Source organism: Python bivittatus, unplaced genomic scaffold (genome assembly GCF_059951505.1).
Source record: "Python bivittatus isolate LINGU-HERP-01145 unplaced genomic scaffold, Pbiv_v1 ctg000680_np1212, whole genome shotgun sequence".
NCBI lineage: Eukaryota > Metazoa > Chordata > Lepidosauria > Squamata > Pythonidae > Python > Python bivittatus.
In genome coordinates, this window is record NW_028277095.1 from 5,825,049 (window position 1) to 5,931,970 (window position 106,922).

Consider the following 106,922-nt stretch of genomic DNA (forward strand, 5'->3'; position numbering starts at 1 on the left):
GTGCGGGGGTTGCGCAACAAGTTAATTTTAGAAGTTCAGTTCTGCCGTACGTTAGAATAAAACCGTTTCAGGAAATCCAGAAAAGGTGGAATTGGTTTCTGAGCATTCAGAAAGCCTCCTGAAGACGCTGCCCCTTCTTGAATCCGGGCTGGGCTGTTTTGGTTCAGGCAACAAAATGGTTCGAGGCCGCGGGCACTGCGGGGTAAATACCCAGTGCCAAAGTGGGGCCAGACCCATATATTCTCCTGGCGAGTACAAGCCTATCCCCATTCACACTACACATTTGGATGGTCCTGCTTGTGTCCCGCAGCGAGGGTTATCTGGCAACGGGTTCTGCTGATCGGTTGCGTGATTGCTGTTTTCCCTCTTATGCTGGGCTAAGCAGCTTGTGGTCAAAGCAAAGATATTCACAGCAATTCCTTCTCTGTTGTGCCCTACCACACTCCCTGGCTTGGTGATCACGACGTTAATAGATATGGACAGGATTTATATATCATGCCCATTAACCCTGGCCTACAAACCAGTGCCCGGGTTCCAAGTTTGTGCTAAAATAACTGGATTTTAAAAAATTGGTGCCTGTAGGTGAGTGGCTGCTTGGAGAAAAAAAACAGGACGGAGTTCTTATAAACCAACCCTATATACCAGTTTGTTGTGTGAAATAATTTTAAGCGTATGAATGCTTTGGAGACATCTTTTGTGGTATGTTCATGTAATATAATCCTATTGTACATATTAAATATTCCAAACAAGAAAACATTTATATGAAACAGAAATGGGAACACCCATTTCTGAGAAGTAACTGTTTTTCGTTAGGAACCTTTATATCACCTAAATCTTTTGGTTGGTACAAACACCCTTTCACTGTTAACTTCAGCAATTAGGTAACTGAAAATAAGTATTGTTTCTATAATGCCAGCAGTGCCCATGGATTCTAGAAAATGCAAAGATCTGCAAAAAAAATCTGCACATTTCCAGTACCAAATTAAAATCACATCAGTTTTCTAATTTGCAAATAACTACAAGCATGCATATCTTTAAAAACCTGAGTGTTGGCAGATGTCAAAGGCAAGTTGGTTGTACATAATGCAGTCTCCTTATTGATATGAACTAGTAGACATTCTAATTTTCATTAGGTTCACATCACGTTAAGTGATGGTTTGCTTAGCTAGTTTTCTTGAATAAGCCACAGCTGCCTGGGTTCTCCCATTGAGCTAAGCTACATACCAGTGGCTGGCTTCATATAACAAATTTAGTCAAAATCAAGCAAGTTTCCATGATGGCACAGTGTAACGTGTAAGCTAATTAGTTTTGCCAACCGATCAAAAAAAAAAAAAAAAAGAATAGTCTGGCCTGTTTGTTCCTTTAGTGGATTTTGTCTTAGAGAAAACAGCAGATTAAGCTTTGATACCACTAGCCGTGTTGGGTAAAGATTATTTTAATTCAGTTTCATGCTGCAAAATGCTGAACTAGCTTTCAATCTATAATTATCACATAACAAGCATTCAGAATCTGTACCATGAGTCCCCCATCTGGTTCCTCAAAGCCTTGGCTATGTTCCTCAGAAACCTCCAAATGTTACTGCCAAACTATATTTTTAACGTAAAATAGTTTAAACACAGGACACCAGAGTAGTAATATGAACTATCCTTTAATTTAAATTGAAACGTCATTAAAATCAAATTTACATTTTCTTTTGGCATCAATCCTTATTTTTTGGAAGATAGCCACACTAAGACTCAGGAAGGACTTGGCCTGGAAAAATTGTGCACTTCTATTTTAGAAGATTGGCTTCTCTGCAGAAGATGCAAGTGGGAGAATAAATTCTGAATAATAACCCAGGAGGTGAAATAGCAAAATGCTAATTTTTAAAAATGCTCATGTACATCGATGTCTAACATACATGATGCTCCAGGGGTCCCAAATTAGGCTATCATATTATTATAGGACCATATTTATAGATACCTATTGTGGAGTGTGGGAACAGATACACAACAAATAAATGAAGCATTAATTTCTGGAAAAATGGCCTGCTCTGGTTTGCCAAACTGTATAGTTTCTTCTCAGTTGGTAACTGAATACTGAATTGCTGGAAATATTTATTAGTTCCTTAATGTTATTAATAAATTATATTAACTGGTTGAATGTTTGTCATCAAGCTGGTGTTGACTCGTAGCAACCACACAGGTTAGGTTTCTCCAGGAAGATCTCTCTTCAGCCTGGTCCTTCAAGTCTTCCAATGGTGCACCCATCACCACAGTAACAGAGTCCATCCATCTTGCTGCTGGTTGTCCTCTTCTTCATTTTCCTTCCACCTTTCCAAGCAATTATAGACTTCTCAAGGGAGTGAGATCTTTGTATAATGTGTCCAAAATATAAGAGGCCCTAAAATACAAAAAAGAAAAAAAGATGGCAAAGCAGAAATTGCTCGGTTCTTAATGCCAAATTGTATTATTCCGACCCATCCTCCAATTTACAATCAGTGAGTGCTTATCTAAAATAATTGACATTTAACAGATGTCAACTTAATATACTCTCCTTTGTTGATATGCATTTGTCAATAACCAAGCTGGCCTCAAACCACTCTGCCCAGCTGGTTGTCCTTTTAACAAAGAGTTTGGAAACCAGAAGTCATACAGCTGCTGCTAAAAGAGACCGGCCTGTTCAGCTGCCTACTCTAACTTACTCCAGAAAAGGAATGCCTAGGACTGATTCTTTAGCCTCCCCACTATGTATGGCTTTCCAAACATGAACTACAATTCCCAGTAGCCCCAGCTAGCCTGAGATGGGGACTGGTTGGAATTCTAGGCCAGAACAACTGGGATGGGGAATTATGGGAGCTAAACAAATGTTCATGGTAAACAGTAATATATAATAGACAAGAAGATCAAACAATGGTGGCGCTTAAGCAAAGGATCCTTGATATAGGAGTACAAACAGAATATACAACTGGGCCATCGCAATGCGCACTTCAAAGCAGCACTGTACCTAGATCAACTTACAAATACATTTTGGTGAACATTTACATTATTACAGCTATTAAGATCTCTTCTATCCTATTTCCGGGACGGACTGTTCCGGAACAGACAAGAATGTTGCGTTCAATTTTTACTGGCAGAAAAGGACCCCAAGGTAACTCTTGCAGTTGCAAAGTTTATTTTCAAAGCATGATTGTACATTTTTTGTCCTGTATGCTTTATTTTATTTCCTACATTCTATTTTCAAACTGTATTCTGTAGGTTTTGAGTAAATGTTATTTAATCTGAATAGGTGACCTGTCACAAAGAATTTGATTTGATCAGACAAGAATAATCAAAGTCATACTAAAACAACCAGAACATACAAAAACAATGACGTGATGAATCATCCCAGTAAACTCAACCGAACACCCTCCAGAAGAGTTCCATCCTAACAACTTCCAGAAGACAATCAGTCTCAAGGCAAGCCTGACCTGAAGGGGAAGGATGTTCCATAACAGGAGACCCATGATGGGTAAATACTTCTTCCTGGACTCAAGCCCCAACTTCAGGAAAACGAGGAACTACCAGCAATTCATCCTAGGATGTGCACCTCAGCTGGGTGGATTCCAATTGGAGATACGTTGAGATAAATAATATCGTGTTTCAAGTGCACCTGCAATCCCCCGGCACTCAATGCAGGGTCCCCAGCACAGGTGGAATACGCTACACCTGTATCCTTTAAAGACGACTTGGAATCTACAGAGGATGCCCTGTGTAGAGGGCAAGGCAGTCTTCCAACCAGGTGGTACTGAGAGTGTGAGCTACCATTGCGAGAGCCTTCAACCCAGGCAGGGCAACTGGCACGACAGCCAGACATCTGCCCATCCAGCAGTAGCTATAAGTCTAGGAGGAACGCCAAGTCACAGACCAACTCCCTCAGAAGCAGTGTCACCCCCTCGAGAGTCAGCACCACAGCAGATTGAGAGTCTCAATGAGCTAACAGCAACTCCATCTTGCTTGGTTCAGCTACAGCCTTTCTCCCCACCCAGGCCCCAAGATCTTCCTCCTGTACATCACTAGAACAGCAATGTATAAGGGGGCATCAGCAGCAGCAGAATGATGATGATACTATGTCCCGAATTGATGAATGAACTCTCCCGTGGGCCAAGACTTCCCACCCTGTTCTGTCTTTTGTCAGTTAAATACAGCCTAGCCTGTGTCTGACATAATGGATTTTCCAGTGTTGAATACGCATATTTTCTAGATCTGGCTTTGGGACTTCTTGTGTTTGTCCAGACTGAGAGGCAATACTCGTGCTCTCTCACAGCATCTGTAGGCATCAGCTCAGTTACAAGTTATAATTCTGTCTCTATTTTCAGTTCAAGGAACAGCTACCATATGCTCATTTGTTCTTATATTATTTGGGTCAAAGCTCTGCCTGAGCTAATACTCCCTTCCACGTCTCTTATCTCTCTTTTCCCTTGAACTCATAAAATAAAAATTGCTCTGTTGGCAGAAAGGATCTAATTGGCTGGTAATTTGAGTAGAAGCAATGTTTCCTTCCAGCTTTCTTCATTAATAGTGCTGTCAATTTAATTCTGATGAACTATTCTAACTTAATAAATCAGCAAAAACTTTGATGGGATGGTTAGAAGTCAACATCTCACCAATCTACACTTTGAACCTCTTGGTGTGTCATGTGAGAAATGCCAGGTTGGTTGTGAAGCATGGGCTATTGCATAAAACATAAGCCAGTAATTATGAGAGAGGCTAATCATCAGCTATAATTTAATACACTCAGTGGCAGCTATTCAGTAAGAGATGTTCTAACTGGCTGTGACAACTAAATTAGGCCATTCTTGTTCTTGTCATGCAGGCTCAGGGTTCGTTTGCATCAGCTTCCTGGCCATTCTTAAAGAAGAGCATCTTCTCTGCAAATGTTGCATCATGACAACCCAGAGGAGGGAGAACAGAGAGGAGGAGGAGGAGAGGGGGAAGAGAGAGGGGTCGTTCTGAGCCATGATAGTAAGATAGTGAGTAACGAGTAAGATAGACTAGTTTGTGGCCCATCTGCAGTGAAAAGCAATCTTCAGTGTGCACAATCTGAAAGCTAAGATCCTTGTTTAATGAACTTTGATTACTCCTGGACACATCTTGAATTCTGAAAGCATATTATTGGCACACACACACAAAATGGCTGCCACGGAGGAGCTTGTGCACTCACAAAATGGCTGCCAGGGTGGGATCAGTCATAATGCACTCACTTAGTGAAAGGCAAACTGTGCCATCATTTCTAGCTCTCCAGCATCCTCACTTACCTCTTTTTTTGAGAGGGGGCAAGTGGATATATTTGGAAATACAGGTGCCATCATCTACTACTTTTATATTCTAATTCCCATACAGCTTTTATGGGCATTGTGAGCACTGAGGCTTTCTTCTAGTAATTTTGAGGCTAGTGTTGTGCTCTGCAGCATGCTACGTTTCTGGCTGTTAAGTTGGGGACAGGGAATCTACTAAATCTCACAGAGACTATCTCTGAACTCTGGACCCAGAATGTAGGGCTTCCTCAGATGGGGGAATGATAGCAGACAAAATGGGGTGGAGGGAGGCAGAATGAGAGTTTTATTCCCCCTCTCCCCCAAAAAAGACCTGACCTGCACAAAGTCATATAGCAAAGCAAAGAGCCTTTGAAAGGTCTAGGCCAGTGTTTCTCAACCTTGGCAACTTTAAGATGTGTGGACTTCAACTCCCAGAATTCCCCAGTGAGTAGACTGTGACATCTTTAATCTAGTATCCTGTAACCGGCAAGAGCCAGAAGGATACCCACAACCAAAGTTTTGCCTTTTGTGTGTGTTGCCCATTGCTGGTAGCCAGCAGACACACATATACATACCTACAACTTCCATGACTGCAAACTGTAAGTGATCTGTACCACCCCTCACTAATGTAGGCGATAGTCTACTGCACTACTATTTTATACATTCTCAAGCTGACTTCTATTATAATGAATAAAGTAACCCTTCACTGTATTTTTGTTTGATGTTGTGCTGACCCTCTTTATTGGAAAAAAAAACTCCAACATGTACAGAACTATGATGCTAGCCTTGTTTATTTTATTTCCTTTAATGCAGGGCCTCGGAGGAGTACACTTGCTTCTTTCTCCTATGCTTGTTAGCAGCATTCTGACATACATGGTGGACCATACAAAACTGTAACCCACAGAAATCTATGATTTACTTTGCACAATACACTGAATCATAAACAAAAGATGCTGGCTATGAAGTGGTTAAGGTGTTGGATTGGCCCCAGAAAGACCCAAATTCAAGTCTACTCTCAACCACAAAAGCTCCATGGGTAATTTTGGCTCGGTCACTCTCCCCCAGCCCCACCTACCTCACAAGGTTGTTGCGGGAAGGAAAAATAGGAAGAGGGAGCACCAGGAACTCCTGAAGGAAAGACAGGATGCACATCAAATCAGTCAATAAATGGGTGTTGAGCCACAAACTAACCAAGCACGTGATAACTTATGCATTATGCATAGGCCCCATCAGAGATTCAGAGAGGCTGAAAGCACAATACAAATAAAAAACAAAGTTAACCACACATACAAAAAGAGAATGCATCTGTGTCTGATGGCTTTCTTGCTTCCCCTGGCTCTGGTTATGCATCCACATGACATCGGAAGCCAAGCCTTGTGCTACTCGTATCCCAAACTGCAGAAGTATCTCTTTGGTGGTGCATTCCATTTTGGCTGGTTTTCCAGCCACTTTTGCAATGACAGATGGTGGCCTAGTTAGAATAAAATCTAACAGCTGAAGCTTTTCCTGTCACTTCAATTTCAGGCCAGAAAAATTGGTCTGCTAATTATCTGCTGTATAAAAAAAACAAAACCACAGCAACCCGTAAGAACAGAGCCATTAAGGAAAGTTGGCAACACTATTGGCTGGCTTCCCTCAGGGCTATCCTGAATATCTTTGTCCTCTTGAATTATGCTGCTATTGTTGTTTATGCGCTGCCTTCATACGGCAATAAATATTCCATCTTACATCAGCCCAATTTAGTCAATAATCCACTAAGGTTCCCTAAAGGTGTGTAAGAGCTTAGTTTGCTTCTCTATGGCAAAGCAGGTCTTTCTGCTTTTTGAAGATCCTGCAGATGTCACCAGGAAAACAACTGAATTAGAACAATGTAATTTGTCTGGAGACGTATGGAACTGGACAGATGCAACGTTCTGACTATTTACACAAAATACAATTTCTAAAACAGTTTGAAGGAAATTGTTAGGAGGTTCTAAATTTAGTGGTTGGGTGCCATACTGACCTGACCCATAAACTAACCAGCCATGTTTTAGCCTACCATGTCTAACAAACCAAGTTTTGATGATTAGTGTGCCACATGAATCTAGATAGTTGGGTTAATGGAATAAGCCATGGTTTAGTGTAGATAAGCATGTCAAGCAAACAAAGCCAAAGAACCCCATTATTTTAAAGTTAGAAGGGACAGAAGTCTTTTAGTCCATCCTTTTGCTCAGCGCAAGAATTTTTCAACTACTGCATCCCTCATCACGTCCTTCCTTCCAACTTCTCCTTTATTATCTTTAGCACAAGAGAATCTAGCCTTCAAAGACAGCGGTCTCATCACAGAAGCACTAAACCACAATATGCCTTGCAAACCATGGCTTATGCCTTAGTGAGCTGTATAAACCAAACCACCAAGAAACAACTCTTTTGGTTAGGATACTTCTACTTATCGTCAGCCAACCTTCCCCTCTTTGCCATCTCAACTTCCACCCATCCATTCTAGTCCAACTGCTTGCAGCTAGCTCCATCTTACTGGCTAGTTTTACACATTGCACTAAGCCAACACATGGGAAGTATGGTGTTTTAGCATGTTTTATATATATAAAAAAGCATTATAAATGATAAGGTATAACCTAGTAGGTTGTGTAAATCTAGAAACTGTAATTTATTCAGTAAACCATGGTTAAACCAGAAGGTTGACAGATCTTTGTACAACGTTGTGCAGAGCTACATGCCAGGATTTGTGCATTTCTGTGTCTCAGTACATTGCATGGACCTCCAAGTTCATGGGATTCAGGCAACAGTATGCTGGTTTGCAAGGTAGTCTATAGATTAGAAATCATAGTTCATGCAGGATCATCACATGCATGGAATAAAACTGGGCTTCATTTCCACTTGTGGTATACTAGCAAAATTGTGCTCAAATGGACCATTGCTGTCCTGTTAGCAGGGAATCCCGCATGCGTTACTGGAGCAACCAAGGCTGGTAACCTCATCTAAACTTTGTCTGTATGACTAAAAGGTATTAAATGAAAACCTAATTTGACCAAAGCTGATGGCGCTTTGGTCAAAAAGGAGACTTATGACTGGTCCTCAACATTGCAGCCATCGCAGCATCCTCGCAATTGCGATTCAGGCACTTGGCAACCAGCGCACATTTACATCAGCCAGTGTCCTGCAATCATGTGATTGCCATTTGTGACCTTCACAGCCGGCTTCGGACAAGCAACATAAATGGGAAAGCTGGCAGGAAGTCACAAGTTGCAGTCACATGATGTTGGGCTTAACAACCTGTGATGATTCGCTTAACAGCCAAAGCCAAGTGAGACTTTTCACTGTACGACCATGTTGCTTAGCAATGGAGTTGCCGGTCCAAATTCAGTCGGTAAGTGAGGACTACCTGTATATGTTATCAAGTATAAACTGGTGTCATCTGGATTATTGTGGATACACATGAAACTAGGAATCCACAGCTTGGTGACAGTTACATATTATGCAGTGAAAGGTGATAATGGAAGAACTTGAAATGAATTTTGGGAAAATATTCTAAATGAATGCAATCCATCTGCTAGATGCCTGCCAGATGGGTAAAAACAAGATCAGAGAACAAGAAAATGTTATTGTTTCTTTTGAAGACCCAAGAATGAATGAGAATTGACTGGTATCTGCTTGGAAAAAGAGTTATTTTAAATATGTAGTTTAAGCATATTTGTATGTACACATAGCAAAGCAATAAATATAAATCTAAAAGCATGATGGATGTGATTGCTCACGATGAAAGACTGAAACTAGAGCAAGTAGGTTCATTTCATAACTTGGTAGAATGTTGGGGAAGATGGGGAAACGGATGGGAGAATTTTGTGCAAATATTGGTACAAAGAGAGAGAGTAATGTGTGACCTATTGGGAAGAATGAATGTTTGTTGAAACAAACATACAAGCTGGTCAATCAGGTCTCTCAGTTTGGGCATTAGCGCAGTAAGATTTGGGGGTTATTGCATCATGTAGGACTGTATGACATGTCCTTAAGGTCACAGCACTTTACATAAACAAACCCATAGTTCTTCTCTTGGTACATTTCCTTCCCATCATCTGCCAACTCCTTCATTAGTGGGTACGCAGTAATTTAAAAGAAGGAGGCAGTTTATGTTTGGGGAACCCTTGCCAGAGGCAAGTATCATGAAGATCTCACCATTCAGATTTCATTCGAGAAAAACATTACTACCTTCTAAAGAACTCCTTGGCACTAGCAAAACAGATAGGGAAAACTGCTGCAGATGGAGCGAGAATCAGATCCTTCATACCTGGTTGGCAGAAAGGTGAGATTTATCAGGTGCAATTCACATGTGACCAGCTGTATCATCAAAATCCTGAACTTCAACAGCACTCAGATTAAATGCTAGAACATTTACATACATATGTTTGATCTCATCTTTTGGCCTGATAAATAGAGGACGGGTTGTTAACAATAAAATTCATGCTATGTAAGAAACGTGGATCATGTCCATGAAATTTTCTTTGCAACGATATGGAAGCTGCTTGACATTGACTTCTGGGATTTTTCTTAAATTCTCAACCTAGCCTCAGAAATTTCTGGAGATCTCTCATCCCAGTAATAACCAGACCCACCCCTGCAGGGCTTCTGAGCCCAAACAAGGTCAGCCATGTGCTGCCACCAACTGAGGCTTGTGCTAAGAAGCCAAACAGATTTAAACTAGTAACAACTGCAGTTCAGTAGCTGCAATACAGGGAGTCCCCGGGTTAAGAACATCCGGTTTAAGGGCAACCCATAGTTAAGAACAGACCCTACTGTAGCAAAATTTAAGTTAAATACACAACGATTCAAGTAAAATACACAATGGCTCATTACACAATACTGCTTATATAATATTACACAATAATACTGTTCCGGCTTACATACAAATTCGACTTAAGGACAGACCTTGGGAACAGAATTTGTTCTTAAACTGGGGACTCCCTGTAAAGATAATCAAACACCATTAAAAGAGCCAAAAGCAGATTGTGTGCGTTTGGCTTAACACAAAGGTTTTCAAATTCTGCAGTACTATGACCCACTCCCAGTGATAAAAGCATACGTGCAATGTCTCTCATGAATAAAACTCATTATTTCACTGAGGTTAGGGCAAGGAGTAAATATGCCCCTTAGTAAAAGACATGTGGCTTTCTTGACCTAGGGGCCCTTTGTTGGTCGTTTGGGTTTTTTTCTCACTACCCCAAAGAAACATCTACATTTTGAAAGGCTAAATATCTAAAACAATGAATAAATGAGCATGTTAGCTTCACTGGCATATATACTTCCAAAGGTAGTCCCAATACTGCAGATGTGCTAATGCACACCAGGCTAGAAGCCACCGGGATATAATCCACCACAGGTGCAGCTATCTCTCAAAACCCTCCCCTCTGCCTTGACACAGCCTGCCCAGGCAAAGCAGGGGTTTGTTTAACAACATTCCTGCTTTACGCAAGCACAACCAACTTCCTCCCTGGGGTCATGGTCCACAGTTTGAGTATCTCTTGCTTAAGGTGTTATGTGAACCTGAATCACTGTGGCTTATTCAGCAAACCATTGCTTGGCAAACTGTGGGAACTGGCTGGTCTGTCCAGCAAGTAAACCACCTTGCAAGCCTAACTTCTAATCGGCAACAGCTTTCAAGGACTTCAAGCAAGTCTTTCTTGGCTTTCCTTGGAAATATTGGGGACCAATTCAGGAAGGCAAAGCACCTGCCCTTCCATTCATCTATGGCCTCTCTGGATGCTACAAGCTATTGCCCTGCGTGACTCAAACAGAACATTGAATTTCCAGTACTGATTGCTACTCAGATGAGTATCACTTATCTATAATGTGCGCATTTAAGACTACTTATTTCTACCAAAAATTAGATTTGTTCTCATTCCCAAAAAGCTCTCCTGCATCATAACAGCTTTTTATCACTGCTTCCTGCCAGCTGCAACTGCTCTTTATCACAAAGGCTCTTCTTATCCTTGCTTTCCTTGATGTTATCTTGTTCTGAAGGATCTCAATCACTAATAATACATTAGCAGAAAAGACTATTGCATGGAAGGAGTTCAGCCTGCACAGCCTGTCTCACAGTAAGTACTCAGTCCAATGGTTATTGTATCCATTCTATTATTTAAGGTTTTTTGATTAGGCAGGAAAGTATCTATGCCCCTGCTCTCATTTGCCAAGACAAAGCTAAGCAAGACATGGGCCTGGACCAAACAACCCACTGAGCCATCTTTTGTTTAACTTCAGTTATTGAATAATCCAATCAACAGGGTTCATACTTATATTCATATAAATCATGACTTGCAAACCACATAGCTGGATTCACGCATGCTAGACCAGTGGTAGGTAATTACACACTCCCCAGATGACCTAACAGGATGCAGGAGACCGTGGAGAGATTTCTTGGAGTACTGAAGCTGGGTTTTTTCCCCCAATTCATCTTTTATTTTGGGTTGAGTAGTTAATATGGAAATATAGCAGTTTGCCTTCCAGAAGCCTCCCAGTCTCATTCCTACCCGTATTTTAAAAAAATTAAGGGGGAGAAAGTCATATTTGGAAAATGTGGCTATTTTGTCACCAAAGTTTGGTAGTGGGAATGTAAAATACTGGGGCCACACATGGTTTGCAGTGTTCCAGGTTGCCCACCCTTCTGCTAAGCCATATTGCAGTTTGTGGGTTTTGGCTCAACATGTTGTGTGAAACCAACCACGTGGAACTAAGCCCAAAATATGTATGACCAAACAAGGAGTCCTGAGCCCACCTCACATGCACCAGTGCATGTCACAGCAACCGTCACTGGTGAAATGGCTCCAGACAAAAGATGTTTGACGATTCTAAGTATTTTGGTGTTGTTTCCTGTTAACACTTCTACATCAGGTTTGATGCAAACCTGAACAGTTGAATGATCAGTTGGGGTGGGCCATATGAAATTAGCTTTATGGAAAACATGTGCAAGGCTATATTCTGAAGTCTAAAGTATTCTTAGCTCTATTTACTGACCAAATCCTGTGTTCCTGGTGACTCCATTTCTCCTCTGCCGTTTTTGTATTCATTTTCATGCCTTCATTAACTCACTGTCATTCCTTGCTGGGACTAATTTTAGATTTTGAACTCATATATGGTGTCAGAGGAGTTCCAAATTCATTTTTACTTTCTATTTAATAGACTCGGCATCCAAGGGAATATCTGTGACTACAATAAAACTGGGCAAAGTCCTCGAGGAGGCTTATCCTGTAATCAGATGATGCTGGTAGCTGGTACATCAATAGTCATCATTGTGTTCTGTTCCAAAAATAGAAAAAAAGAAAGGCTGATATTGGTATACCCTCTCAATCACCACCCTGGGAATTCTCCTCCTGTTTTCCCATAATCAAGAGACTGCGTGTCAGTGGCATCTCCTACGAGGCATGCATGGAAAACCAAAATCAAAACATATTGATTGTGGGAGTGGAATGGTGATATCACCCTACCCAATACAAATATACACCTTGATACTCAACACACAAACATCTTCCCGGGGAAAGGCCTCCCAGCCACCAAACATACAGGGGGACTACAGACCATTAAATTAATCATGGTTAACCACAGCTTATCATATGAGCTCTATAAACCTATTCCATTTGGTTAGTCTGTGGTTCAGTGTGTTTCAAATTCAGAAAACTGAACTGAATATAGTTAACCATTGTTAAGTGCATCATATAAACACAGCCAGAATGATCCATACTGCTGGAGTTAACTGAGCTGACATCAAAAGGTTGAAATGCTCATACAATTCATGAATGTCTCCTATATCATGCCAATTCATTGTTTGATTGATCATGGTTTACAGAAATCTCCACAATTAGCTAAGTTCACAATACCCTTAAACCATGTTTATAAGCTATTAGGGTTGTATTAATCCTGCACCAGAACCAAGCCATATCATGGTATGTGAACCTGGCCAGCAGGTGACTTCTGCTTTCTATTAGTATAGCTCAATATAATAATACTGAAGGAAGCAACAAAGGATGTGATCGTTTCTTATATCTGCTGACCACCATGAAAAGAGATACAGTTGGCTGTTTGGACAGAGAAGTATCATTTTAAAGTTCTGACTCCCAATTACTTCACAATAAAGAGTTAGCACTTTACAAATGCAAAAGATGTGTATTCCTAGGAAATTTCCCTTTTTGATTTGGGAGAACTGGGTATTTACTTGATTTATTGCCAACTTGAGGCCCGCTTACCAATTTCCTAGATGGCTGAGCTTTTCCCAAGTCATTCTGATCTTGCATACTGTAGATAAATCCAGTGTTTTGTTATTGTTTATTAGAAACAAAAAATGAAAGTCCACAAAATTGGTTTTTGGCAGGTGTGCCTCCATATTAATTAACATGATGTTTATGTTTTTCCTTTCCTGAAACATGCCAGTTTAATGGCTGTAAAATCAAGGCTGATTTGAAAACACCCACCCCAAAAATCCTTGCATGCTTTGGACCATATTAAAATCACCTATAGAGCTGCACACTTGCCAATGTAAAAATCATGTTTTTTAAAATACTCTGCATATTTGTTCAGAAGTGCTATTGGGCTCAAAAGGGCTTAATTCTGAAAGGCCTACTTTGACCTTGAGCATTTTTTTGCTGAGAAAGAAGGACTATTATCGTAAATAGGCACATCTCACATTGAAACACTACAGTGGCAAGCCTTTGGACACGTTTTAACGTGAACAAGCCCCTAAGACCCAGATACCTGAATAGTTTTGATGCTTCCTAGAGTTGATCCCCATTCTTTTTTCAGGTGCTGGGGGTGGTGTTCACATAACACACCAACTCAAGGAAACTGGCTTACACTGATCAATTGAATCGTGGCTTTACAGGATACCCTGGGCCGTAGCTGATGACTGGGGCTCAACTGCCCCACGTTCCAAGGAGACACGTAGTTGGCCGCGTTCAGACGACCCAGAGAACAGCTACCAGCCAAGCGTCATTTCTGCCGGCGCGTTGGTAGGACTTGACCCGCCCGGTCCACCCCGTGTTCCGGGTTCGCGGAAGCGGAGAGACCCGGGCTGGGTAAGCCTCGGTTCGGTGAAGCAGCCCCTCGGGGGACCCCCACCATCATTTCGGCCTCAGAGCGGAATCCGAGCGCTCGTCCCCAGCTCCCCTCTCGAAGGAGGCCTTCGCCGGGCGGGGGCGGCGCGCTTGGGCCCAGGCGCCCGGGAAAACCCGCCTCGCTCGGTGGGAGCCGCGCGGCGCCGAGGCGGGAAAATTCCGCGCGCAGGCAGGCAGGCAGGCAGGCGGGCGGGCAGGCGGGCGGGGCAGGGCGGGGGAACGGCGGCGCCTCTTCCGAGATGGGGGCCGGTGGGTGAGCCGAGGCGCCTCGGGGGCGGGGCGGCCGGGCGCCCCTTCAGGAGGGCGGCGGCAGCCGGGCGTCCCCTCAGGAGGGCGGCGGCCCGCCGTTACTCGTCCCTCGGGGGCGGGCAGGGAGGAAGCGCCGGCCTTTCCGCGCTGCCACCTCCCGCTCCGCCATCGCCGGCCCAAAAAAGGGACGTGGGGCGGGGTTTCTCCGGAGGGGGCGTGGCCTCGGCCTATAAATCCCGGCGGCCAGGCGGGGGGCCCCCTCATTCCTCGCCAGGCGCTCGAGTCAGCCGTCGGCGTTACTGAGTCGCGCGGCTTTGGGGCTCCCCTTCCCGCTCTCGCTCCCGGGTGTGACTCCTCGCTCTCTCCGCTTGCCTCGCAGTGTTCGCCGCCGCTGCCGCCATGAATGGTTTCCGGGACAGCAGGATCGAGGAGGGCACCTTCCTCTTCACCTCAGAGTCGGTGGGGGAAGGGCATCCAGGTGAGAGGAAGGGGGGCCTGAGGGACCCGGCTGTAGAGGCGGGAGGGGGCGAGGACGGGCGCGCGCCGCCGCCTGATTGGCCAGCGCGCCCCGGCTGAATGACGCACGGGCGGCCGAGGCTCTCGGGCCGGAGGGCGGCCGGCCGGCCGGTCACTCGACCCGCGCCCCCCTCCCGGGTTTAGCGCCCCTCCGCTTCGAGGGGGACCCGCGCGCAGCCCCCCTTTCCCGCCCTCCCGGGACGGCCACGCGGGCCAACCGGCGAGCGGGAACGGGACGAGATGACGAAAGCGGCCCTCGCGCGCACGCGCACTCCCTCCCGCTCATAATCGGCGGCGCGCCCCGCATTGCAGACGACCACGTGGTGCCCGCATGGCGAGATCTTGGGAGGGGAGGATGGATGGTGGGGTGGGGTAAGAAGGGGGGGGAACACCACCTCCCCATATTTTGCAGAGGGGCTCTTCGGGGTGGGGGGTATCCGAGACTTAACGGTGAAACTGCTAAAGGCTTTCTGAGTAAAGGGAAAATAAGAATTAAAAGAGCCGTGGGAGGTTTGAGGAAAGGCTTTAAGGTTTAATGGGAAGGATGAAACCCGCTGGCCAGGGTCGAACGTCTGTTCCCCTAAGCAGATGTAGGTTTAAGGAAATAACATTCGTCCTTCAGCTGCTCTGCAACAAAGGAATGCGTTCTGCCTGCAGAAGGAATTGAGAACATGGTCGGGCTTAGGACAAGAGGAGCAATTCTGGCTTGGATGCCCAACGATCTCGAAGAGGCATCTTGCATTTCCATTGTCCTCCGCCATGATGTCTGAGCAGCGGGGGCACTTCAGTTTGAAAAGGGCCGATTTTCAGCAATGGGAAAACCGGCTTTTGTGCTGTGTTAGTCTAAATGGAGTATTTTCTAAGACGCTATAGGAATAAGATGCTTTTGATGCAAAATTGGGGTGGGTGGGAAGTCAGTGCATCAGCGAGTCTCTCCTACAAAAGAGCAGGAAGAACCGGTATGTCGTCTTTTCCGCCATTGACATGTAGCCATTGACATGCCATGTGGTTCATATTAAAGAGTAGCACTGTGTAATGTTCCCAGCAGAGTGGATCAGACTCTTTATGGTCTCATCCTCTTTGTGGAGTAAATGTCAAAGATTTGATAGTAGTAGACATAAATTTAACACGTACTTTGTAAAATGAACTGAGGCCATGTCTCTTCTACTTATTGCTCATTAGTTCCTTTCATACCATAGTTAGGCATCTTAGACTTGTTCAGGGAGCCATGCTGTTGAACAACATCTCAAAGGTCATCTAGCCTAACTACCTGCTAATGCAGAATCTCAGTTGCTAAAAGATATACAATAACAGGCTAGATGATCTTCTAAATTTCTCTGGAAGGAGAGACCACTAGTTGATTTCCTGAAATTTGTTCTGAATCCCTAGCTCTAGTTTATTTTGTGAAACTTATAAAATTACATTTTAGTATAGAACTACATCAGTATGTATATTATCTTTCTCTGAGATGGTGCCCACCAGATTATTGAATGACATTCCAAGACATGTAAAAGACAGTGAGTTGGGAAGATCTCTATTCTTCACTCTGAGGGGGAAGTTAATTCTAAAATAGCACATTTCTGAAAGCTGTAGGAGCAAGCATAATTATCTAACTTTTCATAGTAGTGCTCGAGGTTGCTGCATTGTCTAAGGCTAAGCTGTAACATTTATAGTCTTAGGTGCTCCAAAGCCAAACTATTATCAAAGCAATCCAGCATTCTATTCCACAGTAATCGATCATGCCGACAAGAAACCCACAAACAGGAATGCAGTAATGCTTTTCCACTTACTTCACCTCCAAGATTTGTAGTCGTCATCTCAATATGTTGCACAGTATGAGCCAAATCTTCCATGTTTCTGCTTTATTGGGTGATCAATAGTTTTAGTATTATGAGAAATAGAATTCCAGATATGTTCTGTGTTAAGGCGTCCTTTGGCATAATTTATACATTCCTATCATGTTTTCTAAGGTTACCATTTCCTTGTAGAAGAGTTGGGATTCATAAGTGCTAATTGAACCAAGTATTTTTGCATTGAAAGATCACTTCTAGGGTAGTTATTTTTTAGATAGAAAAATAAGGCTGCAAGTGTAAATTGGTAGGTGGCTCTGTTAAAGCTCTAGTTGACTGTAGGATATTTGGTTCACATTCAGGCATTTTCAAGGGAATGTGAAAGACTTAATACCGAAGTCACCATTATTTACTGTAAGGTTAAGTTTTCCTATCCCATTATATGAAAAGTGTCTATATGCAGGTCTTAATAATTGGGGGGGGGAAGAATGCCTACCTAGTGAACAGAGTGGGTTGAGTAAGTTAAAAGTCCCTAGTATCAGGAAGAGCCACTTTGGTGTAATGGTTAAAGGTGCCAGGCCAAAAACCAGGAGACTGAGTTCTAGTCCTGCCTTAGGCACAAAAGCCAGCTGGGTGACTTGGGCCAGGCACATTTTCTCAGCCCTAGGAAGAAGGCTATGGCAAACCACTTCCAAGAATGTCGCTAAGAACATAGCATGGACTTCTCCAAGCAGTCACCAGGGTCAAGCTTGACTCAGAAGTTCACATAGTAGCATCTAGATGACTGCAGCTTTGTTGTTCCTTGGGTAACTCCTATGAAGAACATTTGAGCAGTGAATTAGCAGAAACCTAGTTTTAACATCATCTCAAAACCAAGCCAAGAACCTATATATAAATAACTCTTGATAAAGAGTGTTTGCAAAAATTTGCTAAGCCATCTTTCATGGTTTATTGGGCTTGTGCACCACCAACTTAAATCTAGCCCATGTGACCCTTTAATCTAGGCTTTCCTAAGAATAGCTTGTTTACAGGAAATGATGGCTGCTCCCAGTTCATATACTAAGAGTTGGGTTAGCATGAGACCCTGCCTGGATGGTTGTGCAGGACAGGGGCGGGCGTGTGTTTGCATTCATGTAACGGCCCCATTTTAAATTTCCTGAAAGAGCAGGGATGACCAGAACAGACTTTGAGAAGGAGGGGTTATTTTAACTGGTCAGTGAAGTAACAAGTTTCTTGAAATGTGAACTAATAGCTCCTTGAAGCCTAGAGAGTAATGGAAACCTTTTGTTTTCAGATAAGATCTGTGATCAAATTAGTGATGCTGTCCTTGACGCGCACCTGAAGCAAGATCCAAATGCAAAAGTAGCGTGTGGTGAGTACTCTTGGCCCTTTATAGAAGGGCTGAGCAATCTATATTAAGTACTTTACCAGTGAAAGAATTCTGTTGCCCTTGGAACTGATAGCATTTGATCTGTGTTCTAATGTAGAAACTGCTGCAAAGACAGGAATGATTCTCCTGGCTGGGGAGATCACATCCACTGCTGCGGTTGACTATCAAAAAATTGTTCGTGAAACCATCAAGCATATTGGCTATGATGATTCTTCAAAAGGTGAGTACATTGGATGCCTGCTAGGCTGGCTACCTTTTTGCATTCTGGTTTTGATCAGGAAGCTTTTGATTTTGAACAATTTCACATACTCATCCTAAGGCTTCTGTGTTTTAGGTTTTGACTACAAAACTTGCAATGTCTTGGTTGCTCTAGAGCAGCAGTCTCCTGACATAGCTCAGGGCGTGCATCTTGACAGGAAGGAAGAAGACATTGGTGCTGGGGATCAGGTTGGTATTAAGGGGTCATTGATTAATGGGTACAGAGTGTGGATTCCTAGAATATGCCTGTTTGAGTCTAAGGCTTGTTCTGCATATCATCCTCACTTTAGGGTTTGATGTTTGGTTATGCTACTGATGAGACCGATGAGTGCATGCCCCTGACTCTCCTCCTAGCACACCAGCTGAATGCAAAACTGGCAGAACTCCGTCGAAATCATATTTTGACTTGGCTGCGACCAGATTCTAAGACTCAGGTAAAAGCAGTTGGCTCTTCTGCTTGAATGGCAAAGCTGGAAACCCCACTTTAAGCATGCTAGATTCCTTTTCGATCCTCATACAAAATGTGGGTGTTCCTTTTGGCTCCCTTCCAGGTGACCGTTCAGTACAAGCAGGATCGTGGTGCCGTCATTCCCATTAGAGTCCACACCATTGTCATTTCCGTTCAGCACGATGACAGAATTGGACTGGATGAGATGAGAGATGCCCTGAAGGAGAAAGTGGTCCGAGCTGTTGTGCCTGCAAAATACTTGGATGATGATACTATTTATCATCTGCAGCCTAGTGGCCGATTTGTGATTGGTGGCCCCCAGGTACGTCAACAGTTGGTTTTTTGCTTATTGTCTGATCTGGGCGTTATTATTGGCAGCTTGCTGAAAGGTGACCTCAGCAGGAAAGCTCAGACGCACTTGGCAGTACTTTGTAACAAAACCAGGACTTTGCAAGATAGCTTTCAGTTAGCAGAGATGTAACAAACACAATTATTGTTATAGGGAGATGCTGGCTTGACTGGCCGGAAGATCATTGTTGACACTTACGGTGGTTGGGGAGCTCATGGAGGAGGCGCTTTCTCTGGTAAAGACTACACAAAAGTTGACCGTTCGGCTTCTTATGCTGCTCGCTGGGTTGCCAAATCCCTTGTAAAGTCTGGCCTGTGTCGGCGAGTGCTCGTTCAGGTATGTTCAGCTTGTTTCTTGGGGGCTAAAAGGTGCTTGGCCCAATTTCATACAGATATACTCATCTTGATGTCCCCTATTGGGGGTAAGCAATGTTGTGCAAGGTGCGGAAGAAGAATAAAATAAGCCAGAGGGATTAATGGCATAAGATGGGAAAAGGGAATATAGCTAAATGTAGCATGCACAACTCTATTATATTAGTCCATGCTTTTCTGGTTTTGTAAACAATGCTTGTTTCCATCCTGTCTAAGTGCTAAATCTGGCCTATTGAATTTGGTATTTCTAACCGAGCTGAAGTTCATCAATTCCATCCAGTAATTATTTTCTTGCCCTTCCCCTTCCTCTCATCCCATTCATTCTTCCTTCATATATGTGTACTGTGATTCAGTCTTCTGTGTCTTCTTTCTGGCTGGGCCACTTTAAAGTACTTCTTTCATACTGGTGCCTCTTGTATTCATTTGGCATCCATCCATTCATTCTTGACTGTTACCTTGTTTTGCTACCTGCTTCTTAACTACCCAGTCCTCTTGCATTCAACTTCTGTTTTTCTCCTGCCATATCCAACCCTTATATCCATTATAAGTGAGCAAAAGCAGTCATACCCAGACACATTTGTTCCCTCCCTTTTCCCTTTGAAGCGCAACTACTCTAGTCTTTCAGGTAATTTTGAGATCCATATTCTGTGCCCCATCCAGTATTGGCTACAGATGGTTTGGGTCTTCGATCAACAATGTGGTATTGCCTGTATCCCAAAAGTACATGACTTAGTGTTGAAATAACATCACTGTCAGCATTATAAATAAAAGCATTAGAGAGGATTATGTGGAAAACATTGGACATAAAATATCTTGTATAATTTTGGAGTAGTAGCATGAAGAGGTAAGGGATATCTTAGTTGGTGGCCAACCCACTGTATACTTTTCTATTTGTGCTTCCTCTTTGCTTGCAGGTATCTTATGCTATTGGAGTGGCCCATCCCATATCAGTCTCTATTTTCCACTATGGCACCTCTCAAAAAACCGAGCACGAACTGCTGGACATTGTGAAGAAGAACTTTGATCTTCGCCCGGGGGTCATTGTCAGGTAAAACATGGTAGCACGTGTCTGTGTCTAAAAATGGAAAATAAATGGGGGATAGGAAGGATGGGGTTAGGCATAAACAAGCCACGGCCGTTGGGCAAAACTGCCCTTAATGTGCCAACGTTTTGTCCTTCCTTCTGCTGTATGCACCATACCCACTACGAAGAGACAGAGGAAAGCGGCCTGCCGAGCACGGCGTGTCTTGGTGTGTGGTCACAGGAGATGGCTACAGTATCAAATCAGAGGTGACGTCCCTGCATTATGGGGGGGAGTGTGCGCTTGGATACCTCTAGCTAGCAGCGCTTGCTCTTTGATATGTGACCGTCAGCCCTTCAAGGTGGATTAGGCTAGGAAGCTAGTGTCATGTAGGTCAATACTACTTTATTGAAAAGCTCTAGTAACAGAACCTTGCAAGTCTGAATGTGCTTCCCCCCTCCTTCCCTTTATCTTTTTGAGAACTAAGGGGGGGGTCCTGTCTGAGATGTTTACTCACACTACATTCTTGCTCCAGACTCTTGACTTCTTTTGTCTGACCGTTGTCTTGGTAGCAGCTCTTCCTCCTGTCCCTCAAGGGCATTCCCTCTTCCCTCTACAGCGACAGTCTTGGTGGGGTGGTTCCCTCAGACGCTGTATGCTAGTTCATGGAGTAACATGCCTGGGGGATCCCTAGAAAGCAAAATGTCTTTTGAGAGGCTGACCTTACGGACGTATCTGTAGATACTTCCAGGTTGTTTGATCTCCAGAAAATCTAATGAGTTGAGCTTACTACGTAGTACCAGCTAGGCTTACAATTGAAGTCTTTCTTTTGAACAATGCTAGAAATGTATGAGTAATTTGTAGAGATTTTAAATAGCTATACGGCAAACATTATATGATGTCACTTGGGAGTAACTCCATGCCCAATATGGTAATAGAAACTTCTATGGGTTTCGTATTATCCTGATTGAGCTGAGGCAAAGGAGTCATTGGTTGGCCTCTCTTTTAGAAACATAGAAGAAAGTTGCCGATAGCTGAACCTTAGTTACCTTTTTTGTTCAGGAGGCTAAATATCCTGTATAGGACTTCGTTTTGACTTTGGGGAAAGTCAGCCTTAGCTCTGCAGACAGGTAGTGCAGGTCTGTGCCTACACCTGTTAGGAAGTGCTACTAGAAGTCTCTGGATTGAGGTGGGCTGATGTTGAGATAGGAAGTATCATGCCTTCTGGAGAGCTATGTGGTCTGCCACGGAAGTAGTCATTCATAAGTAGAAGGTAAGTATTTCATGCTCTCAGCTTGAGCCCGGGGGCTTAGATTTCCAAGAAGCACATTGGCATTGCTGTTTGCGACCCCTTAAAGGGTGACTCTTACCTTTCGTAGAAGGCTGATGATCTCTGGGGCCAAGAGTGTTGACCATCCCTGCTAATAATGGCCCCTTGAGATGTTGGTGCTTTTTGCTTTGCTTGGGTGAATGCTGTGTATTGAGTTACGGACTTGTATATTCCAGGGATCTGGATCTGAAGAAGCCTATTTATCAGAAGACTGCGGCCTATGGTCACTTTGGTAGGAACAACTTCCCCTGGGAAGTCCCCAAAAAGCTTAAATACTGAATATGTTGGGCTTCTTTCCCCAGACCTGTTGGTGTACATTACAGAGAAACCTTCAGGCTCCTTTGTGGGAAAGAGCCCCAATCCCTCAATTGGTCCTATCCTTCTCTGCTCTTAACTTGGCACACTGTTCATTACCATGAATATCAGTCCTCTGGGGACCGCAAATTGCACTGTGCTTTCTCCTCTGCCCAATGCGCTTGACGTACAAGTAGAGCCAGTTGAGCATAGGCACAATACAAGATCCATAGAGAAGAAAGGCTGTAAGCAAAACAGTGCTTCAGCCTAATCTTTTGCTTTGCCCAAAGGCTAACCTTACCTTCAAAAAAAAAAAAAAAAAAGCCCCAAGAAACTTCCCTTGTGATGTGCACACAGTCCGTGGTTTCATCTCCTCTGCCCAGACGCTTAGAGCAGGGCGGTGCGGCAACTGTTTTTGGAGAATGTCAAGGCTGCCCCTCCATTGATTCCTTAGGAGCAGCGGTTGCCTAAGCAGAGAGCTTGCATGTGACACAACTCCTGTTTGGAACTCCAGTGCAGTTCTGTTGAAGTTTCTTAATGGAGGCAGTCCTGGTTCTGTGCTCTTAAATTCAGTCAGCACCATCGTGTCATTCTTTTCTGCTCTGTTTTCTTTGAGGTTCAACATAATTTTTTTTTAATCCTATGCAGTTTTAGCACTAGCCAGACCTCACCAACTTTATCAAATGAGCACTGACCAATCTTGGTATAACATAGAGAAGTCACAGGATTGTACCCCAGAATCTGTAGGCTGCACACTTTTCACTTTTGGCACCTGGATTTTTATTATTATTTTTTTTTGGTTAGAGCCAAGAACTTCATGTTGCACAAAATTCCCAGTTTACTTTCAAAGTCAAGTCCAAACTGCATTCTGAAGTACTGGTGTAGCTACAGAGAAGCCAGTCCCCTTCAGAGCACACGTGCAATTGGGAAGGTCGTGGGAAGACACCTACATACTTGAAACTTTTTAATAATTGCTTATTTATTGTGTTTGGGATGGGGTGTGAGTACAGAGAAGCCCTTGTCTCAAATGGCAGCTTTTAAACTTTATTTTGACACCATGAATTCCTTGACAGTTCCCAGCATTCCCTGATAGGCCAAGGTGTCCTACAGAAAAGCCTTGGGTATAACCTACAGGGGGTCTGGCTTGTGTAAAACAGGGGAGGGCAGTGCTGGGGGGGACTGACCTTGGGAGAGGCTAACTTGGCTGGTGTTGTACAGAGAAGCCAGCTTGTTTACTTGCCCATCCGATGGCCAGGATCCTAAACAGGAAGTGCCTTTTGCGTTCCACTTTTTTTTTTTTTTTTTTCCTGGGCGTTTATTACATATGTCTGGTTCTTGAAATTCCACATTAAAATCTTAATAAAGTGCTAGGTTCTATCTTAAACAATTTATGGTATGTGTCTGGTTTGAATTGCAAGGGTAAAAGAATGGCCTTCCTCAACAGGTGGTCATTTCCTGCTGCTCTACTGATTTTCACGGGCCGATAAAGACACGGAGAATATTTATTAAGTTTTTACCCCACTTTTATTATTTTTTATAAGCAACTCAAGGCGGTGGGCATAATACATTGAATAATACATTTAAATGTGGCTGTGACACATTCCCAAAGTAAGAATCTGCCTCAAACATACGTGTGTGTAGGAGGTTGCCTCTCCTGGTTGATAACACTGGGCACAAATGTCCCCTCTGTCCTACCTAGCAGGCCAGGGGATAATGGCTCGAAGGTTCTGCCTGTTCCTGGAAGCGATTCCAGGCCATTTTCAAAAGGCCAAGCCCCTCCTTTCTGGTTGACTGCATAGAGACCTGGGTCACTCCTCATCATGATGCGTGGCTGCACGCTGCCCTTTTCTCTAATGTTGACTCTAGCATCACGAGGTTAAAGGATGGGTTTTATGGCTTGTTTTGCGTGAGCCACCTGACCTGGGAAGCGTAGCCGTGTGGCTCTAACATGGGTCTTCTGCTTCTTCCCCAACGGATGACCTTTTCCCCACCTTAAGCCATTAAAACGGCTTTGCCTTTCCCTAAAGAGTTCAAAGCTGGTTTTGCTGTTCTTTAAATGGGAGCGTGGGACCGAGATGCATCCACTGATCTCAAGGAACGCATGGTGAATGTTACGTGGGGCTGAACAGAGAAGAATAAGTAACAGAAGAGTGGATTAACAAACTCATAAAACAGGGCCAAAAGCCCCCCAATGCCTGCCCTGCACTGATGCTCCCAAACCAAAGAAGACTGCGCTACTACTGTCTTGCAGTGTTTGCACACCCTGCTGGGCCACTAACTGGCTAAACGCAGCTTATGAGTGTAGGCCCAGCCAGTGTAATCTCTCAGCTTTTGTCACATGGAGAAATGGGGAAAAAAGCAGACTTCCATATTAAAAGCTAATGTTTTGTATTTTTAATACACTTGTGCTCTGAAGTAGCCAACCTTGTCTGGGCTCAAGCAGGGTTATGCCTAGTTAATACGTGGATGGGAGACCACCCTGGAAGATAGAAATTGGGCATTCTTTATATTGTCCCCCCTGCCAAAAAACACATGACTTCTTTGTGTTAAAGGAGATGAGCTGATCTCAAGGACATCTTTACCTTTTAAACAAAATGAAAACAACCCATACAAAATATCCATAACCCACATTTCTAACAATTCTTGAGTTGGGAACATTTTTTTTGCAAGCACAGGACTGCTTCAGGCTCCTATAATTGTCAAGGAATAAATATTCTTAGAGGCTTTAATCAGGAGTTTGGTAGCGCCTTTTCCAACTAACATTTTATTGAAAGGCATAAGCCTTTAACTCTTGTATTTTTGCTATTGTAGACTGTCGTACATCTTCAAGGGTTTATGGTATGTGTATCTTTGCAAACATGAAAACACCCGCTAAAGAAGAGTTTTTCAATAACATGCTATCTTGACACGTGCACTCCTATGTTCTCTGCAGAGGGAAAGGCTTAGCTCGTCGAATTAAGAGCAGCTCCAAAATTCAAAAATGGCCTTGAGCGCCTGCTTAAAAAAAAGAACCACCCGCGGCACCTTGTTCCTTTCATTTCACCTTGTAGAATTCACTTCGTAGAGCGGTGAACTGAAGGGAACAAGGTTAAAGGTTGGATTGGGCGACCAGGTTTTCACACTCCCTAGCCCTAAGAGGACCCCGAGCACTTGCGCAGGCGCTGTTAGGGCGATCCTACCTGGGCTGCAATACCTCAGGTGGCCACTAGTCGGCCGCCGAGGCAGGGCTCGCCCGCCTGTGACTGCCGCCCAGCGCCCTTCCGCGATTCTGCAGCCTAATCGGGACGTTTTAGCGCAATAGGCGGCCGAGGGGCCGGCGATCCCCGCGCCGTGACTTGCGAGATCCCGTCAGGGCGGACGTCTGGAAGCCGCGCTGTCCCCTTGATTTGGGGGCAGGCGGGGGCCCGGGCGGCTCCCCCCAGTTAGGGCTTCGGCCACCCTCCTTAAAGAAGACGTGCCGTGTCGCCTTCTCTCCCAGTTCGACTCGGGCGATTTAGGGCAGCCGGTCGCGAGCGAGGCTGAAGATGGGACCCCTGGTTCCCCCCACGCCGGGCGTCGTGACCACAGAGCCCATCGACCTGCTGAAGCCCCAGGAAGGGGGAGATGGTGCCAGGGAGAGAGGTTTACATCGATTTCTCCTGCCTGGGGCATTGTCCTAAATTTAGGAGAACTGGATGCAAAATTAAATGCTGTACCAATAAATATTATCATTAAGTTGCTGATGTCATAATTACGAGATTTAATTAATTTATTTATTAGGGGTACCATGGCTCGGAATATCCCCGCTCCCTTTGAAATGTGTTTCTTCCTCTTAACGCCCTCCTCCATTGGAAGTTTGCAAGACTCTCAACTGCAGCTTCCCCGCCATTATTGTGAAATAATCCCACGCGCGCCCGTGGAATAGCCATTTTTTCCCATTCCGCGGCCGCGCCCCCGGCCCCCCCCCGCGCCTATCAAAAGAAGGCGAGGAAACGTTCCATTCGGAGTTGAAACCGTAGAAGGCCTAGTGCGCGTGCGCGGTAAAAGGCTGGGCCGAACGAGGGCCGGGCCGACGGCGCTCGGGCGAACGGCGCGCCTGCGCCCTGAGGCCGTCTCCGGAGAGGGGTGTGGCCAAAGCCGGGCCGCGAGCGTTACGCCTGCGCGGTGCGCGGAAACGAAGGAGAGACCTTCAGCTTGACAAGGAGGGACGGTCAGGCGGCGGCGGAGGCCCTGAGGTGCGGCCGGTGGGCGAGGGCGATGGCCTGCGGGCGGGAGAGCCGGCTCCCCTCCGCCCCTTCGGCCTGGGGGGCGGGAAGGCACCCACCGCGCCCTCACAGGGGGCAGTCAGAGGCTTTGGGGCTTGTAGGGGAGGCGAAGGCCTGGCCCCGATGGGGCTGAGGGCTCCATGGGGGGGGACTCCCCTCTTGTGGGATCCCAAGGATCGAGCCCCCGCTGCCCTTCCCTGCCCGTTGGCAAGGTTGGGGCTGCTGTGAGTGGGCGGGCGGGCGGGCGGGTGCTTGTGGAGTCCGAATCAGGGAGACATTATGAACCGCTTGTCAGGCGGCCCCCCGATAGTGGCCGGCTTCTCCCTGCATGCTGAGCCCGCAGGCCCCTGATGCCTCCGCAGGCTGTGGGACTGGCGCTCCCAGTCGGCCTCCCCAGCGTGGCCAGCGGCGGAGGGTGCTTGCTGTCCCGTCAGCACTGAGCTGTGGTGGCACCTCGCCTTGGGGGGCTATGTGGGCCAGGGTAGCTCATGAAGTCACAATGTGCTTTGTTTACTCTGACTCAGTAGGTTGTCAAGCCATTTTGGTTTATTCACCTTGGGGTTTGGTTGAGTGTGTTGTGGGCATAGGCTGCCATGGAGGGGCAGTGGGGAGGGAACAAAGTCACCTTTGGACAAGATGGGTAGAGACTGCCAGTTCCTCAGATGTGCTTGCTGGGAATTATGGTTCTTACACGTCTGGGAAAAGATTGGTTATAATACTGGGCTAGAATTGGAGAGGCTTGGGCTGAAAATGAAACAGAAGATAGAGTATGCTGATCATAATCAGAGAGACTAGAGTGAGGTTCAGACCCTTGCATAACAAAGAAACCCATTGAGCAACCTGGAGAGAGTATTTTTGAGCCTAACCTCTCTGACAAGGGTGGCTGTACAGATCAACATTGGAGGGACCAATATAGTGTCTTGGCTTCTTGGCAATTAAGGTAAGGTGGCAGAATGTAATAAATACAGCTATAGAAGGGCTGTTGACTATCCCATGAAGTTTTGAAATATGGAATTTAAGAAGCTGTCTTAAACCAGGTCAGATGTTTGTCCCTCTAACTCCATTTAATGTAGCCTTTCCCAACTTGGTGCCCTCCAGATGGATTGGGCTACTACCCAAACCTCAGCTAACGTGGTTATTGGGCCATTGTGTCTGGTTTATTTTTTAATCTGAACTTTCAGATCAGTATGGTAAGATAAAAACAGCATCATATTTGAAGAATATCTATCCTCTGCTTCAAGCAGCAGGTGGCCAGCATGCATGTGTAAACTAGTTTGTAGTCATTTTTAAAGAGCACAATAGGTCTTTGTGGGAAGGTGGTATAAATAAAACCACATTTGAATTATAGAGCTTTGGATGGCATTTATATAATGAATTATAGAGCTTTGGATGGCATTTATTCATAAGATTTATAAAGCCACTCAAATGGATTCCAGACTCAGGTGGCATACATCAAATAAAAACCCAAAGAAGATAATATTGCAAATAAAAGCCATACAACATCAAAAATGAATACAGAAACCAACATATAAGCAACATACAGCCAGGACTTTCCAGTTGTGTATTCTGGTTCAATACTTAGGGGAAAAGCCACATTTTTAAACCTTTTCTGAAGGCTAACAAGATTGGGGCCATCTGAATCTGGGGGTGGGTGGGAAGGAAGTCATGTGCCATGTCAGAACAGGTATGTGTATGTGTATGTTCTTCCTGGCAAGGTAATCCAAGGAGTTTTTTGGTTGAATGGAGATCTATTTATTTGTTTATTAGATTTATATCCTGCCTTTTGTTCAGGAGCTCAGGAACTAAGAACTCCCCAATCTAATCCATCACCTTATGTCATATTGATCAGTTTGGCCAAGTATTTAACTTGGTTCAAAGAAAATTGTTTGAAAATGAAGAGTGAATTAGAGCATGCAGTAATACCTTTCCCCTTATCCCTAATTAGGTTACATATGGGGAGTTACAAGTATTGTGAAGTCAGCAATGATGTCACAATTCACAAAGGAAAAAAAGTTTAAAAAATACTGCATAGCTTGGTATCCTTTTAACTGGGTATCTAATCAGTCTTTTAAAAAATAAACTTAAAAAGTAGCTAAGAGGTGGGAAGTTGTGTTCCCGACATGCTGAAAAAAGTGTTCTAGTCCTTTGTTTGTTTCACCTCTTACAATATAATCTAAAGCTTGTATTAAATCATATGTGACACTGTATTTGAGGATACATGTATTGTATCATATATAAAGTGCTTCAGTTTTAGTTCCTGAGGCTATTGTGAATCAGCAGATGGGTTGTATCTAGGAATACCTACACACATTCTTATTTATTTAGAGTCATGTATGAATATAAATCTTATACACATTTATTTTGCTGGCTGGAGAATTCTGGGAGTTGAAGTCCACACATCTTAAAGTGGCACCTGGCAAGGGTTGAAAAACATTGCTCTAGTAAGTCAGCTAAAGCTGCTTTAACCTTCGTTAGTATTTTTGTACTTAGTCTGTTGTGTAAACCTACCAGTTTGGTTACTTTATGGTTCAATCTATTCTGCAAACCCCCAAAATGGGTTTTTTAAAATCATTGCTTTGAATTGTTTAGGTATTTTTATATTGTTTTTTAATTGTCTGTGAGCTGCCCAGAGTCTGTATTGAGATGGGTGGCTATATAAATTGAAATAACACATACATAAATCAAAATTACATGTATAAACCCAGATTAGGCAAGTCTAGGATATTAAAATGACTTATTTATTTATAGTGTGGTGTAGGAAGATGGAGCTAAAATTCCCTCATACTTGTTACATAAATTAAAAAGGGAATTTACTGGTGCCTCAAGGAAGCAAATTCTTTTATACTGAGGATAGAATAGGAAGTAAATGACTTCCAGTGCTTATTTTAAAAACTATTGTATGATAGGTTGACATAACTTAGTTTAAAAGCTCCTAATAGTTACAGCTTGCACTTAGCTGAGTTACCATGCATGAACTTTGTTAGGTATACATTAATACCAGATCTGAATTTTGCATGGGTTACTATTTGAACTTTTTGGTTAGGGTTTGGGGAGATGCTGTGCTGCAGTAGCAGTATGAAAGAGTGCTCCATTCTGAACGCAGCTTGGAATGTTGTCATTCACATAAGCAGCTAAGCTTGTGGCACCGCAGTTGAAAATCAGTAAGGTGCTGATCTGATAGTTCATGCCATGAACTAACATCTGGTAGGACTGAGCTAGGTGATACAGTTTCAGTTGAGCACAGCATCAGTGCAAGGGTGAGTTTTGCTTTCTTACACAAGGTTCATATTTTCCCTACTAGCAATCAGAGTGGAAGCTATTCAAAGTAAGTGCATGCAGAAAAAATGGAGTGGACTATAATTTGAAATGCCCTTTTGCAAAAATTTCGTGAATGAGACAAATAGTATAACTTGTCTAAATTAGAAACTGGATGTTTTGAGCTCAAAGTATCCAAAGTGGAGAATGTCAAAGAAATAATATGAAATCATCATTTCCTTTTTGTACTGCTTTTTTCTCCGATTTTGTTTTCAAAAATGGGGAACAGTATAATCTCTTCTATACAAAAATCATTGTCCTGCATCATTGCAGGTATCTAATCTAAATTTTCCAACTGTTTTCAGTACAGGTTCCTCTCCAATTTTTGCATTACAGTTGCCTATAATTATTAGTACAACCTTATTTGGCATTTGATCTACTATTTGTTGTATTATTCCATAGAATTCAACAACAATTTCTTTAGCATCTGTTGTGGTGCATACACGTATATAACTGTGAAAGGAGTACCCGTCCTTGAATCCTGATTGTTCTGTCAGTGAATGGGTTGTATCCCATTATACATGCAGCAGTATGTTTTGGAATTTTAATTGCTGTGCCTTTTTTATTTTAGTTGCTATGCCTCTATGCCTCAGCACAGAACATTCTGAATTTGTCTGATTGGAAATGTCCCATTCCTGTCCATTTTAGTTCACCTACTCCTAACATTTTTGTCCAGTCTGTGTCATTTAACAATATCCATATTTCCATGTTCCCATCTTGAATGCTTTCAGTAAGTTCTGAGTTTTTCTTTCAGGTATGGCTATATCAGCAACTGGACTTCCCAGAAACATTGATCCAGTCACGTCATGTCATACTGCCTAGACCTACTCGATAAAGCTCTTTGCTTTTCCCTGGTAGCCAAATAATTACCTCCAAATGTGTATGTGTCTCATCAGTCAACATGATATTCTTTCTTGTTGAGCTTTTCCATGAATGTACTTTCTTGGCATATGTGAAAAATTAGTTTGCCCCTGCTTTCTTCCTTGCAGTGCCTGAGCCGATAGAGTTCCTGCAACCTCACCTGTGGCTACCTGGTCACAAACCCATCCAGGTGTTGCTGTGCCAGTCTTGACTGCACTGCTGCCTCCACACACAGAGGTGTTGGATTTTTAAGGTGGTCCATGATCATCCTGTCACAATGCCCTCTTTGGATTTCTGTGGCATTTTGTAGGACTGTGTTTCTTCCCCACAGTTCACTACATCCTGCTGCTCATAGTTTGCGACTGCTTATTCATCAGGGTATAACAGTTAACCTGCATATCTGTAGCTCATCGCATGGAAAAGGGATGTGCTCCAATAAAATAAGCATAGAATCATGAGGGTGCTCCACATTCTCATGACACTTGAAATCTCTGTATTGATGACAAGTGCATTCCAGATTTTTTTTTTTTTTAGGACTTCTTTTGTATTCTTTCAAGTGAGAAATGATATGGATTGAATGCTAGTTGAAACTGACACATTTTCCTAGTAGATTCTAACTCTGGAAATTGCTTTAGTTCTGTGTAGAGATTTGTTCCCCTCTCCCTAGTCAGATTTCTGGACTTACATTGAGCAGCCAAGCCTAAAGAGGAATTCTCTGTATTCTCCTAAATGTGAGTAGGTCATCACTCCAGATCAGCATGACAGCTACAGGAAGTGATGGTAGCAGCAGGCAGAGAGACAGGGATATAAGAGTAGTTCGTGTGTACTTACACTCAGTCTGAATGCTCTTAAGTTCAGGCAAGATTCTCTTGGTCCTATCTTTCTTTCTGTGGTAAAGGGACTTTATCTGAGCATCAATTAGTATGAACAAGGACAAAACTGAAAAAAGGACTATAAAAACTAAATAGCAGAAAGTATGCACATCATAGACACTTCACAAAAGTAGAGTATTTGTACGTACTTTTGCTGAGTAATGCATATTTTTAGAACAATCATTTATTGTGGTAAGAATTAATGCAAAGAATAACAAGACTTAGTCTGGACCTCTGTTTCTTTAAAGAGGTCTATAGGTTTGAGGAATCATTAACTTACAGAGAATGGCAAACAATAAGGTTAGGAACAGGTGGGATTACTGAATGTGAGTGCACTGCTGTTGGTAACTACAAGAGCCAACTGCATGCAGTGAGCTATCTGTTCGTCTCTCATCACCTCTCATTACATTCTGTATAGAAGCGTGTTCACAGTTTTATCCTTTCAATAGTGCTTTTCTTTTTTTAAACCTTATGCTCAGGAAATGTCCCAGTGTTCAAATGGAAAGTGTATTCTGGAGAGAGCATGCATCTGTGTTAGTTACATTTTTGTATATATTTTAGAACCCACACATTGGAGCACTTTCTTATTGTACATGCATATCCCTAAAAGATACATGATCTCATGCTTAGAAGTGTGCAAAATGTTCTATCACACTGTTCTGACCCTGGAATAGGTTGTTATACCCCCAAAACAGACCCATTCCAAGTGTCCAGTAATGGTCTGACCTCAAACTAGATCTGCCTAAGTGTTCCAGAAGTGGAATGTCTCAAGTCAGGCCATTACTGGAACACTTGGATTGGCCCTTTACATAGTCCAATCAAGCTCTCAAAAAATGTTTTTTTTCATCAGGCCTGGGCATTCCCTGACAGCAGGGAGCCCACACGATGGCTACATCACACGTAACATTCTGATTTTAACCCTCTTGTGATCCTGGTTTTAATAATTTAATTGTTTTAATTGGTTTTATAATATACATAAAACATTGGTTTTATTGTACGCCACCCAGAGCCATCTTGTGTGAGATGGGTGGCCATATAAATTTGATTAAATAAAGAAATAAATGGTATATTTTGCATGACGCTGCTTTCCTCACATATTGTCCATGATGGCTTCCTACATATTTGAAGTGGTGCTTACTCTTTGGAATTTTATTTGGGATAAAGTCAATAGTGTTTGTCCCTGATTGTACTTATTTTTTTTTTAAAAAAAACCTTTTCACATCCTGAATCTTCAAGATAGAGAGGGTGTAGATTGCAGTTAATAATCCAAATTTAGATAAAGATGCATTTTTCAGAGATATTGGAATACCTGGTCAACAAATAATGGTAGAATATAAGAATGTACATCTAGCACTTAACAGTATGCTGATTTTGATCCTCATAGAAGTTGGTGACTCTGAAAATAATATTTTGAATTAGTGAACTAATTGAATTAGTTGCTAGCACACTCAAATGTATTTTGAGCTTAAGCAAAATTATTCGCCAAAAAGTCCATTGAGGTTATTGGAAGTTTAAAGATAGAAATGATAAGAGAATCATATGAAATAGGTTTAGACTGAGAGATGGGAACTGATTTAGACCCAGGAACATTGTAGCCTGGCAAAATTGAGATCTGGATTTCCTTGATCTTAAATATAACGCTGCATCAGTTGCATCACCCTGGCCTAGGCATGCATTAGGTGCTCTTTGTTGGAACGGTATTCTAACTGCATGTCAGAGGAATTACATTTGGGCTCAGCAGTTCACAATTTTGAGCATATTAAACATACTTTTTTTAAAAGGTAAACTTGGATTATATTTTGAGTAAAAAAAATATTTTGTATTGCAGGTCTCTCACTGCAAGCGCTAGTTATGATATTCTAATGACACATCTTTTTTCCCCTCTTCCATACCTGGCAGGTATACTGAAAAGAGAAGAGTCCTTCTGTAGATTCACAGTGAGAAGTAAATGATTTAGGAGCTAAACTGTGAAATACGGAGTCTGCAACCATGTTCAGCTGTACCCCTAGAGTCTCAGGTAGATATGTGTATATATATATATAAATGTCTACATATATTTATATAAATATGTGTATTCTATGGAAGTTCAGACGTTTAAATAATTAGAAGCCAAGAGTCCTGAGATGGTGTACGTTAATAAGAAAGTTACTGCTTTGCTCTTGCCTTTTGTGGAACATTTGCAGGGAGTTCTGGTTTGACTAGCGTTGCCTTCTGAGAGGCCATTTTGGAAGCCATGTCTGGCAAGAACTAAAATTCTTGTTGAACAAATTTCAGAAAAAAACTATTAAGCTTTTGGAGAAGCAGAAAAATATGCTTAATAGTAATAAGGTTGTTAATGAACAGCATTTCATTTTTGTTAGTGGAAAAAAAGAGGCAAGAGATTCACACTACAAAGTCAGCAGCTGATTTAGTGTTAATTTATTAAACTAAAGAGGCTGGTCCCGGTGTACAAAATTAGGAATAGTGCAACATTTCTTCTCTAAGAAACAAGTTACTCTGTTGAACCTCAACTCTCTTTCCAACGTGTAGGTTCCCACAGGCTTGGAAATTTCTTGTGGACGAATCAAGAAAATTGGAATAAAAATTTTTGTGAAGGATGGGTGGGAATGGAGAATTCTAGAAGAGTCATACTATTATTGTTGGAAGGATATGCAAATGAGGGAAGTGCCTTGGAAGAAATGTATTGCTAGAGTCTAATTCTATTGCTGGGTTTCATTTTTTTTTCCAACATACTTTGCACTAGGCTTATATCCCTAAAGGTCTGTGAATAGACTGTCAGGACTTCATCATTTGTGATATATAAATTGTAAAACAACTACTGAAATTGTGTTTCTAAATGTGCTTGAGTTATTTCTAAATCTATTGTAAACTTGCTTCTTCTAGACCCCATGAATATTCCACCAGCTTATTGTGACCTGGGGAAATCAGCTAGGGATGTATTCAACAAAGGATATGGTGAGTAATGTAATGCCCATAAACCCGATTTTGTTCCTTTAACCTCAACCTATACTGGCTGTCTAGAAAAAATAAGTTAAAAGTTAAGTTAATGTTGGTTTTTTAACTTTATAATTGGGTAATATTGAACTTGCAAGATCTTTTGCAGTGCTCAGGGTCCCAGCATTCACTTTTTAAAAGGTATTTTTCTAAACTTCAGTAGTTGCTAGACATAAAGAGAATGTAATAGCAGAGGTCTGTGATAAATAAAACACTCTTGACATTTTTTTTCAGATGTCATAATTTTGGGAAAAGTTCTACAATTATAAATAATTCATTTTCTTTAATTATATTAGCTTTTACAATAAGCATTTACAATAGTAGCACCTTATCTTTATGTGGTTTTAATCTAAGATTTTTGTGAGGACCTGCTGCAAAACTCTAGAATGTTTCTTAATTGGCTCCCCTTCTTAATACCTGGGTTCAGCTTTTTGGAAGCTTGACATATTCCTGTCACTTTACATAAATTCTCTATCCTTGCTTCTCTTCAAGTTGGGTGGCAGATCAGTAGAGATTCCATTAGACAGATTTCCTTTGAGTTTCTATTAAACAGATATTTTAAACAATGTTTTACAGGTGGTCCTTGTTTAACAACCACTTGTTCAGCAACTGTTTGAACTAGTCCTTGAAGTTCTGGCCATTGCAGCGTCCCCACAGTCATGTGATCACCACTTACGATCTTCTTTGCCGGCTTTCTACAAGCAAAGTCAATGGAGAAGTTGGCAGAGGTCGCAAGTGGTGACCACATGACATCCTTGCTTAATGGCCCATGGTGATTCGCTTAACAATGGTTACCGGAAGTGCCAGAATTTCTGTCGCTAAGCAGTGTGGTCATGTGACATCACGCTTTATGATCGCGTTGCTTAGCGACAGAAATTCCAGTCCCAATTGCTGTCATTAAGTGAGAACTACCTATAACTGGTTTTTTTCTGTTTAACCAGATCAATTAAAACTAACACTGAATAAAAACAGAAAACGGACATCATTAAAATAGGATTGCCATTCTTTAGCTCCTTGCTTCTGAATTTTAATTATCTGTGATTCACTCTTCTGTCTCTACTCAATTGACTTTATCCACGATTTTTCAAGCAGAGAAGATAGCATGATAGGAGTTTTGCAGTTTTTAATATTTCTAAATGTCATAAACTAAACAGTTATAAAAGGATTCACATCCAACTTGCCCTCCAGTTTAATACATTCTGAGAATGTTCAGATTTACACATTCCTGGTGTTTCTGTGGGGACAAATAAACCTCTACATTTTTCCTGATGGTAAGAACTTCAAAAGTGCCCCACAGGATCAAGCCAAAGGCTGTTTACAGCAATACTGTGTACAATGAAGTATACAACTCAACCACAGAACAATAGAATTTCATTGCTGACTTTGGATTAATATTTGACAGTGTTTCACATGTATCCCTACCTTAGTAAGTTACAAGAAATGAGCACCCAACCCATTCCCTGGGTCATTTGAGAAGCAGGTCTGGCCAGGGTCATCTGAGTTGTAAGTGTTTGAGAATTACTCTTAGACTTTCTTTGGTTTCTATTTCTGTATTTGAGTGCAGACATGGAATACGGGTAGTCAGGTTACGACTGTTTGTTCAGCGATGGTGGTGAATGACTGATACTTATGACAGATCCTCGTAGTTCCAACTCCCCATGGTCACGTGGTTGTGATTTCTGACATTTCCTGCCGGCTTCCAACAAGCAGTCAGTGGGGAAGCAGCAGGAAGTTGTGGTCGTGTGAGGTCATCACTTAACAACCTGCAGTCTTCACTTAACAATGGCAACTGGGACTGCCCGAATTGCCACTGCTAAGTGACATGGTCACATGATGTCATGCTTTACAACCATGTCACTTAACAATGGCAATTCTGGTCCCAATTGCCATTGGAAGCTGAGGACTACCTGTACCTATTTATGGCAAATGTAAGGCTGCTTATCACTTCATTTATTGTGGTATGTATTGTTAATTGTAGGCTTTGGATTGGTCAAGTTAGATTTAAAGACCAAGTCTTCCAGCGGAGTGGTAAGTAGTGACTTTATTAAATTTCTGTAACAAGAGTTTGTGTAACATCTAGAAATGTCTCTGTAATACTGCAGTAGTGCATACAAGTATTCCTTTTCAGAATCCCCAAATCTTACCTGCCCATCAATGTTTTGTCACTTGGCTTTTTCAGAGCTTAATATTTTAGAGTGTGGTTATAGTAAATGGCAAAGGAAGATTTTGATTGATGGCAATTTTAATGTGCATTTGTCTGCCACACTTAGAACAGTTATAGCAGGAGAGAGAAACAATTGAAGGAATACATAATTATATAATTATGATTGATCTTATTGGAAATCCAGATATAAATGGCAATATATTGGATTAATCAAATTTTACTGATGAATCAACGTGCTAATTTAATTTTCCCCCTTTTTTTCATGCAACACTGTTTTTGGATGTGTAATTAGCTGGTAAGAATACAACATCTTTTCTTGTCTCCTATATTTAGTTATTTATTAAACCAATTTATATAGCCGCCCATCTCACCACAGGCGACTCTGGGTGGCATATATGCTTTTTGTTAAGGTTTATTTACTTGGGCTGTGACCCAGTCTGTCTCTAAGCCATTCTGAAGGTTTAAAAAATATGTAGCCAGGCTCTAAGTGTTGCATTATTAAGCAGAACTATTTATACTGGAACTGCCAAAAGAGTGAGAGATTGCCATGTGGTCACATCTCCCATTTTTTATGCTATAAGGCTTTGCCTAGCTGTTGCACCATTCCCCAACCCATGATGTCACATGAGGGAGATGGAATAAGTTCTTCATGTACTTGGAAATCCTCAGTATTAACTCTAGAGTTTGGCTTGGGTATTAAAAGCAGTCTTAAGAGCCTGAACCCTGATAAGATTAGCTGTAAACGTTGCAGCTTAGGTATACATTTTGGCAGAGCTTTTTATTTGCATCTGTACTGCACAGTGTGGAAATTCTAGTGGGGAGTTCAGTTTTTGAAATTTGGGATTAAAGTCTTGCAGCTGTTAGCTAGTTCTCCTGGAAACTTCCAAGTACATGGACAGCATCTTCTCAGGATTGATTCAAAGTGCAGAGAGTGTAGTTATTGCCATTCCAACTTTCACTCAATTGATACATAAAACATAATTCTGCAAATTACTTAATTCCTGTTATTTCAGTGGTGAACTTTGATTTATTTATTTTTTTCACATTGTTTGCATCCAGTTCCTTTCTCTGGCTGGTCCTGTCTGTGTGCCAGGACTAAAGTTCCATATACTACCTTGGCCCTTTTGATTTGTGAGCTGCTGAAGTTTTGAGATACGGGCTAATGTCATACATTCTGTGAACCCATTGTCTGGTTTGCTTAGTTTTGGCTTAGCCCAGAAAGATGAGTCTAGCCTTTGGGATGCATAAAACCATGGTTTATGGCTTAGCATTATATGTGAATATCACCATGGTAATTTATTCAAGGAACTATAGTTAAATAAAAATATGTTGGGAGGAAATGGGCCAGGACATTTACCATTGATTCAAGGAATGTTTTCAAAGACCTCTTAAGTTGTAATATTGGGGACCCTTGACTATGCTGGAGTGCGTGAAGAATTGCTGGATCAAAGCATTAAGGCAGAAAGCTGAGACAAAATCATGCTTCATAGCATCAAGCTTGTTCTAATATGGTCTGCCCCAATGGTGTTTCTTGTCCCAAAAGGGCAGGTAAACAGTTGATGCTGTTTAGTCTTCTTGCTGTCTTAGTTTTAAGTGTGTTCTGTTTTATTAAAATAGGAATGGGCAGTATTTTTTCTGTTCCCCTCTGTGGAGGACTGCCTGTTGGGGATGGCTGAAACAAGGAGAAGAGCAATTGCCAGAAATGGGTGGGGAGCATTTGTCTCTTTCTGGTACCCTCTCTGACATCCTCTTTTCTCTCTCCCAAAGTGCAGGCTGCTAGGGAAGGTATGGACAGAAGTCAACACTGATTGCTCGCTGGTGACTTTTGAAATTAAGTCAAAAAAGCTCCAGAGTGAAAAGAATCAGGAAAGCTTGATGATGAATCAGTAGACCCCTTTAGCAAAATAGCCTTGGGGTTGTCAGTAGTATAGAAAGATGTAATTTTACCAGGGTCATGGAACAAGTTAAATTATAAGACCTCAGGAGAAATATGTCTTGGTAAGGTCCTGAAATTCAGTGGATTATGTTAACAATACTGCACAGTAACTGCAAACTGTGTAGATGGAGGTTGTATAATTTGTCAACAGTGCATGTTAAACACCAAATCTTTCCAGCTGAATATAAATGCAATTTGTTTGCAGGAATTTACTACCAGTGGCTCCTCCAACACAGACACAGGCAAAGCCTCCGGCAGCCTTGAGACTAAGTATAAGTTTAAGGACTATGGACTTACATTCACCCAGAAATGGAACACTGATAATACCTTGGGCACAGAGTTGACTATGGAGGATAAGGTAAGAGCGGTAGAATCTAGGCTAAGGCAAACCTTGTGGTGGGAGAAAGCAAGAAGCACGTCATTTGTTCTGTGCACAGTCCAGAATAAAATAGTTTTTTGGTGTGTATTGTAGAGGAAATATTTTTTTAAAAAATCTTTTTCTCACATCTTTTTTCTTAGGTCAGACCTTCATACTAGATTAAATCATATATATAAAAATTAAAAATAATTGGACTAACATTATCTCATGTTTTTATATTGCTAGTGTATTTCTTATTTTGTAAGCTGCCAAGAGTTGCAGCAGGGTGTATATTTGATTAGTAAATAAATAATTAAATGAACATGGGTAGCACTAGATCTGTTGAAATCCTTGGAGAATTTTAAAAAATATCTCAGGATGGACATGGGTAGATTTATCTGCCAGTCTCTAAAGACAGGGAACAGGAGTTTTCTGAGTGTACTCCAAACATGTGACGAAATAGTGAGGCTGCTTTAAACCCCACCAGTCCCAATTTTGGGGAGATCTTAAGATGCTCTCCATTCTTTTGAGTCCCAGTTAACCTTCTGGTAATTGAGGAAGTGTGTCATTCAATAGTACACAGTAGTGCTGCTTGGATACCGTGTAGGTGTTTGAAGGGCCCTTGTGTAGATTTTTCTCAATTTCAGATAATCCAGGAGCTTCATGCTATAGTGATAAATGAGAAGTGTGCCTTTTCTGGTTTTACAGACAACAGCTTTTAGGATCACCATTACATGTGTTATTTCACTTGTTTGTGTTACATTCTACCGTGATTTACTGAAAGAGAGAACAAGAAATGTTAAGTAGAGAATCATAAAACAGGATAAAAATGTAACCATATTATGGGGAGAAAGAACCAATGTATTCTTTTCCTTTTTTCACTCCAGTTGGCTGAGGGACTGAAGTTGAGTCTTGAAACCATGTTTGTACCAAATACAGGGTAAGTATTCCTCTTTTAGAAATTGGACTCTTTGGTTACATCCATTCCCCATACATAGGATGTGGTATAACATCCAGACAGCTTTTCTAAAACCATGAGGATACCCCTCCCTCTCCTGGAACTCCCAAACACTTCTGGAAAATACCAGGATGTGGGAGGCAGAATTAGATGACGTAGAAGATGCTTTTCCTCCTACATTTATTTAACATGTCTTTAACATGTCAATAAAATACAGTTTTTGGGATTCCACTGATGCCATCTAACTGTTGCAGGCATTGTATTGCTGATTATTTTCATAACATTGGGTTGGCAGAGCTTTGATCTCTAAAATTTAATAGAAAATGTCAATGAAATATATTGTGTGCTACATACTAGAGATAGACAACCTGACCCTATCTTCTCTTCTTTTTCTTAACCTCCCCTTTTCCAGGAAGAAAAGTGGGAAGTTGAAGACATCTTACAAACGAGAGTTTATAAATATAGGTTGTAATGTTGATATCGATCTCTCTGGACCAACCATTCATGGCTGGGCTGTGTTGGGCTATGATGGTTGGCTTGCTGGCTATCAGATGGCTTTTGACACAGCCAAATCCAAACTCTCACAGAATAATTTTGCCTTGGGCTACAAGGCAGCAGATTTTCAGCTGCATACAAATGTGTAAGTACTGATTGAAGGCAAAGGGGCCTAAATGTGTGTGTGTACGTGTGAGAGATGAATACATATTGCACAGTTGAACAAGTCTTTGTCCTTGGGGGATGCAGACTTCAGGCTGAATGAACTGATGTCTTGCTGTAGGTGGTTTCTTTTCTAGTTGTCAATTGAGATTTTGCTAGCGTAGCAACTATTAGAGGGGTTTTTTTGTAATTTGAAAAAGGCCTTACATTTTGAGAATAACTGAACATGTCAGAGCTTGCAGACACAGCTGATTGACTGGTTGTAGTAATGTCCATCCTGAAGAAGCTGGAGTCTTTATTTATATTTTTCTCCCCAGTTTCTCTTCTCTGGAATTACACTGTGGCTTATTACAAGCATTGTAGGAGGCAAAAAAAATCAGGAATTTGGTAGCACCTGACCAAAGCTCATTGTCTTTCAATAAAATATGTTAGTGGGAAAAGGTGCTACCAGACTTTTGATTTCGTGGCTTGTTAAGTGATTTTTAACTTGGCACCAAACATATGTGCTGTTCCATCTCCTGATACAGTTGGGAGAAATCCCTTGGGATGTTTTTACAACCCTTCCAAACTTTTTCTAATTCCAGCTGTTCATGAGAAATCTTTATACATCACCTAACTCTAAAGTGTTGAATACATTAAGAGAATGTCAAGGCCAGAAGAAAATTACTCAGATTATTGATTAAACTCTTGTCAGTCTGTTTACCTGAAAGAGAGCAGGGGAAGAAAAAGTGTGTGTGTGTGTGTCAAGTTGAATTGAGGCAACATTCTTTTAGGTGGGGGCAGAAATGAAACTTCATCTAATTTGTTACCAACAGGAACGATGGCACTGAATTTGGTGGCTCAATCTACCAGAAGGTTAATGATAAGGTTGAAACATCTGTAAGTCTTGCTTGGACTGCTGGTAGTAATAACACTCGGTTTGGTATTGCCACCAAATATCAGCTGGATGATAAAGCTTCTGTCTCGGTAAGAATTTTGCCATTTTTCTAGAACGTTATAACTATGTTGGTTAATGGAGTCATTTGGATGTCATACACTCTCTCTTCTCTCTTCCTCCTAATCAACTCCTTGTTGGTTAATCATGATTTTTTTTTTAATCTGCCACAGTAGCTATGGTTAATTTCAGTGTAGCAAGCTCCGGGAACTGTGGTTTGAGGTTGTTAGCCGATTAACAAGTTTGGATGATGTGACATCAAACAGCAGAACTGAGGGGATGCATAGGCTATTCACATCTCACTAACCATCATTTAGCAAGATTTCTGCACATCCCATGTGAATGTGTTGCACCTTGTTTTGTTACTTCTTGGTTTAATTTATTTCCACTGTGGCATTAATCTTTCCTTTTTATCACTCATGGGATCTTCTCGTGGAAGAGTTTTGTATGATTCAGTAAACGCTATTAGCGTACAAAAATGTAGTATGCATATGATAGTTGCTGATGGTAGCTTTGAGCTACGTGTATAAAGGATCTTAACCTGGGGTCCATGGATAGATTTCAGAGGGTCTTTGAACTTGGGTAGAAAAAAACCCTGCCATTTTATTATCACTAAGCTCTAACAGAAATGTAGCTTTTCATTTAATAATGAATGTGGGCAACCAAGTAATTTATGGCCTCTAGACTCCAAAAATCTCATGATAGTTATTTCCCATTAATTTCATACGTAAGAACAGCAAGATTTATGTCTATAGCTGTTGGCACTATTGTTTTGCCCAAGGTTGCTGAAGAAGACTTGCATAGCAAAATTTTCATATGGGCAATTGTTACTAGGTGTTAGCTGTAGTTCTCAAAAACTTCAGCTTTCAAGATATACGCATAAATGCTTGTCCTAGGAAAGAACCCACGTATCATTATGCGCTGCGCCTTTCTTTCTTTTTAGGCCAAAGTGAATAACGCCAGCCTCATTGGACTTGGTTACACTCAAACTCTCCGACCTGGTATGTTAATGATATGCTATACTGAATGCTCGGCTTTTCAATTTTAATAATACCATAGGTGTACAAAGGGTATGTAAATGTAGTGGAACTTTCAGTCAAAATATACTGAAAAGTTTTGTGTATTGTAAACCTTAGGGAAGACCAGCGTGGGATGGGATTTTTAAAAAGCAAGTTTCTAGTTCTTGTGATTGTAATCACTGGCATGAGAGCGTGTAGGCAACGTCAGTTGAAACTCAGAATAGCTCAGTGGGATACCATGTGGATCACAAGAGTGAAGTGTATGAATCTGGCAAATAACAGTACGTGCTATTGCACGTGGTGAGCAATCGTGCCAAGAGAGAATCCTGTCCTAAGAACCGAAGGGCAAATGAAGGGAAGGTAGCTAGATTAACCAAAACCAGTCTGGAGTTTTCTCACGTGGAACTCCTCAGCAAATGGATAGACGTTTAACAAAAGCTTAGAATCTGAGACCCGGCACTGTTTGCTTCAGCTTTACCAACCCTGGGTTTCTCCTGCCTGTCATTTTTTTTTTTTTTTGTATTGGCTACAAGTGGTCTGCTGTATTCTCTAACAATGATGTATTTCTACCAGGTGTGAAGTTGACTCTCTCAACTTTGATTGATGGCAAGAATTTCAGTACTGGCGGCCATAAAATTGGTCTGGGATTTGAGCTGGAAGCTTAATGTAGGTTTTGATGAAGTATTAGATCTTTATTTGGAAGATGAAGGAGAAAATAAACCCCACATGTTCTGGCCTTAAACTCTTCTGTGAAACTTCAAAAAGCGTGAACTTGATAACCTTCCAAAGAATTGTTGTAACCCCCAACACTGAAGTCTGGAGAGTGCAACCCAGTGAAGGGCAATACTTGAAGGAATGCATGGAAGTTGTAATGGTTGTGCTACATTTCAGTTCAGTTCCTCAGTTATTTTAAAAGTGTTCCTCAGAAGACAGCATAGCATCTGGTTAAAGGAAGAATCTCCCATTTCCCATCCTTCTGTGTTACTTCATCACATCGTGCATGTCCAACATTTCATGACCTTTTGTAAAACTGGTCTCTGTGCTGTAGTGATAGCTTTGGTTTTGCATCAAAATGGAAATAAATGAAATCACATTTGGAACCTAATCCTTTGTTTGATTAATGCTGTCTTTAAAATCCTAAGTGTTCTCTGTGTGGGACCAAACCAGCAAAGATAGGAAAATAATTGTTGGAGGGGTTGCATGACATTTCTTTCTGTAACTCACACAGTTTTGCTGCCAAAGCAAACTATTTAAAACTGCTGCTCTCTCAAGTAGGAAAACTAAATTCTTGTATGTAGCACTTGATAGGGAATAAATATAGTAGCAAACTAAATGCTCCTTTCTTCACCAGTGGAGGAATAGCAGCACTCGCCATTTTGGATATGTTATTTTTCTGCTATTTCCCTCTCTCGAGGAATAACATTATCAGAATGTGTGCCTTTCAAATACTATAAATTAATATTGCTTAACAAATAAATTAATAAAATAGCTGTTGTGTTAAGTCTGTTTCTGTATTAAAAGTTGTAGTTTATAGCCTTTATTACAACAATATATTTTTCCATCACGGCCTGCTGTGAAAAAAATATAAAATAACAGGAAGAGCCTTTTTTGCATTTGGAGGGCACAGTTTTTTTTTTTAAATTGGTCTCTGAGGCCTGCAGAGCACATGGCTTGGGAAAAGATTCAGGCTTTTAAGGCACAAAATGTGATTATTTTTTAATAATGTATTTTAAAATGTAAACTTAATGTATCCACTTAGTTCTTGTTTTAGAAGAAAAATATCCCTGGGAATAATTGCACCATGGAATATTGGTGGTTCCCCAGATCCCAGATACTTCACTGCTTTCAGCTTTTTAACCGTAACCCTACCCAAAACCTGGTTAGAAGAACTAAAACCATTTGACCATGCAGACTTGATAAAGAGTGGTAATTTTACCACTTACAATAACCAAATAAGGCTTCAATATCATTTATTTCTTTGAGGAAATTTCTACCTATCTCAAAACAGTGTTGACAGCAAAGTTCCACTGAGGAAGCTGTAAAACTAGATGCCTAGCGTCTTCCACACAGTCCCTGCAAACGTCACTCAAACATTTGAATGACTTCAGGAGGGAAGCCTGAGTGCATACCGATGCATGTGTTGACCCCCATCCATACATTATAAAGTTCCTAGCTCACGTGGAAACCAATGCAGCTTCTGTCCCACAAATATATTTACAGCCACATTAACAGGGAATTGTATCGTAGGTGGAAGTCTCATATTAAGAGCACTCTAACTTCTTTCCTTGCTGGAAGCAGAGAATCTTCCTCATGTACATCAGGGTAGCAAAACATGTGTTAACCTATCTTCAGTGTCTGCAATTAAGCAGTAATACGGAAACAGGCACCACCATCAAGGGCCTAGGTTAGACAGCTTTTACCCGAAGTATCAATTTAAACTAAAGTCATACAGAAAAATATAGTTTATATACAGTTGAGTAAGAATCAAATACATCACTTAGGGTCGCCCAGTAGGCTGCAAGTATAGATTTCTCACCAAGAACAGTTACAGTAAGGTCAAATCATCCACAATTTTTATGTGATTAAATTAAAATCATGTTCACATCTGAGTCTGTTCTAGGCTTTTTCTTTCTTCTGCTGGAAGTTTCAGCCAACTCCAGTCCAAAGTCTAAATACAAAGAAAATATATGTTCCTATTAATGTACTCTGCATTTGTTAACACACAGACAGACCGATAGATATGTGAGTTAACTAAATTCCACCCCCCCCTTTTCCTCTACCCCTGTTTAAGCAGTGCTAAATATAACTAGCTGGCTGAAAAGTGAGAGTTGCCCTCATTACTTTCCTCCCAACCCATCACTTTATAGCAGAGGGCCAGATGTTACCATAAAGCTATGCTCTTGATCCTTCATTGTATCCAGCATGACATTCTCCAGCTGATTGCAGAGGCTATGAGATTCCATCAGTAGATCCTCACTAAGAGAAAATTATAAGAGATCTTTTCAAGAACATTTCACAAGAAAAATATTTGGTATGAAGAAATGCCACCTCCTAATCACTGCATACTTTTATCTCCTTTTCATCCCCCAGAGGTCTGCACTAGCCCAATTAAAATAGTCCGTTATTATTTTGCACAATACCCATTTTTTTTCTAACTCCAAAGGGTTTCATAGGACAGTCCACTATGTTGTTAAGTAGTGTTCAAGAAAATAAGCCTAAAGCTTCTGAATTAATAGATATATTTGAGATTCGGCCAGTTTCCATTACAGGTAGTCCTCGCTTAACGACCCTAGTTGGGACCAGCAACTGCCGCTAAGCAAAGTGGTTGCTAAGTGGGAAATCGTGACCATGACTGCTTTCTGGCTAGACTCTTTCTAGACTACTTTCTAGACTTCAAGACTACTCAGTTTCACACCTTCGGCTTTCATTTGCCTCCCAACCACTCCTTTGCCATTTGGAATGCTCGAGTGCTTGCTTGCTGTCTTGCACACATCAAAAGAAATGTGATCGCGCCATAGCCTGGGAGCTATGGGTGCACTACGCAAGCAGCTTACTCTCTTGAAATCTCTTTCCAATCTCTCCACTCTGCGAAAGAAAGGGAAAGCAAGTGATTTCTGTAGTCAATCTCTCCTTTGCCTGACCCTTCCCCCCCTTCCCCAGCAGAGCAGAGAGATTGGAGAGGGATTTCAAGAGAATAGCCTGTTTGCAGCAGTGAGAAAGAGCCAGGCAAAGGAGAGATTGCCTACAGAAATCACTTGCTTTTTTCTCCCCTTTCACCTCCCCCCGCCCCCTGCAGAGCAGAGAGATTGGAGAGAAAGAGATTTCAAGCGAGTACTGTAAGCTGTTTGCATAACCCTGGGCTGCCAGTGCAACTGCATTGCTTTTGATGTGTAGAGGAGCAAACAGCTTACTCTCTTGCAATCCCTTCCTCTCCATCTCTTTGCTCTGCAAGGGCGGGGGGGGGGGAAACACAGGTCAGGCACAGGACAACGCATACTGACTATCATGTGACTGAGGAATGCTGCAAAGGTCGTAAATGGTCATAAAGTTATTTTTTCAGCACCGTCGTTAACTTCAGTTGCTGAATGAATGGTCATTAAGTGAGTACTACTTGTACAGTTTTCTCTGGCAGAACATACACAGGTGCAGACCATAAACAATAATTGGGAACAAGTAATTCACTCCTGTTTTGTACAAACAGTAGAACAATTTTTTTTTTTGGCTCATGTACCCATGGTGGGACAATAAAATATTCCCTTGGTGAACCATGTATCTATAGCCAAAATCTGCTACCATTTACATATGGTTCACTTGCTTTCCCCCTTTACATGAGTATGCAATACTTATGCCCAAAAGAACCTGTTGGTAGTGTTAATCTACAATCAATGGCCACATAGACGCCAAATGGAAATGTGGACATTTAAATACATTTTTAAGATAATGAAATTGCTGAATTAATTACTGAATTGAGTGTATGTTTCTTGCACATTTTGTCATCTTGAAGCATACAAGTTTGCTTTTACAGATCACTACTGATCTCTAAATATTAAATACAATATTAAATACAAATCACATTCACTGCGTCACGCATCATGTTACTAATTCAAGTGTCTCTTATCACTCTTTAAAAAGTGAACGTAAGTTTCCTTGTGTACTGAAGGTATTTCAGTAACGCTGTCCTGAATATATCTGGCAGTGTGGTTTCCAACAGCTGCTTCTATTTTGAGGGTGGGGTGGGGGGTGAGCAAAGTGCATTGAATGGACTGTGTGCCAAAATGGGAATGCTGTATATCAGAACTTGGAGGCACGCATTTTAAATTGAGGAGGTTCTAGATAGGAGCTGAAAATAAACTGCTGCTGGTCAAGAGTAGATTGGTGGCATCTGCAGGTGTCGAGCAAAGAGAGCATCCAAAGGATTTAAGAGTACACTGAGCTGGGAAGAGCAAAAACATATGTATTAAAAGGGAATACAGACATTTATCTGACACTGGTAATCTGTGAGACTGAAAATGGACAAGCAGTAGCACTTTCTGCCCCTTAAGTATATTTTCACCTTTTTAAATCCAGTCAGAGATATAACTGAATAATGTGCTAAGAAAGGCTCTTATTTCCTGGATGGATGGGTCAGAGGTGTTAAAGATTTAGATATTTTTCTATTGCATTATATGATCCTGCACTACTGAGTGGGACCATGTCACCCATATGCCTTCTCCCCTTCTGCAAGCAAGATCAACTTCATTTGATTGTAGCCTCAATTCAGAAGGGCACTGAACTTAATGCAAAACAGAATAGGTGCCTGTTTCTCCATCTTATAACTCTGGAAGTCAGGTGGCAGCATCTGGTTGACCTTGGCTAATCTCAAAAAGCTAAGTGGGACTGGATCAGATGATTTCTTGGATAGAAGGCCAATTTCAAGGTAAACTGGAAAGTAAAAAAAGAAATCCCAGAAGGCAGCAATGGAAACCATTTCTAAACTATTGTCAAGAAACTACATGGGCAGGTCTATGAAGTTCAACTCAAAGGAGACTCAATTTGGAACATGACACTAAAGACCTTTTTCTCAAAGAGTAACGGAAACAGTTGAAGCACAACAGTGTGAAATGATGTAAATTGTAGCTAAATATCTGATCCACTTCAACTGACCAACTGCAGGCCCAGATATTCCAATTTGGAAGCTAACCATTTTCACCATTACCTTTTAATCCCAGAATCCAAATTATTGTGTGGGGTTGTAACCTGGAGTGGCAGCTGACCGGGGTTATTAGGACGCGATATGTTTATACTATCCGGGCTTCCGGTGACTGGCCCACGGACTTTGCTCTGTGGAAGGGGAAAGAAACAGGTTGTTTTCTGCATGCAAACTGGAAATTGGGTAAGCTAATGGGGTGCCTTTAGCTCAACATGACATGTCTTAATTGTTACTTTCCCAATACTAGGGGACTTGAGCATTTCCCACCAAGTAGATTAGATAATGAGACTTCTTGTAATGGATGGCATGAGCGGGGAAGATTCTGGAATGGAAGTTCAAGGTTGTCAGGAGGGGGGAGAGACATTCCAGGGCAAGTGCCTCCTCAGCCCACCGAAAGAGTGCGGGAAGACGAAGAGGATGAGGCTGGCCCCTCCCTAGAGTCTCATGGGTTATAGCCACTAGTTGCTTTAGCATAGGTTTAGTCTGGCAAGATTGATGTTGGGTTCAGCCCAGTAACGAAGCAATCCAGTACAGTTCAGTTCCTTTATTAGCTCGCACCTAATAGACAAAATCTCGCCAACCCTAACCCTAACCCTAACCCCTCCTGACAACCTTGAACTTCCATTCCAGAATCTTCCCTGCTCATGCCATCCATTACACTTCTTCACTCACACATGCAATTTTCAGGAGGTTCCAGAGCTCTTTCTGTCGTTTCTCCTGAAGCCAGACAACTGTTTTCTCATCTTCGTGCATCAGAGTCATCACCTCATCCACCTTAGGAAACAATTCCAGTGCCTTCTGCTTGCAGACCACTGTATTACTGAAAAAAGTGACAGCCAAATCCCCTATTAGCAGTTGTACCACAGGAGGCCAGGATGTTACAGTTACCTTTAGCTCTCTATGTACTGATGGTATTCCCCCAATCCACCCGTATTCCAAGTAACCAGCCCACTGTCCTCATTAGAAGGCATCTTGAGAGTCTTTCTTACCTGAGCTGAACATAAAGGAGGCGGACCTTCTTTTCAAATGTCTGGATTGCCTGTAGGAGCAACCGAACTACTTCTTGGCTGTCCCCACTAGTCCTTTGATCTAGAGGAGAATGAGAAGTATGCAAAACACGATGAACTCTTTTGGACAAGAGAAGAGATAAAAGAGACACAGCTAAGTTCTGCTGCTGCTGGAGTGCTGAAGAGCAGCTGTGCTACCCTGGCAGCCTTCAATGCCTTGGGTCCACAGCGCCCAGAATTCCCAAGTACAAGTCTTGGGTTGTCACACAAAAGGAAATAACTACAACATACGATCCAGTCGTATGATACCGCTGTGTTATAGGGCTGTGCAGTGCTTTCTATTCTAAAAAGTTATTGTGGAGCATGCAAATGGAGCACTTGTGTGCAGCTGCTAAAAACAACTGTTCCCACGATTGTATAAATCAAAGGATTCCACACCCCGACTATTTGAGTTCAGGAACAAAAAGGTTACACCCCTAATTTATGTGATTCGTCACGTCACCAAACGTGAAAGAAGACTCATATTTACATCTAATATGGCACGATTATATGTTACGTTACGGTTCTTATTGCAGATGTCTATTTATTTGCATTCTCTAAAATGAGTTAGAAATCCGTTTTCTTTCTGTGAAAGCATGAAAAAAAATACAGATTTTTACCATCCCTTCCACATAAAAAAGTGAGTTATGTCACATTAACTTCCGGGAATAGCAACAGTGCTTTATGCTTTGTGAAACCAAATCCAGATTAAGAAACTGGAAAAAGAGAAGTCTGGAGTATGTTAAAGTGACAGAAGATTTAAGCTTGAAAATTGTCCCTGGATAGCACTACTCCTGGTTTTAGATATTAGGTGGTCTCTGGAATAAAGTATGAAGCAAGATTCCAATGCTGTAAAATATTTACCTCTTGGTTTTTCCCTCAGTTTCCGATACAAATCCCTTGCCTGGTCCTCCCTATTTAAGGAAAAAAAAAAAAGGCAAGAAAAAACTGAGGAATAAAGATCTCAAATATTGCCTTCCAGGAATTGTTTTCTGTGGGAATGGGTGAGACAGGCTTAATTCTTCATATATGGCCAGGGTGATGGAGAAAACATTCTACCAGTCACAAAGGAGCTCTCCTCCCCGCCCCAAAAAGGATAAAGCAACTGCTACAATGCAGTTAAGGAGGAAGAATGGAGTAAGTCTTTGACTCTGTTCTAGGCACGTAGTCCTGCCAATTCAGTCACATTCTTCTCTGTCTCTTAAGGAGGAAAATCAGGACTGCTTCAGTGAATAGAAAATGGATCCTAGTATGATTTATGGTTCAGCAAAATTTGTGTCCTAAATTCCCCCTGTTCCAAATTGCAGCCCTGGCAATACAGAGCGCAGTAATTCAACATTTTCAGTCAACTCAATTCTCCTTCAATAACATCGCTACAAAGAAAAGCGTTTTGAAATGCGCAGTTTCAGATTCAAGTGTGCCCCATGTGATTCGTCATCCTCCTCTTGAATCCCTTTTGGCTACAGCCTTTATTGCAAGACTGTTTCTTTCCACAACCCATCTCCCCTTTTTCTCTGCCTCTCTTTTGTGATGGTCCTCAGTCTTGAGATGGGGAATATCATGTGCAAAGCCTCACTGTGCTTCAGCAGCCCTCCAGTAAAGTTAGCAAATAAAAACATTATCCCTCATTTACCAGTTCAGGTGAATCTCAAGAACTGGGGCCCATAACAGACTCACATGAAGAAAGCTCCCCTGAACTCCAAAGATTCTTAGTTCAGGATACACATTTTCACATCTCTCAAGGAGTACATGGTTTTGAAATGTAAGTGAGACGAGAATGGAGCAAAATTATACATTCATTACAATGAAGTGATACCTGTGTTCCTCATTTTTAAAAACAATTATTTAATTTGTGCCACACACTTTTTTCTCAGATGGCACTTGCATTCTAACAAAATTTTCACCACTATCCACCCTTCAAATAAATTAGTGTAAACTTGTCTTAACAGATGAACCACAGGGGAATCTGTTATTCATGAACATCCATCACTGTGGCAATTTACGTAATTTGTATCACATCATTTCATAAATAATACGATTTACACCCTTTGCATGATCATACAATGACATCTTTAATGCAAATGTGCTCTGCTACATGTGAAGTCTGTTGTACTGAGATCTAGTAAATCCAAGTTTCACTGTACTGAAATAAATTGTTGCTATTCCAAACTACAGGGATGGGCTCATTTGACTGCAGACATAGCCCAGCAGGCCAAGAAAAACACTGTCCAGATCAGCCTAACCTGCTGATTCTCTATGGCTGGTTCTCATGTCATTTTAGGACTTCATTTAATCGTGATGTATCAAGATGGCTAAATTGACTTCCTTGATTAGAGAAAAGACAATATCTACATTTATGGCTGACTGGAAACCCCTTATAGTTTTTTTTTGCATGAAACAGAAAAAAATGCACACGACTTGTGGTTTTGATGATTAGAAAAAAATTAGGTAATAGAAAATAGTGAGTGTTTTTTGTAATCACAGATTAAGAGATAACTTTGTAATCATATTTATATGTGCTGCAAAGAAAATTGGAAGCTTCTTCTATTTCTTTTTATCTCTTCCTTCTGCATTTTTGTTTTTTTCTTTGTTTTCTTTATTCTGTATCAGTTTGTGTTAGTTTTTATGTTCTCTTTAAAACTTTTAATAAAATTTATATTAAAAAATTAATTGCGATGTGTTAAATAAACTACAACTTAATACAATTTCATTATATTAAGACATGAACTGTGATTTACAAAACACAGTGGCGAGGTTCATATAGCAGAACTATGTTATGACTAGGTGCAATACATGAATCCAATCATGTGTAGGAAGCAGGAAAAAAAACTTGGGGAAGCATTTGAGCATGTCACACACAGAGAAGCAGATCAGATGAATAGGTGGTCTTTTGAAACTTTGGTAACCCATAAAAACAAACTTGAGAAAATACAAAAAACAACTGAAATCAGTTACAGCAGATTTACAGTGCTGCCCATCAGTTGCAATGAGCTTTAGATGTACCAAATTTTCTACTGTTCTGTTCACATGATACATTAAAATAGGGTGGAATGGACAGCATTTCTAAGCCCAGTAAGTGGGGAGGGAGTCAGTTTTAGCCGAAATCAACTTGGGGCTGCTTGGGTTTAATTCACTTCCCCAATGAACTATGTTGTGTGAACAGACACAAAATAAAGGATGACCATCTGATCTAGTGGCCAACACAGAGCGAAATTGCTATAAAAGTCCTGCAAAAGCATCGGTGCTTTAGGACTCCATCCTGATACACAGATATGTTTCACTCCCAACTTTTGTCCACACTGACTTTCATCATAGTAAAGCCATCACAGATCTATTATTTTTCTTACTGAAAACTACAGAGACAACCTCCCAGGCTTTTTTCTGGTGGCTAGGATATCATCTAAGATAGCTGCTCCAATCTGATGGTGCCCAGGGATAAATGTTTGCTCCGAGGGAGCAGCTAACTGGATCCACCGTGCCATGTCAACACCACTTATTAATTATTCACAGTCCTGAAAAAGGTGGCCATTTTCTGCTGCTCCAAACTAATAGATATTGGAACAGATCATTCTTTTAAGCAGGATTATGACTGCTAGACAAGTAGCACCCGAAGCAACTACTCACAGATCATCCAAGGAGCTCCCTTGTTTCCGGCCCTGTGGGATTCTCTGTAGTTCCACAATATCTGTCTGCAGGGCCATTGTCTTCTTCACCAGCTGCTCCACTTCCTCCTCCTTTCAGAGACAAAGAAAGGGAACAAAGGAGGAACAGGAGAACAAGAGTTGTTTGGCCTTAAAGTGAGTAATATGCTTCGAACTCCAGTTTAGCCAGCTGGTAACCATTTATTTTCAGCTCTAGAATTATCTGCTGAGTACCAAATGGCTGGCTCACCCAATATGCCAAGACAATGCCGGGGTATTCACAACTTGTTGAACCACAAATCACCCAACACCATCTTAGCTCGGCCTGGCATGCTGCATGAACCCAACCTCTATGTGAATTAGCCCATCTCGCCAGAAGTTGATATACATTAGCCTAAATTTTGCTTGGATTAATGTTTATCTCTAGATAGAAATTTAGAGCATCAAGCATTTTTTGCGGTTCTAAAGCCAAAGACCAACCTAAGTAGAATTAAAACAGATTTTCACTGTTACACTGCGAAAGATGTCTGAGAGCATAAATCAGCTTAACATGTTCAAAGCCCTTGAGGGATAAATAATACTTGCTGCTTACAAATTCTGAACTAGAACACGAACAACGATGTTGATACAGCAGAGTGCCAATAAACCCCAGAATCAAATGCCATTGTGAACACTGTGTTTCACTAGGCAGCTTTGGGCAAAACTCTGCCTCTCAGCTTATTTGCCACAGAAGAACAGCAATACAGCTGCATTTTACAGGACAGATACAGTATGGAGCCGCGGCCTGCTTTACACACAGAACTAAGCAGTATTGTGGTTTGCTCATTAATGTTACATGCAGGCCCACCCATCTTGGCTTGTTCAACAAACCAGGGTTAGTATCCTGATTCAGAGCTATGAATGAAAGCAGCCAATGGGTGTGAAGTGCTTTAATTATTCAGAGGGCAGAGAAAAGGGGACTCAATAATTTATATAGCATATTGGATTATTACTGAGACCTCTTTCCTTTGTCCGCCTATAATTTCTCAGTTCCAGCTTCTAATGCCTTATCAGCTCTCTACCCCTTGTAAATTCTTGTAAATTCTTTTTTCATATTCCCCCATGTCCCCAAGTCCAAGGCTTCAGAGAGAAAACACCGAAACCTCCCCTACTCAATCTTCCTAGAGGGACTCAGCCATAGTACCTGTCTATTTGCTCTCAAATATTCTTCCTTCAGTAACCTCGGCCAGCCTAGACAGTGGGGCAAAAAAGTATTTAGTCAGCCACCAATTGTGCAAGTTCTCCCACTTAAAAAGATGAGAGAGGCCTGTAATTTTCATCATAGGTATACCTCAGCTATGAGAGACAAAATGGGGGAAAAAATCCAGAAAATCACATTGTCTGATTTTTAAAGAATTTATTTGCAAATCATGGTGGAAAATAAGTATTTGGTCACCTACAAACAAGCAAGATGTCTGGCTCTCACAGACCTGTAACTACTTCTTTAAGAGGCTCCTCTGTCCTCCACTCGTTACCTGTAGTAATGGCACCTGTTTGACCTTGTTATCAGTATAAAAGACACCTGTCCACAACTTCAAACAGTCACACTCAAAACTCCACTATGGCCAAGACCAAAGAGCTGCTGAAGGACACCAGAAACAAAATTGCAGACCTGCACCAGGCTGGGAAGACTGAGTCTGCAATAGGCAAGCAGCTTGGTGTGAAGAAATCAACTGTGGGAGCAATAATTAGAAAATGGAAGACATACAAGACCACTGATAATCTCCCTCAATCTGGGGCTCCACGCAAGATCTCACCCCGTGGGGTCAAAATGATCACAAGAATGGGGAGCAAAAATCCCAGAACCACACGGGGGGACCTACTGAATGACCTGCAGAGAGCTGGGACCAAAGTAACAAAGGCTACCATCAGTAACACACTATGCCGCCAGGGACTCAAATCCTGCAGTGCCAGACATGTCCCCCTGCTTAAGCCAGTACATGTCCGGGCCCATCTGAAGTTTGCTAGAGAGCATTTGGATGATCCAGAAGAGGATTGGGAGAATGTCATATGGTCAGAAGAAACCAAAGTAGAATGTTTTGGTCTAAACTCAACTCGTTGTGTTTGGAGGAGAGAGAATGCTGAGTTGCATCCAAAGAACACCATACCTACTGTGAAGCATGGGGGTGGAAACATCATGCTTTGGGGCTGTTTTTCTGCAAAGGGACCAGGACGACTGATCCGTGTAAAGGAAAGAATGAATGGGGTCATGTATCGTGAGATTTTGAGTGAACACCTCCTTCCATCAGCAAGGGCATTGAAGATGAAACATGGCTGGGTCTTTCAGCATGACAATGATCCCAAACACATCGCCCGGGCAATGAAGGAGTGGCTTCGTAAGAAGCATTTCAAGGTCCTGGAGTGGCCTAGCCAGTCTCCAGATCTCAACCCCATGGAACACCTTTGGAGGGAGTTGAAAGTCTGTGTTGCCCAGCGACAGCCCCAAAACATCACTGCTCTAGAGGAGATCTGCATGGAGGAATGGGCCAAAATACCAGCAACAGTGTGTGAAAACCTTGTGAAGACTTACAGAAAACGTTTGACTTCTGTCATTGCCAACAAAGGATATATAACAAAGTACTGAGATGAACTTTTGATATTGACCAAATACTTATTTTCCACCATGATTTGCAAATAAATTCTTTAAAAATCAGACAATGTGATTTTCTGGATTTTTTTCCCCATTTTGTCTCTCATAGTTGAGGTATACCTATGATGAAAATTACAGGCCTCTCTCATCTTTTTAAGTGGGAGAACTTGCACAATTGGTGGCTGACTAAATACTTTTTTGCCCCACTGTACAAGAGCAGGGGAAAATATTTATTCCAGCAAATGTAAGTTTAAAAAATTACAACATACTCTTCCACGGAGCTCGACAGCTTGCTCCATCTCCTTCCAAGCAAGTAATAGTTTCTCAGAAGCTGTAAAAGGGAACACAGCTATGGTTTTAAATTTGATTCTTTAAAAAAAAAGTCAACTGCCCCTTAATAAAATGATTATTTGAGCTTTTTCATTAGGGTACAATAAAACTTTAAATGTTGATACCTTGATGGGAAGTACATTGATTTAGGCAACCTGAAACTCTACTTCAGCTCATGCTATCATGTGCCATGCTAAACATTTGTACATGGGAAGATAGCTTGTATTTAGCAGAGCATCAAGCCAATAAAAATACCATTCAAAATGCACTGTAGGTTTTCCTCATGCTATATTTCTTTGGATAGAGAAAACCAATAGGTCAATGATAAAAATTCAATGAGTTTTTCCCCCAAAACTTGCCTTTTTTGCAAGAACAGGGAATCCAACCTATAATCCAGCCAGAAACTGCAGCTCATGATGCTTCTTGTTGCCTAATTTGGCCCTGAAATAAATCCGAACTAGGAAAAAAAACTCCAGCATCTCCTAACAACTGCTCATGTCTTATTAAAGAGAATAAAACTTACTGATCCCAAATTCAATTTGTTCATTGTATTTCTCCAAGTCAATCTGGATGCTAGTTTTGAAGAAGTCCAACTTTGCTTTCAGCTGCTGGGACAGAGAGGCCATAGTATTCTTCATCTTGGAAAGAGTGCTGTTGTGACGCAGCAGGTTCCGCCTGTCAAGCCATGGGGGAAAGAGAGTCACCCTCTACAGAGACTCAACAGACTCTGCCCTGCACTGGAGGTGGGAGACACCTTTTTTAAAATTAGGACAGACCATTTAAACTAAAACTAAGATGTAGTGCAGCAGGGCAACTCTCTTTTTTGTATCACTTTAATTTTGATTGAGTAAAAAACAAGATACAATACATACGTATAAATATATACATACCATTACAATCCCTATCTCATCTATTTTATTTTTTATATTTTATTTTTTGTTGTCTTTAATATTACTTTTGGTGATGCACAAACTTTACACTAAGGTGAAAGTTGAACTAAATATTCAGAAGGTATTTGAACAGAGCCTCTAGGCACAAGCATAAGCCAAATTGTTTAAGCAAATAAATGTAACTCATAGTAGCTCAAATTTTTAAGAAGACACAATTGATAAGGAATTTGGACTTCTGGGGATGGGGTCAGTTATTGGATATGCAGAGTTCAGAAAGACATACATTCTGACAACCTTTTTTTCTTACAAAGACCGCCATATTACATACATTGCTGCTCTTTGACCTTTCTGAAGCTGATTAAAGTCCTCATTCAGACTTCGGATTGCATGCCAGACCTGACCCCACACTTTGCGCAACTGGAAGAAGGCGAGGTTCCTTTTGGGATCCTGAACTGAGGAAGAAATATATATATAAGAAAAACAAGACAGAGGGATAGGAATTGGAAAACACAAAAACAATCGAAATTGATGAACATGCCAAATGCTAGCTCCTAGAAAAAGATCTTTGATATGTTTGGGGTTTTAGACTCTCCCGATTAGCTGGATATTATGTCAACTTCTATCTAATCAAAGTTTCAGTTGAGAGTATCTCTGCTAACACAGATGGTGCACGACTTGCCAACTGGCATACAGTTCAGTGCAGCAACTGGTATTGATACAGTTCAAGATCCTGAGAACCTCCAGTACCTTTCTGAAGCAAGCTGTTAACCACTGTGACTGCACAGACGAACTATGTGTCTGGGCAATGCTTGGAGAGTTCTCACAAACCTGTGCAAGAAAGCTTGAATATTTCTAACAGTCTGAGCAGGGTTCCATATCCAGGTATAATTCCCTGAACCTCATCATGATGAGCAAAAGCAAAATAAATCATGTCAAGTAAAGAATACTAGCATCTTAATATATTTAACTTGTAGGTGTTACAAAACCAACTTCTTCATGATGCAAAAGGAAACATCCTTCTTACTATGAAGATTACTTCTTTTACTGATTTGAGGACAACATGCAAGTAGCAGCACCCTATCCAAGTGTGAGAGGCTAGGATCATGTGACTGCCTTTGGCTCTTCCCATACCTTTTTAAACTGAAGCAGTTTATACATTTTATACATAATTAAAATGAAGTCTCAAGAGTTTGCTTTGGATCTAGGTTTGAGAAAGTGGAATCCCACTGGAGAAATAGATACTACAGGTAGTCTTTGCTATCCAACCACAATAGGGACCAGAATTTATATTGCTACACGATTTGGTCATTAAGCGTATTGGCATTGATTTTACTACCTTTTTATGACAGTTGTTAAGGGAATCACATGACCATTAAATGAATCCAGTTTCCCCAATGGACCTTTTTTTCTGGAATTCGCTTAACAACCACATGATTCACTTAATGACCATGTGATTCGCTTAGCAATCACAGTGATTTGCTTAACAACCGTTGTAAAAAAGGTCGCAATTTGTGATCACGTGACCATGGGGGTTGTAAAGCACTTTTCCCAAGGCTGTTGTAACTCCAAACCGTTAAACGAATGGTCATTAAGCAAGGACTACCTGTAGTGTTTAATTCTAAAGACAGCTTAAAATTGCACAAAGATTAAAGAGAATCTGAGAAACAGCCAAGCTAATTTGTACTATTTAAACAGAACTGAAACAACCACCACAGGTAAAAATATATTCTGGGAGGAGAGCTGATTTTTGGTATTCAAAAAATCAAAAGGAGTTCGGCAGCATCTTTTCAAACTAATAACATTTTTTAAAAGGCAGAACTTGTTAGTCTGAAAAAGTGCTACCAGATTCTGGTTTTTGGTTAAAAAAAAGAGATAAAAACGTTTGAAGCAGGTTCTGTATGCTATCCTCCCACAAGTGGCAACCTTTACCATAAAAACTAATGTCCCCTTCTCAGTTGTGGGAGAGCATATAGGAGGGGATATATAAAAGCACAGATAGCCCAGCTGAGTAGTGGTTGTTGGTTTCAGTTGAACAACTTTCCTACCTAAAGCCAAGACACATATGACTATCAGTTTGTAATGGCAGGTAAACACATTGACCAAAGACCAATTAGTTGCCTGTACATTTCTGATACTGGTGCATTTAGAGAAGAGAACATTGATGTGACAACTGAGCTGATGAAATGTGCTATTCTTCATAAAACCACTAGAATGCAACACGATTCATACAATAATACACACTAATTCAGCAGGAAATATAGAAAGACAACTAGAGGCACAAGTAAGGTAAGTACTGAGGAAAAGTACTCTATTCTTCTCTACAAAAAAGTTGCATTTGAACTAAGGTAGAAAACTCAACTGGTGAAGCTTCATGATGATGGCAAAGCTAAGGACTGCCATGTAGTCCCTTACCTCTTAAGCCTGACCCAAATGATCAAGTCTCTCTGTATGCAGTCCCAGACTAACATAGAATTTGGAATGTTATTCATTTAAAGAAAGAGCACAATTATATGTCTAACTATAAAAGCAGAAAAAACTCTTTACTGGAACTTCTCCTGCAAAAAATAAGAAAGTCTCTTCCCATCCCAGATTCTTACGAATGCAGTTTATGCTTTCTGGATGGGGCCGCGGAGAGATCTGAGACTCATAGGCTACTTTTCGGTCGTCAAACAGGAACAAAAGGCCAGTATCAGCAGCTGTGGCATCATTAAGCTGGAAGAAAAAAACCCTCTTCATTTCATTTGAACAATGACACTCTATATCACTGAAAGTTTTCCTGGCTGTATCCAAAATCCTGCCTTGAGAGTCAAGGAAGACCCAGACAAAGGTTCTTGATAATTTTCAAATATTTCCTATAGAGGAATCTCCCACAAGCTATTCCCCCCCACTTTAAAAGATCAGTACTGCCAAAGGCTTTTAATTAAAAGAAAGAATTTAATCCTTAAGAGCTGAAAATATGTCAGCATCAGCCATAGCTCACTGAGTGCCACTTAGTGAAAACATTACAGACTCACCTTTATATCAGCAAGGTACTGAACATCAAGCTTCTCTGGAAATAACACTAATCCTCCTTCTTGTAACAACTCTTGGTCCTGCTCTGGAATGCCAGTGTCTGCCTGGATCTTAGCCTTTATGGTCTGTAAAGTCTCTCCCTCTGTTAGAGGATACACGTGCATTGAACCTGTTACCATGTTTAAGATATGAACCAGCTGGAAAAAGAAATACTCATAAAGCAAGGGAAATGCAAAAAACAAAAAAGCAACACATATACTGTTACTAAAAGTTATTTCTCTATCTGTCAGTTAAGTCTCACATTACATACAATAAGTAGGAGTCAAAAACCTCATTTTTTAAAAACAAGAAAAACCTGGTTCAGTTAAATGAAAATAACCTTTTTCCTTGCTCTATTTTTTACCTGGCTAATATGTTAAACATATTTTTGCCATGTAATCCAACTCCATACTGTTTTATGACCACAAACAGTACCTGACTTTTTTCTTTTTAAAAAAAAATCTCCTCCCCCAATTGTAGATATTTGTGAACTACAATGCCCATAACCCCAAACCCTCTAAGTCTTGTAATCCAAATCACCTGGAGAGCATTATGTTGTATAACTCTGCATTATACTCCATCAGTGCTCAAAAAGCTATAATCAATCATTCCTATTTACAGAACAATATGGGGAAAATTCATAAAGTATATCAATAAGCTAGGATGCCCAACACAACACATTAAATCACCCAGACTTCCAACTGGTCTAGTGTGTACCGAAGTAACACATCTTCCTAAATGTCACTCTCCCTATTTCCTTCTCCTGAAGAGAACCTACCTTTACATTCAAGATATCATCCAAAGACTTGAAACAGCCATTGGTGCCATAGGTAGGATGAGTGCCTCTCTGCCGTGGGTGCCATTTAAGCATCAGCTGTAGCCATTTCTCCAGTCTATCAGCCAAAACACTACGAATACAAGCATGAAAGATAAAAGTGGGAAGGAGGACTATTGAAGAGGGTGAGGGGTACAGGAATTGAATTGATTCTTTGATCTATGTATAATTCCTTACCTATTTAGATTATTAGGATATGGCAATTTGCTAGAAAATTTCACTTCTCCAGACAAATCTTCATAAACAACAATATCCAGCTCACTCTTCTGTCGGACTTTTGCATGCCTAAGAAAACAAAGGGAAGTCTGTGCATGAGGGATTTTAGTCTTCTCTCCAGCATATGTCTGTTCCTTTAATAAAAACTAAGAAATTTATTGTGTCAACAGCTTTTATGAACTTGAATCTATTCTGTCAGATGCCAACAGTGTTCATTTCAGTGGATACATGCGTCTGCCACAAGCACTGTGATACTGATGTCCAAAGTCTATTATTTGATGATGATGATGATGATGATAATAATAATAGCAGCAGCAGCTTTGGCTGTAGTATCAAATCAGTGTAATATTATGAGGTTGAACTGTAAAGTATCTTATGACTTCCAACCCCAAATAAATTGTGGTTAATTTTAGCTATAATTAATTAAAACAAGCCAATATCAAATTATTGTTCATGAAATTGGCTCTTTTAAATTCCCCACAATTTATTATTTGAATTACCATCATTAATGCAAAACAAAGCTGAAGTTTCCAATCTCCTCTTCACAGCCCCATTACAGGAGGAGGGGAGAGGATGAGCAGGCTTAGGGGGTATTCTTGTAAATCAAACCATGGCTTAGTGCTAATGTGAATGCATCCATATCAAACACTACATTCTCTTGAATTCCAAGTAGAAAAACCAGCATTGCTTTGTGGTTGTGGCTTGATGAAGCTGCTTCTTACCTCCAACTGCTTATTCTAGCAGCAGTTTGTAAACTAAAAAATTATTATATAGCACACTACTTCTTATTGTCTAAATTAGAAACAGTATATATAACTATACCAACAATTCTTTAAGGTTGATTGAGTAGGCAGCATAAAAATGCTGGAAATAAATAACTAAGATAAACATACCATCAGAAACAAGAAACCTAGAGCACAATGCCACTGAAATTCACTAGGAGCCTTTGGGCCAGTCAGCACAACTACCTCACAGGATTTATTTATTTTATTCATTTATTTGCCTTAGAGGCCTCTCAACTCCATATGACTCTGGGCAGCTTACACTTTATGAGCAAGAACAATACAAATAAGACCCACAGACATCTGGAAGAGAAAGAAACCAAACAAGACAACCAAGAAATGTCCCACACGGGCTCAGCAGCAACCCTAAATTAAGGTATGGGAGAAGAGCTGGGTTTTCAAAGATTTCATTTATATTTACTTTTCCTGCAGGAGCTCAAGGAAGCACTCCTGCCTCCAATTTCTTTGCAGAACAACCAATCTGTGCAGTAGTTGTACTGAGAGGTAACAACCGAGCTGAGGTAATCCAAGGAGCAACTTTGACAAAGGGTGGATTTGAACCTGGTTCCAATCCAGCACTTTAACCATTATATCACACCACTGGCTCACTTATAATAACTTCTCCAAATCCGAGTTACAAAAACATGTCTGAGTTACCACTGTACTGGTTGCCAGTTGGGAAGGAAGGGTCGGAAACCAGTTATGCACTCAAAGGCCAGTGTACCAAAGCTCCAGTAATCCACCGTCACGGTGTATTTCTGTTGTTCCAGCAGCTCTGGAGCCTAAAACATTAAGAACACAAAGCAGACTACCAATCCAATCCCATACTTGCCTACACAGAAATAAAAAACATGGAGTTGAATAGGACTTATTTGCAGTTAGGGTACACTCCTCTATCCACTGAATCTTCTTTAAAAGAAAGAACTCTTAGTCAGAGCTCTTGTGATGGTCACTTCCTTCCCCTTCCCCCACAAAGCCACAGCCTTTTAAGAACAATGGATGGGTTAGGACTCACAAAAGGAAATAATTCTTGACACGTTGGTCATGGAATTTACTACTTTAAGCTACAGTGATGCTTATTATATTAGAATTAATTTGAAAAATGATAAGATAAATCCATAGAGGAAGAGGAAGTGTAGTTGGGAGAGTTCTGTTCATTTTATTAGCTATAATAGACAAACAAAATCATTATGGACCAGACAGTATACACTGAAAAATTAGACTGGTCCCTGTCAGGAAGAAGAACATTTATGTGTCACAGTTGAAATGCTTTCCCACAGTATCAGCCTGGCACCCTGTTCATCCCAACTTCAGTATGCTTCTTCTTTCTTCATATCTGAAATCCCATTATGCTTTTCTGAAAGCCCCATTACTTACTCTAAAAAAATGCTTACCAGATATTGCAAAGTCCCAACAAAGGATGTGCAAAGACTGCCTTGGTCCAGTTCTTTGGCATACCCCAAGTCAATGATCTTGTGTATTAACTAAAGAAAAACAGAACGATGACATGTGTGAGCGTGCTAAGAATGCTGGGAGAGAGAGATGTAACTGATTGTCTGGGTTCACTAAGGGGCTAAGCCCAAGTATGTTGGATTACTACTTAATGTTGTGTAAACTCAGCTAATATGGTTTGTAAACCATGTTTTATAGTTCAGAGGGTTGCATGGACTCAAACTATTGTAGATTATTCAATAAATCAGAGTTAATATATTGTGTAAATACCACTGTATGTTATTGTAAATTGCTTTGAGACTTCTTAATGGGAAATGGTATATAAATTATTTAAATCAATCACCCCCTGGAAAGACATGATAAATGCCCCTGAGAAGATCAGATTTGCCTAAAATCCTAACCCTTTCCTGCTGCAGAAGAAGGAAGGGGGCCACAGAAGTGATGTGTAGCACGACTGAGTTGGGAAAAAGATCCACAAGAACCAGCGTGCCCACTGAAGCTGAAAAGTCAGCTCTCCATCCAGCATATCTCCCAAAGACAGGATAGCCTTCTGTTACAGTAACCCACCATAAAGCACTATACACAATTCACAACACACTATGCAACAAGCCAAGAATGGAGCAATAGGGAAAGGGCTCCTAAACCATTTGGACATAACACAAAGAAAGCAGCCCCTAAGTTTTGTGTATGCCAGCCAGAGTCATGCGCAAGTGAGATGGGTGGCCATATAAATTAATTAATTAACTAAGCAAGCAAGCAAGCACACCCATCTCCAGACTCTGTTCCCTTCTTTTCTGACTAAATATGAGAGTTCGATCTCTGAGAATGGATGAAAGCCATCCCCAGCCCTCTCCCCATACGGTACACGTTTGACAAAAGGGAAGAGCAATGTCTACCTCCTGCACTTTATGAGGAATAAGGAAACATACCCTCTCTTCACCTTGTTGCAAGACGATGTTCTCTGGCTTCAGGTCTCTGTGAATGATCCTGTTCTCATGAAGGTAACGGAGGGCTGAAGCTAATATTGAGAGTATTATAATCAACCAAGTCTCTCATATTAAATACACACTGCATTATGTTTTCAGACAACCTGAAGCAGGTTCAGAAAAAGATCGATCAGGTTAATCAGAGGCATGGAAACTATGTCTTACATGGAAAGACTGAAGAAGCTAGGTATGCTTAGGTCTGAGAAAAGATGGCTCTGGAGGGGCATGATTCCAGCTGTGGGCTTGGACCCTAATAGTTACTAGTAGCAGGGTTTTCGCAACAGCAGCTACTCATTCACAAAACTTTCTCCTGGAGAAAGAAGTACAACTGGACCGCCTACTGTGGCTTCAGGTGATACTTTAAATGTGATTATTCAAAGAAATGTTGTGATTTTAAATGGATTTTTTGATGACATCGTTACATTGCTTCGTGGAGTTTTTAAACATCTTTTATAACGCATTTTACTTTCAGTGAGTGTTTTGTGCATTGCTCTGGACTTTCTTTGGGAAGATCATCATCATTATTCTTCAAGTGCCTGAAAGGCTATTGGCCAAGCTGGTTCTCTATTGACTAGAGTGCAGGATCAGATCTTAAGTGACAAAAAGACAGACAGTGATTGCATACATGGGGAAATGTCCTCAGAGAAACAGCAGTTCAGTGGAGGCAGCAACCTAATATGGTGACGGTCTTCTCTTTTCTGGATGTGTTCAAGCAGAGACCAGACAACCATTTGTCAGAGAGACCTTAATGGGGATTCCTGTGTCAAGTACTGAGTCATCTGAAAGGGCGAAGTGACCTCTCCTTACACTAGGATTCGATGATAGTGCAGAACAAAATCGAAGTGTGGAAATGTCAGGCAACAACAGTACAAGGCTCGGAGCAGCAAAAGCAGGGAAAGAACAGTTAAGTAGGGACCCTGAGCAGAATCTGTCCTCAGGGACTATGAGCAGTGTTATAACACTCTGAATGACTGCTGAGGCATATGGGTGTTAGTTAACTTCCTCGAGGTGCAAGAACATATTTTGATTTTCCTGCACAGAGTCTATGTTATTAATTTAAAAAATACTAACATGGCTTAGAATGAGCATTTTGCCTTTAAGAATAAACTGTAAAGGAGGAATGAAATCTGAAAAAAAAACCAGCTTTCAAATCCATTGAGTCAACTGTGCTGAATCAACAACATAAAAGTAACTGTAATAAACATTACAGTGCTCTTAAAGTATGTGGTTGCTTCCATAGGCTCATCTGGGAGACCTTTGCTGGAATATAGCCAAGCTCAGAACTGTTTCAGCCCCACTCTGCTATCTTCCACCCAATTCTTGAGATTCCTTACCTTCAGATTAGGCCCCCACAAATTACTTACCAATATCTGACAATAAAATAAGAATCTCTCTCTCACGTAGGCCACAGCAATTCTCAAACTGGTTCAGATGCTACGGATTACAAGGAAGGACAAGAAAATAACTTATCTTTATAGGAGTTTTAAATTTTGCACTATAGTTAAATAACTTTGCTTTATTTTTCATGAATCTATCACTTAGTTCTATAAGGGGAGATCTGCCAGCTAACAAGTGACACTTCCAGAAGTGAGTTTCAGAACCATATCAAGTCCCATAGTACATGCTCTTCTACACTGTACAGGTTCTCAAAGGAGGATATACTTTTGCTCTGCAATATCTAAAAACACGCGTCTTGAATGTAAAATAAGTCCTGCATCCCAGAAAAGCGTGGGGTAGAAAACACTTTACAAAGCAGCATATCAGAGGGAGAGATTTTGATATCAGCAGCCTAGCATTTAGCAATGTGTATGGAACTGTGAGATAACATTAGAAGTAAGAATTGAGTGTCAAACAGAAGCCAAATTTTGCAACAACTGAAGTTTAATTCTGTCCTACTTTAATGAAGCAAATTTGGATTTCTCTTGACAACCGGAAATCATATTCCGTAACACTTTCTACAACCCTCCTTAGAGAGAGATGAAATGTTTTAAAAGAAGTTGCTCATCACACTTCCATCTCTAGTCACCAGGTTTTGCAGATTAGAACACTATTGTAAAGGTTTTTTTTCCATAAGGGAAGAAGTGTATAAAAGTCTCCACAGGAAAAGGTTCAAGAATTGTTTAGTTCACTCATCAGAGAGCTGAATCCTCCATGTTTCTGAGAGACAAGATAATTTAATAGTCTCCACAGAAATAAAATATTGAAACATTTTAGTTTTCTCTCAGAGAATTTACTTTTCCTTCCACTTCAGAGGAAGGAAAGGTCTGGCCCAATTAATCCGCTGACCTATACAGCCAGCTCAAGTTATACCAACATGAGATATACTGAATTTGATTACAGTCGGGGAGGAACACTATGGGTTGACCTCTATCATCAGATAGTTGGTCCAAAGCTGGCACACCTAATAATATTCCAGTTCTGGACTTTCCCGTTACTAACAGACAAGTAGAGGAGATGTTTCCCCCCCAGAATCTCATACTTCACTTACTGTCCCAGCCTGCGATGTTCTTTAATCCATGAATGGAGTTAATTCATGCCCGTCTGTTGCAACCACCTGGCCATGTTGGGGACTATGTTATGTGGGCCTATATTCTGGAAATCAGCCAGTCATGAAAATACTATATAGCTGACCGCTATGGAAATTATTTTTTGGACAGAGAAGCCAAATCTGTAGCCAGCTGTCCTAATGTCTCTTGGAAGAGTAACCCCAAGGAATCTAGAGACAGTGCAGGGTTGCCATTTCCTGCTTGCAGAAGGAACAGTGTGTTTGTAGTTACCACAAACTTCTCAATTTCATTTGTTTCTTCTTCTTTTTAATGTTTATTTTTCCATCCTGATTAAATCTTTTGTCTGAGTCATGTAAAAAGTGAACTAAAACTGAAGAAAGAAAAGAGTTCCAGGATGCCCTGCCCTTTGGAGCTAGGCAGGACCGGAACTGGGAAAGAGCTTTCCCAGATCCAGGAAAATGCATGCTGCTTTACTGAAGCCTTGCCTACCCAAACAGAAAGTAACACATTCTTTGATACCTACTTTCATTCTAAGAGATAGCCAGGAAAAAAAAAAAGGTCATATGCTTTGCACAATGATGGAACTGATTTTTAACTTCTTCGAACCATTGCCAGTTTTCAGGCTGAGACTTCATTAGGTGTGCCCTACATATCTTCATATATATCTTCTCAACTATAAAAATTAGAAAGGATGTTTTTTTAAATTAACTATTTCTGATTATATACTTTCCTTCTTGCAGAATCAAGCACACACATCCCTAGAAATCCTGCCTGGAACCACTGTGCTAGGAAGAAGCCAAAGCAGAACATGTCTACCTCTCTTTTTAACAAACCTAAATGAAATAGAGAGGGAAAAATAAGCACTCCAACTCTCTCAAGAACTTTAAAAACAGATTTTCCTATAGCAGATTTTCCATATGTAGACCTTGCAATAAAGTTTCCCCAAGAGGACAGTGGACCCAAACTTAGGTCACGCCACAAGTGTGCAAATGAATGGGGCAAGTTAGTAATAAGTAACTTAAGTCCCATTTATTTCAACAGGCCTATTCAAAGCATAACTAATTATGCCATCTTCAGTGTCAACTTTCAGTAACCACACAGATTTTCTCCATGACGATCTGTCAAACTGGTCCTCTGTGTCTTCCAATGGTGCACCCATCACCACTGTAACTGAGTCCATCCACCTTGGTGCTGGTCATCCTCTTCTTCTCTTTCCTTCCATCGTTCCCAGCATTAGAACCTTCTCCTGAGAGCTACATCTTTGTATACCATATAGGATAACTTGAGCCTGGTCATTTGCACCTCAAGTGAGAACTCTGGGTTGATTTGTTGGGTGATCCATTTGTTTGTTTTCTTGGCTGTCCACAGTAATCTCAGGAGTCTTCTCCAACACTAAAGTTCAAAACCATCAATATTCTTTTCATCTTGCTTCTTCAAAGTTCAACTTTCACTTCCATGCAGTGTCTAAGGATAAATTCACTCAACTTCATGATAACTGCCACATATTAAGCAACACATTGTTTCAGAAGAATGCAGCTTGTAGACCCATGCCAGAGTTTCAGCCAAAACCTTAACTACTCTGTGAAAGGTTCAAAGATACCCATAGCAACAGCTTGAGAAAACTGGATCATACTCCCAGTGTTTCCATTCCTTTCTGACATGCAACAGTGTAGGTGCCAAAAGACTCACCCTTCGAAGATCTCCTCCCTGGCAATATTCCATAGCCAGCAATGGCAAGTCATTGGGTGCGATATTTTGCATCCCTTCCGGAACATCCCGGGCAGCCACCACGTTGGGGTGATTTAGACTATGAGAAAGAAAAGGACGTACATAGAATACACAAAAGCTCAGGAAGATCTGGCACTTGACTTTAAAGCAATGACTTTAATGAAGGATTGCATGTTAAGTGGCTGACCCAGAATACTTGAATGCTGTAACTTTGCAAAGGATTCTGAGGCATATTCAAGAGCACACTCTTATCCTTTTAAGCCTCTGCTCATATCACTACCCTATGCAAGCAGCAGCTTTGTCCCAAATCCTTTCCTGTTATCATACACATTAAAGATAAGGTTTTAAGTACATTTCTAATTATGTTGTTTATTTACATATATCTTTAATAAAATTCAATATATATAAAACACGATTCTGCATATCATACATTGCAAGATTAAAATAATTTAACATGAATTACCAAGAAATGAATGAGCAATAATGCTGATATTGTTCATCCATGATTATGTGTAATATTACTTTAATTAAAGATACTGTCATTTTGAAAAAGAAATACTGCAGAATTAGTTATTAAATTCCACCACAAAAGAAGCAACATGGCAAGACCTCATACTGCACTTTATAGACAAGCTAAAAATAAGAGCAAGAGGAAGATTTTTTAACTCTCAAAGACAAGCATGAAGTGATCTTACCTAGAACAAACTGATACTCAGGATGAAGGCAACCCTCTAGTCACTTTTTCCACTAAATAAACATTGGAATTCACTTCAGAATGAACAGACACAGAATGAGACTGTATGCATTTCTATTTGGCATATGATTAATTTCTTGACCTATAAAATGTTCTGTTTTAGTATGCTCTTAATCTTTGTGATGATCCTCAGTTTGCTTGGTATTTTATGATCACCCAGTTTTCATGCAGAGACCTAACCAGCTTAAGATTCTCTCAGAAAAATTAAATTAGGCAAGCCTGGGTGTAATGCTATCCCCGTGACTGTTTCCGCTTTCATAAGCTCAGGGTCTTGAGGTTTGGGAATTACCAAGGTAGGACATATTTGGTTTAAGAAGAAACAAGTAGTTCTTTTTCAGCTAAAGTGACACACAAGGATGCTCCAGACTTTGGATCATGTCAGCAGTGCCACTTGGTATTTGGCACTGGCTAAATAAATAATTATGCAACCAAACAGGATTGTAATCTTCATGCTAAATGCACTCATCAAATGACTACTTCTCATAATATTTGTGGAAATTGAGTTTTCTGGTATTGCTCACCGTTTCATGATCTGTATTTCCAAACACCATCTTTCTCTGTTGCGTGGGCTCAACTCCTGACGACATTGTTTGATTGCAATTTGCTCCCCAGTTTCCTATAAAAGAAGGGGATTTTTTTTTGTCCTTCCTCTCCAATAATGCAAACAGTATAAAGACCTTTAAACTCTCAGCAACCGCAATAGGAGTGTTAAGCTGGCTTCATACTTCATATAAGCCATGGTCTGTTTTATTCATATTTATCTGTGAGATGGGCCACTATATAACTTTGATAAATATTAAATAAATATTAAATAAGCTACAATGGCCAGTTTACAGATAAATCTTGGTTAACATATCACAATATCACATCCCTACAAGCTACTTTATGGCTTAGCATGATGAGTGAACTCGGCCAGCGTGCTAGGTGGAGATCAAAGGAGGACCTTAAATCTGGGGAAGGTAGAATAGCCCCTTGATAAAATAATCAGTTTGATAATATTTCATGTTGTGACATAGCGGGTGGTGAGACAATACAGAGAGGAACATCAAGGAAGAATCCACTCATAGCAGGTGGGTTGCATCCGCAGGGGTGAAGGAACTAAAGGCAAGGATTGCAACTCAGTCCCAAAAAGGCAAGAGAATCAGGATGTTTTTGTTTTTCTCATCCCTCCTCTCCTCCCCTCCCCACCATCTGTCACTGGAGAGCCCCTTGTTAGGATCTGTGGAGATCCAGGAGACAGTCCCTCTTCCCCACCAATCTGTCATTAGCAGAGAAACAGATCATGAGGGAGGTGTAACCACATATTCCTTTCCTGCTGAAATCCCCAGATCCACTCTTGCTGTCACCCTGGCAATTCTCACATCGCCCTCCCTAGAGTAGAGAACAAAATTTCAGTGAGCCTTCTCCAACCTGACTATCGAGGACAACTGACAACAGCCCTATTGGCTGAGGATGATGGAGTTGTAGTGAACACCTCTGGAAAGTACCAAATTGAAGAAAGATGAGTCCACGTGGCATGTAATTTGGCCAAGTCCATTTTGCTAAATGGTGCTTCCATTGCTCCTTTTCTTTTGCTTTAGACTTCACTTTCCCTTTCTCTCTTCCTGAATATTAGCTTCCATAGGCTTGAGTTCATATCATCAAATGTATGAAAAAAAAATCAAAGATAACATTTCACCAAGAGGACTGATTCCTGCAAGCTTCTACCACAATAATTTGTTTTACCTGGAGGAGTAATACCTTTAGGGTTTTTCAATGGCTTTGTGAAATCTAATCTTAGCTATGACCTGGGTTAATACAGTGGTACCTCTAGTTATGAACTTAATCCGTTCTGTGACTCTGGTTGCAACTCGAGTTGGTCGCAACTCGAGGTAAATTTTCCCATAAGGTTCAATGTAAATACAGCTAATCCGTTCCGCCCTCCGAATTTGGTCGCACCATGAGGCAAATTTCCCCATAAGGTTCAATGTAAATACGGCTAATCCGCCCTCCGAATTTGGTTGCACCACGAGGCAAATTTCCCCCATAAGGTTCAATGTAAATACATACAGTTAAACAGTTCTGAAACATATGGATTTTATTTTTAAACCACAAAAACATGAAAATAGTCGAGATGGTCGACTTCGCCATCTTGTACTCCAAGGCCAGATCAGTCACACGAATACCACGATCGTGCTTTTCTATAATGTCCTTCTTAAGTTCGATCGTCACTTTTTTCTTCAAAGCCTTATTCTTGCCAAGCCTGCTCTGCATTTTCTTTGGAGCCATGCTGACAAGTACACCAAACACCTTCCAAACGCCACAAAACACACGACAAGCCTCACTGAACGTCTCCTTGCTACCGCGATCTTGCCCACAGGAACCCGCGACCGCATGGTAGCAGGGAAAATGGCCGCGGATCCGGTTCGTAACTCAAGGTGGAGTTCGCAAGTCGAGGTAAATTTTTGGGGCCGGAGCTGGTCGTATCTCGAAAAATTCATAAGGAGGGGCGTTCATAATTCGAGGTACCACTGTATATAGCATTCATAACCTTTTACTAAAGATGTACTGTATGCCCTAACTGGAGGAGGAGCATAAGGCTGAGAAGCGAACAGAAGAAAAACATGACTTAGCAACTACACAGGGGACAACAAAAAGAAAAATCTGCACAGGATGCTTCTGAATGAGGTTCCTATAAGGCTGGTAATCTAAGCAATTTTTAAGGCAACCTAGACAATACTGCAAATAAGGTTTCTTCACACATCCCTGAAGGCCAATTGCGCAAGCAAACTTCTATTTGGTTGGGACCATACGTTTTTATATGCTATTGAACTATGGAGCTACTGTCTGTGTCCATCACGCAGAACTCCCAGTTTGAGACACAATTCCTTAGAAGAGGACATTCATCTTCATTCAAATCAGGGCTCCTCACCCATGATGTTTACTACAGGTGGGTCTCAGAAGTCATCTTGATGGAACAAAGTCCTTGCAATGTTAAGTCTTCTAAGTTTTGCTCTCATTGTTCATTATAATAAAATGTCTGCAGACACCTTCCTTCTTACTTTCAGCAACTGAGGGACTGCTGAGGGTCCCAAATCTGAGGGAGTGGCATTTAGAAGGACATGTGCTTGATAATGGTCAGTGATGATCCCTGTGCCTGGAACAGATGACCCCCAGATATTCAGATCATCCCTATCATACTTTCAAAGTGGGCCCCTGAAGACCTTATTGCCAGAATAGTAGGACATCAAGGCTTTCTTGCTGTTATGTTAGGTTATTGATTTTTTAAAAAGTGTTTTGTACTTATGCTTATTATTTGTAAGCCACTTGGAGTCTTTGGAAGTGGGGTAGCATAGAAATCCAAAATAAGTAATAAATAAGAAAGTTAAGAAATGCTCAAAACCAAAACCCATGGATGCCCTCTGCTCCTTCTGAAATTTATTTTTTAAATATATTTTAATTTTACGTTTTTTATTTTTTAGCTGATCTGAGGCTTCAGAAATGAAGCACTGTATAAAGTGCCAAAGAACGTTACAAATAAAGCCAAAAAGCTAGCTAGGAAAAGCTCAGAAACCAAAACCCACTGATATCTCTGCTCCTTCCCTATCTGATTCTTTTACATTTCCATTTTCTGTTTATTATTTGTAAGATGCTCAGCGTCCTTGGAAACCGAGCAACAGAGAAACCTATTTATTTGTTCAGTTGGAGCTGCCCAACTCCAGAACGACTGAAGGGAGAGAGGAAGTTACAAATCAATCCGCAAGAAAGGGAAAAAGAAAAGTACTGCAGGAAAGGCTGCTCCAAACCAAAAACCGTAGAGGCCCTCAAATCAGATCCTTAAAGCTACTGTTTAATATGCTGTGCGTGTGTATTGTATAAAGGAAGTACACAGATAAAGATATACTATATATGTACACACACACGGATTCTTAAATTCTATTTTAATCTGGCCGATTTTTTAAAAACACTCCAGGGCTGCGTTTAGGCTCGGAGACGGAACTGAGGGAAGGAAGGAAGCTACAAATCAGTCAGTAAGGAGGAGAAAGAAGGGGCAGGTTCATCCGTCAGGAAAAAAGAAAAAGAAGAAGGCAAGCTCGGAAAGGCGGCCCACAAACCAAAAGCCACTGATCTGACGCCCTCTTTTTTGGTGGGGGAGGAGGACGCCATTATTTCCCATTTTTGGTTGGGGGCGCAACGACCTCTGGAGGGTCGGGGACTGGCGGCCTCGGGGGCGCCGCCGGCCTGCCGCCCCTCCCCCCGCGCTCGCTTTTCCCGCCAGTTCCCCTCAGGCGGGCGCGCGCGCGCCCCGCTCACCTTGTGCTGCCACCGGATGACGTTGCCGAAGCCGCCGGTGCCCAGGCGCTCGCGCATCTCCCACGGGCCGCAGCTGCTCAGGGGCTGCAGGGGCGCCGAGGGCGACGGCGAAGGCGGCGGCGGAGGCATGGCCGGGCCGGGCGAGGTCGGCGACAGTCTGAGGAGAGGTCGCTGCCGCCCCAGAGCCGCAGCAGCGCTAGGCCCGCGGCCACTTCCGCGTCGCGAGGAGGAAAGAGGCGGCGGCGGCGGCGGCCCGGAGGTCGGGCCTTAAAGGAGCAGCTTCGGAGGAGGCGGAGAGGCCGCGAAGGCGGCTGAGCGAGGCCCGGCGCCGGGGTCGCGCGGCAGACGAGGCGCTGTCCGCGGAGGCTCTGGGCTGCAGCGCCCTGGCCGGCCGCTAGAGGGCAGCGAAGGGCGGCGTTCCCGGGCGGCCGGGGTGCCCCCAGCGGCGGCCTGAGGTTTTGCAGGGCCCCCGGTCGCCCCCAGCCTCGGAGCGGGCTCTGCGGGTGCAGTGCTCGACGATTGGATCGGCCTTGTGCTGCTTTCGGACAAACTGCCAGCGTTAGAGACGTGCAACTGCGGTTCGAGCACCGGGACCCGCAACTGCCCCTCCGCAGCGAGTGGGTTCACACAACGTGAAACCCAGGTGAGCCAAATTGTTTGGCTAATGTGCAGTGGCCAAGCCAAGCAACCATATTGTGCTCTGCTCGAGGGCCTGATTCACACAACAGGCTAAGGCAAAGCTTGGATTCCCAGAACACACTGAATCACAAACTCCCCAATCTTGTTTTAAGCCTTGTATAACAGGTTGTTCACAAGTAGCCACTGACTCAAAAATCAGCCAACTGCATTGCATCAATCCACCCATAGGGCCACCTTATGATTGAATCAATTGTGCAAACCCATAACTAAGCCATGATTCACTGAATTATGGGCGACCTTGTCAGATTAAGGAGTGGAGAAGCCTACAATTTTAGAGTTCGCAAGTCACAGCCCCGAATCTATTTCCGTAGTGCAGCATTACTGCTTCCACAGGCAAAATGTATCCCTGTATATTTGCAAAGGATTTAAGCTCTGGCCTGGCTTGTATATCATTTTAAGCCTGGATTCATTTAACCATGGTTTATTGAATAAACCAGGATTGCTGAGTTTTAACATGACTAACCACAAAGCATAACAGCCCAGACAAAAATAGCCATAACAGTTAAAAACAATATCATAAGCCGCTGAGAAATCAAGGAGCACAAGGATGGATGCACTACCCCCATCTTGGCTCTGCTGAAGGTCATTGACAAGCATGTCCAGTGCTGTCTCCATAGTATACCCTAGTCTGAAACCCAACTGAAATAGGCCCAGAGAATCCATTTCCTCCAAGATACTCTGTAGCTGACATCCAACCGTCTTCTCCACAACTGTCTCCACAAAGGGGAGATTTATTCATTGATTTATTCCATTTATATGGCCGACCATCTCAAAAATGTCACTGGGTGCTGCTAACAGAGAATAAAAACAAGATAAAAATACAGAAAAACAAAAAGGGCCAAGATTTAAAAAAACAACACAGACAACATAACCAAGATATGGGCTCAACCACACATCCTGGGCCCAGCAACAAAATCAGGTTTTTAGGTCTTTATGGAAAGCCAGTGGAGTTGGGACAAATCTCTGGGGGAATGATGTTCCAGAGGGTAGGCACCACAACAGAGAAAGCTCTCCACCAGGGACCTACCAGCTGACGCTCCCTAACGGATGGATGGTATCCAGAGCATGCCTCTTCTGCTGGATCTCACAGGATGGGTAGATATAACTGGGGAGAGATGGTCCTGCAGGTAACCCAGCCTCGTGCCATAAAGGACTTCATGTTACTACCAGCACCTTGAATTGAACCCGGAAGCATATTGGCAACCAGTGCAGCTCACAGAGTAGAGATGTCCCATGTGCTGAATGAAAGGTGCCTATAACTGCTCACACTGCTGCATTTTGTACCACTTGAAGGTTCCAGATGCTCTTCAAGGGCAGCCCTATGTACACCATATTGCAATAGTCCAATTGGGAAGTGATCAGGGTGTGAGTGAGTGTGAGCAGGGCCTCTCAGTCCAGGAATAACTAATGTATAACACGTTGCTGTGCAAAGGCCCTCCTAGCCACAGCTGCCACCTGCTCTTTGAGCAGGTGGTACAAATCTAGGAGGACCCCTGAATTGCACACAGGTTTCATCTGGAAGAGTGCATCCAGAAGATCCTTCCATCCAGGAGCCCTAAAACCCAAAGCCACTTGGCCTTGTTAGGATTGAGCTGAATCCTTTGTTCCCCATTCAGAACCCCACAGCCTCCAGACCCTGAGACAGGACCTCTACAGCATCATTGCGAACTGGATGATAATTGTCCAGGCTGGAGAGATCCAGCGATGGCCTCTTGAGAAGGGGCGCACCACCACCTCTTTCAAGGCTGGAGAGACCATCCCCTCCCTGAAAGAGGATGATACCATCACATGAACTCACCCTCTGATGACCTCCTGGACCACCTTGACAACCAGAGAGGGATCAGGGTCTAACAAATAGGTGCCCAGACTGACATTTGGAGGACTTTATCCACTTCTGCAGGAATCACAGAATCCAACTCAGTCCAGACAATCTTACAATATTGTAAGTGAAGACCAAGCAAACTTCATTATGGCTAAGCAGAATGTATAAACCCAGCTTCCTTCTGACCTAGTCCTCACACCAGTCATGATTTTTAATAATCATATCTATGTTACCTATTGGTTTTTATAAGCAAATAATTTTTTGTATTCTTTTGTATTCGTAGGTTCTGAAATGTACATTATTCTGCCTCGTTTAACCGTTTGGTGTTGCTTCCTCAGCAGGTTGTAACCAATTGCGGCTTTCCATGGATGGAAAACACTTGTGTGAAACAGAGCTCAGAAGCTGCTGATCTCCCTCAGTCTATTGTAGATTATTCCAAAAGGCTGAGATAATTTGGAATTTTAAGAAAGTGCTGTGGGCGCATCCACATAATGGCTGCCCTAAGGGGCATAATCAACCACAAAACATCTGTTTACCAGAAGGCAAATGAAATGGTGGTTCCCTGCTGGTTAGCTTCCCAGTTTGTTTTTTGTTGCCTCAATATAAGCCTTTATTCATCATAGAACTGGGGTATATAATATTTCCAAGGGATAAAAATTCCATAAGAAAAATAAATGCCCTCACATGTTACAGGCTGAATGTTCACAGGCTGGATTTTCCACTGTAAACTAATGTTAATGCCCAGAGAAAATGACAGTTTCCTTCAGCCTCACCCATTCATGTCTCTGCAGTGTAGTGTATTTTTTCCCGTTATGTCTGACAGAACGGCCAGTCCAAAGCAGTCTTGTCTATGCTGCTAAAGCATGGGGGATGGGGCAAAAATTCTGATTTATCTGGAAAATAGTTCATAATCAATTGCACTGTGCAAGCCAGTTAGCTGCGGGATTATCATGGGGTAGAACTTTTATGACAGTTCCAATTGCAGAGCCCATAGGGAGACTGGATATCTATCTGGCTCTGAGATGATTACATGTTCTAAAATTATGGGCTTGTGATCTGTACTGACATTACAACTGGCTGCTTTTCATTTACTAAATACTGATGGCAATCAGTTTTCATGCTTGTTTAAGCCAGTTGTCTGTATTACAAAAGGGTCAGACTCTTTACCTTTTGTGATAGCTCTCTGAGCTACAGTTTGCAGAAAGGTTTAAAGAAGTCCAGTAAGGCTAAAACTGAGGGTGCCCTGAGGGCTTCATTAAGAATCTTTTGTCTTACTCCCCGTAATAAGTACCGTAATTTCCTTTTCCCTCAACTTGTATGAGCTGAAGTCATTTCGTGAAGACATTATAAAACTGGAATGTGCTATGTTTTGAAAAGTGCTAAGAAGTGAGCAATGTTTTGGATATGGCCACTTTGTAATTCTGTCATAGAGGATCACTATCATAACAACAGTGACGGGGATAGAGAGAAATTTCCTCTCTCATTTATTGGTTCAGAAGTGATTGCATAAACCATCTATTAAACGAATACTAACTGGAAATTCCACATGACACCTATGAGGTTCAGTCTATCAAGTTGCCACATGGATGTCCGTGTCAATATGTTAGATGACTTCAAAAACATTAGATAAATCCATAGAAGTTAAGTCAATCAAGAACAAATAGTTATGATAGGTATATGCAGCATCCTGTGCAGGATCTAACCTAGAGCCACTTTTATGGGACATCACAGTTGTGGTCCTCCTCAAATCCTGCTATGTTCCTGCCTTATCATGGCAGAGTGTTGTTACGGAGGGACGAGCAAGAACATTGGGAGTGTCTGCCAAGAGTATATAATCCCAGCTGGGTCACCCAAAGCAAGAAGGTCATCTCAGCTGCCCAACTCAAGCAAGTAGGCACCTCTATTGGGCAGCACCGATACAGGAATATGCTGGTGGCAGGTGATTACTGTAGTGACAATGGCAAAGGCATGTGGGAGAAGGTAATGGTAAACCACTCCTGTATTTTTACCAAGGAAACCATATTAGAAAACTCAACACAGTGAAAAATGAAATGACTCAACCACACATTGGCATCTTAGGTGTCAGCCATCTGAAATGGGCTGGAATTGGACATTTTCAGTTGAAAGATCATACTGTTTAGTACCACTTTGTGTGATCCTTCTGATCCTCCTGAACCTGGGAGGTAGCAATTGAAAGAAAGAAAAAAACCATTTATTTCATAGCCACTAATCCTATGAGGAAAACTGGGGCAATCTCTTGGCACTTTGTTCTCTTTCCAGTAAGTTTCACAACTCAGTTTTTAGAGAATCCAGTCTATTCAGTTCTATAATTCTTTCTAATCAGATTTTTACAGTGCCCAGAGAAGACTGGCCTGCTGGATACTTACTTAGCATGAACTGTCTCCTAGCAGCAGCCTTCAAGTAAAGCGGTTTGCGCTGTAACTTGAAACCTATTGTAGTCAGCGAAACCCAGAAGCCAAGGTTGCCTGAAGGATCTATCATAAAAGCAAGCAGGAAAAAAGGTGATTTCTGAGAAAATATAGTGCCAGGAAATGCCAGATTGACATGTGCAATGTATTCTGAGAGTGAGGCAGTTGCCACATCAGTAGGATCTACTGCCACCCCAACAGTGGTACCTGTAGACTTCTCATTGCAAAGAATTCTGGAATGGTATTGTTTAGTTTAACATACAAATCAAACATCTGACGTTCCAAAGAAAGTATTATGCCACGATAAATGCTGTCCGCAACTAAACAGTTTCATTGGGAAGCACATGGTAGTTGCTATGTGTCATCCCCCCCCCCCAACCATTCTGGGACTTAAATGTTATCCTCTTTCCCCAGAAATGCAAAAGTGGAGGTAGCAACCTACAGATTCTGTTCAATACATATCTTCTGCAAATGTCTTCCTTGATTCTTTTTATTTTAATCTTTTTTTTTTTACTCTGCTCATCAGTTTAATGCCTTCCACTCTGGAAGATTTCTTATGAAAGGTATGAGGGAACCACCATCCCATTTTCCTGCCCTCTCCCTTCAAGTTGCCTTTGATGTCATTATGCTGATGCAGACTGCAGCTTACAGGTTCTTCAGCAAGCTTGCTACAGTTCGCAGGGTGGGTGCTTGTCAGCCAGATGGCACCCTTGCACACTTCCAGTGGCTCCAAATCAAACATGTTCAGGATTTTGGTCTTTTTAAGCTCTTCCCAATTCCTCTAATTTGATCATAAATGGCCTCCCTGCAAAATAGATTGAAACAGGAAGGAAAAGGGAATATCTAAAAACAGAGCACTTTCTCCAATACCAGTTTCTAAAACTTGTTCAAATACCAGTTAAAAAAAACAGTTTTAACAGACTACAATCAAAGTGCTGCCACACAGAAGACCATCCTCTGTATAGGCATTTCTGGAATTAGGCCAAAGGATCAGAAGATTGTCATTTATCATCAGAGACTGAAGTTTTGTTTTAATAAAGACACAGAATTATATAAAGAGGAGCTTGGTTCATAAATGACATGAAGCCATTATACGGCTTGTTTAATTTTGGCTTAGTATGTTGCATGAATCCAGCCACTGTGGTTTGTAGACTATAATTTATGCCTTAGTATGTGGTGCTAAGGAATATACTGATGGTCTAGCCAAATATCCATTATAGTATATTGGTGAAATTCTAAAGACTGGATGAAGTGCCAGATGGCTAGAGGAAGGTAAATGTCCGTATATTCCAAAAGGGGACAAAGGAGGAACCAGGGAACTACTGTACAAATCAGTCTGGCAACATTCTAGAATAGATTCTCCGGCAAAGTGATTCAGCTGCTCAGCTCTATTATTTAGAAGCAGAAGGCAAGATCATTTTGGCAAACTGCATGAAGGGGATGTTTTGCATCTTTCTTGAAACAAAGCATACCTCAAAGAATTTGCACAATCCTGATTCAAACCCTCTATTTGTTGATATTTCTGTGATTTTGTTTCCCTTTCTGATTTTTTGTATTCAATATACTCTTTGTCCTTTTGAACAATACTGTATTAATGCAGTGCAACTATTCTGGTTTTTTTATTGATGTTTTACACACAATAATCACTGCATCCTCTTGACTGATATGATTTCACTATATTTTTGATATTTCCATTATACTTACACTATCACCCTGATTCATTCATCTTGCCTTTGAAACTTTTAGCACTAGTATATAACATGAAAAGGGTAAACACTCCCTTGAGTCAAACTTAGCTCCTGATGACTACCTGGACATGTCCATGCAAGGTTTTTTGGCAATAGTACTGAACTGGTTTTCTCTTGGTTTCTTTATGGATATTTTTCTTATTTCCCAGTTTAGTCCACAGCATTAGAATCCCATGGTGGACTCCTATCCAAATACAAGCTAGCCAGACCTTTCTTAGCTTGGGAGCCACCTCTTTGCACCACCTTTGGAGAAAATAGGATCCCTCCCTCTCTCTCTCAATATTATCAAGCTTTGATCGTTGGTTCTCTGCTTCCCATGCTTTTATCCTATGGCATAAAGAATCCATGAAACATTCAGATTCTATCTAAAGTATATATCATTCCAAAGCAGATGCTTGCTTTTCAACAAAATCCTCCAAGGGTCTTTCCAGAGTATCTCTTTGTTTTATTCCTTATCTAGAAATGTTGTATATTTGTTGACTTAGAATTTGTACAAGAACAGAACATCTTTGCATTCCTTTACATTCATCATATATTGATCCATTATTGAGTTGCATTCTTAATACAGTATGGATCACAAAAACAGTACTACCGTTATTCAAAAGTATGGTAGAGGTGGTGGGGGAAACATGTCTTTTCAGCTGTATGTTTGGAACGAAAGTGGTTTCTTGATCTGAAAATGGCAGTAATTGAGGATGCAAAGTAGACTATCACAAATATAATTCAAAGTTATATTCTCATAATATAACTATGTCTTTATCATTGTTCATGTACCAGTTTGTGCCCAATCTGAGCAATTGATGCATCCAGAGTGAGGCTGAGAAAATAAATCCCAATTCTATTGGTCAGCATTCAAAAATCAAACAGTGGTAGATTTTGATCTCACATTCTTTCTCTCCTTGACACATTTCCCTTCTCCTGAACTCTGAACCCAGTAATTTTTTTGAGTACCAGAATAGATTGGAGCTTATTGTCCAGTGTGACCCTCTAGTTGTTGTTGGACAGCAACTGTCATGTTCCTTCACTGTAATCTATGCCAGCCAGGGATAATAGGTATTGAAGTTCAGCCACATTTGAAGCACCACCCTGTCGTAATTTTGTGACCAGGGAAGTTTATCAGGGAGTGGGGGAGGTATTTTTATTGGCAAAATTAAATTACCTATTCATCTACTGTAAATGAAATTACCCCAAATCACTCAGTATTCAGTTGTACCTTTTGCCCATCCCTAGACTTGAGGAATAATATAGGCCCTTTTTAAGACCCTGAGAGGCTCTATAGGTAAATATTTATTTGATTTTCTCCACTTCTCAGTATATTGTTGGTCAGTGTAAGTTTTTCCCTTTATTTTTATCTTTTGAATTCAGTGGCCAAATGAATGGAAGCTAAAGTAGGAAAACTCAAAATATTGAAAGAATTTGTGGGGTTATATTTTAACTGGGCAGACTTCCTGCCTTGAATCAGAAGTATCAGTTCACTGGATCATTTCAAATACTGGACCATACTTTCTGTGGAGGCTCCCTCCATGTTTGGGGCCCAGAGCAATTGCCCCATTGGCCCTTCATCCCAGGCCTTGCATCTGTGTACTGTGGTAGTCTCATACCTTTTTCCAGTCCCTTGCCTTGCATTTTTTTTCTTGTTTGTGTTGTTAGCTAACGGTCCTAAAAGCAGCACTTGAAACTTTTGTGCTAAACTACCCTTAGTTTCAAAAGGTTTTATTTTACACCACAGATTAATTTATTCATTAACTGTGAGCTGAATGACTCATTCCCAGCACAAAAGTACCATGATAACATGAAGAAAACAGACACAGAGGAAAAGCGTAATTTTGGATCCTGTCAGTTGCAAGTCATTAATCTAATTACATAGTGAGTAGTCACCGGGGGACAGGAACTTATCAGGTAAATTACCTGATAGATTCCTGAACTTTGGGAAACGCTGGCAGGATAAAAGAATTGCTTGGAATGTAGGAGCTGGAATACAAAACTAGTTTTATAGCTTCTTTTTTTTTTCTTCTTATCAGACACTTTAATCTGATAATGACAGCAGCAGTGTTTTGAAGTCCCAAGAGTGGGTTTTCCATCATCCTGTACATTCTGCAGGGATCTAATCTCTTCCCCGTCCCATTATGAGATGAGATAAAGCAAAATTTCAAGATGGAAGGGTGGGGGAGATATAGACAAATTTAATTCTACTAAGCAAGGAGTCTTTTCTATGTAAGCATCCATGAAGAGCAACTAACTGTGCAGAGGCAGAGAATGGGGTCTGAATGACCAGCTATTATTGATTCTTTATTGAGCAGCGGTTGGACTGGATGTGCTATAGATTCCTTCTAACTCCTATGTTCTGTGAGTCTATAGGGGTTTGCTTATGGTTCTGTGATAGAAGTCTGTGGATCTTATCCTAGGTGCTCAAGGTCAGAAGATCACATGGTAGGTGATGGGAAAGTCCTCTGACCTCAAGAGCTGGTTTCAGTTAAATACCAGGTACAGGGGACCTGTACTGCATCAGATGTTGCTCAATTACAACTCCCAGCATCCTTCATCATTAATGATGCTGTCTGAGTAATTAATGATAACTGTCTGAGGCTGCTAGGATTTGACTCAGGAATATCTGGAATGCCACAGGCTCCCTGGTTCTGAAGAAGAAAATATTGGATTTGGCATACAGCAATTTATCTGGTATAATGTGCCATATTATATCAGATAAACTGGTATAATCTTGCTTTTATTTGTTTATATGCTTGGTTGTTTGCTTAGTTACTGGCTGCATTGACGCATTCTAAACTTAGTTACTGAATTAACTCATTTTCTGGACTTGGACAGGGCATTGAAGTTTAAAATAACCAAACAGTCTGGTATCACAAAATACACTAAGCCATCAATAAAAGAAAACCAAAGTAAAGAAAACTCCACTGTAGTTAAAATTAATCAGGCTTGGCATGTTTTACACATGCAGTTTCAGTTTCTTTAACTGATCTGATTAGGCATGTTGTGTTAACACTTCAGTCTGTATCCCACTTTTCAGATTGGACACTCAGGGTAGCTTATAGCCTAAAACAAAAAAATAGATCTGATAAAGAAGCCTATTTGATCCAGGACTTTGTGCATGCAGAGCTATAGAATCAGGGTGGGGGGTGCTAACCTGCAGGCAAGATCCGCTCTGTAGCCTGTTTGGATCCAGGCATAGCGTTCCTTCCTCCCATTCCCCAGCACAGCAGATTGGCTTAGAAGAAGTTCTAGGGGGAAAAAAATGTACAAATTGTACTTGTTCCAAAAAGCCTAAGTGCTATATGGGGAGATTTTGAGGGACATTGCATTGTCCCCCTGCCTCCAGATTTCTCATGGAATAATTATCTTTTTTATTCTAAACTACTTTGAGATTTTTTTTAAATAGACACAGTATACAAATATAAGGAAGAGAGAGAGAAAGTAAAAGAGAGAAAAGTGGGAAGAGGAGACAATGAGTATGGTGTGAGTGGATGACAGATTAATGAAGTGTGTGAATAGGATGCCTGTATGAGAAAAGAGTGGCCCCCATTCCATCCCACCATTGGTATGTAGCCTCCAACGGGTTACCCCACTGAAAGGAATGCAGTTCCTAGGGCGAGAAGGACAAAGGAATTTTCTTACCCCTCCAGTGGACATTTTTTCCAACTGGAAAGCTTTGGGTCATTCAAGTTTTTCTCCTTCCTAGTAATTGCTACCATCCTGGGATAGGGTAACGGCATAGTTACCTTTGTCAGTAATTCCAAAAGCATGTGCTGGCATGGAGATGCATACAGTTTGCCTCCTGCCTGCCAGAAATTGCAGGAATGTCTCTAAGTAGCTAGTTGATTGGGGGGGGGGGGGGAGATGACCTTTGGCTTTGGCTGCCATGGAAAGGAGTTGTTGAAACAAGAAAATGTGACCTGTAAGAGAAGTGCAGAAGAAAGAAGCAGAGACTATAAAAGTCAACCCCCCAACTCAAACTTGGCAGAAGCTCTCCAGACTCTCAACCTGGACAGCTAGATAAGAATCCTTAATCCCTTCTAGGAAGCAGCCACCTTGATAGGAGAGCATAGTTATTTCTTATCCCCATTGCAGTTTAAGTCTGGTGCTTAAATCTGTTTCCCATGGCTCAGTGAACACCTTGCTATGTGTTTCTAAGGCTTAATGTTGGGGAAGAGTTGATCATTGACACATTGACATTAATATGCTTTTCTCCCATTGTTGAATGGGAAGTATATCAACATGAATTTCACTTCCCTTGGTCTGTCTTTCCCATGCCTCCCCCACAAGGCTAGACAGTATTGCTGCCCTAGTATGGTATTATACAGGGTAATTTCAAAATAGTAATATGCTAATTCTCTGCTGTTCTTGCCCTGCCCCACATGACCTGCTGGTGGGAAAACCAACCACTCTCCCAAGTTGTGGCAGGATGGAGCTGGAGGTTCAAGCCTTAATTTTGATTCTACAGTTATTTAGCCTTAAGTATTATTATTTACTACCCTCCTCCTGACAGGACTATTCATCTCCCAGGAGATTGGTTCCTTCCTGCAGTGTTTGTGATTGCATCCTGGCCTCTGGAAGGCAACATCTATGAAATTGTTTCATAAAACTATTGATCTCTGGGGAAAGCCCTTTCGGAGAAATAGAAAATCAGTATACCTATGTCAAACGTCTCCCCCACAAAAAAAAGTCTGCCAGAGTGATTAGAAGAGCTGATTTGAAATACAAAGCAAAGACATCCCAAGTCAAAGATTTCTCTAATCTTTCTCCTTCCTGAAACCAATTTCAATGTACAATTAAAGAGAAGATCAGCTGTCCTGTCTCTCTCAGGCCAAGCTAAAATTGTCATGGCACAACCAAATGATGATGGGGCATTTTTGCAGCAAACTTGCCAAATGAGTTGGAGTTGAAGAGATGACTGTCCCTGACTGTCCTCCCCAGGCTTGTCCAGAGGCACTATACATGGTCTGCATAGAAAGTTTTTGCAAGGAGAAGAAGAAAGATGAGTAAAGATAGCACAAGGCTACTGCAGCATCAAGTTGGGGATGAGATGAAGGTGACATCATGAGGACATGCCCCTCAAAAAAGGGTTAGTAAAGCATCTTCATGCTGCAACAAGTAGGACAAGAGGATGAGCCAATAACTGGGATTTCTGCTCTGGGAAATGTTTGCTCTCAACATAACTGCCACATCCAATCATCATCTTGGAGGATCACTGAATAACCTGTATGACAACCTACCCCAGTTGGTAACCTCCAGCTGTATTGGATTTGAATTCCCATAATTACTATACAACATCACCATTGGCTTTGCTAGCTAGGAATTCTCAGAATTGTGATCCAAATCTCCAGAGGGTACGAGCTTGGAAAGTTGGGTTTGGAACCTAAGATCAATTAATTTACAGTGCAGTCCTATGCATGTCTATTCAGAAGTAAATCTCCATGAGTGGAATGAGATTCCCAGGTAAATAGTCTATGGAAGTTTATCCTTATACCACAATAACTGTGTCTTTAATGCAGCATCCCCCAATCTGGTGTGCTTCAGATAAGTTGGACTTCAATTACCATAACGTGCTGAATTCTGGGAGATGAAGTCTAACATATTTATGAGACACCAGGTTGCGGAAGGGAGTTGTTTGAGAAGTAGCATGCTTCTTTTAGTAACGCTGCCCAGAGTCACTTTTTCATGAGATGGGCAGCCATATCAATTTGACAAATCAATAAAATAAACTGCGTGTCTCATACAATGAGTACCTATGACATGACCAGTCCTGTTGGTAACAGTTAAGAACATCCCAATGTGCCAATGTAATCACTGCCAAAGCACAAAAAGTTACACCCAGAGCCATGGCTTCAGGAAACTGTTCACATCCCTCTTCCTATCTCCTCTTCTGTTTCTTATGATATTCACCATGCTGATGCATCACTGAGCACACATACGGTAAAATGGCAAGTCATGTCTCCAAATTTTTTGGGTGTAGGGATGTTACCTGCACAATATCTGAAATCATAATGATTATTTGACTGGATCATCAGACTAGAAGAAGCAAAGGTCACAATGCAGAACTTGGCTAAGAATTTCTAGATTAAATATGGATGAACTTGACTGAAGGGGAAAAGGTTTAACTTCCCCCCTTTGTTAATACCCCTGCACTGAAAAAAACTGAATTTCTGCTTAGATGCTTCTTTCAAGTTAGAAATACGGAAGATCTGTTGATGCTATTTCTTTGTCATAACTAGTTTGGCTCTCGTGTATTCACTGATTAATTACTTACTATATAAATGCTACATATGGCTTGGGGCTGGATTACTTACAAGACCGTCTACCCATCCTATTAGATCTGGCAGGAGAGGCATGTTCTGGGTCCCGTCCACCAGGGAGTGTCATCTGGCGAGATCCAAGAAGAGAGCCTTTTCTGTCATGCTCACTCTGGAACATCATTCCCATGGAGATCAGACTGCTGGCCTTCCATAAGGCCTTGAAGACCTGGTTTTGGCCCTGGAGAAGTGGGTGTGCCCATTTCATGGTTGTATTAAATGTTACTCATTCTTATTGGTTGCTGGTGTTGTTTTCCTGGCTGCTACTTATGTTCTTTATAATTTTGTTATATTGTTTTTATTGTTTTTAAGTATTGTTAGCTGCGCAGAGTCATATAATTGAGATGGGCGGCCATATAAAATAGATACATAAGTAAGTAAATGGCATACAACCATTGTGTGGCTACTCTGCTTCTGTCAGGCGCTTATCTTAATAGGAAACACTTTCCTTGATAGCAGGGAAAGTATATCAATATTTTATTATTCTACAACAGTCCTTCACAACAGAAGGAAGGTACCCACCTTGTTTCCAGCTGTGATATTTGTTCATTATCTCTGTACTGTAGAATAGCCTTTGCTGAACAGTCATGCTATTTTATTTTTGATTCATTCCTTTATGGTGGGAACTATCCCTTTCCCATGAACAAAGTACAAAATAAGTGGCAACTGTAAAAATGTCAGCAGTGGCGTCTTCCGTAGTCTCCAGTGTTCCAAAAAAAATGATCAGATACCATAGAAGAAACATTTGCTTTTTCACATCACATTGCTGAATAGATGTGAGTGCAATCATTATATAGGAGTTGGTCGTCAACTCCTATAATCTCCAACCCAATGTTGAAATCTAACATTTCTGTAGGATATGTATTTGGAGGAAGCTGCCCTAGTATATTTATCACCTACTTTCAACATATGCATTCATCTGTTGCATTAGCAAAAATTGTTGTTCCATGTATATGGAATTTCTCTACTACAACTTGAGTATAAAAAAATTCAAGATTTTTCTAGAACAGATATGCTATTGTAACAAACAGAATGTAACATATTCATTAGATGCAACTGCTTATCCTGTCTAGAAGAAGTCATGTTGTTAAAAATCCACAAAAACTGGCAGGTTTCCAGGGCAACTGTAAAGGGCCATTATGTCACCTAGCTATTGGAAACCATTGTACCTTTAGTGTTATTTAATAGGCATGTTTGTTTTTCTTACTTCCACCAAGAATCCAGGCAAGAAGGGGAACAGAAACAAGCTTCAAAGCTGGGGGTGGATGGGGGTGGTGTGGTGTTAGAGATAAGGCTTTTACATAGAAATATGGGTTTTACTAAGTCAGGAAAGAAGGAAGGCCAGGGTAATAAGAAACACGGACAGATTCTTCTTCCTGATCTGCTAGTGGTAGTCACATAAGAGCATGCACTAGCACTTTCTCCTTCCTGACGTCATACAATCATTTTTACAAAAACTTCCTGGATTGTGTTCAGTCAGTTTCCACAGCCAAAGGCATTAACTTGCTACTTTTCTGGCTTTTCAATTCCAAATTTGGCTCTACAGATTCTCCCCAACCAATCTGCCTTCTCTACCCTCTTTCTCTTAGTATAATTCATCCTTTGATCTTACTCCACTGGACTTGAAAGGAATTCTGATCTCCATGGGCATTATGGCAGCCAATCTGTATACGAGGAATAATTCAGAAAATTTCAAGCAACTGAAAAAATGTATTTTGTACTGATTTGAAAACCTGAAATTAAATGTGAACAAAATGATAGTTGAGTGCCGCACGATTCAGGACCATTCACTGAAGCAGACATTTGCCGTATCTGCTGCTTCCCAGAATGGATGTTGAAAAGGAACAAATAGCAGAGTGGGGGTGTGTGGTCAAGAACGTTTTTTCAGATGTGTCTGTATCTGCCTGGGAAATGTCGTATTTGATGCTGTGTTGCAGAGATAAAAAGGTTTGATATCCAACTTTGTTATGAAAGAGAAGTTCTGAAAATATCACGAAGATTACGTGGTCTTAAATTATGTGTTTTTTTGATATCTGTCCTGAATAGGGAACAGAGTCATGGAAATTTTATAGCACTTTATAGTGATGAAACAGATTAGAATAAAGTACATTTGTAATCAAGTAGCAATTTCCATGGTTCTGTTTTTACAAAAAGCAGAAGATCAGAAATCAGCAATAAAATCCATCAATGCGGCCAAATGTTTCAGCCACAAACTCTGTAGTGTTTGTCACTCCAGCTGGCTGCCCTATATTCATTGCTCTGACACATAGAGACTGCCTGTGCAGTTGGAATGGGACTTCCTAGAGCACCTGATTTATGTGAAATGGCAGGTAGGGAGGAGTGGCCAACTTCACTACCTGTCATGCCCACCACCGAACTACTGTATCCGCTTCAATCCACATAGGTCTGTCCTTGTACTTTCCTCCAAATCTTCAGTCAATGTGGCCATTGGGATGAGGAATGTAGTCCAAAACATCTGGTGGCATCCAGATGTTTTGGACTACATTCCAAAGATTGTGTTGAGGTGCTGTGTTAATTCATACTGAATTTCCAGGTGCACCCCTGTGCTCTTCTATTGCAGTAAATATTAAAAAAAAAACTTTTTCCCTCCATCCATTCAATCCTGACCAATCCTCGGAAACTGTCTGGACAGGTCCCTGCGTTTTTCTTGGCAAGATTTTTCAGAAGTAGTTTGCCATTGCCTCCTTCCTAGGATTGAGACAAAGTGATTGGCCCAAGATCACCCAGCTGGCTTTGTTCCTAAGGTGGGACTAGAACTCACGGTCTCCTGGTTTCTAGCCTGGTGCCTTAACCACTACATAAAACTGGCTCTCTCTCAAAAAAAAAAAAGACTTAGGGCACCTTTAAAACTAACAAAGTTAATAGGCGTTCACTTTTCTGGATTACAGTCTACTTCTTGAGGTCCATGGAGTCTATCCTGGGAACTATATATTCCAAACTGATTCAATATGTCCCTTATTTAAGAAGAAAGAATTGCCATATAGTCCAGTTGTCTTGACATATATCTCAATAATCAGGTTTAGGTTGTCCGTAAGAAATTGGCCACTCTTCTATGTAGAGTTGAAATTCTCCATCAGATTTGTTAGATTTGAGAAATCCAACAATTTCTCAGTGGCAAGACTGGCCCTTAGAAGGAATAGTAGCATCACGGTTGAAAAATCCACATGGCAACAGTTTTCTCTGGAAAGCCTTCCCTTGGGTTTGAATGGCAGTGTGGAAAACAGGGAAGGTTCAGATTTAGGTTTATACAATGAAAGACAGGACATTCATACACACCTCTTGGCCACTATAGTTAAAAATATAAGAATACCATTCTCTCCCAATGACAAATTTACCAAAGTTCTCTCCTATGAAATAATTTTCAAAAGCAAATTTTCTTTTATCAAATTGAATGAAGAGGATTTCTCTACCTGGCACTAGTCCTACCTTCTTAGCTCATATTTGTTCTGAATCAGTCACCTACCTAATCAAAGCCATCATCACAAGCAGATCTATCTCATCTTTTCTGCTATCATCTCATTGGCCAATTTTATATAGAACTATCAGTGGTTAGACACACAAGGAGAGGAAAATGGTTATTTCCTCTCAGTTCCCTTGACTCAATAAAATTGCTAAATTGAGAATGAATGGCAGCTGTTGTCACTACAGAAGAATGCTCTGGAGGAAGTAGCAAAGCTTGAACAACCATGAATCTTTTTTCTGCTTCAAGAAAAGGTCCTCCTGCTTAATTCAGTACATCTTCTTGAGGTTCAGACATTCCTAGTTGATTGTTTGGTAGTAAAACAATGTGCCTTAGAAACTGCTGGATCCCTCTTGTTTGAAGTTTGGCATGCTGACAGGGGTGTCCACAGGGACAAGTTGAAAAATGGCAGCTACAGCCAGGCCATCAAAGCCCCACCCCTCTTTTAACGTGTTTGTTGATGCATGCTGAAGCAATGGATTTCCTGCATCAGTATGGTCTCAGAGTAGGTATGCAAACCTCTGTTTTGATTATGCTTTTGTTCAAAAATAATTATGAAACTATCCCTGAGTCCTAGTAGATAACAAACTTTAATTGCGAACATGACATACCTACCGTATCCCTGTATCATCACCATATGCCAGCAGCAAACTCTCCATTTCTCTGTCATACTAACATTTTAAAATCTCATCTATTATTTGTACTCTGACTTTTTCAGAAGTATTATTAAAAATATGTACGGGAAGTTGAGTCTCTTTCATTGTTTATTCTACAGTTTTAAGTCAGCAGTGTTTCAGTTATCCAAACAATTTACCCTTAAATCTGTAAGAGTTGATCATGATCCCAGCTAACCTCAAACAGATGTGAAATCACTACCATTAGATGCATCAACCATGTTTGGCAACCTTCTACAGTACATCTTTCCAAAAGCAGTGCTTTGTGACTGCTATCGCAAAGATACAAGAAAAGCGCAAGGACTGACGTGGGCAAAGCTTTGGAAGAGTAGATATGGAAACTTTGCTTTTTTTAGAGATTCACCAGGATTTCCTCCTGGCAAATGCTGGTGTGCGAAGTTCCCAACATAGGGTGTTTCAGTTTTTCCTGATGGCAAGGCCCTTTTTCTCCTGGACTTCCTTGGATGATGAGCAACTGAATTATACTTTTGGCATACAAGAGATACAAAATGTAGCCTAGGCTGAATCAGGTTTCCTGTCATTCTAGTGAAGTCACTGCTATAACAAAGATCTCATCAGCAAAAATGTAGATTAAAAAATAAGGTCTAAACAAGGAGCTTTTTATGCCAGTTCTAGACACTCTAATGGCTAGAGGAATAGCTGTCCAAGAAAATTTAGATGAAAATACGGGCTTTCTTGTGCACTTGTATCTGTATTTTCACCGCATGGGAAAAATCACCATCAGAATTTTCCCATATCCCCAATAAAATATCACTAAAGAACCTTTATCACTGTGTTTGAGCTTCACAATAAGTGTCAGTGAGTGCCAGGATTAATATAAACCACCAAAATGAAATGAAATATTAATCCATTTTTAAATGGTTGAAGTCTGCCAAGATCACATACAAAAAAACCCAAGTAAGTAACGATAGTGCAGTGAATATGAAGCATATTCTAAGGACCTTAAGCATGTCTTTAAAATGATATTTTAAAATTACCTTACTTTTTCAATCAGAAATCCAGTATCATCTTTATTTCCAAATGGGCCCCTTGCACAATTTAGGCAATAAAAATGGCATTTGCTTACAGTGCTGTGTTTTGATTGGAATTGTGCTCACTTGCCCAGGAAAAAAAAAGACTCCAGTTACTAATTTTACAGCATTTGTTGGCACATCTTATTCTTTTAGTTTTTTAGATAGTGCAGTACAGATTAGTTTTAGAGCAGACTTACAGTTTTTAACCTCTCCATCTTTTGATTTAGTAACATTTTCCTGACAGTTTTTAGACAGATTGTATGTTATAGTTGTTAATTTCACAGGCTCTCTGTTTTTCCTTTATGCTGAAAGATCAAAATAAAAACAGTGTATTGCATTGTATACAGTTCTAAGTCATAATGGGTAGGTTCATTTTGCACGAGACTAGAAGCAAAGGAACCTCATCAGGTGACAGTCAGGGCCTGGCTCAAAAGCTAAGCAGGATCAGATCTGGTTTAGTACTGGAATAAGATTCCCCCAGGAAATATGAAGGAAAAAGAAACAGAAGTCAAAAAATGGCATGGACGTATCCATGAAATCACCTGGAGTGAAGCAAACTCAACCACATTATAACTCAGAACAATGTGTGACACAACCTAAAAGTCTTCTGGCTCCTTCACAGCTGACACATTCATTATGGCATACTTTTCTGAGAATCGGAGAACAGTTTTTCCAATAAATTCATGCAATTTTTTCCTTTATATGTAAAGTAGATTCTAGTTCACAAAGGTGTCTGCCATAATAAATGTGGAAGGTCTGTTAGAAGATTCTTTATTTGGGGAGATAAGCTTAAGAGAGCTACTCTGTTACCTGAGATGGACAGGTTAAGGTTAGAAACAAACTACGTAGAATATTCTGAAATATGCAGGCAAGCTGAAAGGTGTGAGAACCTTTAGTGTGCACTTGAATTAATAAAGGCTAAAATCCTTGGTGGAAGCAGAGATGTTAGGTGCTCTCTCTCGTGGGCAGTTCTCCCATTAGCACTTCACACATTCTTTAGTTTCAGAGCCAGTCTTATCAAACAGCCCATTTCATAATCAGTATCATAATGTGGATAGAAAATTCCTGTTTGATTTCCTCACTTTTGTAAGCAGTGTATATTTTTAAAAGCATTCCACAAGTCAAACTGCTAGCACTGAAATTTTGAAACAGTTCACAGTGTTTGCCCACCCCGCACCCACCCCCACAAATACTAAAAACTATCTGGGAGAAAATAAAGATAGGAAGAAGAGTTCGACATTGTGTGCTCTCTGAGTGAGATAGTGATCCAACTGGTGTGACATAACACCCCTATCACACAATAGATTCACACAATTTTCTTTGGAAGAATAATTGTTGATTCAAAATCAGATTAACTGGATAAGCAGCTTTGAAATCAATTTCAACGTTAATCCTCAATACAAAACACAGATGTAGATTTTTTAAAAAGATAAGGGTGACATGTTTTCTAGTATATGGAAAATATACAAATATTATTTCCCCTTTTCTACATTACTTCAGAGTAACTCCTGACCTAGAAAGTTATTTTTGTAGTTTGCCATCCTTGCCTATTTATTTATTTATATTTATAGGCTACCTAATTGCAAAACAACTCATTAAATAATCCCATCCCTGGATTGTACATTAGCATAAAATCCTGATAAAATAACAATTCTATAATTTAAAACTTATGAGAAATCAGGAATCAGTTCATTGCAAGTGAGAGTCCTTCCATGACTTATCAGTGAAACACTATTTTTCCATCTGTCATGATCCTGTTACATTTAAAGTTGCTAGATTTATGGTGATTACAAAATAGGAAAGTAAAAAATATTATTTAAACTAATGTAGTTTCTTCCATCACAACATTGTAATGTCTAGTTTCTTGTGTACAGAATTAACCAGCCCCTCTTAGGTCATTAAATTACTCACGTGTATGATTCTGACAATAATCTAATTTTCTTAAAGCAAGTTTTTATTATTTTCTTTGTGTTTATTGTAAAAGTTTCATTGTTAATTTATAGTGACCATGTTTTTGCTTCAAACACTAAGAGAAAAATGTATCAGAAGACTGCAGTCCTGATTGTTTATCTTGGGCAACCAGATTTATTTGAGATTTACATACCTTCTTATGACAGTTAAGCATAAATATGTTGAGGTGCAAATTTTAGCCATGATTAAGCATGATTAAGAATAGCATATATGTTTAGTAAAATAGGGGTTTTCCTGGATAGTACAACTTCTGGTTACAGATGTTTTAAAAGATTTTGAAAACAATCATACATCTACAGGTTAACATTAGCCCGTCAAGGTGGTTCAAAGTAGTCTGCTCACTGATGAGCTTTTCAAAGGTGGGCAGTCATTAGGAGCTGGGACGCGTTTGGAATTCTGGGAATGTTTGGTGGGCCCTATTGCAAAACACTGGCCACAAAAGAGTTGCTGCTATGAAATGGGTACAGCCAATAACAAAATCTCTACTTAAAGAAAGGCAAGCTAGCCTCCCCAGGATGCTCTCTGACATCCAGTTGGACTTTTGAGGGCCCCAAAATCATTGCTTTAAGAAGCTGTTGCTTTGTCTTTGCAGCAGATCAGTTTCCAAGTCAATCTGTTTGATGAAAACCATATTGTTTAAAAAGTAAGATGGGACAGGGAGCTTGGTAGGCACCAAGGAAGATAAGCAGGAAATGCTGAGCCCTGCCTGTAGTCCTGAGCAATTTTATTCTGCAGGTCAGGAGATGGATCTGCAAATATGTAGATGCTCACACATTTGGAGACTCAAAAGATACTGGAAAAAGCTTTACCGTTATTATCAGCTGAACTGATAACATAGGCAAAATTTCAGTGCGGCTAAAACATTTAACTGCACGAGGGTGTGAAATTTGTTTCCTCAAAGTGTTTTTCCATATTTACATTTGTACCCTGAATTAATATGGCCTCTGAGCAGCCTCCTGTCTCAACCCTGGTCTGTATTTTTCAATCAGGAACTGCAGTAGGTTGGAAAAGCTCAGTGTGTTAAATACTGCAATGAAGCCAGAGCAGACCCAGCTTCATAGCTCCACACAGACATGAAGCTCAAGAGGAGCTTTGGAGTCAGTCTCCTCTGACTTTGCTTGCACAACATGTTTAACTAGGTCAAGTAAATACCTAGAGACAGCACTTGCGCCACAACCTAGAGTTAGCCTTGTGGCTTCATATGTTGTGCAAATCCAGCCTATTGCGTGAACATATTTTTCAATATCTTGTTCAAAAATGGGTCAAATGTCTTGTCTGAATGTAGCATCTTGATTTAACGTACCTCACAGAATTGCTTGGGATTCAAAAGGAGAACTTTGGAGGAAAGCCAGCATGCTGTTATAAGCAATAATATTTTAAATAGTAATTGTTGTTGTTGTTTAGTCGTTAAGTCGTGTCCGACTCTTCATGACCCCATGAACCATATTGTGCCAGGCCTTCCTGTCCTTCACTGCCTCCCTGAGTTTGCTCAGTTTCATGCTCATTGCTTCAGTGATGCTATCTAACCATCTCATCCTCTGCCGTCCTCTTCTCCTTTTGCCTTCAATCTTTCCCAGCATCAGGGTCTTCTCCAAAGAGATCTCTCTTCGCATTAGGTGACCAAAGTATCTGAGCCGGAGCTTCATTATCGATCCTTCCAATGAGCAATCAGGGTTGATTTCCTTTAAGATTGACTGGTTTGACCTCCTAGCAGTCCAGGGGACTCTCAAGAGTCTTCTCCAGCACCACAGTTCAAAGGCATCAATTCTTCGGCGCTCAGCCTTCTTTATGGTCCAGCTCTCACAGCCATACATTACTACTGGAAAAACCATAGCTTTGACTATGCGGATCTTTGTCGGCAAGGTGACGTCTCTGCTTTTTAATATGCTATCTAGGCTTGCCATAGCTTTCCTCCCAAGGAGCAAGTGTCTTTTAATTTCATGGCTGCAGTCTCCGTCTGCGGTGATCTTGGAGCCCAAATAAATGACGTCTGTTACTGCTTCCATTTCTACCCCTTCTATTTGCCAGGAATTGATGGGTCCAGATGCCATGATCTTAGTTTTTTTAATGTTGAGTTTCAAGCCAGCTTTTGCACTCTCCTCTTTCACCCTCATCAAGAGGCTCTTTAGTTCTTCTTCACTTTCTGCCATTAGGGTGGTATCGTCTGCATATCTGAGGTTGTTGATGATTCTCCCTGCAATCTTAATTCCGGCTTGTGATTCTTCCAGCCTGGCATTTCTCATGATGTATTCTGCATATAGGTTAAATAAGCAGGGTGACAGTATACAGCCTTGTCGTACACCTTTCCCTATTTTGAACCAATCAGTTGTTCCATGACTGGTTCTAACTGTTGCTTCTTGGCCCACATACAGATTTCTCAGGAGACAGGTAAGGTGGTCTGGTACTCCCATCTCTTTAAGAATTTGCCACATTTTGTTGTGATCCACACAATCAAAGGCTTTTGCATAGTCAATGAAGCAGAAGTAGATATTTTTCTGGAACTCTCGTGCTTTCTCCATGATCCAGCGAATGTTGGCGATTTGATCTCTAGTTCCTCTGCCTCTTCGAAACCCAGCTTGTACATCCGGTAGTTCTCAGTTCATGTATTGCTGAAGCCTAGCTTGTAGGATTTTGAGCATAACCTTGCTAGCATGTGAAATGAGTGCAATTGTGCGATAGTTTGAGCATTCTTTGGCATTGCCCTTCTTTGGAATTGGAACATAAACTGACCTTTTCCAATCCCGTGGCCACTGTTGCGTTTTCCAAACTTGCTGGCATATTGAGTGCAGCACTTTAACACCATCATCTTTTAGTATTTTAAATAACTCAGCTGGAATACTGTCATCTCCACTAGCTTTGTTGTTAGCAATGCTTCCTAAGGCCCACTTGACTTCACTGTCTAGGATGTCTGGCTCCAGGTCAGTGATCACACCAGCGTGGACATCAGGGACATTAAGATCTTTCTTGTATAGTTCTTCTGTGTATTCTTGCCACCTCTTCTTGATCTCTTCTGCTTCTGTTAGGTCCCTGCCTTTTTTGTCCTTTATTATGCCCATCTTTGCACTAAACGTTCCTTTCATATCTCCAATTTTCTTGTAGAGATCTCTAGTCTTCCCCATTCTATTGTTTTCCTCAATTTCTTTGCATTGTTCATTTAAGAAGGCCTTCTTATCTCTCCTTGCTATTCTCTGGAAATCTGCATTCAGTTGCTTATATCTTTCCCTTTCACCCTTGCTTTTCGCATTCCTTCTTTCCACAGCTATTTGTAAAGCCTCATCAGACAGCCATTTTGCTTTCTTGCATTTCTTTTTCTTTGGGATGGTTTTAGTTGCTGCCTCCTGTACAATGTTACGGACCTCTGTCCATAGTTCTTCAGGCACTCTGTCTACCAAATCTAATCCTCTAAATCTATTCATCATCTTCACTGTGTACTCACAAGGAATATGATCTAAGTCATACCTGAGTGGTCTAGTGGTTTTCCCTTCATTCTTCAATTTAAGCCTAAACTTTGCAGTAAGAAGCTCATGATCTGAGCCACAGTCAGCTCCTGGTCTTGTTTTTGCTGTCTGTATAGAGCTTCTCCATCTTTGGCTGCAAAGTATATAATCAATCTGGTTTCGGTATTGACCATCTGGTGATGTCCATGTGTAGAGTCGTCTCTTGTGTTGTTGGAAAAGAGTGTTTGCTATGACTAGCTTGTTCTCTTGACAGAACTCTATTAGCCTTTGCCCTGCTTCATTTTGTACTCCAAGGCCAAACCTGCCTGTTATTCCGATTACTCCTTGACTTCCTACTTTAGCATTCCAATCCCCTATGATGAAAAGGACATCTTTTTTTGGTGCTAGTTCTAGAAGGTGTTGTAGGTCTTCATAGAAGCGGTCAACTTCAGCTTCTTCAGCATCAGTGGTTGGGGCATAGACTTGGATGACTGTGATACTGAATGGCTTGCCTTGGATACGCACTGAGATCATTCTGTCATTTTTGAGGTTGTACCCCATTACTGCCTTTCCCACTCTCTTATTGACTGTGAGTGCAACTCCATTTCTTCTAAGGGTTTCTTGGCCGCAGTAGTAGATATAATGGTCACCCGAATTAAACTCACCCATTCCTGTCCATTTCAATTCGCTGATTCCCAAGATGTCAATGTTCAATCTTGTCATCTCATGTTTGACCACATCCAGCTTGCCTTGGTTCATAGATCTTACATTCCAGGTCCCTATACAATATTGTTCTTTACAGCATCGGACCTTCTTTTCACTTCCAGATACATCCACAGCTGAACGTCCTTTCGGCTTTGGCCCAGCCGCTTCACTCTTTCTGGAGTTACTTGGAATTGCCCTCCGCTCTTCCCCAGTAGCATATTGGATACCTTCCGACCTGAGGGGCTCATCTTCCGGCGTCATATCTTTTAGCCTTTTAACATTGTCCATGGGGTTTTCTTGGCAAGGATCCTGGAGTGGGTTGCCGTTTCCTTCTCCAGTGGACCACATTTTGTCAGAACTCTCTGTCATGACCTGTCCGTCTTGAGTGGCCCTGCATGGTATAGCTCATGGCTTCACTGAGTTACGCAAGCCCCTTCGCCACGACAAGGCAGTGATCCATGAAGGGGTAAATAGTAATATCTGTCTTTATTCAAGGGATATTGAAATGTGTGGAATCCTCTGAAGCCAGAACAAATCACATTAAGTTGGTAGGGGATAAATGCTTGGTTGCTTGCTTTCCTGAGGCTTTTTAAAATAGGATAGTAACCCTATGATGGTGGTGTAATGATGGTAGTGGTGGAGGGAAACAAGCATTTGGGTTATATCCTAACTGCCCCCAAATCACCCAACTGCTTCTTCTCCCTCCATCACTACCATCGGTGCATCCCCACCATAGGGTTAATATCCTATTTTAAAGCTAATTGATGTATTTTCAAGTGAAAAAATCATGCTGCCCAAAACCGGACACTTGCTACTGAATTTCAGCAGTGTAGCTTGGGAGGGGGAGCCACAAAAAGGAGACTGGGGGCCACTGCCCACTCCAAGATACCTTCATTTAAGAAGGAAAAGGCAACTCAGTTTTCTATACATTTATTTGGGAGAGAAAATGTTGGGTGATTTGGGGGCAGTTAGGATATCACCCAAATGCTTGTTTCCCTCCACCACTACCATCATTACACCACCATCATAGGGTTACTATCCTATTTTAAAAAGCCTCAGGAAAGCAAATCTTCGTTACATATTATATATTATATAAACTTATAGAATATATATGTTTATATAATATACACATACATTATATATTGGTTGCAGTTCAAGGGGATTTCTGTTCAGTGCTCCTTTTGGCTAAATTCACATAACTTGAATACCAAATCAATTGAAATAATGCATTTTCTGGGCCTGCAGAATATAGGAAACCATGAACAAATCAAACGAGTGGGCTTGTACAACACTAAATGCAAACAAAAAGATGTGTGTGCACATGCACGTTCTAGATCTTTACCTGAGCCATGTTTAACAACATTATGTGAACACTGTCACTTTTTTGTCTCTAGTAAATAAGTATCAAAGGGTTGCAACATTGAGATAAATATTTACCTATAGTATGGGAAACAAGCAAAACCTCCAGTTCTCTTTGAAACAGCTGTCTCCAGCCTTAATTCTGGAGTAGATACTGGTTGAGTGCCATTTATCATGTTATGCAACAGGATATGGTAACGTAACAGAAGTCTCTTTCTGAATTCATGGACAGGGGGCCTCCGTGCATGTGGTGTGAAGCCAGCCCCCCTCCCACAGTCAGGGAAGGGGAAAAGACTCATGGGTCAACAATGTATTTCCTTGTCAGACTTCCTAGTACTCAAATGATGTTGTTAGTGTAAACTTTCCCAGACTTGGTTCCAGTGAGTCTCCCCTAAGGGGTAGGTTAGGCAGGGACAATTATATGAATTTTGAATGTCCCAACCAAAGATCCAGGGGCATGTGAGGTAGCCTCCATGCTGGTCCAGGTTTGATGGCATTTGGACTGGAAGCCACCTGGATGTACCCTGAGCACCAGCATGGAAGGAAGGACTATATTTACAAAGTGCATGAAGCTGTTTATCAGCCTATCTAACCCAGCAAAGTCACTCAAGTCTAAGAGAGGTTTGCTCCAACTGTTCCAGCCTACGAGTCTATAATGCTGCTGGAAATTGAATCCAGGAGCAGCCCGTTGCCCGGAATTAGGGTGGATGCCAAGCCTTCAATAATTTTTTCGTTGGTTTGGAGTATGGTTGGCTTCCAGACACGTATGCTATTTATTGCTTGGTCTTTTCTTTGTGTGTATTGTAAGCTGCTCAGAGTCTTTTGGGAGTTGGGCAGTCTCCAAATCTAATAATTAAGAAATAATGAAAATAAGCAGGCAGGGTGCTTGGAAGCTAAACCAGTTGAAGTGTTGTTGCTAATTCTGTGCATTTGTTGAGCCAGAAAGGTGTCAGAGTAGGAATGGGGTGAGAGAGTTAATAGTCCACTTACGGTCACAGAAGCTCACAGATGATTTTGGGCCAGTCATTGTGTCTTAGCCCACCCTGTACCACAGGGTTGTTATAAGGGGAAAAAGGAGGGGGGGAGGCAGGACAATGGATGCTCCCTTGAGTTCCCTATATGTAAATAAGCACATAAGCTACTTGAGTATGAAAGTAAGTATATAAAGAGGTAGGGAAAACTGGGAATGACAATTCTGCATGATTTAGAAAGAGAAAGCAACTGGTTAATGGCAAGTTTCAATATCATCCAGATTTCCCCCTCCCCCCTCCCAGAAAATCCTTTCATTTATCACTTGCTTGGAGAGCTGAAACCAGTGTTCATGCTACATGGCCAACTCGTCATTTAAGATCTAGTGCCTACATTTGCCACATGCTAAGCTTGGTTAATTTTAAGCTTTGTTTGTTTGTTTGTGGCTCATGGTGCTGGCTTGGCCATTGTTAATTTATAATTGTGTGAATCCAGACAATGGGTCAATTCAGTAACCAGGTAAGTGTGTGGTGTGAACCCAGCCACTCTTTTGTGACTCTTTGTCATAGGTGTCTGCAGATGTAATGGTGTGTGGGAAAGACCTTGGGAGACAGGGCGAAGAGCCGCTGCCTAGGGAATGGTCAGATAAGAGAGGGCATAGCCCACAGCTGCACAGTGGGAAGAGCAAGAGGCTCAGAAGGGACCCTCCCTAAGTTCCCAGCCTGTAAAGGAGATGGTGGGAGATTTGTACTTTCAGGTTTGCAAGATTCTGTTCTCAAGATTGATTGATCACCCATACTTGGCCTTCTGGAAGAAGAAACCAGCTTTGCCACTTAGGTAGATCCATCCCACCGCTCACAGAAAGAGAACCTCCAGGGAGCTGCTCAGAATAAAATAACAAACCCTTCCTGCGAGCATCCTGGAAAAGGAAGGAAGGAAGGAAGGAAGGAAGGAAGGAAGGAAGGAAGGAAGGAAGGAAGGAAGGAAGGAAGGAAGGAAGGAAAGAAGGAAGATAGATTGTGGTTTAAATACTAAGCACTTGTTTAAGCTATAGCTTATTGAACGAACTAGGAAAAAGCCGGAATCAGTTTTGCAGATGAGCAAAAGTGCAACTCTCCTAGTTTGCTTTTCTGTGTTTTTTCCCCACTTTGCACCACACTATATTCAAAAGCAAATCAAGAGCAATTCATCCGAGGGGACTCAGGGATACCCGGGTTCAAACCCCACTTAAGCACAAAGCCCTTGGAGTGATTTCAGACTAATAATCCACCCTCCCTCCCTTCTCTTCCTGCCCTCAGTCCAGCCCACCTCACAGAGTGGTGGTGATGGGGATAAAACAAGGGGAAAAGTTGCCCACCTTGCGCTCTCAGAAAAATGCGTAACTCTAGCTCTTAATATAAACACCAGTTTAATGCAACTCTGTCCTCTCTGATGACAGCAGGGTAAAGACCAGCTTGCAGAAAAGATTTGAAAACAAAAACAGCCAAGATCCACCTAGTGGTGGAAGGCAATCTCTACACCCTAGCCCTTCTCTGCTGAGTTGGCGGCTGGACAATGATGGGAGCTGTATTATGGTGTAGAGGCCACCAGTTTGGGAATGGCTGGATTGTATACCTCCAGCTCCTTCATTAGCTGCAAGATGTTTTGATAGTTGTACCTGGAGAAGCTCTGTTTGGGCTGGGCTAAACCCATGGCCCCAGCATGATGCCTGTTCTTATGCACCTTTTCAGTTATTATTACACTGATATCCCTCTTTACGTCTGAGACCTCAGTGTGGCACATATGGAAGACTCAAATCATTGCATCATCGCAGCACAATCCTGTGCGATAGGCTCGACTGTGGGCATTGATTGACCCAAGGTTACCCAGACAACTCCATCCTTGAGATCTGAATCTGCCCCAATGCCACTCCACTCTCCAAAACTGCTGCAAGTCTGTAAGTCATTGTTTCTCTCCAAATAATTTGTATATGAATGCTCACAGCCCTTAGTGGTACCGGGTGGCAATTATGGAAGTTGCAAGCCGAACAAATACAGAGGGTGCTAAGGTGGGATCAGTCTTATTTCCAATGGAAAATGTAACAGCGGGCATGCATTTCTCAGTGGAACTCTACCAGTAACTGTGTGCATACAGTTGCCACCTTGTGGCTGGGTTCATCACTACAGTGATGAGATGGACGGCCATCTTCATTAAAATAAATAAATAAACAAATACAGTGGTACCTCTACTTACGAACGCCCCTACTTACGAAATTTTCGAGATATGATCAGCTCCGGCCCCAAAAATTTACCTCTACTTACGAATTTGCCTTGGCTTACGAGCCATTTTCCGCCCATTCCATGTGGTCCACGGCCATTTTTCCGCCCGTTCCACATGGTCCGCGGCCATTTTTCCACCCGTGGCACGTGGTCTGCAGCCATTTTCCGCCCGTTCCACATGGTCCGCGGCCATTTTTCTGCCCGTTCCACGTGGTCTGCGGCCATTTTCCGCCCGCTCCACGTGGTCCGCGGCCATTTTCCACCCGTTCCACGTGGTCCGCCGCCATTTTTTCCGCCCTGCCGCGTGGTCAGTGGCCGTTTTTCCGCCCATGACGCGTGGTCCGCGGACGCCGGAACGGATTAACGGTAATTACATTGAACCTTATGGGAAAATTTACTTCGACTTGCAACCAACTCGACTTGCGATCAGAGTCACGGAACGGATTAAGTTCGTAAGTAGAGGTACCACTGTATTTATCTTTTTAAACTAGGCCAAAGTGGGGTGAGTTTTAGCCTATTGTGGAATCTCAGCCATGTCTTCACATGTCATCTGAACCTCAGTATCATGTTTAGTCATCATATGGGTTAAATTATTGGGACAGCACATTACAAGATACTTTTTCTTAACTGCTTCCTGTTTTCTGTGAATCCAGCCATAGTGGATTTTTATGATCTGGTTTTAGCTCCTAGAGCTCCATGATGTTTTATATCAAAACTTCATTTACAGTTATGACTTTCCATTGTGCCAGAAAACAGTGATTTGACTTTTTCTGAGTAAATTAGTAACAGTCCAGCAGGAGCCAGGCTCTCATTTTCACATAATAATAGAGCATGTCTGTCAGAGGTTTAAATTCAGCGTCTTCCTTTCCCAGCGGAGACATGGGAACTGTAGTTGGGAGAAGAAGTAATGGTAAATGCCTATAATAATAGAGAATTTCATCAAACCATGGAGACTGGCCAGCTTTCCTTTGGCATGAGGGCTGCTTGTGAATGCCTTTAGATGGCTGGCCGCCTGTGTTTGTGTGTGTGTTTTTTGTTCTTTTTTTATGATTAAAAATTCCCTTGAATTGGACTGCTGATGACTTCATGGACGCACCCATGCAGGTTTCTTGGCAGCAATATGGAAGTTGTCCGTGCCTTTTTCCTGAATTTTTGCTTACAGCATTTCCAGATAGCTGGCCATTAACAATGGGGAGCTAAGAAACCACAGACAGAGATTTCCCATTTCTGAACTTAAGGCCAACAGTGAGCACAATGGGCATCAATGTGGCCTTGCTTCCCCCGGCTCCTATTCCATCTGAATTTCACTTTTAGGTTCTTGTAATTAAAACAATGCATCAGGAGAAAGCTGGCCTATTGCAAAGCCAAGAGCCATTCCACAAGCCCTATATTCCAAAATATGAAATCATTCGGGGACACCTATTCCCCTCACTTACTGTTCCCCTCACTTACTGTTAAGAATTCCACCTCAGTGCAGTGACCAAATTTCAGGAAAATCATCTCTGCGGGGGGAAATCTTTTGAATTTTTTTCCAATCAAGCAGCTGCTTAATGACCAAACCCTTCTTTAATTTTTAAACGGAACTTCAAGAATTCCCCATGCTTAACATTTGAGCATGTTAAAAGCCTTGGAATTGGTCCAGTCAGCACCCAAGTTGAAAGGAGTTCACAATCCATACCTGGCACCTTCATCCTTTCTTCATTTCAGCAACAATAAGCATTTTGTTATTGAAATGTTGGAAGTCAGAAAGCCTTGCTAATCTATTCCAAACTATGCAGAGATCTGTGAACTCAACTCAACTCAAAAATTTATTTACAGTCCAAGACCAAACATGATGTATAAATAAATCCTAAATTTATTCTGCATTTATTCTGCTAAATTGATGAGGGAAAAAAAGAAGGAAAGAAGGAGGGAGGGAGGGAGGGAGGGAGGGAGGAAGGAAGGAAGGAAGGAAGGAAGGAAGGAAGGAAGGAAGGAAGGAAGGAAGGAAGGAGCGGAATGAAGGAACAAAGGAAGGAACAAAGGAAGGGAGGCAGGAAGGATCCTAGAACCCCAGAAAAGGCAAAACGAAGTGATAATGCATAAAAGAAAATAATTCATAGGTGGATTTAAGGAAAATGCCTTAGAAAGCATACTATGCTGGTGCCGTGTCATCTCCAGTGTCTTCCAATCCACCTCTTGCCTTAATTAAGGTACTTTTACTAATCTCTAAGCTGTTCATAAATCAGGGAAAGTATTTATCTTAGCATCTTTTCCAACCAACAGATTTTATTACAAGGAATAAAGTTTTGTGAGCAGTAGCTTACACTTTACGCCTTCTAATAAAACTTGTTAGTCAGAAAAGATGCTATCAAACTCCTTCTGATTTTTGGCTACTGCAGACCAATGTTTCTCAGCCTCGGCAACTTCACACTGTGTGGACTTCAACTCCCAGAATCCCCCAGACAGCTGGCTGGGGGATTCTGGGAATTGAAGTCCTCACAGCTCAAAGTTGCCAAGCTTGAGAAACACTGCTGTAGGTCAATCCAGCTCTCCTCCTACAATCTCTAAACCCTTCAAAACAGGATTTGAAGAAGTGCCTTCTTCTGCTTATCAGAGGCTATCCAAGAGCAGGACAGGGGATGGGGCTATTCCCTCTTTTTTTAAAACTGAGGTTGCGGTAATCATTCTGACAGTCTTTCTGCAGTCTAGTTGCCCATGTATTGCTTTTAATCACACGACTTACTTGTTTCACTTAGGGTTTGTGTGTGTGTGTGTGTGTGTGTGTGTGTGTGTAAATTATACGCTGTTGCCAGTTTTAATTTACATTTTTGTAGGTGCAGGTTTCTGTTTGTCAGACCCCCTGGGAAATCTTGGATATTGCAGAGTGCTCGGTTGAACCAAGAGATCAAACTTGGACAGAATAAGGAATGGGAGACCAAAGGTGCATGCTAAAAAGGAAGGAGAAGTTAGGGGAAGCAAGTTGCTGGGTTCGCCCCCTCTTACCGGCAATAGTTGTGATCACCCAGCCCCAACTTCAGGGCATCTGGACGCCCTGCATGGAACTGCTTGGAGGTCAAGGCGTTGATCTTCCAGTTCACGCACTCAGCCCCGCTCTCCGTTGTGCTCCATGTCCCCCTGTATGTGTGTCCTATATCTTGGTAACACAGAGCTCTGGTATCTGAATGGGGAAATAGAAACATTCATCTGAGTCTCTTCAAGCTGCCTCTGGAAAAAGCTCCAGATACCTTCTGAAGCCAGTGCAGAAAACTTAGACCAGTGTTTCTCAGCCAGGCTGGCTGGGGAATTCTGGGAGTTGAAGTCCACACATCTTCAAGTGGCCAAGGTTGAGAAACACTGACTTAGACTGTAGAGCTTGCATGGAACTGATGCCACCCTGCTGTTTTCCTTGTTTTTCCAAGCATGAGACCCTTGATGGGAAGCAATCAATTCACGGCCTCCACCATAGCTGTAGTTGGATGTAGAGCCTCCTCTTCTTCTTCCTCCCTTATCACACACCACCGGTATAACGTTGTGGCTGAGGACCGACTAGACCTGACAGTAGGTTCCTCCAAGTTTCCCTTGCTTGGTTCCTTTTTATTGCTAAAATCAGGTCCAAGTGGGAGCAGGCAGCTGTTATTACACGTATTTACCCCGAGTGCCGCGCTTACGGCAACAAAATCTGCAGAGCTAGAGTAGGGGACCACGGCCTGGCTGAAGAACCACCTCCTGTCACCTTCCTGCACTGCACACATCAGTTCCTCCTCCGGTCACATACTCACCAATTTCACAGTACTTCCCCGTGAAGCCTGGAGGGCAGAAGCAAATGAAAAAGTTGGGCGAGTACAAGGCTTGCTGGCAGCGGCCCCCGTTGAAGCAAAGTGGCTTTATACAGCCTGTGGGAGAGAAAACAACAGCCGCTCAGTTTCCCCCTTCCACGACCCCATTGCTTTTCTTCCAGTCCTTGGGGAGGGAGGGGAACCATGACTCAGAGGCAGAACGCCTGGTTTTGTAGGCAGAGAAGCTTCCAGGTACAGCTTCTGGTCATCCCCAGCAGAAGGATTCCAAGGAACAGCTGCTGGGCATGGCTTTCTCCCAGCCCAACACCCTTCCAGCTAAACTGCATTGGGTGGGCCCATCTCAGCTGATCTAGCATTCTGACTTGGTGCAAATGGTTCCGGAAGGAAGGAAGGAAGGAAGGAAGGAAGGAAGGAAGGAAGGAAGGAAGGAAGGAAGGAAGGAAGGAAGGAAGGAAGGAAATGCTACTTAGAATTTCAGTTATCCCATGTCACAATTTATAGTACAGTGGAAGAAAAGCAGAAGGACCATCACCTTTTTCTCCAGTACAGCTCTTGTGCCCTTTTAACAGTTCATGGCCCACAGAAATTTATTCTTAATCTCTTATCTGAGAAAGCAAGAGCAGCTACATTCCTCTTTGGCAGAGATGCTAAACAGCTCTGGAACCCCGAGGGGCTGTAAAAATATGTAAAAGGAGCACCATACTCTATGCTTCCGTCAACAC

At 41.5% G+C, this 106,922-nt stretch overlaps 3 protein-coding genes and 1 long non-coding RNA gene across 5 annotated transcripts; 2 read left to right on the plus strand and 2 right to left on the minus strand.

Annotated features, from left to right (window-relative positions):
* Nucleotides 1-866: 866 nt before the first annotated feature.
* LOC148214404 (uncharacterized) lies at nucleotides 867-14,790 on the minus strand. Its single transcript, XR_015798114.1, has 6 exons — nucleotides 14,015-14,790; nucleotides 13,510-13,558; nucleotides 12,284-12,565; nucleotides 9,482-9,560; nucleotides 6,351-6,521; nucleotides 867-2,382 (listed from the first exon to the last, which is right to left on the minus strand). It is a non-coding gene; the product is annotated as an uncharacterized LOC148214404 (long non-coding RNA).
* Nucleotides 14,791-14,878: 88 nt separating this feature from the next.
* MAT2A (methionine adenosyltransferase 2A) lies at nucleotides 14,879-22,501 on the plus strand. The gene is made up of 9 exons (XM_088151907.1): nucleotides 14,879-15,100; nucleotides 18,223-18,300; nucleotides 18,416-18,538; nucleotides 18,653-18,765; nucleotides 18,867-19,010; nucleotides 19,128-19,346; nucleotides 19,527-19,709; nucleotides 20,659-20,792; nucleotides 22,272-22,501. The coding sequence occupies exons 1-9, from the start codon at nucleotides 15,022-15,024 to the stop codon at nucleotides 22,372-22,374; spliced, it is 1,176 nt and encodes a 391-aa protein (XP_088008033.1). The 5' UTR covers nucleotides 14,879-15,021; the 3' UTR covers nucleotides 22,375-22,501.
* Nucleotides 22,502-26,464: 3,963 nt separating this feature from the next.
* Nucleotides 26,465-43,806, plus strand: VDAC3 (voltage dependent anion channel 3). 2 transcript variants are annotated; one of them, XM_025167797.2, is made up of 11 exons: nucleotides 26,492-26,603; nucleotides 30,703-30,828; nucleotides 33,581-33,698; nucleotides 34,565-34,636; nucleotides 36,654-36,703; nucleotides 38,981-39,133; nucleotides 40,021-40,073; nucleotides 40,504-40,731; nucleotides 41,564-41,714; nucleotides 42,626-42,683; nucleotides 43,275-43,806. In XM_025167797.2, the coding sequence occupies exons 3-11, from the start codon at nucleotides 33,671-33,673 to the stop codon at nucleotides 43,364-43,366; spliced, it is 885 nt and encodes a 294-aa protein (XP_025023565.1). In that variant the 5' UTR covers nucleotides 26,492-26,603; nucleotides 30,703-30,828; nucleotides 33,581-33,670; the 3' UTR covers nucleotides 43,367-43,806. The 2 variants fall into 2 exon arrangements, with proteins under 2 accessions (XP_015743869.1, XP_025023565.1); XM_015888383.3 differs by lacking the exon at nucleotides 30,703-30,828 and having other exon boundaries at nucleotides 26,465-26,603.
* An 848-nt stretch (nucleotides 43,807-44,654) lies between these two features.
* Nucleotides 44,655-73,876, minus strand: IKBKB (inhibitor of nuclear factor kappa B kinase subunit beta). Its single transcript, XM_088152027.1, has 21 exons — nucleotides 73,531-73,876; nucleotides 69,759-69,853; nucleotides 68,445-68,562; nucleotides 65,613-65,682; nucleotides 64,192-64,280; nucleotides 63,205-63,294; nucleotides 62,468-62,592; nucleotides 60,990-61,097; nucleotides 60,756-60,885; nucleotides 59,941-60,135; nucleotides 59,524-59,638; nucleotides 57,255-57,378; nucleotides 56,560-56,711; nucleotides 55,976-56,037; nucleotides 53,061-53,170; nucleotides 50,301-50,350; nucleotides 49,380-49,479; nucleotides 49,063-49,210; nucleotides 48,397-48,521; nucleotides 45,587-45,677; nucleotides 44,655-45,369 (listed from the first exon to the last, which is right to left on the minus strand). The coding sequence occupies exons 1-21, from the start codon at nucleotides 73,657-73,659 to the stop codon at nucleotides 45,301-45,303; spliced, it is 2,295 nt and encodes a 764-aa protein (XP_088008153.1). The 5' UTR covers nucleotides 73,660-73,876; the 3' UTR covers nucleotides 44,655-45,300.
* Between the last annotated feature and the right edge of the window lie 33,046 nt (nucleotides 73,877-106,922).

Coding starts and splice junctions, on each gene's coding strand:
- MAT2A (XM_088151907.1), top strand. CDS start 15,022: ATGAATGGTTTCCGGGACAGCAGGATCGAGGAGGGCACCTTCCTCTTC. Junction 18,766..18,866: donor ACATTGGTGCTGGGGATCAG/GTTGGTATTAAG, acceptor TCCTCACTTTAG/GGTTTGATGTTTGGTTATGC. Junction 19,710..20,658: donor GTCGGCGAGTGCTCGTTCAG/GTATGTTCAGCT, acceptor CTTTGCTTGCAG/GTATCTTATGCTATTGGAGT.
- VDAC3 (XM_015888383.3), top strand. CDS start 33,671: ATGTTCAGCTGTACCCCTAGAGTCTCAG. Junction 39,134..40,020: donor AGTTGACTATGGAGGATAAG/GTAAGAGCGGTA, acceptor TTTTCACTCCAG/TTGGCTGAGGGACTGAAGTT. Junction 42,684..43,274: donor CACTCAAACTCTCCGACCTG/GTATGTTAATGA, acceptor TATTTCTACCAG/GTGTGAAGTTGACTCTCTCA.
- IKBKB (XM_088152027.1), bottom strand. CDS start 73,659: ATGCCTCCGCCGCCGCCTTCGCCGTCGCCCTCGGCGCCCCTGCAGCCC. Junction 65,683..68,444: donor AGGGAGGAGATCTTCGAAGG/GTGAGTCTTTTG, acceptor TGTAATCCGTAG/CATCTGAACCAGTTTGAGAA. Junction 49,480..50,300: donor ACTGAGGGAAAAACCAAGAG/GTAAATATTTTA, acceptor ATTCTCCTCTAG/ATCAAAGGACTAGTGGGGAC.